This window comes from Streptopelia decaocto, assembly GCF_964273445.1.
Source record: "Streptopelia decaocto genome assembly, chromosome: 1".
NCBI lineage: Eukaryota > Metazoa > Chordata > Aves > Columbiformes > Columbidae > Streptopelia > Streptopelia decaocto.
The window spans coordinates 188,839,511-188,982,897 of NC_138663.1; the positions used below are offsets into that span (position 1 = coordinate 188,839,511).

The window sequence follows — 143,387 nt, forward strand, 5'->3', positions numbered from 1 at the left end:
GATGCAGGACACTCAAAGTGTCGGAGGCCAGGGCAGCCCCCTGCCTTGAGCTCTGGTCTTGCAGCATCCGAGAAAGGCCGGGCTCCGGGAGGTGTGTGCTGTCCTGCAGGGAAGTGGTGGCTTCCATGGGATGAGGACTTTGCTGGCACCTCACAGGAGCAAAGAGCCAGTTAGCCCAGTGTGCCCTGCCAGAGACACTGGGCTCTGCAAGGGTGTGGGTATATCACTGTTTATCTACCTTCTCTCTTTTAATTTCTCCATTTCCTTAAAAGACTGTTTCCAAGGCAGTGTGACTTGTGTGTGAACAGTAAAAGTTCAGCTGAGTTTTGCCAGGGAGCTGGAGCTGATGTTTTAGTAGCAACATCTTTAAATTTGAGCAGAAACTTCACTGCTGCCAGCAAAGCCCTATCAGAAGGGTTTTATTCTCCTACTTCAGTCAAAAAATATTTTTAAATCACAGACTTAAGCCCCTATTTGAGAAATAAAAGTACTTCTCTGAAATACAGCAGTCCAGGAGTCATTAAACCAAAGATGGGTGGGATGAGCAGTGAGTGTCTGGCAGGGTTTTTGGTGCCCATAACATGCCTGGATAGAGTTTCCTGCTGCTGTTTTCCATTTGTGAGCTGTGTGGCTGACAAAGCCATGGGTAGGGACTGTGCTGTCAGAGATCTGCAGCAGAGGTTGCAAGCTTGCCAAAATCCAGGCACAGCGACATTTTCTGTGATGCATGGGATGCTGTGTCAATCCTACGGATGGTGTGAGCTGAGAGAAGGAGGGGCAGAAGTGGCCTCTGAGTGACTCTGTGATAACCTGGTGTGACTTAGGAGAAGGAAACCTCACCCACATCAGTGTGTCAAGACTAAAACACCAGCACACCATTTACACCGAATGGAAGGGAAACCCTGTGAGCTCCACAAGTGTTTCTTCTGAGGTTCCCACCTGCTGCAAAGGGAATCAGGGAGCTGAGATGGGTTGAAAACAAGCCACTAAAGGGGAAAAAAGTTGTTTTCAGCCAGATCAGTCTCTATACTGGCTCACCAGGCAGCTCCACCAACAGTTATATTGACTAGACAGAAGGATATAGGAGGGACAACAAACAGGGGAAGGGATGGATTAGTGGGGCTGGTACTGAAGGAGATGCTTGGGAAAACTGATTGAATCAGGGAGAGGTGGCACATGGGATTTCAGCAATGAGGTTGGATATGGGCAATGAGGTTAGAGTTGGGCTGAGCAGCGGAGTTATGCCACGAAAACTATTATTTTCTGCTCTTCAGCACTGACTGTGCTGAAGGCACATGGCCCGAGATACACTCCAAGAAACCACAGCACTGTTATACATGGCTCAAGACTGAGCTGTAACTTAAACTTTGGTAAACAACTGGCTGCTTGGATTTATGGCTGAAGTTGTCTAGTCTGAGAGAAGGACGTAAATCTGTCCACCAGCATCTGTCAACCTGTGGTTCCTGTGGAGGTGGGAGAGCACATGGATGCAGCAGCTAGCAGGACGGTGGCCCCGCGGCTGCTGGTGGCTATTTGCACCATCCCCTCCCATCTGCTGAGGGCAGTGAGAAGGTTGGTGCTGCCTTTTGAAAAGAAATTCCTTTGTGCAGCACAAATGACTGGAGAAGCACCAAGCAGCTAGCCAGGAGACATTGTGCTGCTTTGCCTAATCCCAAAGCACTGAGGGAGCTCTTGCTGGGTCAGATCGTCCCCCTCTGAAGTGGTGTGCCAACAGCACAGAAAACATTGTTTGGGGATGAAGGCGGCGGTGACACTCTCTTGGGAAGCGCAGGAACAATAAATCAGCCATATGCTTGTACGAGTGGTGGCAAATAGCAGCGCAGCAGGCAGCAGCCCCTCTCCTGAGCCTCCCAAAGCATCCCCTGGCCCTGCGAGAGGTCACGGCGTGCAAGCAGCCCCTGCCAGCTCCCACGTGGCAGAAACGGCACTGCCGTAACCGCGAGTTTAACTCCACTGCAACACCATCATGCCTCATCATGCCTTTATTTTTTTAGGTGAAAAACACACCATATTCACTCTCCGTGCCTCACATCACAGCTGGCCCTTTGGTGACTGGTCCCCTTCCCTCGGGGATGAGTGGGGAGCGCCCAGCGGACGGCATCCGAGCAGCTCAGTAGGCAGCCAGCACAAAGCCCCGGGAGCTTGTCTGTCTGATGAAATCATCTTGCAGTGTGAAGATCCTCGCAGCTGAAATTGAAAAGTTATTTATTTCTCCTCTAAAGGGGAAAAAACAGCTTGCTGTGGAGGCTGTTTGTCCTTTGGGGCAGGAATCTCACTTTTGCCAGCTTTCGTGTTTTCTGTGCACTGGCTGGGAGCAGGGAGGTGCTCTGGCAAGGCAGAATGGGTGGAGCAGTGTTGATGCCCTCCTGCCCACAGCCTCCCTCCGCTGGGGTAGGTGCAACAAGAGGCAGAGGTTGGGCACCAGCACCACCTGTTCCTCTCCATGGGATGCATTTTCTTGGCATTCACAAAATCACTGTTAAAAGCAGCTCTTTCTCCACTATGGCCATTTAGTGGTGTAGGGACTGCTTCTCTGTCCTAATCCCTTGAGGCATCAAAGCACCTTGAGAGAAGCCACAGCTGAGGTGTCCTGCACCCTCCCTGATGGCCCTGGGACAGCAGTCTTCACTGCCCAAAGGGATTGTGAAGTTTGTACATGACCCCTGGCTGCTCTGAAGGGATGTCACAGTCTCTAAGGTCTTTCCCCCTACTGGGTGTCAGCATGTCCTCTACAAGCGACATGGCCCTTATTGCGAGGGGATTGGACCAGACGACCTTTGAAGGTCCTTTCCAACCCAAACTACTCTATGATTCTATGAAGGGCTCTGGTGGGCTTGAGGGGGTTCTGCAGCTCACTGAGGGGCTTTTCTGTGGCAACTCTCAGCCTGCTGACTCTGGTTGGGACATGAGATCAGTTTAAAATCACTCAGGGAATGGTTTTGCCACTATTCTGTACTGCCATTTCACTTACCAAGGGTGGACTATTTCCAAGCATCCCCTGTATGCCCTGGTCCACAAAAGGCACATTGCTGACTTGCGCCAGTGCTCAGTGCGCTGCAGCATCCTGCCCCAACAGGGCGTTGGGTTTCTGTGAATGTTAAACCAGTGCTCTGCTAGAAGAAAGTAATCTCAGTGCAGGTGAGAGCTGAAGAAGCCACCCAGGGCCAACCTTTGCTCCACACCAGAACTGCTGTCCTGATCCTCATCTACTTGGTGCAGATGTGACTCAGATCAAACTGATACAACACAGGCTGATTTTGTAAGTTCTGAGAATCTGGGAAATACTGCAGGAAACCCTTGTGGGTGGTATGCACAGATTTGTTATCCCATTCGGATGTTACCTGCTTGCCCAGACCCTGTGGTAAGCAGGACTGCACACCTTGTGATGGGTAGGGTAAGGGTCCTGCTTCAGGACCAGGACTCTCATATGCCAGAATAATAAAAAATAGCATTCAATAGCAACAATGCACCTGTTCAGAAATGTGTATGCTGTTGCATCACCATCAGCCTTCAAACCTCGAAGGAACAACTCATCCTGTGGCCAGAAGCACCAGCATGCCAATAGGGCTGAGTTTCCACTAGAGGGTTGTAGTGCTGTACGGAAGCAGACATGGTTACTGTGGCAGGAATATTGTGTGTACTCCAGGCCTTTGTCAAAAGCATCCTGCAATAGCCCGGCTTCCAGCAGTCTCCGCAGTCTCTGATGTACACAGCTGCGATCTGAGAGAGGGCTGGTGCCGGAGCAACCTGATTCCCTGCCTTCCCTGAAAAGCCTCTAGCATCCACATGACTCAGCACAGACTATATATATATATGTACAGATATAGTAAGTAAACACACTGTGTCCGTGTGTACACACACACAGAAAACGTTTGTGTGCCTGGGATTTTGATGCAAGAACAGCCATGTGGCATGGTGGTGGAATGCTGTTGCAAGGAGCCAGGACATCGCTGGTGGAACAGGAGCCATCAGAGGGGGTTGTCACTTCTGCCACCAGTCAAGTCCCCAGGTCTAATGCAGCTCAGTAGGTCCCACTGCATTCATATGTATGTGACCCTGGTGTGCACCCGTACATCTTTTACAGTAGTGTATGTGGTTTTGCATGTGGATCTATAAAATCATAGAAGGGTTTAGGTTGGAAGGGACCTTTAAAGGTCATCTAGTCCACCCCCCTGGAATGAGCGTATGTTTGCAGCTTTCTGAGTAGCTTGTGTGCAAAGTGCTGGCAACTGTACCGCCCAGATCAGGGCGGTTTTACTGCCAAAACAAAAAACTGGCATTGTCTAACACAGTGGGGAGAGCCCAAATAGCACTGATGTTGCCTTCCTTCCATAGAAAGAGTGGAAAGGCAAATGCAACCACAGGTATTGCCTGTAACATGCATAACACAGCGTGATGTTCACTGAGAATTTACATAGTGACCAATTCATGCACCACCTGTTTGTCTGTTACTATCACCATTTCCATTTATGGATAGATGGAAAATAGATTTTGCCTACATTTTCATCTCTTTTGTTATCAAAAAAGCTTTGAGGAAGTAAGTAGGAGATATTCTTACAAAATAAATTATTACAGCAAAAGATGGGCCTTAGTTCCCTTGGAAAATGACCTCTTCTTACCTAAATACAGTGGTGTAGAACCCAACCATCAAGTCAACAGAGAGGCCTGAGAGTGATGTCCTAGATATCCGACACAAAATAGACATTTGAATCCTCTGCCCTGGCTGGTGAAGTGCCTCTTCTCATGTGAGCAGGAGACATCAGAAGGAGGTGAAGTGAGCTGCTTCTTGCTAGACAGGACAAAAGGTACCAGGTGAGACTCATCCAGCTGGGGACACCTGCAAGGTGGACACATAGGGTTGGAAGAGCTACCTCCAACAGGCTGTGGTCTCCATAAACAATTCTCAGACCTCAGGGAGCCCAGACTGGCTGGAGAGCAGGAACTGTGGTGCTGATGAAGCATCTCCACCTCTGTACTAACAGTGGTGGCAGCGTGAGCCTTTGGTGATACCAGCAATGCAGGAGAGCTCTGTAACTCCAGCACCCAGGGGTTACCTCCCTCCTCCTGCAGTGCTTCCATCCCTTGGTGGGCTGGCCCCGTGGGGCAGAGGGGTGGTGGGTCACCACCAAGGACAGGCAAGTGCCAATGAGCTGTGGAGAGAGAGGGTGGCAGAGAAGCATGGTGTGAAGCAGGGTTTGAAGTGTGTTATGGTGCTTTGAGAAGGAGGGGAAGGAAGGAACTATAGGTTAGGAGGTTAGATTATATTTTTGAATTACTTATTCTAACCAGTAAGAACATTTATTAGCTAATAATCATGCAGTCAATGTGACTAATCTGTCACATCTAAAATTCCTGTAGAAGATAAGAAAAAAAAGGGGGAGGGTGTTATTTTGGCAGCGTGAATAGTCAGGTGCAGAGGAGAGCAGCCATGCACAAGCATCTCTGCCCCACTGGGCAGCAACAAAACCCATCAGCCTTGGTGTGGTACAAAGGCAAGCAGCTTTCTGTGCCTGCTTTTGCAAACAGCTCTGCAAACCCTCTTCTCACGTAGCGAGCAGTCGCTGTCCCTCCCAAAGGAGTCATAAAATACAGCTTTATCCATCCTGCATGTTGTAATCAGACAGACTTAAGAGCTTAAGCACTCATAGGGTAGCAATGTTTAAAAAGATTGCACCGGCCTGTTTGCCTACCTTGATCTGCTTCTCTGATCAAACCATTCCTTGGTACGGACTTGTAGGAGCATATTTTCAGTGATGGAGGCAGAAAATTGAACTTGCTAATAGAGAGGGAACTGTTAAACTCACACCCTTTTGAGGCGGTGCCCAGGGCGAACAGCAGCTCACACAAAGAGCCCAGCCAGCTGCCAAGCCACAGGGCATCGGGATCACGCACCAGGCAAAGAAGATGGGAACAAACATATTTCGACCTTTTAGACTGTTTTATTAAACAAAGCCAAGTAACACAAAACCAACCCCACCGTCAATACACCAGCTCCTCATTTACACAAGACCCATTTCCACAGGTCTGGGAGAACAAAAAGGCTGAAGTGTAAATGAGATCAGTGTTGGGAGCATTAAGGACATGAATATTTATCAGGGAAGAACAGACAGGGGCAAATTTGCCACCCTCCCGCAGCAGTGGGAGCTCCGTCATCAACAAGTGGGAGGGCAAGGGCAGGTGGAGGGTCCAGCCCGTGCCTGTGCGTGGGCAGGGGCGAGCGGGACACAGGTGAAAGGCTGCGCCTCTGCGTGAGAGCAACTGCAGGGACCATCAGTCAGGAATGATGCTGAGAGGCTCCTGGGTTTTTGGACAAAAGCTAAGCACAATGCAGCTATGAAATGAGCATACAATGTCCCTTCCAGTCATGCAATCAGCTTGCAAGCTGCAGTTTAGAGAAAAAAGCTCTAAAGAATTAACTGCAAGTTGTTACCATTCTTTGGCCGTGCTTACTGATAAATCTTTTTCCTAAAGGAAAAAGCAAGGTTAAATCAAACTACAAAGGCCATCCAGCATGAGATTTACAGCAATCTAAAAGGGTTATGGGTTCATTTCTTAAACAGTTGAATTATGGCTGCTTCTGGGTATTGATATACTGAACATGCTGACCCTTCAGTGCTGCAGAGAGCTAGGGGATGAGCAGCAATGGAGAAATCGCACCAGTTATCGTTTTTATGTGCATTTCAAAGTCACTTCCAAAAAAGAAGATGAGATAGTAGTTGAGTATTCCAGCCACGGACATGAGGAACAGGAACAAAATTATGCGCTTTCCAAACAAGTGACCAGGAGTGCTGAGGAGAGAAAGCAATTTGTTAATGTACATCATCTCACACAAGAAGTCCTCAGACTTCAGACTGCTGTTGAGACCAGCTGAAAAATGGAGGACTCAGACAGAGGGGGCAAATTTCTGCTCTCTCTTGCATTGCAAGGCAGCTGCGAGCTCTTAAAGCCTTGTTTTCCTGGAGGGTTATCGCTCTCTACAACTACCTGAAAGAAGGTAACAAGTGATAGGATGAGAGGAAATTGCATCAGGGGAGGTTTAGATTGGATATCAAGAAAAATTTATTCACGGAAAGGGTTGTCAGACATCGGAACAGGCTGCCCAGGGAAGTGGTGGAGTCACCATCCCTGGAGGTGTTTAAAAGACATGTAGGTGAGGTTCTTAGGGACATGGTTTAGTGGTGGACATGTCAGTGTCAGGTCAACAGCTGGACTTGACAATCTTAAAGGTCTTTTCCAACCGAAATAATTCTATGATTCTAAATACCATTTTTAGGATTCAGTAGGTCTGGGGTTTGGCCTCCTGTGCTCAGTGTAGGCTGCTGCTTACAAAAGTGGCTATTCAAAGGGACTTGTATGTCTTTTCACCCATCACAGGCTGTGGGACAACCTTTTCCCACATGTGTGTAATGGGCTTTATTATTGTAAAAGGAAGACCTTTTGCAAATAGCATCACAAACACACAAACGTGTGCGTTTGGAGAGATTGTGAGCAGGAGCTGCTGACACAGCTGCTCTGTTCCTGCAGCCCCCTTGATGCCGCTGCTGCTGCACCTCCCATGTCTCCCACAGCTCCTCCCATGCACCCAGAAGACAGGGGTTTTCCTGTGCTGCCCCACGCAAGCAGCTGTTGCAGGCAGCACAGGAACTGTGCCTGTGGAAGTGGCAGCACTTGGCTGCACTGTTGCTGCAACCCAGATTTTGTCAAGAGACTCTGCAAGTCCTTACCTCTGAGTCCTTTCCCCAAGGTAGCCCACAAAGTACTTCTGCCGCACAAACAAGTACATCAGGCCGGCAAAGGCAGCGGGAGCTGGGTAAAGGGTTAAAACAAGGTGTTAAAACACCGTCCTGTTGTACATACTGTCCCCATCTGCTGCCTGGGCTGGACCAGGTGATGGGAACCTGCAGCCTTGGGCTGTGGGATTAGCACTGGAAGCAGCACAGAGACCTCTGCGTGGGAAAAGGGGCACCTGCCTTGCCCTCACACCAGATTTTCTGAAGGGTTTGTGGGTGTAATCCTGCCCACAGCTGTGCCCACTGCAGAAACCCAGTGTGGGTTCATGCTGGGCTCAGGAAGGAGGGTGCCCACTCAAGCACTGCTTTCACCAGAAATAAAAGGTAGTCAATAAATGCAGCAGTCTAGGAGCAGGTGAAGGATTATACTGTGGTCCAATGCCCATTTCCGAGCATCTGAAAAGGGGCTTTACCTCTTTTCTCCCTACTGCTAGCTTTCCCCACACCTGCAGGCAAAAGCCCCTTTTCTGGTTAAGTTGTTCCCCTCTTGCAGAAAGAATTGCCACAGGCCTGAGAAAAGTACTCAACTTTAGGACAACTCAAATTGCATTGAAGGGCATAATATTTAGAAATGCAAGCAAATACTCCTGGGCTGACCTCAGAGCTGGGAAGGGCTGGCAGCTCTGACAATTTAATCAAATGAGCCAATTTCCAGTGCTGAGGGTGCATAACACAGCATCCAGCATCCCAATGCTAAACCCTCCACCCAGAACAGAGGGATCTCATCCGTAATACCTTTATGGGAAATGTCCCTGGCCCGGACTGTCCTGAATGGTGCCTGAGAACATGTCTGTTAGCATAAACTGTGCCAAGGAGCATGCTGCTAATTAAACAGCACGGGCAGCAGCAGAACAGCTGGGTGAGACTGGTCCCCCTGCTGCAGGAGAGTTTGCTTCCTGGAAGTGTAACCTCCAAAACTCTCACCATCCCTTGCTGAAAGTGGTGCAAGGTTGGAGGAGGAAAAAAAGGGATGTTACCTTGGCTGCAGAGAAGACCAGCACACCAAAGCACGGCCAGGAACGTTGGGTACGCGTGTCCGCAGTTCTGGCTAGAAATGAATTTGTCAGAGAGAAATCAGAAAATGGGGAAAACAGAAAAAAAAAAAAAATCAACACATTTCATTAGCAAAGGATAGTGGGGGGGTAAATCTGGGCTGCACTAATGCTGCTGCAGGTGGGCTTTTACCCCAGAACAGTGGGAGGCCCCTGACCTGCCCGCAGCTGGCTGGGGTGTCCCTGCCCGAACACAATGGCTGCCTGGCCCGCAAGTCAGCTTCCCTGCATCTTCATGGGATAAAGGATGCCTTTGTCCTGCCTGACGAGGAAAACAAACCACTCCACACACATGCTTGACACATGTAAAAGCCACCTTCATCCTCTAACCTGTTTGATCATGGCATGTGAATAATAGATGCTGTGTGCTTTTTTTGGATTGGAAAATCCTTACAATTAATTCATCTTAATCAAGTTATTGCCATTGAAATCTGCATGAAACCAACAAAAGGAAAATCATACAGCAAATAGGAGTGTCTGACAGAGTTAATGTGTCTCTTTGCAGGGGAACAGGGATGAATCTGAAAGGCAGCAAGCACATGGATGTCCCATCCAGCTTCAAGCACAGCATCAACACTTCACGGGTAATAAAAAATATTTTATATTCTGCTCTTTTCTGGCATGGAATTAATTTTCCCCTCTGCTCCCTCGGAAGGCATGTCAAAGATGAGAGGTGTGGATGTGGTGGAGAACTGGAGAGCCATGTGTTGAGGGAGCTGCTTGGGGACTGAGGGGTTTATACAAGCTCTGCCACCCACCCGCTTCTTGGCAACTCTGTGACTCTGTGTTGGCTCTCTCCTTTTGAGCCACAGTGCCCTGGGGACACTGGCTGTGCATGTATCATACTACCAGCATTAGCTACTGTTGGGTTAGTGGGCTCCCAGATGAAGGGACATAATACACATTAGGGCTGCAAGTCCAAGATATATATAAATACTAAGTCAAATATGAACATGAATATGAATATGAATATGAATATGAATATGAACATAAATATAAATATAAATATAAATATAAATATAAATATAAATATAAATATAAATATAAATATAAATATAAATATAAATATAAATATAAATATATAGAGCAGCAGGTGTCCAGAAAGGAGCTGGTTTCACCAACAAGCATACTGGAGAACTGCAAGTCTAAACATCACAGCAATGAACGCAGCAGTGGGACCGCAGAGCAAAGCCTTTGTCTGAGGGCATTTGGAACCCACCTCTGGACCCCAAGACAGTTTGGATTAAACCCTGATAAAGAGAGAGACGAATCCTGCTCTGCCCCCACCAGCTCCTTGGGGCTTGCCTACTCACTTGGCAGTGTAGACACGGTCGAAGGCAGAGGATCCCAGCCGTTGGAACCCCTTGCTGTTGCAGTGTTTGCTTTCATGCTCCACTTTGCTAGCAAAAAAAGCTGTTAAAAAAAAACCACAGAGTATTTGATCTGAGATGTAATTTGGAGATATTGCAGAAGCTAGGCTTTGTGGGCTCAAATCTGTTCTCACGAGCACCCAGGTTGGACAGCAGAAGAGGACACATGTGCATGGATGTGCAGGACGTGGCCAGCATGCTCGATTTATCACCATGATGTACCCAAACCCTCTGTGCAAGGGCACAATGTGACATGACCTCAGACATCCCCGAGTGTTCACATCTGACTGGCAGCAGGCTCTCACCTCTGAGCCCTGCTTCATCTCCACACTGCACTTCTGTCTGCTGCAGAACAGCCCAGACTCTGTCCTTCGTGCACCCTGAGGGGAAAGAGCTTTCTAGACAAAGCTTTTAAACCCAATTCTCACTCTCTGATGGAGCAGGGAGACAAGAAAGTCTTTCCTCCTTTAGTGATATCCATTTGCCACACCAGTGTCACCCTGCAGGTCTAGTTCACTTTCCAGAAAGGCCCACTGAAAACCTGGTCCTGATGGCTGATCACATCATGTCCATATCGTGTGTGTCCTACTTTTAAGCAACGGTGTTGTGTCAGGGTGTTGGCTGCTGCAAAAACGCAGCACCTCAAGATAATGTATCATGTGCTTGATAAACACATTTTATCTGATGACACTAAACCAGAGACCATCGATCATGTGTCTAAATGCACCAGAGAGAGTCCTGACAGGCTACAATCTTTGGGTTGTCATGTTTCCTATCTCAGTGTACCCAAATGACCTGCTGGTTTAGAATATTAGCCAAAGATGTATATCTAAAAGATAACCCATCAGGAAAGACATTATTATAACAATAGAAGTGCAACTTGATAAGCTGCAGGATTTCATCCTTGGAATCTGAAGAGCCACCACTTTTTTCCCTTCACTGGTGGTGTAAGTAGGTCTTTAATACTTCCATTGCCTCCACTAAAAGCTACTGAGTTTTTCACCTTCCAATATTGAGTGATTCTCTGGTACAGCCACCAAGAGCTCCCAGCATCTCCATCTGCATGTCCATCCTTTGGTATGGGGTTATTAAACTACCTACGTGGTCTAAGAGGACCTAGTTGAAAAGTACTAGGCTGGACGGCAATTTTTTGTACAGTGCAAATCAGCTGTGATGGTAAATCACTTCCTGCAGGTCTGGGACTGCATGGGCTTGCTGGGATACATAGCATACCTCCTCCCTTCCTTTTAACATGTACATGAAATCACCAGGAGATGCCACAGCTTCAGAGAAAGCCAAGAGTAAGCAATATGTTTCTCCTCCACTGTTGCAGGTGCTGCCACTTCCCAAATGCCAGTGTGCCACTGTAGAGAGTCTCCACGATGCTGAGAGCCATCAGGCTGAACACAGACATGGCCAAAAACAATGATGATTGTTGAGGACAAGAACCTGAAGGTGCTGGTGGTGATGCTCCTGGTGTCCAGTCTCTGGGATGATGGCTGAGCAGGCATGGAGGTGCTGGGTCTGCTGAGAAGGGTCTGCCTGTGGAGATCCAGGCATCTGTCCTGGAGGTTCTTGCCATCTCCGATGTGGTGTATGGATCCTTAGCCAATGGACTGGGCATTAGGGCAAAGGTCAGAAGTAGTATTACCATGTACACCCACACCATGGGTGTGGGCAGGCTCTGTTTCATCTCACTTCTGAGACACTGAGAAGTGTTAGGGAAACGAATTATTTCCTTCTCTAAACAGTACGTGACAGCAAACAGAGGAAAGGTACCTCTAGAGGTCAATCCATCCCCCCAGAGAGACACCAGCATGAGAGGAGCAACCTCACTGAAGCACTGGCCTTCCTCCATTGACTCAAGACAGAGCTTAGACAACCACTTCACATGAGATGTCCACCTCTTTGCTAAAGAAAATGCCTGGGCCGATCACCTCCAACCCACTGCAGCGGCTACATTTCCTTGGGACCACGTGGACCTCCTAGGTAAGAGTAGTGAATTGGAAAGGAGCCCAGCATCTCACCATCATATGGAGAGGTAGAGCCTCCTGCTTCAAGTGAGCTTTTAACCCTGGAAGTGGCTTCCCAGTTCTGTGGCTCCTTAGCCCCGCTGACCTCACATGCCCTACAGGCTCCCAAAGTCTCCCCAGAAGGCAGATGAAGAAGTGGGTCCCAGCTGCCTGAGGCTCAGCTGGGCTGAAGCTCTGCAAGCAAGCAGAGCAGGGCTGACAGATCACATCGAGAGGTGGACTTTACCAGGGGTCTTTGCTCACGTTTCAGCAACGCTGGGCTCCTGTTAACCTGCCACTGGGGAAACGGGAGACTTCAGTGTAAAGCAGCTTGCAACACCATGGTTATATTTCCTGCTCTTCACTCTGAACCCCAAAGCATGAGGGTGGTTTCTCAAGCTGGCATGAAACGAGTGAGAGAAGCAGGGCTGGAGTTGAGGGGTTTAATTCAGCTCAGCTGCACCAGGAGATGATGCCCTGAGGCTCCAGGGCTGCACAGGCTGCCCTGAGCCTGAGCCACTGCAGTCCCACTCTGGTCAAGTTAATGTCCAATACATCAGTCCAAGCCTTGTTGTTTCACAAGTTCATGCCAACAGAAACTGTGCACTGAAGCTCCAGTCTTGCGATGCTGGCAATCATGCAGGTTGCCCCTTTTTTCCATTGACTTCGTTTTGTTTCCTCCATCCCAATCTGCTCAGTGGTGACCCCTGATTTGCCCTGAAAGCTGCTAAATTGCAACATCTCTCTGATGCAAAAACAAAACTTAAAGCTATACGTGTGACTCAGCAGCATCCGGCCACACGAGTCATTCTGTAGGACATGGAGATTCCTGACATGAACAGGGTGAGAGTAAATGGATGTCAGACTGGGGCAGCACCACAGACCACCTCCAGCTTTGGGAATAGCAGCATTCACACAAACTGTTTTCTAATTCTGCACTGAATGCAGAAAAGCCTATAAACCTGAACTGACACGGTACTGGCTTCACGTACTTAGACAGTCAAGCAGATGCCCAAGTGCCTTGCCGAACCAGAGCCATAGCAAGAGTCCAGTACAACTGACATCCCTTGACAAGCATTTCTACTGCCTTAAGTACTGCATTCATCACAGGACTGCATATCAGTAGGGTCTTCCTGGACAGAAAGCTTGGGAGGAGGAGATCAGATGACGTAAGGTCTGAAATCATGGTTTAGGGCTGTGGGCTACTCGTGCTTGGCATGCTAAGTCCTCTGCCAAGCACCACGCTGCCAGTTTGCAGCGGTTGGGTCAATAATCTCAGAGACGGATTTCCATGAGATGAAAGTGCGTGTCAGGCTGGAAGGCAAATGTCTGAGTTTCAGAGTGAGAGGAAAAAAATGTATATAAAGTCATCTGGTTAAATAGCAAGAAAGGTATATCTGACACATTTTTTAATGGCAATATGTGGTCTGATCTCAACATGCCATATTCTGGTGATGTCACACACATTTACCAGAAAACAGCATTCAGTTAAATGATGTGGCATTTAGCGCCTGTGTCAAAATTAGACCAGCCTACATCTCTTTTTTTCTCTCTGGTAGCCAGGCTCATGCTGAGGCTCCCACCACTTCCCCTCTCTGCAGCGGGCCAAGAATAGCCCATTTCCTTGAACTGAACGTGGGGTTCGTGCTCAGTGGGAATGTCCCATTCGTACTAAGAAGCCTTCACAGAGGATTCCTAACATTTGCATCAGCACCTCATTCCTCTGCTGACTCTCCCTGAACCTGGGAGATCTCAGTGCAGATGGGGTGAAGCTCACTTGCTTCTCTGTATTCTGGGCAGAATTTCTGCTAAAATGATTTAAGATGATGATCAAGTTAAAAACAGATTTGACAAGAGAGAAATGCGTTGTGTTGTTTTTAAAACCCTGAAAAATAGTAGGGCCTATAGAGGAAACTTCTCTATCGCAGGAAATGCGCAATGTTCTTGGAACCACAGTTAACTGAGATTAGTTGAACTGTAGGACCTGGAGATGCAGGAAAGCAGAAGAGCTGCCTGCCCACAAATAACCCAAACAGACGTCTCCAACAGGTTGGTGCAGTTTTGCCCCTTCCACCCATTGCAGCCCCCCGGGTCCCTGACTCCTACCCACAGCAGCAGGGCTCTGGCTGAAGAACTGCCCACATTAGGGACTTTAGCCATGAAAGGAGGTCTCAGCCATCAAATCTAAATGCATATTGTCACAGGGAACCCCAGCATACTATTCCTTTCATCAACTGACATATGTATGAAAAAATCTCTCTAGATTATCACAAGAGTAGGACCATGCGATTGCCAAGAGACTGCAACAACAGCATGCAAAATAATGTGCTTAGAAGATAATTTCTAAAGCAAAAGTCATGCCTAAGCACACACACACTTAGAACCAGATATTATCTTTCCAAAGATCAGATCAACACACATCATACTGGATTTTTCTCCCCAGCTTTTTAGCCCTTAAATAAATGCTTATTTTTGTCTTACCGTTCTGGACAACACTTATCAAGGTGACGATGGCGAGCAGGACAATGCTTCCCAAGGTTTCCTGGTCCATTTTGCAAGCAGGCTGTCAGGGTGGACAGTGCAGTCTCAGCAGCAGCTCAGCCCTGCAAGCACAGAAGGAGGAAGTGAACGTCTTTCTAATTTTGAATTGTGAAACGCTTCCTATGGCTTCACAGGAGAGTGGCAGCACCCTGCCCTCAGTGCTCATCAGAGCAACACAGCCGCAGGCTCGCTCTCTCACTCATCACACACTGATGAAGCCCAGAGAAATTAGATAATATATCTATGATCTAAGAGGATACGTGATGTGGAAAGATATCCATTGTTTGCAGAGGAGCAAAATTACAACCCTGTTATCAAAAGTCTTTTTGTGCATTTGGCTATTGGTGTGGAAGAGCGGAAAGGCTGCAAGTGACCAGCCAGGCTCTCATCACGTCATTGCCTGCAAGTGCCCGATCACTGCACAGGAGCTGGGAGGAGAAATAATGTTGGTGAGTCTCAATAACACAGCTGCTCTCAGACATGTGCCCTCTCTGGTCACAACTCCATCAGCCTCACCAGTGAGGAGATCCAGCAGCTCTAGGTCACAAGGAAAAGCTCCTGATTCATCTGGCATATTTGAACAGGCAGCACACAAATGCTGTGAGCATCGCTGGTGGGTAAAAAAATAAGCCTTTCATTACCAGGGATGTATCCTGTATCCTGTATCCATTCCCCCTACAAATAACTCCCTTAAAGACAGTGGCAACTGCCAGCATTCAGCATTTCACAGTTGTACCTCAATTTTCAGTAGTCCAAGGCCAATACAGCTGAACATAAATGCTATAGGATGTTCCCATCCCATGACAGGGATGTCAGGGAAGCACAGACTGGGGTGTTGGATGGCTGCAGAAATTCCCACAGCTTCTGTCAGATAGCTGCAAATCACAGAATCACAGAATAGTTGGGGTTGGAAGGGACCTCTGGAGATCATCTAGTCCAACCCACCTACTAAAGCAGGTTCACCTAGAGCAGATCACACAGGAATGTGTCCAGCCAGGTCTTGAATGTCTCCAGAGAAGGAGACTCCACAACCTCTCTGGGCAGCCTGTTCCAGGGCTCTGGCACCCTCAAAGCAAAGAAGTTTTTTCTCATATTCAGATAGAACCTCCTGTGCTTCAGTCTGTGCCCGTTGCCCTCATCCTATCATTGGGCACCACTGAAAGGAGTCTGGTCCCATCCTCTTGACACCCACCCTTGAGATATTTATAAGAATTGATGAGATCCCCTTTTCTTCTCCAGGCTGAACAGACCCAGCTCTGTCAGTCTCTCTTCATAAGAAAGGTGCTCTAGGCTCCTAATAATCTTTGTAGCCCACCACTGGACTCCCTCCAGTAATTCCTTTTTCTTCTTAAACTGGGGAACCCAGAATTAGACACACTACTCCAGATGTCACCTCACCAGGGCAGAGTAGAAGAGGAGGAGAACCTCCTTTGACTTGCTGGTCACCCTCTTCTTAATGCACCCCAGATACCACTGGCCTTCTTGGCCACAAGGGCACATTGCTGGCTCATGGTCAAACTGTTGTCAACCAGAACTCCCAGATCCCTCTCTGCAATGCTGCTTTTAGCAGGTCTGCCCCTAACCTGCACTGGTGCCTGGGGTTATTCCTCCCCAGGTGCAGGACTTTGCACTTGCCTTTGTTGAACTTCATCAGGTTCTTCTCTGCCCAGGCCTCCAGCCTGTCCAGGTCTCGCTGAATGGTGTATCAGCCCTTCCTCCCAGTTTGGTATCATCAACAAACTTGCTGAGGGTGCACTCAGTCTCTTCATTCAGGTCATTGATGAACAGGTTGGACAAGACTGGACCTAACACTGACATCTGGGGAACCCCACTAACCACAGGCCTCCACCCAGACTCTGCACCGTTGATCACAACCCTCTGAGCTCTGCCATCCAGCCAGTTCATGACCCATCTCACTGTGCATTCATCCAGCCCGCACTTCCTTTCATTCTCACCCAAAGTGCACATCGCTCACTGACCCTAACTACTCTGCTCTTTTTTGCACATATTCTGATGGGGAAAAGCCTTACGAAAAATGCTTACCTTCAGTAGCAATTTAACACAAATAAAAGTAATATTTTCACTGGAGTGAGCCCTGGCCAACTTCTGCCCAATCATCTCTCTGTCTGCCTTTACTCCACCATGTGCTACCCAGAAGGTGTGAGTGCCACCTCACATCCAACCATGGCCAGATGACTGGCTGCCTCTCTGTGGGTGGGACATAGCCTGGTAGGAGGTCCCAGCAGGAGCCAAGCTTGTTTGATGGGGACACATTTTCCTACAAGGGTGTTTTTATCCAGCCTCTTTATCATGCAAATTAGTATCATCTGTACTATTAGATATGGAAAACTCTCCTGTACTTTGGGTACAAGCAAATATACAGACACACTGGATGAGAGGTAGGCGATTAGCATTGTGAGTTGTGACCTACTGTTAACTTACCAGGAAAAGGTTGTCTTTCTGGGAGTCCTTCCCTATGGTCCATACAGACACAACTGTGTGAGAAGCAAGGCCATAAATACTGTCTAGGTTTAGATTTGGCCTGAGATATTTTTAACTCATGGCAGATTTGTTTTGGAAAAAAAGAAAAAAAAAAAAAGGCAAAAAGAAAAAAAAAAAAGCAAGCACAATAGCACTTTGAGAATGCTTTTATCCAGACTGAAGTTCTCTTTTTTCCCCAAAAAGTGCTTGTTTCTTACTTAAGTATCAAAGTTTATGCGTTGTGGTCTACTGAGCACAGGATCATAGCTAATATTTAAGGATGGTAATTAATTCTAAGCTTCTACTAATTTTCTGAGGAGGAAAACTCATCACCTAGAAGCAGTTGCAGAGTTAAGTCAATAAAAAGGACTATTGTCCAAGCACAGACAATGCTGTGACCCTGAAGAAAGGACCTGTGCATGGACACGGGCAGGCAGAAGGGAGCTGCTGACCAGAGCAGGTGAAGGACACAGCATAGGTTTTTGGGGCATCTGCAGCAGGACACTCCACATCATCTCCCCACACGAGGAACTGATCCTCTCTTTCCTCTGCCTGTTTCATGCAGCCATAAACCTACCAGGCAGCTCACAGCTTGCTGTTGATTCATAAGGAACAGTAAAAGCAGACGAACCTTCTCTGAAATCTGTTCCAACTTGCCACAGAAACACACACACCTCCCTGATTTACAGACTTCCCAAAGGTGCTTCAGTTTGGAAGGAGTCTCATATTAAAGAGGGTAGGAATCAGGCTGCTAGGTTTGAACTTACCGTAATGGAAAATACCCCCCAAACATACTGGGCATTTCTGCCAGCAGTTTTTCAAGCTGGCTGACCCGAGCCCCCAGCCTGCACCCCATGTGCTGGCCAGATCATGAGAGCTGGGCTGCCGATGCCTTCTCCTCCTCCTTGTCCTGCTCCTTGTTTTCCACCTCTTTGCTTTCCTGCCACTCAGTGCCTCTCACTGCATCCCCATCCTCGCTTTGCTTTTTCTGCTCTGTCTTTTCCAATCCCGCCTGTCCCCGGCATCGCTCAGCACCGCAGGACCAGCCAGCACCACCAGCACTTCACTGGACTCACTCCAAAGTCATCCCTCATGTACACATGGAGGAATATAGGTGTCCACATTTGTCCCCCCACACCCTCACCACCCACCTTCCGCCCCCCCCCCAAAAAAAAATCAGCCAACTCCAGGGCTTGTTAAGCTGATTTCTGGGTGTACAGGGAGGAAAAAAAAACACTGCCAGTGAGATTCTATTTGATACAGCTGCCTTGAAATAAGAAGTGCAGGTTTTCGGAAGGTTTTTTTTAAGTGCAACTCTACTCTGAGGGCTCTGTTTAAGGAAAAGCAGAGGAAACCAAGAGGGTATGAGAGACACAGAGACCTGTCCCTTTACCAAGGTAGAGCAACACTGTTGTAAATATGGTCAGACAGAGCAGAAATACCTTGCCAGGCTGGAGAGAGAATATATAGTATATTTTTGTATGCTTTGGAGCTGGAATAGCTGCAGGATGGGAAGAGGTTCTGGCAATTTTTTTTGTAATTTGGGGAATGGCCTTGGCAAGAAAGGGCTAAGGTGGAAAAAAAATGACTCCTCAAACAGCTTCTGCCATACCTGCACATTAAATTGTCCCCACTCCCTGAGACCTAAACATCTGGGCATTTCTTACCTGCCCTTTCGTGGGATACACACAGGATCAGTGTCTGGGTCAGGCAAAGTTGTCACCACCTGAAAACCCTGTCCATCTGGGAGAAAGATAGTGCAAAACACCTCCATCATATGCCACTTGGCCATTTGAAATAGGGCATTTTCTCAAGTAGGAAAAAAAGAAAAGCGAGGAGGGATGGCAACCTTGAAGAACAGTGCCTGCATTTGCTGTAACCCCCAGCTGTGGTGGGTGCTCTCAAGGCACAGGTAATTCTGTGCTTCAGCAGCTGCTGTCAGCCCTTCTGCTTGCTGCATTGCTGTTTGACAACCACATCTTCCTGTCTGAGGAAGATAACCTTGACACAGCGAGCCACAAAGCTCAGGAAAATGTGCAAAGCCAGCAAGCTTTTCCAGTTGTGCTGCAAGGCTTCCTGCACATTAATCTCCTCCTCTGGAAATCTTGAACAGCCAGTCAAAATAATCCTTTTGTAGAATTGCTTTCATACTGAAAAGGAAAGGACTGGGAACACAGATCTATAAATATCTTTTGGGATGCTCACCTCTCATCTCATGTACTCTGCTTAGCTACAAGGACTCTAATGAAAGTGTGTGTTCTAGTAAAATATAAGCTGCTCCTGTGAATTCCTGTATATGAATGTCAGGTAACATACAGCCATCATATTTTATAAATGCAACAGAACACAAGACCCTTGGACCGGTTGGTTATCACTAGCATTGTGCTTTGCAAACTAGCAACACCACAGAAACACCAAACATACAGTACATATACATACATATATGTGTGTGACTACCCACCATCACATCAGTTTGCTCCAGCATCGCATCCTTTCCGAAGCCTGACAAAACCCCAAAGGACAGCATGAACAGAGATGGAAATGTGAAGTGTAATATGAAGAAAAGGACAATGCTGCAGTTTTCTAAATGCTGTCTTCAATTTGGATGGCCAAGGGAATGAAACCGTGGGAGAGGAGCGCTGCCTTGAAAACCCTTCCTTCTCCACGTTTCCCAAACTTTTAGAAGAATAGAATAGAATAGAATAGAATAGAATAGAATAGAATAGAATAGAATAGAATAGAATAGAATAGAATAGAATAGAATAGAATAGAATAGAATAGAATAGAATAGAATAGAATAGAATAGAATAGAATAGAATAGAATAGAAGCATTTTTAGTTGAAAAGACCCTTAAGATCAACAAGTCCAACTGTTAACCTAACACTGACAAGTCCACCACTAAACCATGTGTGGCAGGATGCAAACCCCCCTCTCTCCCCCTCCCTCCTTCATCATGGAAGGAGTAGACACATCTCCTTCTCTGAGGCTAACAGCTTCTTTTGTTTGGCTCCAGAGCACCCTGGCCAGGGTCGTTAGGAGAAGGGAGTCCCCAAGCGCCAGTGAGCCACTGGGCACCCGCGGGCAGTGGGGGGGGATGTTTGGAGGCTTCAGGGGCACCCACAGCCAGGGTGGGGGTGCAGAGAAGCTTCTGGAATGCCTACAGTCAGATCTGATCAGCCTATAAAAAACGGGACTCTCGTCAAGACTCTGCCCCTTGTTGTGGATCTCTTGGAGCAGGAGCAAGATGCTGCCGCCAAGAGCCCCCCTCCGCGGGATGGAGACTCCGCTTGCCGTGCCGCCACGGGTGTGAGTAACATTTCTCCTTGCAGGACTGCAAGTGTATTTACTTTCCGTGCACGTATGCACGTGTACTTTCTGTGCTCAATATGAGCACGTGTAAAATTAATCCTCGCATAATCACGGGTGTATTTTCCTCCCATGCTTCCACATAAGCACGTGTAACTTTCCGTGCACATTTGCATGCGTACTTTCCGTGCTTAATACAAGCACGTGTAAAATTAACCCTTGCAGAATTGCGAGTGTATTTACTTTCCATGCACATTTGCATGCGTACTTTCTGTGCTCAACACGAGCACGTGTATAAATTAATCCTTGCAGAATCGTGAGTGTATTTTCCTCCCATGCTTTCACATAAGCACGTGTAACTTTCCGTGCACATTTGCACATGTATTTCTCCTCACAGGATTGCAAGTGTATTATAAATTTACCCTTGCAGAATCGTGAGTGTACGCTTCCCGTACTCAACACAAGTACGTGTATCTCTTTAAAATAATCCCACACTGTGTTCAGGCAAGTGTGTACTCCTCCCGGACTCAGGGCCGGCTCCGGCATTGTTTTGGGTGAAGCCATGTGCACGCACACTGTGGACCTCCTGAATTATTACTTGCTGCCCCTTAATAATTTTCCTCAACTGATATCTGAATCTGTATTCAAGTCACTTTTGGAGTGCTAAAACCCTGTTTCTCACCAGTTTAATAAAAGTTGTTTTGGACCCTCTTGCCCCTTAAACTAACCTCGGGGTGCCTCTGTGACACCATGTCCCTAAGAACCTCATCTAAATGCCTTTTAAACACCTGCAGGGATGGTGACTCCACCACTTCCCTGGGCAGCCTGTTCCAGTGCCTGACAACCCTTTCCGTGAAGAAATTTTTTCTAATATCCAATCTAAACCTGCCCAGGCACAACTTGAAGCCATTTCCTCTTGTCCCACCATTTGTTACTTGGGAGAAGAGACAAACACCCTCCATGCTACAACCTCCTTTCAGGTAGTTGCAGACAGCGATAAGGTCTCCCCTCAGCCTCCTTTTCTCCCAGCTAAACAGCCCCAGTTCCCTCAGCTGCTCCTCATCAGACTTGTGCTCCAGGCCCCTCACCAGCTTTGTTGCCCTTCTCTGCACTCTCGCTAGTATTTCAATGTCCTTCTTATGATGAGGGGCCAAAAACTGAACACAGGATTCAAGGCGGGGCATCGCCAGTGTCAAGTACAGCGGCACAATCACTTCCCTGGTCCTGCTGGCCACACCACTCCTGATACAAGCCAGGATGCTGTTGCCCTTTTTGGCCACCTGGGCACACAGCTGGCTCATATTCAGCCAGCTGTCAATCAACACCCCCAGATCCCTCTCTGCCAGGCAGCTTTCCAGCCACTCTTCCCCGAGCCTGTAGCCCTGCCTGGGGTTGTTGTGACCCAAGTGCAGGACCCGGCTCTTGCCCTTGTTGAACCTCATACAATTGGCCTCAGCCCAATAATCCAGCTGGTCCAGATCCCTCTGTATGGCCATCCTACCCTCCAGCAGATCAATACTCCCATCCAGCTTGGTGTCATCTGCAAACTTACTAAGGGTGCACTCAATCCCCTCATCCAGATCATTGATAAAGAGATTAAACAGAACTGGCCCCAATACTGAGCCTTGGGGAACACCACCTGTGACTGGCCACCAACTGGATTTAACTACATTCACCACAACTCTTTGGACCTGGCCATCCAGCCAGTTTTTTACCCAGCAAAGAATATGTCCATCCAAGCCATGAGGAGTCTGTTTCTCTGGGAGAATGCTGTAGCAAACAGTGCCAAAGGCTTTACTAGAGCCTAGGCAGACAACATCCACAACCCTCTCCCCTTCCAGCAACCAGCCACCCTGTGACAGGAGGAAATACACAGAATCACAAGGGGTTGAGGTTGGAAGGCAAGTTGGTAGGTCATCTGGTCCAACACTCAAGTAGTGCCACCTACAGCTGGTTGCCCAGGACCAGATTGCTTTTGAACTTTTCCAAGGATGGAGACTACAAAACTTCCCTGGGCAACATATACCAGTGCTTGGTCACCCTCACAGTCAAAAAGTGTTTCTCGATGAACCTCCTGTGTCTCAGCTTGTGCCCATTGCCTCTGGTCCTGTCATTGGGCCCCAGTGAAGAGAGCCTGAAACCATCCCCATTGCACCCTCCCTCCAGGTATTTATACTAATTGGTAGGATCCACCTGAGCCTTCTCTTCTCCAGGCTGAACAGTCCCAGCTCTCTCAGCCTTTCCTCACAGGATAGATGTGTCAGTCTCTTAATCATCTTTGTGGCCCTTCAGTGGACTCTCTCTAGTATGTCCCTGACTTCCTTGTGCTGGGAACCCTGGAACTGGACCAACACTCCAGGTGTGGCCTGACCTGTCTGAGTGCTGAGTAGAAGGGAACCATCACCTCCCTTGACCTGCTGGCAACACTTCTCCCACTGCAGCCAGGATGCCATTTGTCACCCTTGCTGCAAAGACACATTGTTGGCTCATGTTTAACATGGTGTCCATCAGGACCTCCAGGTCCTTTTTGGCCAAGCTGCTTTCCACCTAGGCATCTCCCAGCATACATTGGTGCATGTAGCTGTTCCTCTTCAGGTGCAGGACTTAGCACTTTTCCTTGTTGACCTGTCAGACCATTCCTTCAGGCTGTTGAAGTTCCTCTGGATGGCAGCTTGACCCTCTGGCATATGAGCTATTCCTCTGAGCTCAGTGTTGTCTGCAAACTTGCTAAGGGTATGCTCTGCCCCATCATCCAGATATTTAATGAAGATTTTAAACAGGAATTGACCCAATATTAATCCCTGAGATACACCACTAGTTACTGGCCTCAAACCAGACTCCATGCCACTGATCACCAGCTTCTGCTTCTGGCCATTCAGCCAGCTTTCAATCCACCTGTCTGCTCATCCAACCTGTACATGAACAGCTTCTCTGTGAGGACCTTATGGGAGACAATGTCAAAAGCCTTACTGAAGTCCAGGTAGACAATATCCTCTGCTCTCTCCTCATCTACCAGGCCTGTCACTTCACCATGGAAGTTTATTGAGTTGGTCAAGCATGACTTTCCCTTGGTGAAGCAATGCTGCCTACTCCTGATGATTTGTTTGCCCTTCATGTGCCTGGAGGCTGTTTCCAGGGACTGAGGTGAAGCTGACAGGCCTGTAGTTCCCTAGGTCATCCTTCTTGCCCTTTTTGAAGATTGGGGTGACATGTGCTTTCCTCCAGTCCTTGGGCACTTCTCCTAGTTGCCATGATCAATCAAAGATGATCAAGAGTGGTCTTGCAATGACATCTGCCAGATCCCTCAGCACTTGTGGGTACATGCCATCAGGGACCAAGGACTTATGCGTGTCCAGGTTGTTTAACTATTCCCTGACCTGATCATCATCCACCAAGTCTTCCTTTCCCTAGTCTTTCCCCTTGGTCTTGGGGACCTGGGATTCCTGAAGGCAAATTACACTGCTTGAGCATCATTTGGTTTAAACGACTCATGTTAACTGTTGTTATCACCTTATTACCTTTAATGTGGCTGCAAATTGGTTGTTTAATAATTCATTTTATAGATCTTTTAGAGCTGAAGTGAAGCTGCCTGGGCAGCAGTTTCCTTTCCGTTCCCCTTCAGGTAGTTTCTTTTTCCCTGACTAATTTCTGTCAGTATTTCCACTTTCCATTAACCCTTACAAATAATTATCACAGGTCTTTAAGTGGTGTGGGATGAATTTTGTCTTCTGTTCCTCAAGTCTTTGGTCTCTATGAGTCCTTTTAGTACTGAAATTACAAGAAGAAAAGATGTTGGATACTTTGGCTGTGTATGAAGTAATAGGCGGATGTTCTTTCTTGTCTTCCTTGTCCTCAGCACATTCTCAGAGAGCTTTTGCTCGTGGGCTGGCCAGTCTCTGAAAGAAGCTGTCAGCCCCCCACCCCCAGCTGTCCTGTCAACAGACAAAACTTTAAACCCTGTTTTTTTCCTGCTTGTCTACTGTTTGCCTCTTCTTTGCTCCTTTGGGAAAGGCCACGAAAACAACAGGGGGGGAAATAAAAGAAAAGGAATATTCTGTAGATGAAAAAGGTGAAGAGACACCAGGTGTTTGTTATCATAACAAACACTCGACCCACCACCACTAACCCAAAGCGCTGCAGTGGAGGCGGCAGGAGGCCAAAGCGCAGCTGTCCCGGGACCGCTCTCCCCGCGGGTGGCACAGAGACCCCGCTCCCCGCGGGGCCGCGCACCCGAGGATCAGTGGCGGCTCGAGAAAAAGTGGCGTCAGCGCGTCTCTGTGGCGCAATCGGTTAGCGCGTTCGGCTGTTAACCGAAAGGTTGGTGGTTCGAGCCCACCCAGGGACGCAACGCAACTTTTTGTGGAGCTGTGGACTTTTTCCTCGCCTGCGGGAAGGGTTTCACGGCGGTGGTAGCCAGCCTGCGCCGACTTTATGCCGCTGGGAGCGGCCGCAGACTCTCGTTCTGCCCCCTGAAGAGCCTCAACTAATAGTGAGCTCCGGTGGGGGGCGGAACCACACTAATTCGTGCCGCCATTCTCCATGTGGTCGCTCAAGAGCGGCTGCAGAAGCAAAGCACACATGGGGGAGTTTCCGTAGTGTAGTGGTTATCACGTTCGCCTAACACGCGAAAGGTCCCCGGTTCGAAACCGGGCGGAAACACCATGCTTTTTCCTTCCCGTGTCGCTGCGTAGGCCAGTGTTCCTGGTTCCTTCTTTAAAACCCGCCCGTGCTGGTGAGGCGGGACCAGAGCGCGCTCGGCGGAGGGGGATGGCGACCTGCCCCTGGGCGGGGGCCGCACTGCGTGGGGGAAGGGCAGGGCTGCGGGTGTTATTTAGGAGATTTGTTTCATTCTCCCGCACAAGCTTCCCCTTTGCAAACAGACTTTTCCCTCATCCACTCGAAAGGACAACGTAACGGAGGAGAAGTGACTCTCAGCTGAAATGGTCTGAACAGGAACAAAACCTTTAAAAATAGTTCCATTGCACAAAGAAGTGACAGTGTTGTCACTGCTTGCTCCTGAACGGCAGTAGTTGGAGAAAATGTTTGGTTAGTTCGCCCAAGACCTGCTGAAGTTTTGACTGGAGATAATGCCAGGTAATGATAATTATGGTGCTGTGGCACAAAGCATCTAAAAATCTCATCTTCCCGGGCTTGAAGGTGGAGGGAATGAAAAAGAGATGGACACTCATTGAAATAATTCAAAATGGTATCTCAGGAAATGCCAATGCACAAATTATTTGTCACAGCTTTCCCCATTACTTCAATATCTTGCTCTGCTACAACAATAGAAAGAGCAAGCCAGGGAAAATATGGGTACAGAAAAACAGAAAAAACTACACCAATGGTAGAGTTACTGTATGGAAGAACTGTAAAACACTGCTTAAAGGCTCAAATAGGTATTTCATACATAAAAATTATGGGCCACTGTCACGGAGGCACCCCGAGGTTAATTTAAGGGACAACAGAGTCCAAAACAACTTTTATTAAACCAGTGAGAAACAGGGTTTTAGCACTCCAAAAGTGACTTAAATAAAGGTTCGGATATCAGTTGAGGAAAATTATTAAGGGGCAGCAACTAATACAACAGGCGGTCCACAGTGTGCATGCACGTGGCTTCACTCAAAACAATGCCGGAGCCGGCCCTGAGTCCCGGAGAAGTACACACTTGCCCAAACACGGTGCGGGATTATTTTTAAAGAGATACACGTACTCGTAGTGAGTACGGGAAGTGTACACTTGCGATTCCGCGAGGGTAAATTTATAATACACTCGCAATCCTGCGAGGGTAAATTTACTTACACGTGCAAGTGTGCACGGAATCCTACACGTGCTTATGTGGAAGCACAGGAGGAAAATACAGTCGCGATTGTGCGAGGAAATAATTTATACATGTGCTCGTATTGAGCACGGAAAGTTACGTGTGCAAGTGTGCACGGAAGGAAAATACACTCACGATTGTGCGAGGGGCTCTCAGCGGCCACTCGCGATTGTGCGAGGAAATAATTTAAAGTACACGTGCAAATGTGCACGGAAAGTTACACGTGCATATATGCACGGAAGGAAAATACACCCGTGATTCTGCGAGAATTAATTTTACACGTGCTAATATTGAGCACGGAAAGTTACACGTGCATATGTGCACGAAAAGTATAAATATACTCGCAATCCTGCGAGAAGTTTTACTCACACCCGTGGCGGCGAGGCAAGCGGAGTCCCCATCCCGGGGAGCAGAGTGGGCCGTGGCTCCTGGCGGCAGTGGCCAAGCTCGTACTCCGAGAGACCCGTGACACAATGGGCCGAGTCTCGACAAGAACCCCTTTTTTATCTGATCAGATCTGACTGTAGGCACTCTAGAAGCTTCTCTGCACCCCCACATTGGCTGTGAGTGCCCCTGAAGCCTCCAAACATCCCCCACGCTGGGCGGCTCACTGGCGCCTCGGCACTCCCTTCTCCTAATGGCCCTGGCCAGGGTGCCCTGGGGCCAAACAAAAGAAGCTGTTAGCCTCAAGTAGCAGAGAGAGAGGGAGATGTGCCCACTCCTTCCATACTGAAGGAGGGAGGGGGAGAGGGGGGGTTGCATTCTGCCACAGCCACCCCCTCTCTAAACTGAAGATGTTGACCACCCAGTCCACTAACAAGCAGATATAAAGTTGGGGCTCTCCTACTCTTCAGCTCCCCATCTCTGGCATTTGCATTGGCAGGTTCTGCAACAGGACCAGTAACCAGGACCAAAGTTCATTTTTCTAAAGATGAAATGGGAGATGTCTCCTTGCCAGGTATAATACTTGTGTGGCAGGCTTCCTGGAGTATTGCCACTGGTTATTTGATTGTGCTGCCTACCCGTCCTGTTTCTAAATAGGAAATTTGGGGGCAGGATCACGGCTAGTCCAAATCTGGCCTTCGGCATTACAGAAGCCCCTTTAAATAGTTATTTACCTGAAAGAGTAATAGAGACTCAAGCCTGGAGAGAAACATCTGAGGGTTTCTTCAGCCTGTTTCTAGAAGATGTAAGCTGGAGGCGTCGGCCAGTAGGCCAGGCCTACTTCTTTACACTCCTTTCCCACCATTCGCTGTCCTTCCCATGCCCTGTGGTCCCACCACGCTCTGCTGTGCTGGGCAGCTTCAGCAGCTCTCTTGTGAACAACCAGACTGTGCTCTTGCGTGGTGGTGCAAAACTAAGCGTGCTGCAAACTTCATCAGCCTTACCATCCTGCCAACCTTATTCTCTCCCTTGCTCTGTCTGCGTGCTGTCTTTGGTCTACACTTGCTTAGACTGTAAGCTCTTCCACTCGAGACTGAATCCTGGTGGACTTCAAAGCACAGCACACACTTAGAGCTGCATAATCTGCTTGGAAGGTAACGTGCTCTGCTCTGAGCATGAAGCGGCTCATGTGGACAACAGCAGCCATTTAGCTTTGCAAAAGGAACATACACAAGACACAATAACAGTCATCGATACATGGTCAGGAAGGGAATAATTATTTCAAGCAAAAAAACAATGCTGGAAGAAGAATAAATAGCAATAGCCAGCCGTGAAAAACATCAAGGTCAAAATCAGATTTGTAATCAGCACCACAATGGATTTCTAGAGCACAGCTAAAAACCCATCCAGGCAGCTTCTTTGCAGATGGACTGGTTGATTGCAGGCTGAATGAAAGAAGGCAGCCATTTATTTTTAATAAAAGTGTTTGAATGTAACATGAAGTAGTAAGACCCAAATCACAGTGCTGCTTCCACCACAGAGTTGACCCTGAACTCCAAAGCTGTAGATCTCTAAGTGCCACAGTTGTGCCTTTCCCAAGTCAGAAGACACAGACTGATAAGATCATGGTGATGCAAGAGGTGAAGAAACATATGAAATATAATCCCTTCAAAGTCCACAAAGCCATGAGATTTTTTTAAATTCATCCTATAAAACTGATAAACCTCCAAAATACAGTGACTAACTTCTGCTCGCTAATCATATTTGCTATACGCCCACCTGGTGTATTTCTAATTGACAGAAAACTGAAGCTTTGTCTTCGCTTTATGGCAAGTTAAAATCTTATCATCCAGCCTGCATTTTAAAACTAGTCTCAAAACCAAGAGTCCAGTAACCTCCAAATCCCAAATGGTTTCTTTGGTCAAGGTGTTTTCATTCAATCTCAGCTGAAATTTCACTTGCACAGGATCACAGGCAGTAAAACATTTATAGAAACAGACAAATCTGCACAGCATCATCTTCAGTTAACTATTTCAGAAAAGAGGCAGCAAAGAACTTGCAGCACTAACAGATCCAGTTTCCTACTTACTTTAATCTCAAGTGCTATTTATTTGCTCTCGGAGCTTCTATACTCCTGTGTACCCATACTGTATGTCGTGCAGTCGCAGAGCGAGGACTCCCGCCATCGGTTTGTGGAGGTGCTGCCAGTGGCGACCAGAGATTTGTGCTTCTCTCCAGGCATACGCGCACAGTAGATGTTCCCCTGCACCCTTCTCTGCTACTAACCTTACCACAATCCTTACCACCAGGACTTTCTCATCTCCTAGTGGGGTCTGTTCCTCATGTTGCCCTACGCATTCTGCATCACTCCAACCCCCGGCTCGCTGCTTCGCTCACCCCTGGGTCTATGCCACATCTCAAGCCAGCGGTGAAGGAGTTCCCGCTTCACAGCCACTAGCAGCTGTGATCCAGCCGGTCACAGATGCATGGAACCAACACTTACAGGCAGCTCCCCCCAGTCAGGGACACCTCTACACCGAGCAGTCGGGGCAGTGAGACACACCGCTTCTTAGTGGTTTTCATACGTAGAAACCACTGCCTGGAAAACTCCACAGGAAAATCCTGTCATCCCCCTCAAGGCTTGCGAAGGCACTTATTCACTGATAAATCAAACTACAATTTTGGTCAGCATTTTCTTTTTTAATAAGGGAATTCACAAACAGGCAAACATTTCACCAGCAGTACACTGGCACTTTGCATTCAGAATCCATTGATTTTTTTTCTGTTGTAACATAACCAATTACAGCATTTAAAACAAAGAAGGAGTTCAAGTTCTTTACAAAGACTTATATTTCAAGAATGAAACCATTCATTGTCTGAAGTACCAGTTTGATAAACATGTACATAATTGCAACAGAAATAGCGTGGCAAGGCAAGTTCAGTGCCACTGACAGTTTTTCAAACACTTTTTGAACCTGGTTCAAGCAATCCAAGACCATTTAAATCTGGAGCCATGCTTTGTAACAACAATTATGTTCAACTCCACCTATTAGAAGAGTAAGACTGAGGACTTGTTTTGAACCTGGGATCTAAAACAATGAAAAAATGAAAAAATGCAGGATACCTCTAAAAGTAGCTGAAAAAATCCATGCTAATAAAATCCTTGTTATTTCTGAGCACAATAAATATGTACAGCTAATCTAACTTAGCATATCATACTCTCACCTTTGTGTCTATGAATTTAGAAGACACTCATCAAGCAGAATGAGAACTCTACAACTCCAGAAGCACCCTCTGCTTGCTTACTGCTGTCTTGCCACCTTTTCCATTACTTTCTTCCTGTTGACCTTGCTCTCCATGGCACTCTCACATACAGAGAGGCGTACAGTGCTCCAGACAGAAAAAAATTCCTAGTGACAACAGAAATGGGTGCTAACTTACAGTTAACTTTTAATTCTTTTATTACCGAATTTGCAGCTCTAAGTAACTAAAAGTTACATCTGATATTCTTTCTTAGTGCTGCAAACTCTGGCCGAAACCTTATTAATTTTACTTAGAAAAAATAACCTGGCTCAGAAGAATATGCTACCAAATGATGTTTTTAGTTACCCAGGATGAAAACTCAGTAGGTACCATAACTTCAAACAGGAAAATTTCTACCATGTATCCATTCTCCCTTGTATCCAAGGGGTGTAGACATCAGGGTGAGATTATTGAACAGTAATTGTGAAAAGAGTAGAGTTCCTAACAGAATACCAACCTTGAATTTCATGTTGCAAATCATCTTTGTATCAAAGGATGAAAACAACCCTGGTTACAGAAGATACTTTTTTTTTACAGTGTGAGACAAAAATACCTCAGGAGCTGGGTGATCATGTAAAATAAATCACTGCTACCTAAATGATATTTCTTACACCGTTACATCATCAAGACTACTGAAGTTTCTTATTTCTCAAACTCAGTAGAATATGGATAAATTTTCCATATTAAAAGCAGCAAACATTAAGACTCACAGGAACTTTTATTAAAAAACATCATCATATCTGGCAGCTAAAATAACTATTTCTCAGAAAAAATGAATTGCATTAAAACCTTATTTGTCTGCTACAGTAAAATTTTAACAAAAAAATACCTCAAATGTAAATTGTTCAAGTACAGCCAGTGTGCAATTAAATTAGTTAAAAAACATAGTTTAATAGTGCTTTGTTTCAAAATATACATAATATTGAAAAATACTTAAAATGAAGAAACCAAATATTTACCAAGTTTCAAACAGAGTTTCATCAAAATGAGGTAAATCTATGTCACCTGCCACTGAGCTTGGTGCTGAAATGGAGAACAGGTCTTCAAGGATATCTTCCCTTGTAGGACTTTCAAAACCAAGTTTCTTTGCACTGGGTTTGCTTTCTTTATGAAGTTCTGGATTACTGTCCTTTACAGGACTATAATAATTATGGTCCTCACTTGTCATTGCTGCCTGTGGCACACTGGTCTTCTCATCAGATGCTGTTGTTGCAACACTGCTATTCACCATTTCCATATACATACATTCATCTTCAGTTTTTGGAGCCTCTAAGGAACCAACAGTTGAAGTAGGGGACAGTAATTCTGCCAGTATTTCATCATTGTTATGATGGCACCCTGATACAGAGCTTGCATTAAATCTAGATTCATTATCTGCAGCATCAATCTGATACTGGAGTTCCCTTAAAAAGCTCTGCAATAATGCACTATCATTGGGAGAGTCAGTCTGTGATGGGGTGCGTACATCTCCACTCACAGGTTCTTCGTGTTTCATCTGTTCCATTGCGAGCCTATCCAGCGAAGCCAACTTCTTCTTTTTAGCATGAAGCTTTTTTAACAATTTTAGGCGAAGTTTTTTTGTTTTCTCACTATCTGACTCCTCTGCCTTCCCAGAGTTACAGCTAAGTGAATGGAACTGAGTCACTTTACCTGAGGCACCCAACACACTTCCTGACTTATTCCAAGTTGAACCTTCAATAGTGGTATGATTTGCTCTTGCAAGACAAGTGCTTTGGGAAAATCCTTTGAAATTTGATAAAGGATGAGTATGATTACTCTGAAGAACCACTGACTTCAGGGTCTCAGTGGTTTTGTTTGTAGCTCTGCTTTGAAATCCACCAAAGTTACTTGCTCCCTTAACTGGCAACTGCACTTCACTTATTTTTTGGCTTGAGGGCGTTTTGCAACTTCTCTCATTCTTGAGAGCTGAGGCACTTGAAGGCATAAAAGAAGTATTCTTGCTTAATAGTTTCTTTGCCCAGCTTCCTACAAATCCTCTTTTTTGGTCTTTGCGTGAAGGCTTAAAGGAATTATTGGCAGCAGCAGAATTGGCAACCTGAGAATTAACTACAATTTTGCTTGCATCTTTCAAGTCAGGTGATTTTTGCATAATATTCTCTACTGGTGACACAGGAGTAATATTTGCTGGGTTAAACTCTTCTAGAGGCAGGCAAATGCTGGAATTTCCATATAACGTGCAATTGTTGTTCACAGCTAGACTAGTTCCAGCAAACTCTCCTGTATACAGAGTGTTAGGTGAAAAAGCCGACTCCCCCTGTTGCGGTGTACCCACGTCAACATGGTTATTTCCCACCATCTGCCCATTCGACAGTGATTTACCTTCTGAGTCAACCTGAACTTCTTGAAGCATTAGTGTTACAAGATCATCATGCGCCAGACTTTCTAAACCATGACGAACACTACTTTCATCCTCAGCTCTCCGCTGCTGTTTCTTATCTGGAGTTGTCACAGAATCCTCTTTGTGATGTTCTGCAGGTATTTTGTCTACAGTGTTATCAAAACCACAGTGCAACACTGTGCAACTTGACTGTACATTATAAACAGGAAAATCTTCAGTACTTTTCCTCTGGAACTCTGAATTCAGTTCTTCTGGCACATGGGATGTTTTCTTTTCCCAGATAACAATATGAATCTCTGAAGGAGGAACTTCAAATCTTGTATGTCTCTTGCAATATGGGCCCTTTAAATCATCACATTCAAGCCAAGTTCCTGAAAAATAAATAGCAACCAGTGTAGAGACTCAAAGACTTTTAAAACTGAAGTCACTATCCTCGGACACTTGTCAAATATTTTTATTAACTCATTCTCCTGAAAGGCAGAAAATAAAGAGTGTTTTTTCTCCATTCTTTATTACATCTGAGAAAATGGGGAGCTTTCCATTGTAAAAAGATCACACACAAGCAGAATTTGCAGCAATATTATTACAGGTCAGAGTAGGTCAGACAAAAAGCAAAGCTAAGTTTTTTTCTGTCTGAGCTAATGATGCTGACATCTTGACTGAAAATACCCACACACATCTGAGGGAAGAACCACCTCTCAAATTAAGTTTCCCTGACTTTTCATTGCCTGGATGGGAAATAGAGGGGTTTAAGAGAAGCTGCTCATTTTAATAACCTGCCTCATTCAGCTGCAAATTGTTCACAGATCATGAGCAAATATTTTACAGATATATATGATGTATAGGATGTGCCTAATTTGGTGCTTCCCAGCTGCTTCATCTTCTATTTCTTCTTAAACTCTGGCAGTGTGATTTAGACAACTTTTATGTTGTCAGAACACTTGATAAGACTGCACTCCGTTCTCTCTACAGAACCATGAGAATAAAAATACCAACTTTTCACCTTCTCTGATGATGGAGTTCCCACCAATGGTACAACATCAAACCAATAGCAATGTTTATAACATGGGTTTGTGCCTTCCACCCCTCAGGTGCAGTACAGTTCAGAAACAAAAAGAAACTTCACTAATGCTGATAGTTCCATATATTCCCTCACTTCCAGCCAAGAATGGATTAATAACTGGCTTCAAAATAAACATTTGAAAGGAAACAACTCTACCCAAATAACTTCTGCCAGTGAGTGTAATGTAGAGCAAATCAGTCACACCAAACTGAAACCTTCACCCTGAATAACAAAGTTCCCTCAATTATGTACAAAATTTTAATATGAAGTTTAGAACACAGACAAAATAAATCCTTGTCATTATATATATTATTATATATGGCCTGTTGAGACTATTGCAGTAACCCAATTAACAGTATTTGACGTAGACTCATGAAGCATTACAACAGAATTTATGGTTCTTACCATCGGGATTCAAAGACCAGGTTATGAAGTGTTTCTTATTTGTTTGATACTGAACAATAGCTGTTACTTGGTAGGTGTCCTCCTCAAATCGAAATGAATAGTTCTTCAGGTTGTTATGTGGCAAGCCTTCTACGAAATGTAACATTAATATTGAGGGTACTCTAATAAAGAAAAAACAAAGAATCAGTTTATTACAACAAAATAGTGTCAAAGTTTCCTAATGAAAAATCACAAGTAAGGCATCACAAGGAGTATGTAGTCCTGCCCTTAGTATTCTACTTCTACACAGGACTCTTCGGATGGCACGGTTGTCAAGGAATAAGAATATCCTAACTGGATATTCCATTTTGTTATAGATAAGGGAAAAAAACACCATCACATAGGGGATTTGGGGAGTGGGGAAAAGGTGAGAAAAGCAAGAGACAACTGTGCCATAACTACAGTAGGAAAGGACACCATTCCCAAGCCAAACCAGTAAACAGATGATCAGACAACAGTTTTATCCACCAGCGGCAGGGGTTGTGGAAAGGCTGACACTGGATATCAGTTGTCTATATTTGCTACTTGGTACTAGGTATTTACAACCTGGCTCAAATATATGGGCTGGTCAGCATGTTAAACACTGCTCTATATTTCACATTTATTAAACACTATGTGCCATTTCGGCATTTATGAATTATCTAAAATCTTTAAAAGTTAGTATTCATCAGAGTTTAAAGTTTAGAATCTCTATAAGCACAAGATAATAGTTGGTTTTGAAAGTGATACGTTCAATAAATGAAGTGTCAGAATTTTATGTATTTTATTTTCAAGTTTACGTATTCAAACTTACTTTTCCAAAATCATCTGTCTTCTTTGAGATTTATCACTACAGTTATTGCACTGTCCAACATGAATAGCATTAAGTGGATGCCAATCAGGGATTATATTGGTGAATGTTGTTAGTGTTTTCCTAAATCTGGGGACACACACAAAAAGAGTAAGTTGAGTTGCTGATCAGAAAACAATAAATAGACACACTTTACCAGGAGAAAAAAAGTTACAAAAAGGTTATGACAAAGCTAAATTCTATTCATATTGGTGCCATTTGTGTGAATTGCCCTACGACTGCATTACATCTAAGTCAGCACTGAATTCAGTTCTGCCAAACACTATCAGCCACTATTTGTTCCCAGCAGCTCTGTGGCCTTCTCTTTCACATTATTTGCTCTTCCTCCCTTCACATGTTCTCTCTTTCCTTTCCAACATAATGCAGAGCTTGTGTCGGGATCTGCATAATTTACTAGCTGATACAGAATCCCAGGAAGAGAAGGAAGAGGTAAAAAGTTACTTCAGAATCCATATTATACAAGGTGTTGTTTTCAAAACCCAGTACATTCAGAGTTGAGATTACACTGAGGTTATATTGTATGAAAATACAATGTACGGGATATTAAAGTGAAATAACATAGTTTGTTCATTCATTGGCCACAGCAAGGACTTCCTTTATATCCAACCTAGCCTAGATTTTTAAACTTTTTTGTAAAACCACAGCATGTAACAATGGCTCTTGAACACATCCTGTTAACTAGGACTAAACATTAGCTGGCAGTGTAAGATGGCATCAATCTCATCTCACTTGGGGATCTAGAATTTTGTTATATAAACCTGAGAGTGGAGAGAAACAGCGATTTTTCAAGTAAAATGAGCTGTCTTCTGAAGGTGTCTTTTTTTCTGCTGACTCTCAAAGAAGCCTGAATGACTAGCTTACACTTGCAGCTACAGAGAACTAAATCAATTCTCAAGAAATTACTTCCCTGTAATACTGTTTTAAAATAGATACATTATGTGAGCGAATCGCTGATTCTTTGTAATCCAAATGAAGATTACAAGTATTCTTCAACAGCAAAAGTATACCAGGCATATATTCTTTAGAACCCCAACAATCTGTATACTCTCATCAAAATATGAGTGAGCATGGCCAGGGACTCACACAGTTACCTATTATTTCTTTCTTAATTAAGTGATAACATGGTTTCCCAAGATATTAAACAGCAGTAAACTATTTGCAAATGCTAGCCTGAAAAAGTGGATCACATAAAACTTCAGTAACAAGCTGAAGCTGTACAACCGAGGACATAGGAAGAAAAATCAACTATTATATGCAGATTAAAAAAGGTAACATAGAACAATTACATAGAAGCTACTTAAATAAAAATCTCACCGATCCTGGTATTTGTAGCCACAACATACACATTCAAACTTCCATGAAAATGAATGCAAGAATAGTTTCTCAGCTTGTTGGTCCTGTTTTAAGAGTAGAGGGAGTGCAAACACTGGACTTTCCTCCTTACCTTCAAAGATGGGGCAGAAAAAAAAAAGAGTCACTGAATATTTGAAATCAGCTTTCAGTACTTCAAAAAGGAAGAAGACAGGCTTACTGCTATGATTTTAATTCCAGTTATCCCTTCAAGGCTGTATTTCTAATCTCCACAGCAAAGGGATTGATCCATATTATTAGGTTGTTATCAATGACAATTTAATGACCACAGCACAGTTATGAAGACAAGAATATGGTCTCTAAAGCTTCAAAATCAGTCAACAGACAAAACAGCTGTCCACACTGTAAAGTATGTGTATGTCTCCAGTAAAAACCAATGCATTTGCTAGCTGTCTTGTGGGCATAAGTACATATATATTTTTATGTACTGACATACAAGGCTTTTCATGTAGAGTTTCCTGAAAGTAAATACTGAGATGGCTGTCCTACTTACCCAATTCACATTTAAGCTGAGGCTGAAGCTGTGTAAACACTCTGTTTCTGATTTCATTGAGATGAGATTCTGCTTTTGGAAGAACATCTAAAGAAAAAAATACATATACCCTTCATGTATTTGTGTAACACCCTCACCCTTTCACACACATATGTACTCTTAACATGCACTCATCCTCTGCAAACTAACACATTTTGTGTTGACCTATACTCACCTAAAACCATCAGTAAAATAGGCAATGCTTGGTATTACTTGATTTGAAAATTAGAGAAGAATTTACAGAAGTTTACATTTTTACTGCTGTCTGCTAACCAGAAATGACTTGACCTCACTTAAATTATGGCTAAGGGCATGTACCAAGAGCTAGATAGTCACAACATTTAAGGATAATGTAACCAGATATTACAAACCCTGGTCATTCAGAGATTAATAGTAGATTTTAAAACCTAAACAGTAAGATCAAAAGCACAAAAATTGGCTTACATGCTTTCTAATGATGTTATACATTTAATAATAAAACATTTAAATGTGGTGTTCCAGATTAAATACTAATTCCCTAAGTCACCCTTTAAAATAGTAAAAATAATTTCTTAAAATATTATACTTTACAAATCTTAGTATGTATTTTAAATTTGCAAGTTACGTTGTTTATTCACAAACATTCTTTAAGCACAAGCAAGAACTAACTTCTACTACACAATCATGATTGTCACCTGCACAAATTAAATGAAGGATTTAGAACAGATGTTGAAACTATTTTTTACTTATACAATTATGCATTTAAAACTGTAAAAAGAAGTTTCTTGCAGCTCTATTGCTTTTGCTTTTTAAAATAAACGTACATAAAAGCTGCTGAAAAACTACACAGAAGGGCAGAATAAATACTACACCTCTTCTTCACAACAATACTCTTCATCCACCTCCCTCCCTACTGCTGCCCAAATAAACTAATTTGTCTTGCAGCAGTTCCTCAAAATTAAAAGGTTTAACTTATACGACACTATATTCCAACACCTAACATCCCCATTTAAGGGCTCTTGCACACCAGAGTTCTTCTGCAAACACAGCACAACAGAGGGAAAAGAAACTGAAACCACTGCACACAAAATAATCAAAAGCCGCTCTAGGAGATGACAGTGACGCATCCTCCCCAGACTCCAGCTGTGCTGCCTGGAAGGCAGCCCCCAGCTGCCCATCACTGCCTCTGTGCTTGGAGGTCACAGTCATCGAACCTCTTAAACTGCAGGTGGGAGTACCCACTGACCCTTTCCAGGCAACATGAACCAGGTTAATGTTTGACTAATTTTGACTGAAAGGGGTTAGGAAGCACCGTCATCCACAGCACAGCCCGCAGACATCGGGGGAAGCATTCCTTCCATGAGCGCAGCAGAGCCAGAAGAGAACGTTTGTCCCAGCTTTACTGTTTTTGGTGTGACAAAACAAATGCCCATTTATAAAAGGATATAAACCACAACAGAAATTATTTTGAAGATTAAAATTAGAACAGCATCCAAATACATTAGCAAACAGAGGGGAAGGAAAACAAAGTAAAGCTCAATTACACAATCAATTCACAAATTCTCTATGTAGGATATAACAAAAAAATTCAAGAGATGCTTAGTGTTTGATGCATTCAAAGGTGTACGTTTACCCCAAGAAAAACAATTTCAGAGGTTACACAGATTCTGCTAGATAAAGCACACTATTCTGCAAATTCATGGTAATTAATCTTAACTCATTCTTTTGTGATCTTGAAATAGAACAGAGGCATATTTAAGTGCACTGTACTAAATTCCACATAGTTGTAGCAGATCAGATCAGTCTGAATATGAAGAAACAGCATTTAAATTTTACTCACCTTTTACTTTACTCCTTTTACAGGTGTTCAGAAGCACAGTTGCTTGATTATATTTTGTTAAGAGTTTCTGGAGTAAACATTTTCCACCATTATGCTCTTCTGCTAGAGCAAATTTTAATGTTTCTAAGTGCACCAATACTGACAAAACACAATCTAACCAACAAAGATTATGCACATTTCTCCACTGAAGCCATAAATCCGTGCTATTAGTGGAAGCTTTATCAGCTTTGAGCAAAATTTCAGACGTTGTTGAGCAAAGTTCAGAATTTGGCAAGAGTTGTGTTCTTGGTCTAGAAGTCTTAGGACTTTCTTCATAGTTGTTGGTGGTTGTTTCAAAATCCGCCTTCTGGATGCAGGACTCCACCTTGTTAATAGTTTTTTTCTGGTCATTTTGTAACACATCTTGTAGGCTTGACTTAGGAATACATAAGCTATTCTGATAGCATTTGACAACAGGGTCTGTATTAATAGTGTGCTCAGTATTTACCACATTATTAGTTCTTGCTTTTTTCGGATATGATTCAGCAGGAGTAAAGTCAGTGATATCACACAATTTCCTTTTCTTATGAGTAGATGGAACTTGATGGTTTTCTGGATCCGCAGAAGTAATTATGCTGTTTAATGGTTTATAACCAAGTGGGTAGATACACTGAAGGAAAGAAAGTTACAGTGAAATCTACAAAGCAATTTCATTCAAGTGAACAAGAGCTAAGGAAAGTACAAACTATATTCTTAAAAGGGAATGTATTACTTCTGTAAAGTGATATTTTAATGAAATCAATCCAAAAATTCAATATGATAGGAAGGGTGTTTTATTCAACCACTGTCCTATAAGCAATTGTGAAGTAAATACATCAGTAGCGATAACACTAGTTTTCCAGTAAATGCTTCCAATCCCTGAAAACAATCTGATTTTGCTACAGAGAGTCCTCTTCTCTTATTCTGATAAAGCTATTCCTTCAGGGTACAGATTTGGTGTTATCATCTCATGCCTGAGAGATTCCTGATGCCAAAATTGGCAGAGTACCTTTCAGGCCAGCCTGAGGCATTAGACCAAGTGTTGGTAGGGTCTTACTGTTCTGCAACCAGAGTAGAGTCAAATCTGCTATTACCGATCTCCAGAATGATACTATGATTATTTAGAAGTGGGCAGGGATGGGAAAAGCAACTCAGAGACCCATTATCTAGTCTAGTCTCTAGTCACTAATTTAAGGGTAGCAATCCATATGGGATTGCTATACCCTCCCTGCATACATGGAGCAGTGGGAGAGGAAGCAAGATCATGACTCAAATATCAACCAGCAGAGAAATTCAGAGAAGGTTAAGCTTAAAAGTGAAAAAACAAACAAACAAACTGTAATACAATTACAAACCTATTTGCACTACCCAGGCTTAAAGAACAGAAAATGGGAGACTCTCACCTGCAAGAGTTGTGTATTAGTTACAAGGATCATCAAATTTTCACCTTGTATTCTGATTGTACAAAGATTTATTTAGTACTGCTTGTGTTCCCTTGTTACATAAGTGAAACTATTAATTTTAATCAACTCTTTTTATTCTATAGGGTAGCTAGCTATGCCTAAACACTGCTTGTCTACAGGTTGCTTGTTTTTTTTTACATATAGGCACACATCAACCAGCATCTGGACTCAAAGGGATCCTACTTCAACAGTCTGCTTACTACCAACAAAATCCTGAAGAGGTGTAATCGCTGAAGGTAAAGGCCCCTGCACAGCCAAATAAACCTGGTAATTAGTGTAATACCTGAGGATTTTCACAAAGAAAAATGGACTCCTGAAAATTAATGCGGTAAGTTCGTAAAACTTGAATCTCGCCCTTCTTTTTGCACACCGGACAATACTCATGTGCAGTTGTTTCCACAGGATTACAGTTCTTAAAAGACAAAAAAGAAAGAAAAAGCAGTATAAACTTATGTATTTCATATATTATCCCAAGGTAAGACATTCATACATACCAAGACAGAAAACCAATGTGCAACCCCTAAATATATCTAACACAATATAAAAAAGTAAAATAGATTTAAAAAAAAAAATATAAAATATATATTCGTATGGTAAAGTGTTCTAAATAAATTTATTTTTTATTTAAATATTAAAATATTTAATAAGCTATATTTAACAACACAATTACGCAACATTTAATTCTACTTGAACTAAATCACAGGGCACTTATTGCCAGGGAACACAAGCTCAGATCTTTGAAAGACAAATCAACTTTCATAGGAATGTAAAGAGTTGTAAAAATAGTGCCAGTAAAAAAAAAAACGTAGGCACAGATTTACTTAGAATAATCTTTCGCCATTGTTATAGATTTCCGTGGAAAATAATTTTGAGATTTTTTTTTTTAATTAAGACCAATCAAAAATCTCTCAAAGCAGAGAAAAATATGAACTTTGCACACATGTAAAACAAGTTTCAACTGACTTTTCCCAAATACCCCACCATGTGGAGTGTCGATTTCCCTATACCAGTCCCTTCTCCAATCACTTGCAAACCATTTGTAGTCTTCTGGGTATCCATCATTCTGAGCCACTGGCTAATTTATGTCACTTGTAACACTGTCATGACCACTAAGGATTTTTCAAAGACTCCTGAAAAATAAGAAGTGAATAAAACAATTAAAGAAAAAATAGAGAAATTTGGGGAAAAAATATACCAACAATAATGCAGCCTGTATTTTCTGCGAGAATGAATTCAGAAGAGTATTTTCTTAACTGAAAATACTTATTTTCTAGTTCATTTTATGAACTCAAAACTTTAAGTTTTAAGATTAAACAGCTTCAGGCCCTGAATTTGCAAGCTTATTTATTCTTTACACTGTGCAAGGTCTCACATATTTTCCAAGTGCACTATACTTTACAAAAATGTAGATGTCTTTCCCAGGCACCTCAGCTTACTGTATCTAACCCTCAGAAAGAACAAACTTCTTTAAAAATGTCTGCAATAAGATCTTATACAGTTATAGATGGCTATGGAGGAACATTAAAGAAACAACCAACCAAGAAAATCCCATTGTTGCATCATTCAAAATTATGAATTTAGTGCACAATAGACTATTAAAAGTTTATCCTGCAAATGTAACAGTTTTTAACTACAGAAGGGCATCCTGCTGTTACTACCACTTTTTGGAAGCTTCTGTTATAGACTTCTTAGCAAACTAAAGCTCTTCCACAGTATCACTGCTATGTACTCTATTGCATATTTTACAAATGACATTGAGTACTCTTATTTCAAATGATTTCTCAAATTCAGGACCAAGTTTTGCCTTTCTCACATATACACAGACACATTTGTGGAGGCCAGCTTCAGTGTGAACCATATCAAAAGGCAGCTCCTTAAGTTCATTCCTTCCCTGGCTCTGAGGCTAACTACACCTTGAATCAGTCAGAAAAACACAGAGGTTTAGAACTACAGGGACCCAATCCTGCTTCTGCTGACTTCAAATGGAACTAACTGGAACACATACATCTCTTTAAGATGCAGGAGGAAATTAAGCTGAATTGCAAAGTTATCAATGTATTATAGTATCTTTTCTTCAGCCACAACTGTTCCCTTTTCATTACTTCCACTGACTAACATCCCCTCCCACACCATGATGTCCCTTCAACTCTTCCTTACATTACAGCACTAACTCAGATTAAAGTTCCTTTCAAAAAAAAAAAAAGACATTTCCCAAGGCATTCTTGGAGATCTGTGTAAATACCAGTTCAATCCAAAACCATTTATAATACTGGGCAAGGGCAGATCCTTCTGTAGCACGGGATAGGATGCTAAAAACCAACAGAGCATGAATAAAAAAAGCTCAGTAGGAAAATATAACAAATAATTTCAAATTCGTCCCCAATGGCAATTTAAGAGAGGGACAAAATGAGATTATGGTGTGTCCTATTGACATTTTCTATGTGTTCTGCAGCACTTTTCAGAATTACTGAGCATGTATAGACAGCATACCCTGACTTACAAAGCTAATGGTTGTAATGGAAGGTAAGAACGTAAAAATATCAACCGCATGCTTTAGAGCACAGGTTTAGTTTCCAAAGTAGAGTTGGAAGGTGTACAAGAAACTGCATGGTCCTGGGCTCACTCAAGGTAAAACTTAATTAATTAGCTCAAAGCATACAAGCTTGTTGGACTATAAAGGAAAGGCAAGATCTCCAGTTTTTCACAGTGGTGACAGCACTGTCGCACTGTGACTCAACCCTATTATCACGTATTTAGTCTAGCCAGGAACTTGATTTTTTTATGCAAGTTGTGCAGATATCAACCACTCTAAAACACATAACTTTACCCTCTGTGCTACAGCTAGTAGGAAAATGTCTCTAACTGACTTTTAGTCAATTCCTTGGCCTGAAGGAGTTTCAGCTCTCCAGAGTAAATAAAATACAATGATAACATGGCTGGAACTCTAGGCAATTTCTCACCACTTAAATACAACACACACTCAAAAGGGTTAGTAACACTAACAGCCTACACGTTATTCTTTTTTGAGCATGCCTTGGTTCTGTAAAACATGTATTTCTTCACAAGTCCCTGTTCTTGCTGTCATCCCTCCCCAAAAGAAAGCAAGTATTTTTCTCAGTTATGTTCTCTGTTACTTCTGCTCTTCTTTGTAAATCTTAAATACTATTCTGAGATGTACAATACCTCCTCAACCATAAGCTAGCAATAGTACTATAGTACTGGAGTAAAATTTTTTTTGCACTTATGAATATAATAAACATTAAAAAATATACATTAATTGTCCTTTTATTTCAAATACATAAATACAACACATCTGCCAGTACTAGATAGACAGTGTGGTACCTAGCAGTCTGCCTGTACATTTCAGTATTTGTAAGATTACGTCGTTAGTGATCTTTGCACAATGTACAAAAATTGGGCATCAGATCAACAGTTGTCAAGAAATCAGCCCATTAAAAGACTGCTGCACTGTGTACTGAAATAACGTGTAATATCTGCACTACAGATGGGAAAGGACACAGGGATGGGTTTTCAAGCTTACTGGATCATGTTTTAAACCGTTTATGCTACTTCTCTTATTTTATCCTGGATACTAAAAAAATCTAACGCAAAATGTGCTATGGAGCTGGTGTAAATTATTAAGGCTATGGTTATGCTTCCTTGAGTAATGAGTTGATCTAATGGCTTGCTGCTGCAGAATAAGGAGGTCTCTCTTGTCTTTTCTTTCTCTCCCCACATCTTCCCTGACAGCTCACATCCTCATCAAACTTTCCACAAGTTAACTGAACCCTCAAACCAGCAGAAAACTCAGCAAAGCACAAGTTTTTCTGCTATTCTAGTGAATTTAATTTGCCCATGAAAAGGTCCCACGAACTACAGAGCTCACAGGGCAGAAGACAGAAAACAAGGAAAAGGTGAAGGATCGGAGAGATATGAGTGTGATGGATGGACTGTTAGATAGCCAAGGAACTGGCTGGATGGCTGCATCCAAAGAGTTGCAGTTAACTGCTCAATGTCCCAAGTAGACAACAGTAATGAGTGGTGTCCTTCAGTGGTCTGTACCGGGATCAGTACTGTTTAATTAGTGGCATAGGTAGCGGGATTGAGTGCACCCTCGGCAGGTTTGCAGATGGCACCAAGACAAGTGGTGCAGTTGACGTGCTGGAGGGACGGGATGCCATCCAGAGGGACCCTGACAGGCTGGAAGAGTGGGCCCATGAGAACCTCATGAAGTTCAACAAGGCCAAGTGCAAGGTCCTGCACACGGGTTGGAGCAATCCCTGGTATCAATACAGGGTGGGGGATTAAAGGGTTGAGAGCGACACTGCAGAGAAGGATGAAAACTGGACATAAGCTGACAACATGTGCTTGCAGCCCAGAATGCAAATCACATCTTGGGCCACATCAAAAGAAATGTGGCCAGCAGGTCAAGGGAGGTGATTCTTCTCTGCTCTTGTGAGATCCCACCAGGAGTACTGCACCCAGCTCTGGAGCCCTCAGCACAGGAAAGACATGGACCTGTTGGAGAGGGTCCAGAGGAGAGACACAAAAATTATCAGAGAGCTAGAACACCTCTCTTACGAAGAAAGGCTGAGAGAGTTTGGGTTGTTCAGCATGGAGAAGACAAGGCTCTGGAAAGACTTTATAGCATCCTTTCAATACTTAAAGGGGGCATACAAGAAAGATGGAGACTTTTTATCAGAGTGTGTAATGACACGAAAAGGGGCAACGGTTCTAAATGTAAAGAGGACAGGTTTATATGGAATGTAAGGAAGAAATTATTTACAATAATGGTGGTGAGGCACTGGAAAAGGCTGTGGATGCCTTGTCTCTGGAAGCATTCAAGGCCAGGTGGTTGGACGGGGCTTTGAGCAACCTGGTCTAGTGGAAGGTGTCCCTGCCCATGGCAGGGGGGTTGGAACTAGATTATCTTTAAAGGTCCCTTCCAACCCAAACCATTGCATGATTCTATGATAAAAGGGACCTGGACCTTTTGATAATAGTGAGCTGTACCTTGTGAAACAGTACCTTATGAACAAAAATTAGTTAAAAACTGCAGTAAGAAGGTAACAGAACACTGATTACATTACAGTGAACATCTCTTCTTTGTTTAAAGGCTAAAGGGACACTTAAAAACAACCTTCTTGTAAATCACCTTACAAGTCTTCTTTCCTTCATCAAGGGGATATTGAAAAGATGAAAGCAAACAAACAAATGTCTGAGAAAAAAAAAGTGAGAAAAATTTTCATTGTGTTATTTGTTACCTAGCCATTCTTTATACAAGAATAAATCAGAGTAATCATTTTTTTCTTTATCTGAGGTCATAACTACAAATATTCAAACCACAGTGCCCCTGCCCCACAAATTACAATTTTGCTGACAAAATGTGTTCCTCTAAGTGAAACAGTACCCAGACACAGCCTTTAAGTGCTGGGCAGAACTGCACATCTCCCTTATGTGAAACCAAACATGCAAGAAGTCCAACACAGACTAAGGCAAATAAAAATAAAACTGATTTAGTTAGAAAATAAACCAGCGTGCAATGTTATTGCTCTGCTGTTTGAAAAGTTTCTTCTACAGTCAAACTTCTCTTAAACCTCCTCATATTAAATGCTTTTATGTGTGCATGACAAGGGATGAGGACTACATGTTTTGTTGACAAATCATTCAGTCCTTCTAAAACAATTGTCAGTTAGTGTGGTAAGAATATAGCCTAAACTCATGCGGCTTATTATAGCATCAGCTAAGAGATGCAAGATTTGAGGAAGGGACCCAGCGTAGGCAGAGCCTCAGTCTGACCCAAGGCAGAGGAGATGAAGGGCCCAGGCATGGGACACCAGCTCACCCGCTGCCAGGGCTGTGCTGGCCAAGAGGGCTGGCTGCTGACCTTCTTTCAACAACTAACGGTGCTCAACTGTTCAGATAAACCTATGGCTAAACGGCCTCCTGTGTTTTAATCCACATCCAGAGTGCTTCATGTGCTACGTAAGACTGTGGAAGAAAAAAAGCATTTATGGAGTTGTCAGAACGTAAGAAAACTGTGTAAGGGGAATACATATACATACACACATGCACTACTACCTTACCATCTTTTATTAAATGGTGCTTAGAGCCGGCGCTACCCGCGCAGAGGGAACCCACACCTTAACCCTACCGCTACTGACATGAAATACTCAGTCGGCATTTAGAAGCCCGTAAGGCAACGGCTCCTCCTAGCCCAGGGCACAGGCACGCCCGTCCCAGGGCCGCACACGCCGGGACCGCCCCTCCCGGCGATAACCGCGCGGCCCGCCGGGCCCCGAGCGGCGACACGCGGCGCAACCCGAGCCCCGCTCTCACCTGCCGGCTGCCGCCGTGCGTCGGATCCCTCGGCGCCGCGCTCCCCGGCGCCCTGCGAAGCACACGCAGCCCCGGCCCAGCGGCCGCCTCCCCTCAGCGGCCTTCCCGCGCCGCCCGCCCCACGTGCGCTCGGCGGGCACCGGCGCGGGCCCTCGCCGCGCGGCCGCCGGCCGTTACTCGCCGGCCGCTGCCTCGAGGCCGCCGGTGGTGTCAGGCGCGGCCCACGCTGTTGCCCGCCCGGCTGCTGCGCAGTTTCCGGCGCGTCCCCGCCGCCATGCCAGCCCGCCCCGCTCCCTGCAGGCAGGGGGGGCGGAGCCGCCGCCGGGCGGGAGCGGAGCGGCCTGGTGCTGGCTGCGCCTGAGGTATTTCCCCCTCCCCCCTGCCCTTCCTCCTCGCTCCCTCACGCGGAGCGGTGGGAGGGGACGATCCGGGCCGCGGCCCGCCCGCCTCCGTGGGGGCCGGCCCTGCGAGGAGCCAGCGGCGCCGCAGTTGCTTCCGCTGCCTCCTCGAGCAAGGCCGGGGCCCGCAGCGGCTCCCCCTGCCCACTGGAAGGGCGAAGCGCGGCCGTCGGGCCCGCCGCAGCGTGCTGACGGGAGGCGGCCGCCCTGCCTACTGTGGGCCGGCGAACCCCGTGCCTCGCGGTGCCCGCCCCGGTGACGGGAAGGACCGCGCTGCCGCCTCACAGCGGCGTCGCTCCCGGCGCCTTGCTTGGGGCCAGGAGTTGAGGAGTAATCTGCAGTTCATTGAACATCTGCTTAAAATCACGCCCAGAGTGTGTTTTAACGTTGTCCGTGGGTCGGTACCTCGGGTGAGGTGCTGCCTTTCTCTCCTAGCACCGAGACGGTGGCTTTGCCTCTGCCGGAGTGCTGCGGTGATGTCCAGGCTCCCTTTTGGAAAAAAAAAATCTCTTAAACAGCCTAAAATTTGCCTTGCAGTCGTTTTGGGGAGTTTCAGTCTCAAGAGGCTGAGCTGATGTGGTGCTCTTGGGCTCAAGGAGCGTTTCTGCACTAGCAGCCTTAGGCTGAAACAGCGCGGGTATTCGGTACCAGCTTTTCAGTCTACGGTGGCCCCTTTTCCTCGAGCGTGAGCTGCAAGGGGCTCAAAAGCAACGGCATTTGGGTTAATGCTCTGCTTGAGTTACGTTAAGAAGGCTGTCAGTGTGGACCAAGCCAGCGTGGTCCCTGGGTCTGGAGGAAATTGTTCTAGCGATAGCACAAAAAATGCCTTCTCTCTGGTTGTCTGTCTCTGCTTTGCTGACACCTTACTCTTGTTTGCATTTTTAAAAACTACATAGTATTGCATGCTTTACATCGTGAAATAATCTGTTAGTGTGATGACTCTGTTGTAACACCCATAATCTAGGGGGTTTTGCTGTGTTCCGTTAATTTGTACAGCAAGTTTGAATTAAGGTTTGAGAGTATTTTGCTCTAACTGGAGAAAGACTGTAATGAAACTTGGTGATAATTTTGTGAGGAGTACTTTTTTAGAGTGATCTTTGGTTTTGATTCATTAGTGCTTTCATTTGTGGAGGAGTATTTTTCTCTGTGTGCTTTCATCAGGAGTGTAAAGCGCTTTTGGGTATGGTGAGACTGGTGTTTCTACATGCACATCAAATGCCATATGTGTATTTCATCTCTTTTTCAGTTGCTCTGTTTGACTTAAAACTGGTCAAATGATTCAGTCCACTGAATAATGTAATTAAGTAGTTTCATTAGGTAGTTTTCTGTATGCAATGATTTTTCTCATCGCATTTTAATACTCTGAGTATTGTGGGTTTAGCCCTAGTAATACTTAACTTGTTAAATTACAGTCTGCAGATGTATGAAAATTATTATATGCTCTATTTATTAATTTCAATAATATTTTTAGCTGGTTTTCATTGTAGTTTAAATTTTTACTTTTCCCGTGGGCGACTAGGGTTCGTTGTTTTATTTTGGGCTTGTACCGAGCATAACCTTTTGGTTCAAATGTATGCTGCTTAACAGATGATGTGGTAAAAGGTGGTTGTTTGTGTATTTGTGCTCTGGAATGACTAAGTAGATGTTCTTCCTGCTTGTTAGCATGGACTGACTTTCAAAAAGCTCCAGTGTAAATTCCAGTTCTTGAATCAGTTAGAATTCATTACTTGATGCTGCTAAGGTTTTTAAAGCTACCTAATGCCTCAATTTTCTGTTTTGTCTCCCCCTCTCCCAGATTTTTTTGTAAGTTACCTTTTATTTGGGAACAGACTTTTTAATAGGGTCTGTTGTGATAGGACAAGAGGTAATGGTTTTAAACTAAAAGAAAGGAGATTCAGACTGGATGTAAGGAGGAAATTTTTCACAATGAGGGTAGTGAAACACTGGACCGTTGCCCAGAGAGGTGGTAGGTGCCCCGTCGCTGGAGACATTTAAGGCCAGGCTGGACAGGGCTCTGATCAACCTGATCTAGTTGCAAATGTCCCTGCTCAAAGGACTAAATGACCTTTTAAGGTCACTTCCAACAAAAATCATTCTATGATTTCAGGTATTTCTATATACTGTTAAGTACCACAGTCAAGTTTACTTGTGTCCCACCTTGTTTTCCTCCCTGAGATTGAGGTTGAATAAAGGAAAGCTTGGGCCAAAGAAAGAATCCAGACCTGAGTTTTTCCACGTGCTTGAGGAAGAGAGTTTGTGTGTTGGCAAAGAAAAGAAACTTATTTTTTTCATCCCACAATACAATAGAACTTCATTTGGCCTGAACAAAACCATCCTAAAGTAATAATTACTGCATGATGCAAACTCCAGAGTCACCAGGAATTGGCTTGTGTGTTCCAGATGTGGACTGGTAATGACTTTGGGATCTAGTTATACTGCTATTTGCTGTCTCTGGTGTGTTGTGTCAGTTTGACTAGATTTGGTTTAGATTTACCTAACAATGTATGAGCATGTGGTTTATTTCTGGTTTTATTAACTTCGGTCTTTCTAAAATTGTGTTTTTCTCTTAGCATAGGAAGAGTAGAAGGGTTTTCTGATGCAATTTTTGAAGCTGCTTTGATTCATTCAAGGGAACAAACATATCTGTTTTAACTTTCTGAATCAGGGTATCCTTGTTGGACTCTGTTTTCAAGCATAATTCGCCCACTTTGTGATCACATTGGTAGTAAAGACTTTAAAACAGTTTAATTTATTATATTTCTAAGAGGCTTATCTGGAATGGGCACTTTCCATGACTGAAACCTCTTAGCATGTACATTGAGGATGTAGTTCATCAGGAAAAAGCCCTCTTTTCTTTTTCTGTTAGTGTGTTCTGATATGGAGGAAGAAAATCAATCATACAGAGGCTTTCCCCAGCCTCCAAGGTGAGCTCTAAAATGAATGTTGTTTAAGGCTTTACATATATGTTGTTTTCAAAGAGTAGCATATACCAGAAATCATTATCTGGAAAATAACTATGAATGTTGGGGAAATAATATTCAGGACATATATTTAGAAGATTGTACTCAGTCTGAGAACATATACTATTCATGTGTGTCTTCTAAAAATATTTTCACATGCAAATTACACACCCGTTGGTTGGTTACTTCTAACCAGATTGTTACTGTATTATGGTCCCTGAGAAACTGAATGGGGAGTGGGAGGTACCAACTGAAAACTTCTGCTCTGATGGTTTTGTTTCTCAGGTTTTATGTTTGCTTGGCTTTCCTTCTTCTATTTCCAAAAACTAACAAAAGAACATTAAAATTTAAACTGACGAAGTGCCATTTTGGAAATGTAAGAAGCAGCACTATGTGTTTAATGCTTAAATACATTATTAATTAGCGTTCTGTTGTTAAACATACCACAAGAAAGCTTAGTCACAACAATTTCAACTTTGATAATTTTTGTGTATATAAAGTTTACTGTGATTGTAAAATTCCTTGCATTTCATAACTATTTTGAAGTCCACTAACTACTAACATTACTGATTTTAATGTGTACATGTAGTGTCATTTGGCTATTGCATTGTAGTATTTAAACAAAGAGATTTTTTGAGACACAGGTCATAAAATCATTAGCTAAAACATGAGGCCGGGTTCTTTTTTGTCAACTGCTACCTGTTTAAACCCCCTTTTTCTGGAGTAAAAACCTCTTATAAGACATTTTTATTACTTTTTTCCCCTATACTTTAAAAATAAATGCTACATTGTTTCCCTACTGTGGTGCCTGTACATTTGCCAGAGCAGGAGAAATCTGTTCACTGCTCTGAGTTAAAGGTAGACTTTTTTTTTTCTTGCTCTTAAGAGTGTTTTTTATTTTGTCATCCTTAACGGGAGCATGTTCTTTGCTCTGTAGCAAAGAGAGAAACTGAATACTTAAGGCCTAATGCGGTGTTCCCAGAAATCTCTGCAAAGATTTCCATTTGGGCATTGCAGCTGGCCTTCAAAATACTTTTTTGTAATTTTCATTCTAATATTTCAGTTATTTTACCTCCCTGTCCTACAGCTTGTAGCCTTCTGACTCCATTCCAGTAGGGAACAATAGCCAAAACTTAGTAGCTTTTGTGTTTTCAGAAATGAGTTATTTTCAGGAATATTTGTAGTTGGAAAGTATCAATGATAAAATGTTGCCTTAGAAATCTGTGTAATGATGGGTGGTGTTTGGTATGATCATGGTTGCTGTGTTGTGTGCTTGTCTCTTTAGGATTCTTCCAATAGTTCCATTATGTTCCTGGGGCATTGTGCTGTTGCATTGCTACTCTTACGCAAGTCAGTGTAAATAGAAAATACAGTTTAATGTTGATGGAAGAAACTGAATGGGACCCAGCATGAGGTAATAACAGTCAAGCAAAATTAATGTCTCTGTAAGGGCAAAGATTGTGGCTAGCTTGATCATGATGGTAAGGACTTTAAAAACAGATGTGAAAGTCTGGAGATGTATTGGATAAGAGGTATGCAAAATAAAAAGGATTTGAGCAAGTATTTTGAAATTAAGTGAACAAATCATAAGTAGTATTTGATGCACAAATATGGTATGTTGATTTTGTACTCATACCTCTTCTCATTCTCATGTTTTGCAACCTATTGACCTGTTGAATTAGCATCTAATTGTATGTCCTCTTCCCTGTCAATCTCTCAACCTTTCTTTATGCTTTAAAATTAGAGATACTATGTCCCAAAGCTATGATAATGTTCAGTAACTGTTTTACATAAAGCATAATTTCTACCTTTGCCTTTGGAACAGAAGGGAATGGCTATAATTATCCTTTTCAGTCTGATAGTTGCTTTTCCGTGTATCAGGGATGTTATTGACTAGCCATACTGGCAATTTTCATATAAGCTGTGCTGTGTTCATGCAGAAATTTTTTAGGTGTGCTGATGTCATATCATCTGTATGCTGATGTTGTTCTCTGTATACAAGACAGTATAATGGACATTCTCAACCCTGTTGTTGTTGTTTGTCTGTTTGTTTTCTAGTCAAGGTTGTCAGGAAGGTAGTTTTGCACCTTGGCCAAAACTCAAACCCAAACATCTGCTTTCTATATGGCAGAGCACCTAGCAAGGTTTGGGTGTATCTGTCTTTGTAAGGTACCATGAGAGCATCTCCTTGCAATTTGTTCACTCTTCCCTCAGGTAAGGTGCCAGGACAGTGACTTGGTGGTCAGGTATTGAGCTTCCTGTCTCAACTAGAATGCCAAATACTAGACAAGGTTCCACAAAAATGGAAATGCAGTTAGTTTTGTTGCAAACAAGTATTCTCTAGTAAAATTTTACTTTCTCAAACACAAAAGTAATATAATTTAGTATTCAAAGGGAAATTAAATATTTAATAGTATCAATTATTCAGCTTTATTAATCAGAAAAATATTAAATGTTTCTCGAAATATATGTAAGGTGGAAATTCTGCTAGTGAAGCTATTCTGTCAGTTTGGGGATCTGTCTGTCTCTCATTTTTTGCTTTAGAATTGCTTCCTTGATTCCTGTCTCTTGCTGTTCTCTACCTGCATCTTTCAGCAGTGTCCGTTTCATGATTGTGTGGTTGATGCATGTGCATCATTATGTCACTTAACTTCTGCCACTGAGATACTGGCAGGTAAGGTTCTTGAGTTGTCTAAATTTAACTCCTTTGGGGGATAATTAAGAGTAAAATTCTTGGAATACCCTGTATTTTAATATATCAGGTCAAATAGGGACAGGCCCTCTATGCAGCCAAGCAAATGCCAGTGGCTGCTAATCAGTGCTTGGGGAAGGCATGTAAATACTGTCTTGAACTGTAAAATTTAAAAGGTTTTCATTGTATTTTTTAAAATCCTGTTGTTCAAATATGACTTTCAGATTGGCCTACGAGAAAGGTTACGAAAGCCGCTGAAGTCAATTTCTTTTTTTCTATATATCCTGTTGCTCTTTATTTCTTGTTGCTGTTGTTACCACTTAAAGAGCATTTTTATGGTTTACAGTAAACAAATATGACCATGAAATCTTAATAAATAGAAAAAGCAAAATAGAAAAAGCAAAGTATGTTCTCTTTTAGTTGTATTAAACCTTATTTAATTAAGTAGTATTAATATCTGAAGTTATTTACAACATCAGGTAATAAATGTTTAAATAAAATAATTATTTGGAAGATGAGTTTTAGTGTGGCAGAGTTCATGTATCACCACACAGCACAGATAAACTGTTACTGTATTTCATGCTTCAGATCAGAGGGACATTACAGAACTAATATAAGGCACATTTCTTTTGTAATTCAGTTTGTGTTGTTGGTTAATCATGGTTTTATGAATCATTTCAACTTTTTATGTTGGGATTGTTTCAGTTATTTTTTTTAAATTACTATTAGTAATGTTGTACCATATTAAATCACATCTTCATGCCTGAAAGAAAGGTGTAAGCTTGAATATAAATCCAAAATGGAGATCTTTATGAGTGCAAAATTAGAGGAAAAATGCAGATCACAGTATCACAGTATGTTTGGGATTGGAAGGGACCTCAAAAGATCATCTAGTCCAACCCCCCTGCTGGAGCAGGAACGCCTAGGTGAGGTCACACAGGAACATGTCCAGGCGGGTTTTGAATGTCTCCAGAGAAGGAGACTCCACAACCTCCCTGGGCAGCCTGTTCCAGTGTTCTGTCACCCTTACTGAGAAGAAGTTTCCTCTCAAATTTAAGTGGAACCTCCTGTTTTACAGTTTGAACCCATTACCCCTTGTCCTACCATTGGTTGTCACCGAGAAGAGCCTGGCTCCATCCTCGTGGCACTCACCCTTTATATATTTATAAACATTAATAAGGTCACCCCTCAGCCTCCTCTTCTCCAAACTAAAGAGACCCAGCTCCCTCAGCCTTTCTTCATAAGGGAGGTGCTCCACTCCCTTAATCATCTTTGTTGCCCTACGCTGGACCCTCTCCAGCAGTTCCCTGTCCTTCTTGAACTGAGGGGCCCAGAACTGGACACAATATTCCAGATGTGGTCTCACCAGGGCGGAGTAGAGGGGAAGGAGGACCTCTCTCGATCTACTAACCACCCCCCTTCTAATACACCCCAGGATGCCATTGGCCTTCCTGGCCACAAGGGCACAGTGCTGGCTCATGGTCATCTTGTTGTCCACCAGGACCCCCAGGTCCCTTTCCCCTACACTGCTCTCTAATATGTAATTTCCCAACCTATACTGGAACCTGGGGTTGTTCCTGCCCAGATGCAGGACTCTACACTTTCCCTTGTTAAATTTCATTAGGTTATTCCCCGCCCAGCTCTCCAGCTTGTCCAGGTCTCACTGGATGGCAGCACAGCCTTCTGTAGTACTAAAGCAAAGGTTCCCAAACTTACTGAAGTTCAGTCACTGGCATTGATAATTAAAGGATTATTGGTACCAATGATGTTAATTTCTCTGGTTTTATAGGTGTATCTCAGAGCAGGACCTCTGTCCTACGTTCATCAACCTGTGAAACACACCTGAAACCAGGACCCAACTCTGTGCTTCATTGCTTGCTGGTTTTTTACCTTCCACTTCACTCCATCCTATCATATACCAACTTATATATTCATGTACAGCAGGCTCACTTCCAAAACTGCTCTCAAAACAGTACCTGCTTAAAAAATGTTTAAAATTAAATAGAAGTGTGATACTGGTTGCAGGTGTAGCTGGGAAGTGCTATAATGTGCCATGCTTAGGAGTAATGTATGGCAAGTAACTGGTCGACAAACCCTTCTGCAGATAAGTAATCCTATCAAAGGCAGTTGAGAGTATTTGATTAAGGATTACATGCGATTAGTGGTCTGCAAGAGTAAGAGTGTGATCTGTATCATTAATGAGTAGTCATATATTAATGTTGCTTTGAGCAGGAGGTTGAACTAGATGACCTCTGAGGTCTGTTCCAACTAGAATGATTTTGTGATTATTGCACTTGTATTATATTATGCAAATAGATATTTCTTTTGTTAGGAAAAAAAAAAAGGCAACACCACAAAACACCACCATGACCAAAACCCACAATTGAATAAGCTAAGCCCTAGCAAATTGTTGCAATTATTTTACCTATTGCATCATGTTGTAGCATGGATTTACAAATTTGACTCAAGTTTAAGATTTAAAACAGTAAGAGAAATATACCCATGACTTTTTGACTGTTGCATTTAATTCCTTGTCTACAGTTTTAGATCAGATTGAATTCCTTGTATAGGAATTCCTTCCTAGCACACAGTTGACTTCATTCCAGTTCTGGAACTAGTCCAGAGTAGAATGCCTGAATATTCGATGCTTTATGTGCAGTTTTGTTGTGTGAAAGGACTTAAGCTTACTCTGCCCTATTTCACATACTGCTAGTGCTGAGATTATGGTAAAAAAGCCAGCAGTGCAGGTTAGCAGTCTAACAAATACTCAAGGCCCTAAAAACTTTCCAAAGCAAGGATTCAGAATGTGTAAGGGCATTCTTATGTTAAAACCAGAACAAACAAACAAAAAACCCAAACAAAATTAAAACAAAAAAAAAACAAACAAACCAAAAAAAAGGTGGTGTCACAGAGACACCCCGAAGTCAGTTTTAGGTGGACAACAAGTTCCAAAACAGACTTTATTCTAGCTGGAAAAGTGCAGCCAATCAACTGACCAGAAACAGGGTTTATACAATTAGTTAGCACTCTGACAACATAAAATACAGGTTCGGATATCAGTTGAGGAGATTATTGGGGTACAGCAAAATAAGAACAATGAGGATTCACAGTGTGCATGCATACACTCACAAGAAACAAAACCGGAGCCCTCTGACTCCAGAGTACCCACAAGAAACAATCATTCACCTGGGTTAGGCAAAGACTCATGCTTGCCTGGTTATGCAAGGACTCATTCCAGGATATATCCAGTAAATAACCACTCACCCAAATGAGGAGGTGAGGCTTTCTTAATCCTGGGAAGTCTCCTCAGATAGTGTTCCAGTCTAAGGAGAGGGCTCCAGTTCACAGACCCACTGCTCCGAGAAGACCACTCCAAAGGGGGTCTTTGGCGGGACCCCGTTTTTTAGTCTGGTCAGATCTGACTGGGGACATTACAACATGGTCCAGAAACTTCGCAGCTACTCTGGGCACCTCCTCTGCTAATGACCCTGTCAACTGACTCATGGTCCCATTAAGGACCCTGTCAATTGACTGAGGGTCCCACCCCTCCTGTCCCACCACCCCCAGCTGGTGGGGGTGAAGTCACCCTGACCTGAGGTAGGGGAGGATGTGACTATCAGCACCTTGGTACGACCCTAGGTGTGTATGTGGGGACAGGCACAGTGGGGCACAAAAAGTGCTTAAAGAGCCATCAGTTGCCCCATTGAAGGCTCCAGATCTCAGGGGCATGTGCAACTGCCACAGGTGTAGATTCTGAATATATGTCGATGTTGAGACACAACTGTTTGAGTTTAATAAACAATACATATTAAATTAATATAAATATGAACAGTCTAACATTCACGATGATGTATTTTGATCAACAGTAGTATGATCCTCCTTAAGATGTATAAGAAATTCATATGCATTTCCTTCCTATGTTTGAAGAAAATTTGTACTTACTGATACCTCCTTAATGTTCTTATTTAGTGTTTTTAATTACCTACTTCTTTGTTAATTACTTCTAATAAAGGAAGTGGTGATAAAGGAAGAAATTTCAAAATCATTGGCTGTAAAAGGCCAATCATTTTCATAGCCACGTGACCAGAAATGTTCTTATGTAACATTTTACCTCTTCCAAATGTGTGAATTAATGATAGTAATAATGTAGTTGTTTTCATGTCTTATTAATAACAGCATATTTCGGGGAAATACTTGGTTATTTGTATGCTTTTATTTAAAAAGAAAGTGAGGATGGTAACATAGAAAGTAATGTATTATGGACTTGACAGGTCTCCTGGACTTTTAGGAAGCATAGAAAGCAATTAAAAGGAATAAAAGGTGCTAGGAAGGAGTGGAGTGATTTCTTTATACTACTCTTCACCACTAAGGATATTGTGGACATTTTATTATTTTCAAATAATGTTGATAGGACATTATCTGATTATTGGATTGGAGAATCAAAAGATTGAACGCTAGAATAAAGTGCTAAAGACCCCGAAATTATGAGGACTCAATGCAATTCATTCATTCAGTGATTCTAACGGATGAAGTGGCTGATCTCCTAAGAAGAATGCATCTCGTTAGGATGAGATGCTATTCTGGAAGACCAGAAGATACTGAGTGCTGTACATATCGCACTTTTAAACTGAACACAAGGAGCAGATCTGGAATTTTAATGCCAAGTAGATTTGAGTACTAAATGGACAGTTGTCATGGTTTAACTGCAGCCAGCAACTAAGTCCTGCTCAGCGACTTGCTCCTTCCCTCGCCGTGGGATGGAGGAGAGAATCAGAAAAGTAAAAGGCAGAAAACTCCTGGGTTGAGGTAAAGACAGATTAACAGGTAAAGCAAAAGCCACGCACACAAGCAAAGCAAAACAAGGAATTCATTCACTTGTTTCCCATGGGCAGGCAGGTATTCAGCTATCTCCAGCACAGCCGGGCTCCATCACACATCATGGTTACTTGGGAAGACAAACGCCATAACTGCAAATGTCCCCCCTTCCTCCTCCTTCCTAATTTTAGTGCTGAGCATGACATCATATGGTGTGGAATATCCCTTTGACCACTTGAGGTCAGCTGTCCCAGCTGTGTCCCCTCACACCTTTGTGGGTGGGGTGAGAAGCATTGTTTCCATCACAAATCCAAAACATAGCCCAGCAGGAGGTACTATGAAGAAAACTAACTCTATTGCAGCCAAAACCAGCACAATAGTCAAGTAGTTCTGTCAGCACAAGATCTAACAGCACCTGGTTTCCTATGTAGTTGTATTAAAAGTATCAGGTGCAGTTGGCTGTTTATGAGGTGTGTCTCTTACGCATGTGTTGTTCTCTAACAGTATGGGCATATGCTCCAACCTGTCCTTCCGTCTGGGTAGTCTGTGGTTTGGTCTTTTCTGTCCATCTTCCCAGTGCTTGGAATTCTGAAATCTCTTGAGTTCTAATTAAACTATAAATGACTCTTGAATCTTCATCCTTGACAGAACTGTTTGAAATCAGGTAGCAGATTCAAAAGTTAGAAAGGGTCAGGCATAACCTAGCAATCATTTCTGTCTTCAGTTCTCTAAACAATGGTCTAAGTTGCTTCTGTTGTTAGTGGAAAAGAGAGAAATGCAACCACAGATATACTCACATGCCATGTGTAGTTCATCCCACCTTCTTAAATTTACTACATATGGCCCCTGCCAGAAAACTCTCTCTGTAACCCAAGCAATTTTGGTTTGGCCGTACAAGCACGGAATTTTGGTGCAATTGTGGGGATGGTGAACCATGATGCAGAGATGGCAATGAAAGTTAAAGCAGTCCAAGAATACCCTATATTGCTTTCAGTGGCAAAGCTGTGATCTAACTTGTAACTTATGCTTTGGAGACAACAGTAGATTCTGAAGTCCTGACATTTGTAGCTGCAATTAAGTTATGTGCTTGTTTCCTCATTTTCTCTCCTGTTGTACTAGCATAGTCATTGGTGTAATTGTGCGATGACTTGGATCAGAAAATTGATCCCAACTTCAAGAGAAGTCTATGACAAGCAGCAATTTTTAGCCCAAGCTAGTTCCTCCATGTGGTACAGTGAGCGGCTCCACCAGAAGATACATCTGCACAAGTGAGGTTGTGGCACAAAGATGAGACTAAGCAGCAGGAGGGCACTTTTACCAAAATACATATTCATCAAATTATGCCTCCACAATCTGTCTTACAAGTGGTTAATCTTGTCTTCAAATAAGCATCTGAAGTAAAATACTATATACATTCTGTAAAACCAGAGGAAGTTGTGAGGGACTTGAGGGCAATCTTCTAAGACTGGATATATTAGCGTAATAATGGTAGATGTCATTCATTTTTTGCAGTTACGAAGCATTTCAGAGTCAAAGCAATATCTTGAACTACTTGCAGATAATTCTAAATTACAAGTAAATGTTTTGAAAAAATACATGTATCATTATAGATGCCCTGATGAAAAGTTCTTTGCAGTGTGTCGACTGTAAAAGAAACAGCCCTAAAATTGATTGAAATGTTGCTCCACAGTAGCATTAAATGGAAGTTATCTATCTGAACATTTGTGCTCAAATGAACTGCATCTAGTTTAATTGCAAAAGTCATTTATATTTACTTTATTAATCAGTGCCTATACATATGCTCCATGCATTTTTAAATGTTCTTGATAAATAACTTCTTGAAAACTAAATAAAATATTTTCAGTAAGTTTACACAAAATAAAGCTGCTGTATTTCTTGCTTTCAGTTCATTTCCTTCAGATTATCTGTAAATTTTCAATAATGGCAATACATTCATTCTGCCATTTGGAGGAGCCTGTGCCACAGAATAATGATCTGAAGGAAGCTCACTTATTTGCAAGGAAGAGTCTTCATTTGGGAAATAGTACTGGTGCAGCTAAGATGTGCTTTGTCAGGTTCAGGTAAGTACTTTTTCATTGTTATTTTTTTTTAAGTATACTTACTTGGGTTTTGGTAGCCTGGCATTTTGTTTAAATGAGCATACATACAGTGTCATGTCAGAGCCTGTCAGCCTTTGTGTTGGCCATTTGACATGGAAAGTATCTTGAAATGAAAAGGCACATGCAGTAGCACACATACTTACGCGATGTGTGGAGGGAAATTGTTGTCTGGAAAATTATTTTAGCATAATTTGTTATCTCTGGAGTAGCTGTTGAGGACAGAGATTATGATGATCATAGTGACATACTTCCCTTTTGCTGCAAGTTCAGAATCTTCTTATGTGTGTGTTTATTTTTTGAATTCAGTATTTTGCTAAGTCAGAACTGTTGGTTTGTATGTGTTAGTAATTAAGTCTCAAATCATTCAGGGGAAACAAAAAGGTAGTCATGGTCACGTTTTCACAACTTGGAATATCTTCAAATTTTCTATTTAAAAAAATCAGCTTTTGAATTTTCTGTCAGTCAGAATTTTTTTCTAAAATGGATCCTTAAATCTTGGCATGGTAGCACAGGATCAGGATTTAATTTTAGACAGATGGTTACTGTACATTGTGTTTATTTTTTTCTAGATATCCAATCATTTTTATAATGTAATGACTTCACAGCAGAAGTTGGTTTATAGTTGTATTCTGCATGAGAACTGTATGCAATGTACATACAATACAAAGTGTTAGCAGTAGAATAATAAAATAATTATAAATATTTTAACAGGTACTTGAATTGTTTCCTGTGTTCGCATTGCAAACTGCAGGGAATCTCTCTCTGGGTTTGGTGTTCCAACCAGCAGTCAAACAACTAATAATTCGGGGGGGCGAGGGATGGAAAAACAGACACCACAACAACAACACCTCCCCCCCCAAAAAAAACCCAAACAAACAAACAAACACCACCAACAAACCCCAACATCACTAAAATGCTTCTTATCAGAAATGCAGAGCACAGTTTGTCAGACTTTTCAGTGGTACACACAAATCTAGAACCTTTTTATGATACTTATTGTCTGTTGTGCTGCTAAATTACTGAATCACTTGCATTTATAAAAATATAACTTTATAGATGCATATATGATCTGAGAAGCCTTAACAATACTCTTTGTCTTGCTGAAAATCCTATAGAATGAAAAATATGAGATTTTTCAAGTTCAGTACTATAGTATCTTTTGGGTCCAGAAACAGGCTTTCATTCTACATGTTTTTTTGCACACATGCTTAACTTTTTATCAGTGTCATCCTGGAACAGTACTCATGCCTAGGATCTTCTGTGACATAGAAAGAACAGTACTTTTTTCATGCAAGCCTTTACTTTAGTCCCCTTGTTCTTAGAGAAAACATGAAGATATTGTTTTAAATAAATCCTTTATAAATGTAATGGATAATTAAAAATCAGAAACTAGTTAAGAAAAGCTTTTGAACTGCTAGTAAGGTACTCCAAACAGGGACAGCACCAGTGCAAATGAGGCTGTTGCTTCAGTGAAGTTCTAAAAGTTGAAATGCATTTCAATGAAATTATCACAAAAGAGAATTAATTTTGGAGACACATTTTCTGGTTTTATTTGCAGTATGAATGCTATGAATAGTGTCCACCAGATATCAATTTTAAAATGCTTTTTTATAAATGCTATGGAATTATAAAAGCTGAGGGCTTTGATGCATCTGACTTAAGATTATTGTTCTTTAAATATATTAAAAATAAAGCTTATTAGGTTTTCCTGTTGGTGAGAATGGATTCTGGTTGTACATTAAGTCAAACTTTTGTTGAACATAGTTTCATAGAAGCCAAAGTGGGATGAGAGTAAAACATAAGCCAAGTTCCGTATTAGTTAGTAATAGTTCTTGGACACTTATAATACAGATATTGAGAACAGTGAGTGTATTTTTCCATCTGAATCTTTCAGCAGAACTGCTGTTGATCCTAGTACAACCTCCTATATGTAGACAAAACTGCATTTTCCTCAAATAGTCCGGTATCTGAAGAGTAAGAAGGTAAGGTATTTGAGATTACCTTATTTCAGGAAGCAGTTAAAAGTAATTTCAGTGACTTGTAACACACACAAATGTACAAAAAAATACTTGATTAGTCCTGCATCAAGAATTCTCAAATGGTTTATATCTGTTTCTGTTTGTTGTTTTTCCTTTTTATCTCATGGGTGGAATTTATGAAAGTATTCAGCCATGTTTTCTAAATGTGTTTTCCCCAAAATCAATGAGCTGACCTGAGTGGGAATAAAGGTTGGTTTATCTTTAGTGAGACAAAGTTAAGTCATCACTAAGTGATTTTGAAATCTCATCTCTGAAATACTAGGTCTTTGACATTCAGTGGGATGAGAATCTCAGAACAGACTGACTACTGGGGACTCCCAAGCTATAGTTCAGGTAAATACCTTCTTTGGAGGAGGAACTTAAAGGTTTCTTCTTTTTTTAATTATGATAATTAAGTAGTAAGGGGTACAACTCAAACTATAAATATTTTCCACTTAACATTTACCTTTAAAATAGATATGGCTATATTTGTGAGATGATTTGTTTGTTACAGTTTGAACATTATATAGTTATCTAACATTTCAGCAGTACTGCTTCTGAAGAGGATGTCTATACTGGCACAGAACAGGAGTGTCTAGTTCTATTCCCAGTCACATTTTCATCTTGTTTTCCAACATGTAGCTATGAGTGTGTAGCTAGTTCAGCTACTGCAATTTCCATTTTGCAAAGACAGAGGTGTCTTTTGGTAATACATGCATAATTTAGAAGTAAGAGCTTCTACACTGGAGAAAGTGTTAGGGGCTCTGTTCAGATCATGGGCTTAACTTGGTTTATTTCCTGCTCCAGCTGGTCCTCACTTTCTCCAGGGAAAGGGTAGCTCAGTTGTTTGTGCTGCAACAGCCCATTGCAGTTTGTAACCAAGGGCCTTGAAGTCACCCAAAGCTGGTGCTGCTTTGCTTTTATCTCTGCTCTTGGAAAAGCGATGTGGTGCAGCAGGTACTGCTGCCTCAGTAGTGGAGGCAGGAAACTTGAAGAGGAACTGAGTGTGCAATGGGAACAGGAACTGTTCTGGCCATCTCCAGTAACCTGGCCTAGTTGATCACCCAGTGTCCTCTTTCACACTCTGGGTTTTTTGGGTCGTTGGGGGGAAGGTGGAAAATAGTCCTGTTATTGGTAGAAAAAGAGCAAGAAATTCTCCTATTTGACAAGCAAGACATTCTTCTTGATAGTGTTTCAAAGAGAAAACATTAAAGCTTTGAGGATATTTTAAGACCCAATTTCAGTTATAGACTGATGTCCTTGCCTTCTTCAAAAACAGAAAGATGCTGTAAAAGATCAGTATTTTGAGATCAAGAATAAGAATGAAGAGTATTTTAAGAAAAACAAGATTACAACAAATCAAAGATATACATGTATTACTTCTAAAAAATATTCAGTAAACCATTAACATCAGTGAGATATTTAGAGTTTTCTATGTTCAGTTCTGCAGGTGATATAGATTGAGAGAAATAGGTGCATCTGAAGTAGATCATCTGGTTTAAGAAAGCAAGCAACTATTCCTGCTAAGTACTAAAACTATTAAAATACAAATTGAAGATATCCCTGCTCCTTGCACAGGGGTTGGACTAGATGACCTTTAGAGGTCCCTTCCAACCCAAACTATTCTATGATTCTAAGTGTTTTCACAGTAGTTCCTTAATTAATTTAAATAAGTGGAAGAAATATCACATGCTTGTATTAAGTTGCTTGTTTCTTTAGCAGTGATGAAAAACACAGGGTTTTTTTTTTTTCCCCTAGAATCTTCAGTAATCCCTGTAATTTCTGTCACAGGTATCCTAAACAATTGGGGGCAAATTTCTGCACCTCTTGAATGTATAAAGTTATCTAAAATCTGAGCAACAGTTATCAAGTGTTCTTGATAATTAAAAAAAAATAAATTCACGCAACAGATACCACATTCAATCTGAGAGAAATTACATATTTCCTTTAAAGAATCCATATCACTGTAGATGTGTATGTGCCATTAGCACTGTAATATAGAAGCTTGGTATCTGAGCAGTATATAAGCTGTGCAGATACCTGGTTTTGTGCCTAACACATTGATGTATTAGTATTATGGAAGATCTTTGTTCCATTTCTCTTTGGAGCACAATTAGCTTCCTCTCCCCTGTCTGAGAGACATAGTTCACCTTGTTCTTGGGGCTTGTGATCCAAGAATGTCTGAGAGGGCTCATTGTTTGTGAGAGCTGATGTTAAGCCTTAAGGTAAGCTATACAGCGATAGCAGGACTGGATACCACCTAACAAACTATGCCGGTTTTGGTTTCCAGTGTCATGATATTCTTTCGAGAGCAGGCCCAGAAACTTCTTGTCATCCAGCTTACATACCCTTCTTTTGGATCCCACCATTTTAATGTTGTCATATTGAGCTGGATGGTTTTATCGTTGGACTCCATGATCTTAACGGTCTCCCAACCAAAATGATTCTATGATTTCATAATTCTGTTTTTGAAGGAGACTCCTCCACCTTATCTGCAATTTGGCCATGGGAGTTTCAGAGTATTCCAAGAAATGGTATTGCATTCCCGATGTGCTCCCTGAGAAGAGGGGATGAAGTCTGTGTAGCACGTTGAAGATTAACTGCGTTATCCTACTGTATGTGTATGTCAGGTAGTACAGCTTCCTGGTTGCTTGGTTTGACAATACCCAAGGGCCAGAACAGTCTGAAGTAGCACATCTCTTCCACAGACAGCAGAGTCTGCAACACAGCAGAAAGAAAGAATTACAGAGTATTCTCTGGGTTAGGAAAATTATAGTTTTTCTGGGGTTACAGTCCAAGTTATGGAATACCACCTAATACTATAGTGGCTATCAAATGAGGCCTCCAGTCAGCACATCAAAGAGGAATGGATAGTCAGTGACTTGAATTTCATTTTATGCAGCACTGTGAATACAGAAATTACTTAAGAGACCTGGCTTTGGAACTCCAGATTCTTCAAAAGGACAAGTGTTGCAGTTGAAGACACTCTTAAATTCAGGGGCAAAGTATTTCATTTGTAGATATATGAAGGGCCCTCTGCTTTCGTTTAGTTAAAGACTGTGGTTGGAGATGTATCTTTTTTGCTAAGTTCTATCAGTTGTTTTCATGCCTGCGTCTGGAATTGATTTACACTCTATCTCGTTGATGAAAATGATCATGATTATTCAAGCAGTGTCTGTCTTGGCACAGCCTTCTGCTTCTGAACACCAGGTGAAGGTGTTTAGGGTACGACCTGTTTGTACTGCTGCTTTTTCTTTCCTCCATTTTTAGGGACGGTGTCTTTCATTGCAGCTTGCAGTGGACTGACTTCCTACTGGACCATTGAATCTGGAGACATCAGTTGTATATGTTCCCACCTTCCAGCCTTGCTTATCTGACTGCCCTTCACACAACAAAGGGTAAGGAACAGAATCTTATACTTCTAGGGGAGTGAATTTCCTAGCCATGTTTTATTTAGCAGAATATATATATCCAAAATAAATCTTACCTTAGCAACAAAGAAAGGAGGACCTCTGAGGATTGGAAAGAGAATCTTGACTGAGAGATTTGGGGAAAAAAGCTTTAGAATCTCCAGGAAAAATAACATTTTCCTCAATTTTCCTTCTGAGTCTATTAGAAAAATTAGCCCATTGTTAAAAATTTCTGCATGTGTCAAAATGAGCAGTGAAGTTGATATAAAAGTAATAACTTAGAGTATTGCATCCTGCAAGATGCTGTCAGTAAAAAATATTTTAGATTAAGTTACTTTGTTACAGAATTTCATAGCACTGAGAAATTACAATTCCTATATACTGTAGACTACATTTACTAGCAGGTCCTTTAAGTGTTCTGTTAACTGTTTGTAGTGAGATAATCTTTCTACACAGAGGCGTCATGTTTGTTTATCAAGATTTTCTGAATAAGTATGCCCTTCCCTTTTATTTTTGACAGGATGCTACTATTACAGGGACTGTATTGGTGGCTTTTATTTCCAGGGGTTTTTTTGTTTGTTCTCACTGAGGCTAACCAACTAGCAAACAAAAAAAACCCAACTTCTGCGTACATCAGTTTGCAACATGGATCCACCCCTAAGATTAGAAAAAGTTTAAATTATTAAAGATAAATATTTCACTTTTTTTAAAATACAATTGATGTACCTATTGGTACTTTCTATGTGCTAGCTAGGTTTTGGTCAATACAGTTCTTAGGGAAGTACATACAGTTCATTTTTGATAAGCAAGTTACTACTGTAGATATTTCACTTTATCCAAAGATTTCTGGGAGTATGGGACTTATTTTTGGGGAAGTGGGAGATAGGGATAAAAAGGCACGCCTTCATGCTTCATAGAGTTTTCCTAGTTTACAGAAACATAATTGGTACATTTTCTAGACTTGGACATTGTAAATTAAACTTAAATGAATCACTGAATTTCTGTCCCACATACGTGCATTTATCTTGAGTCTGTTTTGGAAGCTATTTTTAAAAAGAGTCATAAGTAAGGAGGAAAATGCATTCTTGTTTTATCAGGTGATACTGATGTCCCGACTCACTTGTCTGGGAAGGCACCATTCATAGTGTCCTAAGGGACCATACTAGCTAAAACTTTTTTTTTTAGCTCTCTTCTCCTTTAAGGAATACTTGGGGAAGTAGCTGAAGTTTGTTCATTCAGAAGGAGAAAGGTTGGTTTTTTTAACAGTGCAGCCTGAATTTGCAGATGCTGTTTCAAACAACCAAATAAAGTACAGATAGTAGTGGAAGTACTATTGTGCAGCTGAACTAAAGGGATTTTGCTGGATAACTACTTGCCTCTTATTGGCAAGTCAGAGATAATTTCCAAAGCTGTAGTCTGGCTGAGGGGGAGTAATTGCTTTTATATGTATTTTTCAAGCCAAAACACACACTTTGTTTTTAACAGGATTCACAATTATCCCAACATTGTTGCTGAAAAAAGTTATTAATAAAATAAAAAGTATTATGAAAAGAATAGTGACACCTGAGTGTCACGTAGAAAACTTTTGTCAGCTGAACTCCTGGCAGAATCTGGCAGAAATTCAAAGTCTGGTTTGTCTCCAGTAATTTCATTAACATTTCAAAGGCTTATGATGTTCTAGGTATTACACAGGAGGAATTATTTTTTTCAGTTAAGAATTAGGACTCTAAAGACTTGCTTGTGCTAGGAATATTGCAGCTATCTTGCAATAGGTAAATGGACTATATATGAGACACTAAGTTCATTTTGCTACTTTATCTGTACTGGCATAATTAAAGTAGCAGCTGTCTTTCCTCATAGTGTGAATAGGGCTGTATCAGTATAAAACTATATATATTTGTAGCTTATTTCTGCATAGAAGGAAACAACCTACGAAGGCTGGCCCAATTCCAGAAATTGTTTTTCATTATATTGCAGTAGTTATGCCTGTATAAACTATTTGTATTGGAGCCCTTATACCAGAAGAAAGTGACTTCATTCTAGTTTATTTCCCCTTTCCCATGGAGCCTCATAGAAATTACACCATTTCAGTTTCATAGGTTCAATTTGCCTTTGTGGGCAAACCTGCCCTTTGCACGGACTTATCACCATCTATGCTAGAGGACATAAACAATGAGTGTTTTGACAATCAAAATGCATCTTCCTTTCTGATATAAGCCTAATCTATTCAGTTAATACTAGAACAAGTGCAGTTTACTGTGAATGGTTAGAATATTTCCATCTGGGTGCATGCACCAGAGCCTATAAAGCAGCTGTTCCCCCGTGAATCCTAGCTTAACTCTCTGTTGTTCAGTATGAAACACAATGTTTTACCTACTCTGACCAAACTTTCAATTGCTGTTTTATAGATCAGCATCTCACCTTGCTTTTCTGCTGCATAAATGAATTGTGTCCAGTATGTGTTACCTAAGAAATAATTAAATTTGAAGTGAGAATATCAGAACTTGAATCATTCGCAAATAAGTAGGATCTGCATGTGTTCATTCTAGAATGTTGAGCAGGTTCAGATGATTCCTGTTTTAAAGCTACAGGTGAGGGAGAGATCGTGATCCTATATTAAAAGGTGGGGAGGGGATTGTGATGGGGAAAAGACTGAAAATCAGTATAACCCTTCTGCTCTAAGCCTGGGAGCAGTAAAGAAAGGACCTAGCGAGAGAGTAACTAGCAGGAACAGAGAGAGCCAAAAGCCCAGGGACCTTTGACCATGCAGAGAACATTCACTAGCTTTAATTAGCTGTTCTCTGTCCTGTGCTCAGTGACTGTTTCTTCCTCTTTCCTTCCATTCTGCTGCTTTACTTCTGTTTCAGTCCTGCTTACTTCATATGCTTTTTTCCCCTCCAGTCTGCCCTCCTTACACTGTATCTCCTTCCATATTCTTTGCAAGCAAAAGACACCACCAAAATAGAACTCCTGTTAAATTTACTACAATCATGCTGTTTGTGAACTTTTCCCCCATAGTGTCTTATCTGTTTAGACTGTTGTTTTTTGTATAATCGAGGACCTTTTACTGTTCTGTGTTGATGCGCTGTCCAGCATAACACAACTTCAGTTTTCTTTAGTGCTTAGAAGACCTTAAATATGTTTAAGAAAAATATTCCTTTATCCTGTTTTTTTATAACAAATCACTTCTGGGCAAATTACTACCCTTAATGACATGAGGCATATGGGATTTAACAGGATAAGAGGAACTTTTCTCTTGCAGTTTTTCTGTAGATGATTTAAAAGTATAATGTTGTAACTGTGGTTATACGACAGTCCAGCATAATATGACGAACATTTCAGAATGAATTTTATATTGACTATGTTTGCATTGCACTTGCAGTGGTTTGCAAATGATTGGTTTGGTTTCCATGTTTTATAGCTTTTAAATTTGCTTTCTAGAAACCATTTTGGTAGGTGCGGGTTGCTTGTCAGAAATCTGTTCCGAAGCTTGAGTGCAAAGCTAGCAGAGTATTAAGGATGGATATGAATGGATATCTTAAGGGTAACAATGCCGTTGCTTCAAAAGCAATGGAATTCTGGTAAGAATTTGAATGTAATTTATTAAACAGTATGTGATAGTTCTCAGTAAAATGTGTTTGTGTATCTCTCTGAAGATTTATCTGATTGTTTAATGAAAATTTATTCTAAAAAGTGAAAAGGAGGAGGATTGCTCTACATTGTGCAGTATTTTAAATTCTGAAACTGTACAACAACTTTAGTTTACTTAGCAGTCACTCCTTGCATATAAAAACAGTTAAAGTATCTTTTTAGGAAAGTTATTTTAGATAAGTAGTTAGTGTCCATTTATGGCTCACTGTTTGTGAGCCTGTTTCTATGAATATTTAGAACTGAATATTTTTGACCTGTCACTTAAAAAAACAGCCTTTTTTTTTTTTTTTTTACCCAGTGTATACTTAGAGTCTCTTATAACTAACCTCTGGTGGCATATTTCACCACTATACATGCAACTGTTCTAGCACGCATTGCATACAGTTTTGCAGCAGGCATTGCATACAGTTTTGCAGCAGGCATGAAACACATAATTATTGACAAATTAATCATAGCTGGAAACTTCTAATCCTTGTATAGGTTTAAAAAAAAAGTATAACAGCAGCATGCTAAGTTACTGTACTGGTACAACTTTGTAAGTTTCACACCATTTAAATAATGTACACTATTAGAAAATGCAAGTAGAAAACACCAGTGGAAGTTTTACTGTAACTACAGTACAGCAGAAGTGGTTCCTTTTAATTTAATATCTGAAATAGCTTAGGCAAACAATTCCTTAATCAAAAATTCTTGTTTTCACCAAAACCTATTATGTTCTTATCCATTTATTTACTGACTTCTTGAAATTCACAAAGAATTTCTGTCTGTTTTTCTTCCAACCACTGGTGGTTGGTATTGCAGTGGCACTGTTCTGGTAACAGCTGACACTTCTGAAATCTCCTTCTTAAGGGTATTTTGTGGTCCTAGGTATGTATACACTGTGTAGTAAACAGCAGTACAGAGCTGAGTATTCTTCTGATAAACTAGTTTAATAGCTGAGGTAGCTGTTCCAGCAGTGTGCTACTTCCAGGGAAATCAGGGTTTTGGCAGACCTCAAGAACTCTTAATTTTCTTATGTCATGCTGAAAGCTATGGTGGCTCAGGAGCTGATTCACAAGTAGATTACACATTAATTGGATGGACAATGCTGGTCAGAAGGGTGGTGGTTAATGCCTGAGAGTAGTAACAGTGTTCAGTCTGTTGTGTGCCTGTCAGAGGCCGTAGCCCCATTGAGAGGCAAGGATAAGGAGCTCAAACGTGTCATTTTGCTAATATTGACACCTCCAATGGGCACCTAACGAGAGCAGCAAAACTGTAGCGTATCCTGGTAGGGAGCAGTACCAGCCTGGCTGACAGAATCCAGTTCCACAGTATAGGCATGTGCTATAACCTAACAGGTATCAAAGGCAGCATTAATTAAGACCAAGTATCCTCCCTAAGGTATTGGGAGAGGAAGTATGGGGAATGACTGGTAGGTGAACTCCTGAGAGGTCTGTGGCCACACTCCAAAGGCCTGATAAAAGTGCACAAGTTAGACCTGAAAAGATTGATGTAAGCAGTCTCCTCATTTGAAATTAGATTGGTATGGAAGTGACTAATAGTGGCTTCTATCTAATAGTCCTTTCTGCAACACTCAGCTTTTCATTTTTGCTTTCTAGGTGGGTGGGAGATAAAATCTGGCCCTCAAAGTGCTATGTACTCATTCCAGTGCCAAAATGCAAATCAGCAACTGTAATGTAAGGGCATACTAGGATCCTCTAGCTGCACTGGACAAGTACGTGTGCTATCATCTTAGATATAGGTAGTATTTTAAACTGCTGTGATTCTGTAGGCTATCATAGTAACTTGGGACGAGTAAATTAGGCTGCTCACAACTTTTTTTTGCTGCATTGTCTTTTTCTATTGATCTTTTCTAAGGTGACTGAACTGGCTTGTATTGTTTTAAATAAAAACAGTTAAACCAAGTGATTGACTTGTAAAAGAATTTATTGTCATTTAGCATTTAATTCCTCCTTTAATAAATCATTTTTGTGATATTAATTTTATTTGTGACAGTTAGTGGGTGAAGGCCTGAGGGGGAAAATGTTATAGTTCTTTCACAATTCATTAATTTGTGGATGTTTCTGTTATGTTGTTTCCACACTGAATGACTCACATGTCAAATGAACATGCCAGCCTAAAGGCATGTCCTCAATATTGCAGCCCACAGTGAAACTTGATGCCATTACATATAAAAATGTGGAAGATGCTATACCCATTTGAATCCTTGAGAAGTTTTGTATACATTGGACATGTGTGCTATCAATTACTTAATCAATGCACTTTCTTTAAACACGCTGCGTTTTACCATGTCTGATTGCTCTTTTTCACATTGTTGATTTGCTGAGTTTGTAAGCTACATCTGTCTCGTGAGTGTAAGTTGGAACTAAGAGATTTTTTATATATATATAAAGTGGCACACTTTCAGTATATTTATTTCTAGACTATTTGATGAGAGACTATAGAAGTATCTACTTTGCCACCTGTGTATTTTTGTGATAATTTAGACAGATTCAGAAATGCTTTTATTTGAGAAGTTGATAGCACAGACCTTATGCTCTCCATATTGTGAAAACACTCATTAGAGTGAACCAGTTTGCCTCTGGTTATCTTAGCTCTCCTTGAATTTTGACTCTTTTACCAATTTATTTTTTCCATGTTTAATAAAAATGCCAACACCAAAACAAATTTTACCTATTGACAACATGTCACACAAATTATCACTTACGTTACAGAAGGTTCATACTGGAACACTGCAAGAAGCAGGTGTAAAACAGGCCTGGAGTTCCAGTCCTACATTTATTTAGTATCTGTAATATGGAGACAGATGTCTACTAACAGCAGCAAGATGAGAGAAAGGGTTTTGAAAAGTAAGTGAAGTAAAATTTTTACGATAATGTTTTAAATCTTTGGGATTTTTTTTTTCCCCATGTGCTACATAATAGTATTTACTGTAAGCCTCCATTGATCTGTATATTGAAAATATGTGCATAGCTCCAGATTTTTTTTTTCTCTAGATGACAGACCTGTGGTTTTGATAGGAGTAAGACAGATTGCTGTGACAGAACAGATACAACATTGTGAGTCAGGTACTTTGGCTTTTAAATAACAGTGTTGCTCTACCATGCATAATGCGTAGTAGAGGATTTTATGCCAAAGTTAATAGATACATTCATATTTGAGGGGTCTTCCCATAAATTTTTCACTTTATACTTCTCATGGCTGTACAGTGGGTGTGAGTCCTTCTGTCTACATCCTTTTTCCTTTTCAGGAGGAGGCTGTTGATGCTCACCTAGCTCTGCTTCCACTGATGTGGAGCTGGTCTATCTATCCTTTTTCTGGTTTAGGCTGGAAGACTATAGACACATTAATGAAAATTACGTGTATCTACTAAGAAAATTGAATACAGTTTTCATGGGCAACACTGGATGGCAATAAAAGTAGCAATTTCAATCCCGTTTCTTATTCTAGCACCCCATATCAAGTCATCTCAGGTCACTAAAGGATGTGTCAGTAAAAGAGTAATAAAGGTATAAAACCGTAACAAAATATTATATTACTGTTTCATCTTCAAGTGGTGTTGAAGTATAGGCAAGGAGAGGAAGGAGGTAGCAAAGTAAAAGTACACCAAAAATTGCCACTCCGGCTAGACTGATGTGTTTGAGAGGATGGGGTGTTGACACAGAGGGAGGTATCTCTGCCTTCCTGTAAAGCTGCGTTTGTGTGTAATACACCTAAGTAGCAACAGCAAGCCAGAAACCGGGCATGCTGGTATATTCCACACCTACAGGTGTAAAAGCTGCCTCGCCCAAGCTGCTCTTCCCGTAGTTCTCTGTTTCTGAGCCTTTGGCTTGTCAAGGTCCTTCCTTCGTTTGCCAGGAGAGATTCTGGAATCTTGCTATTAATAATATAGACTGCAGCATGTACAGTTTTAATCCCACTCTCGCTTTCCCACCTCTTTCAGAGTGTTTTTTCCTTTGTTATGTGATGAAGATGCACAGCTCTAAGGTTAAATTTAGGGGCTGAGTTTTGAGGATGTAAGCAGGGTTTCTTTTAAGCCTAGACAGGTTTGATGTCAGGTGCTGAAGTTACTGACCTTTTCCTGATGAATCCTTTTGTCTTTTTCTCCCGGGCTGGTGGTTTCACCCGTGGCTGTGCACAGCTCTGCCCGGCACCCAGCACATGGGGTGTATCACAGGAGCATGTTCAAGTGGCCTTAGGTGGTCCTCCTTGAGAGCAATACTCGAATCACATGTTGCCTTGGGCCAGCTGGCAGTGCGGTCGGAAAGCTGTCTCGGTTCGGATGGTCAGGGCATCGCCTGGTGACTCCCGCCAGCAGAGGCAGCTGCAGCAGCGCTGGCCGGGGCCGCCGCACGGCGGGGCAGGAGGTGAGCAGCGCCCCCCCGGCCTCGGCCGCTCGGCGGCATTAGGACCCGGAGGACTCCTTGCCGCCGGGAGCCAGCAGCCAGCGGCGGCGCGCCGACCTTCGCCCGCTGCCCAGCTGCTGCCTGCGGGGCGGGCGGCGCGCCCGCTCCCCATTGGCTGCCCGCTCCCCATTGGCTGCCCGCCGCGCAGGGCCGCGCCCTGCCCGCGCCGCGGGCCCGCTCATGGCCGCGTGGTGACGCTCCCACCGCCCACCGCCCGGTTCCTCGCCAGCGCCGCCCTTGAGTTCCCGCGTTGCCTCCGGTGCCTCTCGGCTCCGCGCAGGCGGCGGGCTTGGGGTGCTGCTGCGGCGTCCCGCGCTCCCAGGGCTGGGTTAGCCTCGCTCCGTAGTGCGGTCTGATTTGGCTGTAAGCTTGTTAGACCTAGAGCTGTCTTTCACAGTGTACTTGAACTGTGCTTTCCATAAGTAGGCTGGTGCTTGGCATGCCCTTGTATAACTGTAATATTTCTGCTAATACCGTAGGTAAGTGGCGTATTTTTCTAGCGCAGATGAGAGGGCACTGTGAGTTGTTTGGTGCTGGGAACATGCCTTCATATGTCATTCTGTGCCATGTATTAGAATGGAAGACATGGTTCTGCCTAGAGCTTCTGTGTACTTTGGAAAAAGATGGATAAATACTAATAGATGAAAGTATTTAAAACAGCAAGAAATATTTTGTTCATTTCAGGAAAATAATTTCCACAATAACCAGACCAAATGATCGGTACAACATGAAAGTTTGCCATGTGAGTTGAAGTAATTTCATTGCTTTGTTAAGGTCAGTTTTCTGTTGTGCATACATAGCATAAACTTAGATCTGCCTCTAATGGATACACAGTGGATTTTGGCAAATGTTCATGTTCAAAAATATTCTTTGGCTAATATGAAAGTATCTTCCGCTTAATGCCTACATGATATTCATGCTACAAGACAGGTGTTCTACTCTTAGAGTAGCTGCTGTGTATCCTGGTGAACTCTTTGAAGTTTAATATTTAAAACAAGATGTTAAGAATAAAAGAGTTCTGATCATTAAAGTAGAATTAAAGTGCGGTAGAAGCTGATGTATTATCTAACACTTGGCTTCTGTAGTGCCTGTCATAAAGTAATGGCTCTCTTAAGCTGTACATTTATCATCAACAAGAAGTTCAGCAATGTCTGTTTCAGTCCAAAACCTGCTATTACCAAATAAATAGCTTTGATAGTATAGGAACAAGCAAAGGAATGACTTTAACAAGAAATTCCTTCACAGCTAAATGAAGTTACTTTATGCCTTCTTCCCTGTGAGTTTAGTTTGTTGCAGTTGTCCACCCTCTACTGAAAAGGAAAAAAGTGCAGGGGGGCAACTTTGCAGGTAAACGTACAGTGAAGTTTATTTCAAGTTATGTATATTGAGCACATAACTTCAAGTATAGAATAAAGTGGCTTTAGAAAAGCAAATTATTCCTTTTATTTTAGAAAGTGGTCAATATTTGTCAATAGGTTATACAACTGAGAGGTAAATCTGGCAAGCAACAATTCTTTTACTCAGAAGTTCACAGCCTGTGTCATCTGTCAAACAGAGTAAGTTAAACAAAGAGAATAAATTTTATGTTCTGATTTCCTGGTGGTGAATGGTCTGCTACTTTTGGAACACAGATAAGAGGTATGTTGCCTTTTGGATTCAGAAACTGTGTATTGCCTTTCTGCAACCTGTTTTCTTGCTTTTATTCCAGACCACTTTTCTGTCATTGTAAACAGTAAGGTCTTCTCAGACCCACAGCTCTACATCAACTGAAATTCTCTTCTCTAAGAGAACCAGTACCCTTGCCTATTTTCAAGTGTCACTGCACAAGGTTTATGTAGCTATTTAAATGTCTCAGTTTCTCTCATCTTGATACCAGCTCCATTCTCTCTCTCTGAGGAGGAGTTAGTTCCCAGGCAATCTTTCTGGTTCTATGTGATGTCTGTATTATTGACTTTTTAAGTCTTCATTTGAACCCTCTTGTACTCTGTGTAGCTTCAGCCACTGATTTCTGCCCTGTTTACGTGACCCAGCCACTGACTAAACCATGAAGTCCCATCCTTGGGTTGGCTGTGCTGGCAGCCTCCTGTTCCCCCTCTATTCCCCACCCTTGGACTTTATTATGTTCTTTTTACCTTCCCAGACGCAGTGGAAAAAACTCAAACAAAGTATACGAAGCCCCATCCTTGTGCTCTTTAATTTTTTTTTCTTTGCCTGTCTTAATAAAATTAAGACTCTTTGCTCTTTGAGAAAGATTTATAATTTTCTGTATGTCTTTGTAATGACTAATACAAGGGGGTAATGCATTTTCTAGTATATGCTGTGACAATATGCGTTTCATTCTAAACCAGGATGACCTAATGAAGATAACCAAGCAGTATAGTGGTGACGTACTAAGGAATTAGTAGTACTCAGGCTACTTCTGATCACCCACAAACAAGGGAGCTAGTCAGTAGTCACTTTTTGGGTGCTTTTTAGCGAGTTCTATTATGAGAATGTGTGTTAAAACAATCCTTAAAAAAAAAAAAAAAAAAAAAAGTGTTAAAAGGGAAAAACTTTCAATTTTGGGTCTTTGAAAAATAAACTTCTAAGAAACTAGATGTGATTGGAAATGAGAAAAAATACATTTTCGGTAGAACTTGCAGGGATGGAAAAGATGAGTTTATAACCACGCTGATTTTATTTTTCACGTATTTGTCTTTATTATTTATGTAAGAGCTTGAAGTGTCCAAACTTTAGCTGTTTCAAAATCTTCTATCACTGTGCTATTAATAGCAGTTAATGCAAGCTTTAGGAAAAATTAGTGTGAGGTTGTAAATAAAAGCTCAGCAGTGAAATCAAGTTACTATATTTTTTTTATTATTTATATTTTTACACAGGAGTTATCATATTGGCTTAAATCATAATAGTTTCCTTTTTCACCAGTAAATACATCCTGATGCTTCAGTTGATATTAACTCCAAATAAGTTTCTTCCTGATTTCTTTATGTAGTAACTGGTTTGATTTATACGAGTGTTGATAGGGAAATTTTATTTACATTATTAACTGAATTTCTCTAATAATCAGTATTAATAAATTACATATGCCATGAAAAACATTTCCTCTGATCAGTTTTGAATTTTTCACACTTTGGATGTTTCTCAGTATTTTTTTCTTGCATTATAAGACAGCAAGCATAGGAATGTTTGATCTGGAGCATTTATTTTTTCTTATGTCCACTCATAACATTCTTGATTTTAAACTTGCCAGTTTCGCTTCATGTGATATTTTTAATGCTTATCATTGTTCACATTTGAACTCTTTCCAATTGTTTAGTGTCTATTTGGAGAAGAGGTGACCTGTACCTCATATAGTTTTTTTCTGGTAAGGTCACAGCACTGATTTTTATAATCCTATTACACTGTCTTTCTCCTAATTCTCTTCCATTATATTTAAGCAGCCTCTTTTTTGTTTTGAGTGTAGTGGCATATTGAACCAATGCTGAAGTGGTGCCCTGGTTCCTTCCTGAGGCCAAGGCACCTGTTGCTCTTTCCCATTACAACATAACCAAGCTAGCGAATGACTTAATGAACCAGATGCAGTCCTGCCACCTCCCTTGCACCTGATGCTGGTATTCATCTGCCCCGGTGTTCCAGTGCATGGTATTACATTGTTGAAAAAAAGCAGCTCTGGTCTTACCCATAAAGGATTGATCTTTTTTCTCTAGGCTTGTTCACTGAGCAGGCTTACCAGTGATGGCTGCTGCTGTTGTTGCAAGGAAAATAGGGGAGCACACGGTAAAGGAAGGACGAGGTAGAAGTATGGAATGTATCCTTTCCACATTGATCTGCATCAGCAGCTTAACTAGCATAAGACTAGGCAGAGATTTGTAACGGAAGTGTTAAGATTGTTATAAGTGCAGGATGGATGGAAATATGTAAGTATGTGTAAGCATAAGGTGAAAGAGCAAAACAAAGGGTTAAAGAAATGTCCTGTACTGATAAAGAAGGCCACTCTTTCCAGGACATGTTCCCAGCAGTATCTGTGTGCCACAGCACAGGTGACTTGCCAGCCAAAGACCTTGCATCCTAACAGCAGGAAGAAGGCAACAAGGCTGTAGTATATCACATACACATTCTTTTTCCCTGCTAGACAAACGGCAGAAGAGACTACTGCAGGCATACATGTGAGACCTATATTCCAAACAAAGAAAAACAGACAGTGGGCAGCAACATGGCCTAAGATTTCTGAAAGGCGAAGTGAACAAGATCCTGAGGCAAAGGACTGCCTTGTCACAGCTGATGATTCCTGAAGGATATCCTAAAGGATCTGCTCAAAAAACCTATATTTTTGTATTGCTGTTCATGAGCAACTCCTGAAATGGAGTGAGGACTTGATAGGTGATGGCCCTTGTTGTCTGTTTTGCACATAAATTATCCTGGCCAGAGCATTTGGATGGATAAGTCTTGGTGCTTGTAAGCGAGCATGAGAGTGTGAGTGAATTCAGTCTATGAGAGAAAAAGTGTCAGTGGGTAACATCAACTTACCTGGAGATTTTGTAGGTAGCTGTTACCTTGCCCTTGCCTAACATACTGAGTTTTATTACACTAAGTTCCCTACAGTTGCGCCTTTAATTTGAAACCTGATAAAACACAGATTGTTTTCTCTTGGTTTTATTTTAGTATGTGTTTGTTATCTGTCATCATTTAAACTTGATTTTGCATTTTTGGGCCCCACTTACTCATTTTGGTTAGATTAACAGTTGTCCATGATTCTGAGTAACCTAAATAACTGTATTTTATGCTGTGGTACTCACGCACCCCATTTTCTGGAGGAGTAACAACTATATCATAACATAGGACCAAATCCTTTCTTTCGAGACATTTTGCAGTTAACTCTTTGCCAATTTATTATCTTGAAATTGGTCATTTAATCCAATATTTTGCCATATTTGTACTCATCAGGTTTTGATCTATGACTGTCTCTGTCTTGGGTTTTTTTGTTTGTTAGCTTCAGGAGAATTCTTCTCTTATTTCAGACTTCGAAAGAACTTCTGTTATCGGAATGAATAGATCCCAAGTCAGAACTGGATTATCAGATGTAGTAGTTTTTCTGTTCTGTTATTCTTTTGCACATGATGCCTCGTATGATTTTTGCTTATTGTTTTTACTAGGATTAGATTTACAAATTTGCATGAGACTCCTGTTTGATTCAGATAACTTCTTGAAGCTCGTTGTTCCTTCATAATGTTTTGTTATTTTTTTCCTGGCAATAAACATGTTTTCGGAGACTCAGATATTTTCTTAGCATGTAGGATGTATCTAGGGCTTTTGTTTCCTTATTTTGTGCTTTAGGGGCCTTCTTCATGTTACTGAAATCTCCTTTTCAATAGGGTATATTTGAAGCTCAATAAGTATAACAGGGAGAAGCATGTATTGTGGGGCATGAACTCTGCATATATGAAGTTGCTCCTTATATTTCTGACTTCTACCTTACGAGTCCTACATTTTACCATTTTCTCATTGATTGTTTCAGAAAATAGCTTATGACACTTTGTCACACATATGACAAGGGTTTCCATGGTTTGTGTCCTCCATCCTGCTTCATCTGCCAAAAATTCTATATGCATTCTGAATCCACATATATCTTCCCATCACTCTTATTCTCCCTTCTTTTTCACTGTGTTGAATTGTCTTGAGGATTTGCCTGTCATTCAGACTGGAGAGAATTCAACTGGCACCAGCCATGAAATATACTCCAGTGCTTTGTTATAAGCATTAAGAAATTTAGAAAATAACAAAGGTGATGCATAACTCTGCATTTTCTACATGGCATGTGTGCATAATTCTAGAATAATTACATGGTTAGATACTGTTTAATAAAATACTTGATAGCATTGTAAGACTGTTTTTGCATTGTTGTAAAATAGTTTTATTTGGGCATTGAGGTGTGTATATACCTCTTATTACATATTTTGTTCATAGCGGCTGTAGGGGCTTCTTAGCAAACTGAATTTCAGAGAAGGCTTTGAAGAAGTGCAATGAAGTATATTTTCAAATATTTAAGGGATTTTCCCTAAAGTGTAAGATGTAAAACAGGAAAAGGTGTAAGAGGTTTGAAAATACAATGTGGGTGAGAGAGGAGCTGGAAGCTGAACTCCTGGCACTGAATGACAGGTGGGAGATAGGAGGCAAAGAGATAGAAGAATCATCTCCAAATTTATTTTTCAGTAAGAAGTGGGGATTTTTGAAAGTGTTTTAGCCCAACACAATAAATCAGACAGTATGATCTAATGGCCTTTTCAGCTTTGTTTCATGAAAATTTGTCTTGCTTCAAATGCGAGCAAACCACAGCTGGCTTCCTGACGGTGCCTAAGGAACAATAGGTGCAGTGGTGATAAGCGAGGAAAGGCCTTGAAAGTCAAGATGAGTAACAGATATTAGAGGAGAAGTCAGGGAGAGCTGTGGGAGACAGTGGTGCGTTCTCCAAGTAATTGACCAGGAAAAGGGTCTTTGCAGCAGTTTTCTGAATCAAGATCAGTCTCAAAAGCAGAGAGAAAAGTGTTGCTGAATCAAAATGCAATGATGATGATAACCTGACTGCTTCAGTTTGTTGGAAGAATTAAGAAAAATACTATCTTGGGAATGTTGCACTGAAAGTATCTGCAAATTATTAATATGTATCTGAGGATTTGTAGTAAATTTGAGATCTAAGGTGATGCTAGAGGTATGTGTTAGAGCAGTAGAGAGGACGACGGTGTAGCTGTGCAGCTCTGTATGTATCACCATCAGTTAAGTCGTTCATATGAAAACTTCAAATATCTGCCCTCAAAAGTAATTGTGAGTCCTTTACTCTTACAATTGCTTCCCAGTTTAGAATATTTCCCCACTGCCACCAAGGACTGGACTTCAGTTGTCCAGTTTGACTGGTAATGTTGCAGTGGCGTGGCTAGCATGATAAGGTATGTTTTGCATTTGCTGGGAAGGCACTGATCTTTTTATTTGGCTTAGAGTAATAATGAACACTGGGCACAGTAATTTCTTTATAATTAAATTATTAAGTCAAGTCTTCTAATAACTATACTCCATCGTACTTCAGTAAAATAATTAGTTGATTCACTTCCTAATTCTGGTCCTGGCTGATGGTGTAAGAATTCTCCCCAGCAGGAGGAAGCTTTCAGTTTGCTTGAGGCTTTTGTAGCCAGGTCTTGTACCAGCTGCAGTCGTCCTTTCCTTCCCGCTTCACCATGTCCCAGAACTTGCAGGTGGAGAAGCGGGGACCAGAGAAATGACAGAGGAAATAACATCTGTTCTTGGCTGATTTTCAACTGGTGTATAGTCGTATGGGCATGCTAGCAAATAGATGTGAATTAGAATTGTCTCTAGGCTTTTCTCACTTAAACCAGAGGCGGGGCAACACTAGTATCAAGGAGGCATAACCCAAAGGAAAAAGAAAAAAAAAAAAGAAAAGCTTTTTATTTTCTTTCTTATTATTTTTGTGATACCTACATTTCCACCAGATATGGAAATATGAACTGTTAATGCATTTTTGCAAGATGAGGAAGAAAGATTGTCTTGGGTGTCCAGCAGTTAAGTGTTCAGATTAAAATATTAAAGTATGTAGTATGCTTGGGGAAGAGAAATTTTAAAATTGCCTTTACTCAGAAATGTAACTCTTTGGAAAGGAATTTGATAAGAATAGCCCTTCAGTAGTGTCAGGTTATTCAGAGAAAAAGAGCAGTGCTGGCCAGGTAAGGCAGTAAATGACTTTTTGCTTGCTAAAAATTTTGAATTCATAAATTTGTGAGCAAATGCACTTCCTGGCATGCCAGACATCTGCAGACAAAATGCTCAGTACGTCTGCAAGATCCCAATGCTGGATGGCCACAGCCGGTGGGGAGAGCTGAGGCGGGAGGTCTGGTGTCCTGTGGGTCACCAGGCTGGGACCATTCCAGCACACAGCGAGGCAGAGCTCTGCTGGGGGGCACTTTGTCCCCCTGCCCCGGGGGGCTTCCTGAGAGGCTGCCCAGTTTTAGTCTGTAGCTCTCTTGACATAACCAAAATATGATGCTATATTCTAAGTATGGTGTTACAGGTTCTTTATTGTACTGGTTTCTGACACATGTGGCATACAAGTGGGAATTCAACTTTAAATGGAAATAAATATTTTGATAGCTATCCTGAGCTAACACCAGCACTAAGACAACAAAACTGTTGCCTTCTCCCACAAATTTTGGAAATCACGTCTGCCTTGCATATCTTCATATAAAAGTACTCTAAATAAAGTCAGTTTCTCATCTCAGCAAAAAGGGCATCTTCATGTCCATAGTGAATAGAAAACCAACATGATACTCAACGTTGCAGTCTGTGGCTCTGTGTGCTCGTTCCATCATAAACCTGGTAGTCCTTAGAGTCTTCACTGCTGCTGTCACACATTCCTGTTCTCTTAAAGCCTCTGTCTCAGTGGGCAAGCCTCCTTATAAAATAGACATTATTTTGAGATAGTGTATTTTCTCATTGGCAATTCTATATGATACCAGGTGGGTGCTACTGTGAGCTTTTATTAGTATGTTAGGGAGAAACATCAGCATAAAAAGTGACTTCATGTAACACAATGCCAAGCCAGAACTTCTCACAACCTTTAGATTGGCGTAACGGTAAATGTTTTTGTAGTGATGATATTACTTTGTCAGTTTGACAGTGTTTTAAAATATGGTAAGATTATCTCATTTTTTATATTAATGTTACAGAGAGGCTAAAAATCTATGTCTAGAAATAAAGAGATGATGAATATAAAATATCACCTTTATTGATTTTTAGACCGCTCTCTTTAAAATAATAAAACAAAAAAGCAGCAGCACGCAAATGCGCTGAAGGTACTTGTGTTTTCCTGAAGGGGAATATGCTGTGATCAGTTAATGCTGTAAAAAGCTCTTGATGTATGATATCACTGTAGCCTTTCCTGTAGTTGCAGCATTTTGTGGTAAAAATGGTGTAGACACTCAGATTATTTTTCTGTGATTAGTTTGGTGCCTCTTTAATTTGAGCTGCGCACTGTTTACATGTTTCATTCTTTTTCCGTTTACATATTTAGGCCCTAATTCTGCCACTGAATTTGTTCAAATGGACCTCGATAGCCATGGGGCCCGACTGGGTTGATAGGACTCCGGATGACTGCAAGTTCCTACTCTGAAGATCTGATTGTAGGTCTGAACCTAAATTTCTCTTTTATTCCCTGTTTATTTGCTTCTAATTCACGAAAAATATCCTACAAAATGGTATTGTCTTTGAGTCTGATGCACATCTACATTAGTAGATAGTGTAGGGACTGTGTGCTTGGGATATTGTCAGACATCATTGAAATATTTCAGTTGTGCCCTGTGCTAGAAACTCATGATTGCCATGGTTATTGTGTTGTATCTTCACACTCAAGAGCTTCGTACCTAAAATGGATATCATCACCTATGTTTTCAGACATTGTGGTATTTCTCTTAACTCAGATTTTGAAGTCAGAGTAACTCTTGGCACTTTATTCAGATCATTTTTAAAGGTGTTGGTATAATATATTTGGTTTTTGTTTGTTGGGCACAAAGTACATCTATTTTATCTTATTTTGCAATGCGCTATTTTCTTAGTAGCCTGCTATTACTGAAAGTTTTCAATATGATGATACTCTGTCATGTAAACCAATAAAATAAGTAGGAAAAGGCTCTTTTACTAGCTCTCCTGTTGCTTTTTCTGTTTCTGTGGCTGTGGTTACATGACAGCTGAGAGTGAGGATATTTTTATTTTTGGGAACCAGAGAGTGTCTTTAGTTTACACTGAGTGATGTTCCCTGTCCTATTCCATATGACTATGTTGCAGTTTTACTGAGTACTAAAGTTAAATAGCCCTGATAGAGGCTGGAATGGACTTTGAGAAATCACATTAAAAATAGAGTTTGAGGGGAAAATGGATATCCTCCATCTCTGTGTGTGTGTTAGTATTTATATTGTATGGACTTTTAAAAACAAGTATATAGCAATACAGCATAATTAACAGATGAAAAGATCCAAAACTTTCTCTGTATACAGAGATTGATAAATACCTTCATTTTTTTTCCTTTGTAGGCTTATTACAATGATAGCTTCACAGTACTTGATGAATTATTTGCATATTCCTAGAACAACAGAAAAGCACTGTTGTCCTGTTTGACCAAGGAGAAAACTGAGCCACTCGTTAGGTCGGTAGTGAAGTTGATGATATTAATTGGGTTCTCCTGCCTTTTAAAGTTGTGCCTCCAGCTCCATTTCTCCCTCAAAAGCCAAAGCTTCCAGTATGATCAGCTGCTTTGCATTTCTGTGTGAAAGGCCTGAAGTGTTTCTGTTTGGATTCCCAGAAAATGAGGAAGACAAGGTTGGTGGCCACCTGCCAAGGTGTGTGGTCTGACTCGCTCCTCATTCACAGAAGCCGATGGCAAAGGCAGAACCGAGTGTTCCTGTGTGGCGTTCAACTGCCTTAACCACATGCCCATTGCTCTCTTCCTGTAGTTGTCTGTCTTGTTCTCTGCACAACTTCTGGAGCAAACACATATATCAGCCTATAAATAATCTAATTCAATACACAACCCTGATTCATTTCCTGAACAGTGTGAGTCCTGGACACAGAAGGTGGCCGTGGTCCTGTGGAAAAGTTTAGCAGAGTGGATGAGGCCAAATATTGTTATTAAGTATTTAAACTTTGCAATGAAATAGCATTCTTTTAATGTAGCTTATTATAGCTAGAGCTTGAAGTATTTTTAACAAGGAACAAGAAGAAATGAATGCTTTTATATCTGGTTGTAACTGTGTCCCTGTCTAGCACGTGAACATGAACATTCAGCTCAGTGGAATATGGAACATCAGCTGGTAGAAGGAGGGTGGTCACCTCGAGGGAGGAAGGGAGGGAAGAAAGGTGAGTAGTAAACGCCCGGGGTATACCCAGTTTACTTTCGAGTCTCAGGAACTATGAGGGGAGAGTTTACCCTAGCTTTTGTTTTGTCTTCAGCATTCCCAGCACAAGAAAGGAGCTCCTCTAGAGTTTCTCAGTGCAATAGATGTTGGGGATGTGCAGCCTGTTCCTATAGTCTGCTAATAGTGTAAATAAAGACATGGAAATCAACGGTGGGGTTTTCTCCCATCTGTGTTATTTTTGTCAGAAAATAAGAGGAGGCACTCCTCAAGTCCCCCTGTTTTCTACCAGATTAATTTCAGGGCTGGTCCGTATGATCCTAGATCTCAAAAATAGGTAGCAAAAACTTTTATAATAGAAAATAGTGCTCTCAGCTTGCCCCTTTAATCTTCCCTGTCAGCCTCTAGTGGCCTGTGATGTTTGTAAGCCACTAAGGATGGTGTGTAGATTCCAATGCCAGAGCAGTCGTGATGGGAATCACAAGCTCATCTGTTTATCTTTTATGTTAGACTTGATTAGGATGACAGTTGTTTTGGGTTTTTTTTCAGATAAATCTTGCCAGACTATGGGCTAGGTTGCAGGTTTTGTTCATGTTCTACCTTATCCATGGAGGATGCTTGAGATTGGGTGACCGGGCTAGTGACTTGCTATGTGGAAAACAAAGCAAACTCACACCTTGGTTTTGTGTATTTTTCTCTGGGTCATCTATGTCATCTTTTCCCACAAGTAATGCAGGGAATTCAAATGTCCTGTAAAGATTGCCAGAGGTGATACTGAGACATACAAGCAGTTAGGAAAGCTTTGGTCAAGCGATTCACAGAAATTAATAAAAACAAAAAAGCCTGCAAAAGTACATCAGTTCCACTGGCATTTTGTTGTAAAGAAAAAAAATCAAAACCCTGGGTTTAACACTTTTTTTTTCTAATAAGGTTCAGTTTTCAAAGTTTAGCGGCTGTCAAGAAATTGTGGGAGCAGGAAGAATCAGTCTTGATGGGGCAGAATCACTTTAAGCCAGTATCTCATCTCAACGCTCTGTATTGTGAAACCATGGCCTCAAACTTCTGCCTGTCATATCAGATAATATTATCATTGATTTATTATGTTATTTCATGTTATCCATTGTTTGTAACATTTTGGCAGGGATTGTTTTCATTTTCTGGTTGCTTCTTGTTTGTTTGGTTTTGGTTTTTTTTGGGTTTTTTTTAAACCAACACCTAGTGTGAGGGAGCCCTGATCCATGACTTGCCTTTCAGGTAGTAGGATAATACAAGTAGTAATCATGCCTGCTGCTAAAAATTTTCTACCTTATTTCCATTTGCATTTGTTTGCCTTCAGCTTCCAGTCATTGATTCTTGTTATGCCTTTCTCTGATGGATTAAAGAGCTCTTTAGTACTCACTATTTTCTCCCCAGGAAGGTGCTTTTACCCTGTAATCAAGTTACTGCTCAGTCTTCTTTTTTTAAAGGGAAAAAAAAAAGCACTAAATAGCTTGAGCGTTTTATGGTTCTCATTATTTTTTTCACATTCTCAGATTATTTTTGTGGCTCTTTTCTATCCTTTCTCTAATTTTTCTATTAAAAAGGAGACATAAACTGTATTTTACTAGTTACATACACAGAAGTAAAATCACTGGTTACTTCTGTGTTAGCATAGTCAGAAATTGATGTTTTTGCAAGGTCAGATAAAATTAAAAAATATTACTTCATCACATCTGAGTATGTAATTATTAGAGGACAGAAAAGGATGGATCATTTTAAAAACATTTAAAAGCTTCAGAAACTTCAAAAGAGCTATCAAATCAGCAAGACAGGGTGTGCAGGAGGGGTTGCAAAAGTTTTTGTGTTGAGGTTTTTAAGGAAATAGGAGTTAGAAATAACAGTCTTAACTGTAAAGCAACAATAAATCAAAACCTTAAGTGCTGTGGATAACATGGTAATACATACTTGCCAAAATTGTGTAGGATTGAACGCAAAACCTTTGCTAGTAGCAGACCATGTAGACTGAACAGATGTGAATATATACATCCCTCATATCTGCTTAAGCCCCCAAGTAGCCACTTGCTTATATTTGGAAACCCTGGAACAGTTACGTGATCTGTTATGCTGTAATAAAAGAAATAACATAGTATCAAGAATTTCCTTTGTTATAAAAGCTGTCACCTTTAAGTCAGATAAGAGTTCAAACAATCAAAATCTACAGCTTCAAAGAGGCTCTTGAGAGTTTTACTGCTTCAGTATTTCTTATCACAGGAGTGGCTATTAATTTTTATTTTTATCCATACTTTAGGACAAGATTGAGTTAAATTTACCCTAAAGAGACTGACCAGATGCCTGCCTGGTCAAAGCATCTTGGCCTACCCAATGACTTTTATGCATATCACGCATATCAGCATCCGAATTGAATCCTCATTCCCAGATCCACACTTATCCCTCATGGAAACCATCAGATTTTCATTAAATTGAACTGCAGACTGTTTAAACTCTCAGTGCTCCAGATCAATTTAATGCAAGTTTGTCTAATGTTGTGTCTTACACAGCTTTGGGGTCACCATGTTGACTTTCTGTCTGAACTGTCTTGCTGTTTGATTCAAAAAGAGTACGCATTTCCTTTGTGGCAAAATCACCTCAGTGAAACTTGGGGCGTATTCATTAAGGGACTTAATTTGTTTCAGCAAAATTAAAGTGCATGGAAACATGGTAAATGAGGGGAAAAAAAGGAGAATTAAAATAATGTAAAAGACTTAAAATCCTCTAAAACCCCTGTTAACCTCATCTAGGTATTCCTGCTCCAGCAAGGGGATTGGATTAGATGATCTTTCAAGGTCCCTTCCAATCCCTAACATTCTGTGATTTTGTAAAAGCGAATAAGGACAGAACTGAAAGCCAAATGGCCTCCAGTTAAGACAGTACTAATCTAAATAGATTTAAAGTACAAGTTTGCGTTAATGAAAAAGTTAATTCTAAATTTTTGGTAGCATGGGGTGACTTGGGGTAGAAGTTGTTCCTCTGAGATGATGAGCTCAAAGAGCCCTTTTCAAAATAACTCTCTGTTGTTGGAAAGACATGAGAGAAGTGGTCATTCCCTTCAATGCCTTTTGGTCTCACAGGCTTAGTCAATATAAAGTATGTCCTTTCTTACATCCTGGGTCGCCTCAGTTTCTTCTCCTCAGTCTCCCAAGTCCTGAAATAGAACCCTTAAATAGAGGTGATGGCTCTGAGAAAGAACATGGTAGAAGCAATAGGATGATTTTGATAGGAGCTGGAGACAGACTCTGTAAGAATACTGCATGACTTCACTTCTTTGAATGACCATTTACGAGGTGACACTCTTTCCTGAGCCAGTGATAAACAGGGACAGCTGCATATGATGGTAGGTGTTTGACCAATACAGCACCCGCTGGAGTATAATATATACTGGATAACCGTTCTAGGGGTGGAGGGAGAGAGGTGGTGGCTAGAATATTACTTTCCCATTAAATAATGCTAGTGGGGAGTATTTGGTGAGCAAGTACAGCTGCCACGGTGCATTTTCCAGCTTATCTTTGCATAGCAGTATGGGGAAAAGAAGAGGAGATAAAGGGGACAGGAAGGAGAGAGAGATGGGGAAAGAATAACAGTTTTTTGAGGATTCTTTTGCTCTTCCAGGTTATGTTCTTTGCCCTCCTTCAGTGATTCACTCTGATAACTTGTAGTACTTGTAATCTTCCTTGAGCACCATATCTTATTAGGAAGTTGGCAAGCTGAAGTTGCTGAAGATGTGGACAATTCCCTGAATGAATGAGAAACACTCCATTGTCTACCACTGCATTGTTGGGGATGAGACAGACACTACTCAGGGACAACCATATGCACTTGGCTGTATTCAGTGAAAGGGCAAGACTGTCCTGTCAAACTATGCAACTTCCTTTTAGAAGCTGTAAGCTCATGGTTATTTCCTCCAATATTTCCTTTAACTGCTTGTATGCAGTGTAGGCATCATAGTAGATCCCGTGTGGTTACCAGATAGAGTGAAGTGTGCTGCATCCTCTGTTTCTTCAGATATCAGTATCCAATAAATTTGCATTACTTTCCTGTCTTGTGTAGATAATAGTGTGCTAGGATTTCTAATATCAGGGACTGTGTTGGTATTAAGGTATCTTCTACATATTCAGAAGCAGATGGTTTAGCCTGTGTTGCAGATATGGATAAGAGTCCTGTATAAAGGATCAGAGTACAGGTCAGAGTGATGTTTGTGTATTGTGTATTTTCAGAAAACAGAGAGATAAGGGAAAAGTAGCTCTGTCCCAGCACTATAGGTGGCTCGAGGAATCTTTCCAATTTAACTTGTGGCATTGAGGGCTATCTAAATGAGTCCCATGTGTGAGGGAGCATACTTTGTTGAATCTTCTGGGCTGGACAGAATAGGAAGGGAAACTTGGATGTTCTTCATCCCCTTAGGCTTGGTTGGATTCTGCCTGGTCAGGTGTAGAAATCTAATAGTGGTGTGAGCATCAAAAGCTTACCTGCCCCTAGACTGGAGTGAGGGAGGCTGAGTACTAACACCTCTAGACAAGAGTATTTGTGAAGGAAGGTGGAGAGCAGCCTTTGAGTGTATTGGAAGCAGCTGATAACTCTTTGTGCTGGACTTGAGTGTACAATCACATAAATGGTCTGGAGATTTTGGAGAGAAATTTAATATTTGATGCAATGTTGCCAGAAAGTTGAAGAGATAAGTGGATGTTGCACTGCACGTTGTGCTCTCAGCAAAGCAAACATCTCAACAAGTCAGTTATTTCAGAAATTGTGCAGTCCTGGAGGAACATTTCTTGAATTTATTTTTGATGTTGAAGCTGAACACAGTTCCCGTCTGTCTAAAACTGAACAGTGTGGATATACACTTTTGCTATGAAAATATGTTTTCTTGAATACTGTATATCTGTTAATTCCTCAAAAAGTGTGCAAATTTTAATGTTATCTATTCTATGGATGAAAGCACTGTGTTAATACTGACCCTGATTTAAGAACATACCAGCTCTAGAAATGAGAGAATTGTCTGCAGGGCTCAGATGTCAACAAAAATCAGCAGTTTCGCTCTTGAAGCCTGGTGAGGAAATTCGTGCAGAGGCACCAGTGCCATCCCTGCTCCCTGCCTGCCTCTCCCAGACCACATCCTTCAGTCAGACGAGGTTACCTTGTCTGGCTGCAACTCCTCAGTTACCACTTATTCGCACATCTAGACTAGCCAGCCATTCATCCATGCTGAAAGGACAAATCATAGTCATAGAATACCAGGTTGAAAAGGGACCACAGGGATCATCATCTGGTCCAGCCTTCCTTGGCAAAAGCACAGTCTAGACAAGATGGCCCAGCACCCTGTCCAGCTGAATCTTAAAAGTGTCCAATGTTGGGGAATCCACCACTTCCCTGGGGAAGTTATTCCAAAGGCTGATTGTTCTCATCCTGAAAAATTTCCCTCTTGTGTCCAATCAGAGTCTCTCCAGGAGTAACTTGTACCCATCACTCCTCATCTTTTCCATGTGACTCCTTGTAAAAAGGGAGTCTTCATCTTCTCTCCTCTTCTTTCTATCCAGCCTTTAAATACTGGAATGGCGATGAGGTCTCCCCTAAACCTTCTTTTCTCAAGGCCTTCTGAAACCCTGTTCCCTAGATAGTGCTCACTAATAACAGCCAGCGACATATGCAGATTATTTGTATCAATCTGAGCAAATCCATCTGGAAAGGTAAAGCAAAGCACATTCCATGCATTGTTACTATTTCCAGCCATGCTAAGTCTCATTGATTTGAATTGAGCCTTTATCTTCTAGAAATTATTTTAAGGAAGTATTTGAAGTATCTCCTGAAAATTTTGAATAAGACACCAGGGGAAAAAAAATTGTTTTAAGTTTGCATGTAATAAGCAATTGAGAATTGTGTTCATCTGGGCTGCATACAGGCTGGTACCGCAGCCTGAGGAAAAGGACAAATACAGCCAGTGGTTTTTCCAGGTGCAGTGTGAACAACCTACTTGCTGTACGGCTGGAAGTGTTTGAAAGCAACATTGACAATCTAAATCACCAGCAGCTCCATCGTAAGTACCTGTGCCATGTGCCCAGGTGCCCTCTCTCTGTAGATGTTTTGCTCTTGTTTTGAGCTGAAAATGTAACATTTTTGTTAAGAAAAGCTTTCAGGTCTGGTTAAAAGTAGCCTAATTGTAGCTTTGGATTTGACTGACAAGCTGTTTTTTCTTGTGCCATTTTCACTGTAATATCCTCTTAATTTTGACCTGAAGAAACAGTTATCCCATTCCTTGGAAGGCAGAACAGAGTGACAAAATCTAGAGGTCCAGTGATGACACCAAACCTCTTTCTTGTCAAAGCAAGCTATGAAATCACCTGCTTTCCAGCTAAAACCACTGGGGAGTAAGCAGTGTCCTTCACAGAATGCAAAATTTGCAAGAGAAGGTGTTGGCATGGAACAACCGCCTTCTTTCCCCAGGGGAGATGTGCTGCCCTGCATCCAGTCTCTCCTACATCTCCTGTATTTGATGCAAGTGCCTTTTCTCATCTCTGTCAGCAACCACAGCACTCAAGACTGAGACTTGCTAAGGTCTGGCTCTTTATATGCTGCAACTTCCTTGAAAATTCTGCTGGAGGGGTCTCACCAAAGTTTTTCACAAAGCTATTTTGGGGGCTGGGTAGAATGAGATCCCTACTCTGCATACCCCTCTTGATCAGGTTTCACTGCCAACCAAGTGGTCTGTACTTCTTGGGATTCTCCCTCCTTGTTTGTCTTTGATAGAAGTCTTCAGCTGTGAGCTACATGGGGGATGATTTGAAGTGAGAACAAAATTTTAAATAAATAAAATAAAACTCAGTTTTCATCATTCAGTTCAAACTTTTTCTGTTCCTACTGAGCAATAAATCATTTAGAAGAACAGTTCTGTCTTTGGAGAGGCCTCTCTCTGTTATCTCTAAAGAAAATGGAAAACAAAAGGATGCTTTTAAAAAAGGCTGAAAATATATAGCTGATGTTTCCATCCAAGTTCAGCTTCTCTTCCATGGAAAAGCTGTTGAACCAAAAGGCTCATTACAAACATTTCTGCGAGTTTTAAAGTAAGTAGCTACAAGGCATATTGTAAAAATTGAGGTATTTGAAAACATGTGTCTAATAGAAATCATAGCCTTACTCTTGCTTTGCAATATGACATCCAATCCGTGTGACTTTTTCCAAAGTATACTCTAGTTTGCAAAACACCAAATTACCAAATAGGGGTTTTGAAACTTCCTGTGCAGCTACATACTTTTTTTTTTTTTTTTCAGAGCAGTCATATTGGGCTGTTATGACCCAAACAGTCTACGGGCGAAGCCTCTGTGCATGAAGTCAAAGGTGGCTTGTGTTATCCAGGTTATCTCAGTGATTGCACCTGTCATGTGGAGTGTAATTTAAAACAGATTTGGACTTCAATAAGGTTTGCAGAAGAAGGCATGTTTGTAAAGTATCAGAAGGGATGTGGCACAGCATGAACAAGAGAAGAAACATATACTGCTTCTGTAAAAAATGCTACCGTCTGCAACTGATGAGTAAATTCTTTTTAATTCTGTCATCAAGGGCTGCAGAAGAAACACACTGGAATGTGGAAACTTGTACAGGCCTTAGCACAGAACTAGCAGAGATGAAGGAAAACCTTTACAGGAATATGTCATGTAATCACAATCTCCTCATCACTCGCCCTTTACTAAATTGTTTGCTGTCACAACAGCTGGGAATAAATAACTTCCTTTTCCTTCCTTTCAGGTCTGGTTTTCAAGGAGGAAACTTTAAAAAGTTCAGCACGTGCAAAGCTATCAGCTCCTGCACACTAGGCCACATAAACGCTCATGCTTTTTACAGTTTTCCTCTGCTCCGTATTCTGTGTAAAGATTTAAACTTTAAGACACAACCCAGCCAAAAAAAGACTTTCCTTGAGAAAGAAACATCAGTGTTCCTTACTGTTAATGTATTTTCGCAAGATTTCAGGTAGCAGAACCACTGTCTTCATGTGTCCATCAGCACTTCTTCACAAATGAGGCAGTTTCAGAATTAGGGTCATTACTTAGAAGGATCTTTGACTTTCATAAAGAGCCCTGCCTTGCCAAAAAATTGATGATTGTGAAGAAGGTTTGGAATTTGTTTGCCTTCTCATTGGCAATATCTTCAAAGAAGCAACAGCTCGAGGGGAAATGTTAGAAGGCAACAGTGGTAATGAAGCAGCAGCCACTGGTTTGGGCATTGGATCCAGAATAGAAATTACCGGACTCTGGATTAACTGAGGGGATCAGATGAATACTAATACAAATATTCTGTCAGCAAAAAACTGTGTATGATTTGTGGGGCCTGTTCCTCAGCCATTAGGGGCCCAGTTAACTCAGGAAGACTTTGAGGAGAGATTGGTGTTTTCTTGGATGGGACAACCGCCAGAGGACAAGGGTAGAAAGTGTGAACAACACTCGGAAGCAGCCCTGATAAAAACTTCTTGAATTATAAAGTTGCCCTGCTGTGTATTCAGATGCTTACTGGGAGGTGGTTTACATCTTGTGAGGCTGAACAACTCTCAGCTCAATGTATCTTAACATATGCTGCCGGCTTCCTAAACAGGAACATTCCTTCATAGAACCTATGTATTACTCAATGGGACTTACTGGTACTGTGCGCAAAAGTGTATTGAAAGAGGTAAGCCAGTGAGGGAAAAAAATGCAATTTTTTTTTCACATCGTCCAAATGTCAATGTGAGACTGAGACGAGTCATTGATGTGTAGCACTCCGCAGTGAGGCTTAGTGTAAAGAGTGTCACTGCGCTCCCTCCACTACAGTAACTCCTCCTAGCAGATCACCACCCATGGCCTCTGCTAGGGGATCTGCTCATTTCAGACTTAATTAGGTGGCAACATTGTCTTATAAAGATTTTAGAAATACCACCCCGCTTACAGAAGGAAGAACAAGCACAAAGGTTTCTCCAAGGATCATCGAACAGTAAGTCTTCAGCAAAGCCAAGTTCTTGCAACCTCTTCTGTGGCTTAATTCCCAGAGACAAACCACACAAAGTGACCACTTAGGTGCATCTTCACAGGGTTTTACCACAGCTCTTCTACTGACACAATTAAAATGATTCAATCCACCTCACATGGAGGCAAGCAAGTAGAGAATTGAGCCATCCCAGCATAAAAGTGTCTGCGGTGAGTTAGTACTAGTATAATTATATAGGTTTCTTTTTGATCACATTTGTATCTAAAGAAAGAGGAAGCTAGTTTATTGAACTTAGGCCTGGCTGCAGTGGAAACTGGTACAATTATGACTTTAAGATGTGGGTTTGGGGCTTTTTTAAAATTCTCGGTATACATACAGCTTTCCATTTGCATGGGCCTAAAGTTAATAGGCGGTTATTCTCTAAGTTTCTCTCTTGGTAAGATCTAAGCAAGCAGTGTTGGGCTAAATGGAAAGGTACATGGTGTTATTATTCTTGGATTTAGAGGTTGGTTTTGCCTGGGACCTTAAGCACAACTTCCTAGGAGTCACTTTTCACTGTAGTTAATTCCTGCTACTGAATGCTGTTAGCCATGGTCCCACCAAAGAAAACATAGGGACTTTATCAGTTATTTTATCTTGTCAGATGATAATACTTTTAATTTTATTGTTAGTCACAAATTTTCATGTGCAAATAGTTGATTTGGACAATCTACTTGATCATCATGCCCTCTTAAAATCTTCTGCTATCCATGAAGTTTCAGAAGGATTTGTGCTTTCGCACATAAGGATTTGTCCTATTTTCACATTTAGGCAGCCTACAAAACACTAAGGATCATACAGACCATGTCTTAGTGTTACCTGCTACTCACTTTGGTAACAACGGTTATAAGGTCAGAACAGTTTCTAATATGTACACCTGTATATAGGTCCCCTCATTCAAGGTTCTGTAACCTCAGTAAGCGCACTGGTAACACCTTGCAGGGGAGGTCAGCAGTTTTGGATTTGTCACAACAGCACTACTCCCAGGGTTGTTTGCACCAGTAAAGTAGGTGTGAACAGCAAGGCAGATGTAAAGGGGTATTCCTTCCATTCGGTAGTCCTCTACAGATGATTCGTACAGTGCACCTGACTATAAAAAAAGCAGAGGGAGAAGCAACGAAGGGCAGGTGAGATGTGGCCCAGATTCCCAACTTTGCCCCTGCACAGGGATGCCCAAGCTGGCACATGGGGCATCATTTCAGAAGCGCTGAGAACTGAGAGGCTGCCCTGCCATCACAGCCTGCTCCTTCTCACCCAGGGGGTTATGAAGAGAGCCAAGACCTTCTGATTCTCGTTCTTACAGATAATTTACCGATTTCTACAAAAAGAACATCGCAAGCTGCCACATAACGCAGTGCGCGCAGGCAGAACCCCGCACGCCGCCGCAGCAGCAGAAGGCAGCGCCTGTGCGCCATACAGCGCCGTGCGAGGGCTGAAGCCGGGCAAGGGGAGCCGGAAAAAGCGGGCTCGCCCCTCCGAGCCCCACTCCGACCCGAGCCCCCGCCTCAGTTTCCGCATCTGTGAAATGGGGCGGTGCGGCCCAGCAGGGAGGGGCCGCACGGGGTTGGGGGGCAGCAGTGCTGCCGGGGCATCACGGGAGCGCCCGCGGCGCCGGCGACCTCGCTGTGCTTCCCCCTTCGGTGGCGGAAGCCGGGCGGGGGGCGGCCCTGGGGGCGGCGGAGGCCGTCGCAGCGACGGGCTGAGCGGTGGTGGCCCGCACTGCTGGCAGGCGGCGGCGCGGCGCCGAGCCGCCGCCTCGGAACTCTACATCCCGCCGCCGCCCGGCTCCCTCCACTCACTTTTATATTTGCGCGCCCTTTCAATCCTCAGTGACGTGTCCCGCGCCGCGCCCAATCGGCTGAGCTCTCTGGTCAGGACAATGGAAGGGCCTCGGCCAATCGGCGCGGCGGCTGGCTTGGCGGCAGCCAATGGGGACGGGGCTGTGTTGAGAGTAATGTTACCAGCGCTGAGAGTGTGAGGAGGCTGCGTATCGATCCCGCTCTCACAGCCATTGCGGTGCAGCGGGCTACACAGGGACTCAGGCAGCGCTGGGGCCGGGCGGGCGGCCGGGGTAGCGTCTCTGGGGCTCCGTCTCTGGGGCTCGGGGCCGAGTGAGGGCTGTGTGCTGATTCTGACACGGGTGAGTATGCACCGGGAGCCGCTGGGCCGGCCGGGCGCGCTCGCCCGCTCGCTCGCAGCCGGGCAGCGAGCCGGCGCTGCCCGCCGTGCCGTCGCTGCTGCCTGGCCGCGGAGCGCGGGGCACTGCCGGCTCGGGCGCCGGCACACAAAGGGGAGCAGGGCTGCGCCCGGGAGACCCTTCCCGGTCGGCGAGCCCCCCGGCCGGGGTGGGGCGGGGGCGTCGGGGGCGCGGGCGCCGGGCGACTTCAGGAGCGGGGTGGCGGGAGGGAGAGAGGCGAGCGAAGGAGCCCGCCTGGGCGAGGGGCGAGTGGCCGGGGGTCGCCCGTGGCGGGAGGCGCGGGCCGCGCCGTGCCCCGCTGTAAGCCGCTTACGGTGCCTCGCCGTAGCCATCCCTGCGGCGGCGGGGCAGCCGGCGGGCACAGGCGTGGTGAGGCGGAGGGGTCTCCGGGCGGCCCGCGCCGTGCTGCTGGCTGCCGTCGGGGTCGCGGGGAGCGCGGGGGCAGTGGGGCGCGGGCCGAGGAGCTGCTGGCCCCGCGGCCGCCCGGCTGTAACATGGCTGACGGGAGCCGCGAGCGAGAAAACAAGGCGAGCGGCGGCGGAGCAGAGAGGCGCTCGGGCGGGCGGGGGCGCAGTTCGGGGGAACTTTTTTTTCCAACCACCGCCGCTCGTCCGGGCGCGGGGCCCGCGGCCGACGGGCCGTGTTAGTCGGCCGGGCACGGGAGCGAGCAGGGGTCCCCGCCGGGGCTCTGCCCGTTCTGCCGGGGCTCGGGCGGGCGCTGCGAGCGCGCCGGTCCCCCCCACCCCCCCCGCACCCACCCACCTCCCCCCGTCTCCCGCCCGCCCTCCCCCGGCTGCAATGGCTGAGCGTGTGCGCCAGGGTAGCGGGCGCGCTCACACAAAGGGAAGGGAAGGGAGGAAGGAGCCATGTTCTATGCGCGGCGGCGGGCGCGGGCGACGCCAGCAGCGGCCATTCCGCGCCTCCCCGCCGCTGCCGCCGCCGCGCCCCCGCGGGCCGGGGGTGGCCGCCTGGCCCCGCCGCGGCCCCTCGGCGGGGGTCCCGGGGCCTGGGCTCGCCGCCCCGCCCGCCGGGCTGCGGGGGTGTGGTGGCGGGGGGTGGGGGGTGCGGCTCGCTCTCCTCAGCGCACAAAATGGAAGGAGCCTCAGTGGCGGGTGACCTCCTCCGCCAGGAGCCTGCGCCATGGCGGCCGCTCCCGCCGACACCGCCGCTGCGGCGGCGCACAGCGCGCGAGCGGGCAGGCCGCGCCGGCCAGGCCTCATGGCGGCGAGGAGCGGGGCAGGCCGGGGGGCGGCGCGCCCCGCCGCGGGGGGACGGGGACGGCGGCCGGGACGGCGCTTTGTCCCCGGGCTGCGAGCGGTGGCCGGAGCCGGGGGTCGCCGCCTGGGCAGGCCGCAGCCGCGTTGCTCGGCTCCTGGGCATGTGCTTGCTGCCCGCTGGCTGCGAGCCTTCACGTGTGTGCAAAATAAAACTTACACAGCTTTGCTCTCGCAACGGGACTGCTTTTTCCCCCCATCCTCCCACCGTCACCCCCTCGGTCTCGCAGCTCTCTTGGGGGATTTGTGAAGTTTACTTTCCCCCCCCCTCACAGGGGAAAGGTCCAAAATGGTGGGAAGGAGGTTTTTAAACGCCAGCTCGTGTTCGCAGCGCCGAACCGTTCCCGCAGTCACCCCCGCCTCTGAACACCCTGCCCGGCACGGCCTCGCCGCCTTTCCCTGGCTGGGCGACCCCGGGTGCCGGCCGGCGCTGGGAGCGTCTCCATGGCAGGGCGGGCAGGAGCGGCTCCTGCTGCTGCAGCGCTCTTGTTTACTCGATAGAAACTTCAAACCGGACGTGTTTAGTCACAGAGCAGAAATCTGTTTCTGTCTATCCGCCAAACCGATAGGAAATGCTGCTTCTGTGGCAATACGGGGAGGCAGTGTGTCCGCTCTCTTCATTTCTTTACTCTTTTTTTCCTCTTTTTAATTCCTGCTGAAGAGCGGAGTTTGTCAGGGTGCAAGTGGCTTTTTCCAGGGAGCTATGAAGAAATACTCTGAATGTCTGACTTGGGTGTGAAAGTTCCAGGAAGGTATTTTTCATTCCCTCTCAGTCCCTGAAAGACTGAGATAGTCCTCGCACTGAGCACAGCTCTGCTAGTCATATGTAAATGTCATACTTTTAGCGTCCCTGGCTTGGTTATAACATGTTTGACTGAGTGTGGTGTTTCATTCCTGTATTTCTAGGTACACATACAAAGAGAGAGTAGGTTTTTGCAATACACTTAAAGGACAGTGATAATACATGGTGTGCAAAAATAATTAATATATCTTTTGCAAATGAGTATCATCCAAGGCCCACACGTGAGGGAGATAAAAATACGACCTTTAGGAAGAAAAAATTACTAAACTATAAAGCCAGTGGAGGTAGGATACTCATGTACTTTTTCCCTTTTCTTTCGATATAATTTATCTCTTCCAAGCATAGGATTGATAACACTAGCAGTAATCAAAGAGTGCAGTCTTCACTGCATTGAGGCACTTGTACTTGCTTTCAGGTTGCTTGGAAGGGGCATTTTTGTTTGCAGCAGACCAGAACTGCACATTTTAAAGGCATTTTAGATTTCAGGTTGTTTGTGTCCAAATTAACCTCAAACAGCGATGGCAGAAATCTTCAGTAAATTTTCCAGAAGAGAAACTTATTTCTGTTGTATGATTTTGGATAGCGCTCCGATGGGTCTTGTTTGGCATGATCCTTGTCATTGCTTACTTCCCATGCTGGCTTGTAAAAATTAAAAGCTTTAAAGGTGTCTTTTTTTGCTTTGTTACAGAAAATCATCAAAAATGGGCAAAGGTGATCCCAAGAAGCCGAGAGGTAAAATGTCTTCATACGCCTTCTTTGTGCAAACCTGCCGGGAGGAGCACAAGAAGAAACATCCAGATGCTTCAGTGAACTTTTCAGAGTTCTCAAAAAAATGCTCAGAACGGTGGAAGGTAGGACTAACCACTGAAAAAAAACCACCACAAAACCTTAAATGATTGCTTTGTGTGAAATACTGTTTGAAACTGTAAATTACTTAATTGAAAGTTCAGGTTTTAGTCAAATAGGGAGTGCAGTTGTAACATTAGTGGTGATTACCCGTTGTTCTTACCTTTACCTTCCCTAAGTGAAATTTTGGAATCGACTTGGATATGCTTTTGGATCTTAAAATACTGTTTTGATCCTTATGAGTCTCTTCCAGCTTGAGATGTTCTATGATTTTACGAGTCTAATTACCTTCCAGACTATGTCTTCTAAGGAGAAGGGAAAGTTTGAAGATATGGCAAAGGCTGACAAGCTTCGTTATGAAAAAGAAATGAAAAACTATGTACCACCTAAGGGGGAAACAAAAAAGAAGTTCAAGGATCCAAATGCACCTAAGAGGCCTCCGTAAGTAAATTTGTAGTTAGCATATGTTGTTTGGGACCATCACATTGGGGTGTATCTATGAAATGATCATTTTATACAGGTTTAGGAGCTTCAGAAGTAAAAGACTACGTGATTTTTTTGACGAGTGGCGTAAATACAGGTTGAAATTCTAGTTACGAATTACAGATTTGTGGTTTCAGGCTGACCCTCTTTATCTAAGTTGAAATAACGTCAGCCTTTGGAAGTGGATGCAAAAATCTGCAACATGCAGTTACGACTGATTCACCCCCCCAGTTTCCGTTAAGAGGGTAATTCTAGCGTAAAACGGCTGTAAAATATTTCAGGCCCTGCTTTCCCCACCTGTTGGCTTGAGCAGAATTTTTGATTGGCAGTTCATTTAAAATTAAGAGGCTTTTGCGCAGAACAGGTTAGAGGGATGATCTTGCACAAAAAAACAGCTTGGAGAATTAAAACTTAAGCCACTTTGTAAAGACTGCTGATTTCAGGTTCATCTGGTACTACAAACAGGTACTTTGTAGTAATAGGTTGTGTGTTTTAAATTGAGCTAATGCTGAAGGGAATGGGGTAGTTCCTGTGCAAGTGAATGTTCATATTTAGGCTGAAAATCCTAATTTTCATAACAAATATCACATCTTCTCTACCTTTAACAGGTCTGACGTAACATTAGCTCCCCTGGTATCATTCACTCAGTCTCTTATGTTAAGATTTTCTCTGGTAGATAAAATTTGCCCTTCTGGGGGTCCCACCAAAACTGGGACAAGATGCGCGGCATTACTTAAGAGACATGGATGTGTTAAGTTTTCAAACTCATTTATTCAGTTTTAATATTTTTTGATTGTAATTAGTGTTTTCTCACTTTTAGGTGCTTTTCCAAAATGCTCTTAAGAAACAGTAACAAAGGTCACAGAACTTTTATACTTAGGCCTAAAATTGAAATAACCTTATCTTCTTTTCCTTCTGTAGTTCGGCTTTTTTCTTGTTTTGCTCTGAGTTTCGTCCAAAAATCAAAGGAGAACATCCTGGTCTTTCCATCGGCGATGTCGCAAAGAAACTGGGAGAGATGTGGAACAACACGGCTGCAGATGATAAACAGCCTTATGAAAAGAAGGCTGCCAAGCTGAAGGAGAAGTATGAAAAGGTAACATTGACATTTATAGAAATGATTTGGGGAGGTCAAGCCTCAATATAGATGTTTTTTCTCTTCTCATGTACTCTGATACCTGACATTGCAAATTACAGTAAGATAATGACAAATCTCTTTATGTTTGTTGGAAGTTATGACATAAGGGGGTATATGGTTTATTACTGTAATGCTAAGTTGGAGTCTTCTGTTTTGAACTACTTGTGTTCATCTGTAATTCAGGACCATTGATGATGGTTTGGTAGGTACCATGGTGTCCATATTGTTATTAAAACAATAGGTCACAGCAGCATCTGAGTTAAGTTGGTAGTATTAAGTAACGCCAGTGAAAAATAAATTGTTTCTCCCTAGTTTTGGAAGGGTGTCTGAGCATCCCTGAGCGTTAGGATAACTGATACACATAGGTCCTTTTAAAAGTTTATTATTAGGGTAATGTCGTACAGTTTCTTGAATTATTAAAGCTAAATCCCACCATCAAGACCAGAGCTGTAGAACTGTGTTGTGCACACAAAGTAGCCTTGCACGCGTTTTTATTTCCAGAGGCAGGTTCCCATCCCAGTCCAAGGAAAGAGAGGAGGCGATGCATGTTGGCCTCACCTGGTGGCGCTTGACAGTGTGTCAGCCACCACCTGTGGCTGACGTATACCACCTATATCCATTCCTGTGCCATGACTTTCCTTTGGGTATTTCTACTGCGGGCAAACAAAACCACTTCAAAATTGTAGCATCGTAGTGAGCAACGTGGCCCCTTCGAGTTTAATTGTGTGCTGGAGGGGAACCACAGGTCTAGAAACTGTCCCATATTCTCCTTCGTGTGCAGCTTCAACTCTTCAGCATGGTAATTGTTTGTACGTGCAGACAAGGCAACTCATCAGAGACTTCTTAATGGTAGAATTATTAATCTTTAGTTTCACGTATTTTAATCTTCATTAGTATTGTCTTTATTTCTTAAGCTTACAAATGGGCTTTAAGGTGTAGTAATCTCAATATATACTTTCCCTGAGGCTGGCCTTAGACTCAGTGGATATTGTATCTTCTAAAAACCTCGTGCTAATCTTTAAGGGAGTCTCAGGGCACTGTGAGATGAGTGGTGTGATGTTTACTGGGTGGGGAATATTTGAAGATTTGGACTATCTGTGTAAAGGTGTTGGTGTTTTCTCTATAGTTGGGATATTCAGTCTTGTAGATCAATTCTGTGATGTAATTGTTTTTACAATTTTGGCACAAAGTCAGAAAGTCTAACCTTTTTTTGGCTTGGTCTTCCAGGTAGAGTTTTGACTTCCCTATAATAGGAATTGAATTTTGTACATTATAAACCACTAGAATAAATTTATTGCATGCAGAAGGTGGCACTGTCTACCCTTTAATCAAGTTCTTATACCTTTTATTTTGTAAACTTCAGTTAGGCAGAATTCTGTATAGTTGCTCTTTGCTGAGCCATAACATTGCAAATATTAGACCATGTCATTCTAATGTGTTTCAGATAGTTAATTACAGTTTTGTGCCTCAAAGAAGGATTTTCCTGTTCATTTCTTGAGGCATTGTAGAAGGTAGGACTAGAACAGGACCTTAAGAGGTCTCCCTACTTCCTTTCTGTGTGGGATAGTGGGCTCAGCTGCGCCTTTGCCATCCCAGGCAGCAGCTTTTCCAGCCTGTTCCCAAAAGCATAACAGCGGAGATTCCTCAACGGCTGTAAGGCGCGTGTTCCAGCGCACCGGTGTCGTTTCTGTGTCGGAGGGTTCCCCTTCCTTTGGCCTCAGTTAACCTCGTGACTGAAGCAGCGGCTCCCGGTCCTGCCCCGGTGGGTGTGGAGAAAGGGCAGACACCTGGGTGGCTCTGGTTTCCCAAGTCCTGTTTGGCAGCTGCTCGGAGCTCTTGGCTGGTTAAATCTTTGAGAGATTCTTCCTGCTTTTCTCCTCCAAGGATATTGCTGCATACCGGGCCAAAGGGAAGGTTGATGCAGGCAAAAAAGTAGTTGCCAAGGCTGAGAAGAGCAAGAAGAAGAAGGAGGAGGAGGAAGATGAGGACGAAGATGAAGAGGAGGAAGATGATGAAGAAGAGGAAGAGGAGGAGGATGAAGATGATGATGATGATGAATAAGTCTCTTTTAGAGCAACTTCTTTCTTGTCTATAAAGCATTTAACCCCCCTGTACACAACTCACTCCTTTTAAAGAAAACAAAATTGAAATGTAAGGCTGTGTAAGATTTGTTTTTAAACTGTACAGTGTCTCTTTTTTTGTATAGTTAACACACTACCGAATGTGTCTTTAGATAGCCCTGTCCTTAGTGGTATCGCAACGGCCACTAACCTTGCCTGGTACAGTGTGGGGGTTGTAAATTGGCATGGGAGTTTTAAAGCAGGTTCTTGTTGGTGCACAGCACAAATTAGTTACATACGGGGATGTAGTTTCGTTTTCATCTTCAGTTGTCTCCGATGCATCATAAAAATAATTGTTGTTCTGTTAACTGAATACCACTCTGTAATTGCAAAAAGGAAAAAAAAAGTTGCAGCTGTTTTGTTGACATTCTGAATGCTTCTAAGTAAATACAATTTTTTTATTAGTATTGTTGTCCTTTTAATAGGTGCCCTTGAAAAAATCATACTTTTTCTTTTCTCTTTTTTTTTTTTTTTTTTGAGGGGAACTCATCTTTTGCTTTATTGAATGCCCGTTTGGGATCACGGGAATATTACAGTTTTCATCTTTCATATAACCAGCTGATAAACAAAGCTTTGATCTGCATACCCTGCATAATCATGATAGGGTAAGAAAAGAAATATATAGGCATATGGTGAAAGAATATTCTTCCGTAACTGGAAACAAAACAAAAAAATTCAATCTCAGCAAACTGATATTTGTTCAGAATTTTGTGAAATGTAATATTCTATTGAGTTGCATGAGTCTACCAGTCTTGGAGAGTTGAGAAGTATAGAGTTCAGTTTTACAGAAATGAAATAACTTCGGGGGGGCGGGGAGGGAGGGAACGTTAAATTTTGTCCTAGAAGGACCCATAGGAAGAGCGTATGTCCATCCGGTGTAGAGAAATTTACAGGTGTGACTCCGTTACTGTGTAATGGACGTTGTATTTGTAAGTCTCTGAACACTTGCAAGCGATGAGCGTACCTAAAATGTGTAAAGTTAAAAAGCATGAAATTACCATACTATTTTTTGGTGACGGGTCTGGTGATGGCCACGGGCTTTATACCATGAAACTCCTGGTAGCAAATGGCCCATGAGAAATGATTTTTCTTTCTAAGATTTCTATAAATGGTACCATTATTATTTGTTAAATCTATGTAAATTCATATTTGTATTCTTGAAATTCTAGTTTTAGCCCTTTAAACAAAGTTGTATATTGTCTCAAATTGAAAATGAGATAAGATGTATTTTTCCTGTTAGGTTTTATACCGCACTCTCGATGTTTGCCCATTTTTAAGTTAAATATAGCTGTATGGAAAAGTACATTTTATTAAATTTTGCATTAAAAAGCGAAATGTTTATGGTATACCAACAATGTCTAATTTGGTCAAATATAGTTCTCTTCCAAAACCAAAGCTAAGGGGTTTTTTGCATATTCAGTAAAACTTCAAGTGCTGGCAACTGTTAACAATTTTCACATATACCTGCTTACCAGTTTGGGGGACAATTTGGCAATTTTGTGGTTACAAAATTATGGTTCTCTTAAGTGCCAGTGTCTAAGAAAAAAGAAAAAAAAAAAAGCATTCTTGTAATTTTACACGCTTTTGTGATGGAGTATTGTTTTGTTATACAATTTTGACTTTCAGATTCTTATTTCAATTTGCATTTATGTATAACTTCAGGAGAAATATTGAACATCTGAATCCTGGATGATACTAATAAACTAATAATTGCAGAGGTTTTAAATACTTAGTTAAATGGCTCACTTAATATCCTAAGGGGTTTTTTTGTGTGTGTGTGTATTGGTGTTTCAGATCTGTGCATTCCTGCTTTGTTTCGAACAGAAGAACGATGCTGTCCACAGGTCTCCATAGAGGAAGCTTAGGAGAGATTAAACTGGGTATTATGCTCATAATTGATTACAAATAAATTTTTTGTGCTGAAGGGCTTTTTTGTTTTCCCAGGTCATCGGGAAAGTAGACACATTTCTTGTTCTTGGAACGAATGTACTTGCTGAGATCCCTGTAATCTCGTGCCTTTGTTCTCAGTGCCCGATGCTGACAGCGGTAACAGAGAGGATTCCGCTGGTGGTAAAAGAGGAGTAGTGAGCGTGTACCCAGCAGCTGCGTTTGCTTTTGCTCTGGGGTTAGCACATTGGTAACAAACGGAGTGTGCTCAAGGCTGAAGATTCTGCTTTCTGAGCAGAAGAGCCCACGGTGCCCCCCTGCAGGGGCTGGTGGTAGCCAGGAGTTGCACTGAAGCCTCCAGAGCGCTCCAGGGCAGCCACCGCTTGCTCATCAGCAGCCGAGCTTGCACACCTGTTGGATGGAAATTCTCATTTGTGTCTTCTAGAAAACTTTTGAAACAAAACCACTATTTCTGGGGGATAATACCATAGGTAGGTTATTCTCCTTTTTAACATAAGAGCTGCTGGGAGTTGTTGCTCTTCCCTGGCTGTGGTCCCCCGTGAGCTCCTGCAGTTAAATAACCCTCTTGGTTGTGTCTGCACCTAGTTCTCAGCACTGGTAGGTCAGACTTGACAACGACAAGATTACTTAAGCTGAGGTCGGTTATTGCTGATACTTTTGCTTGAATTAGTGAAATTGCAGCTGTTGAGGCAGCAGTTCCTGACAAGGGAACTGGACAGCGCTGCTGTTGCTCTCAAAATGAAAAGCAATTCCTGGGGCTTTGACCTGCACATAAGTGCTTGATGTAAGGGGAAAGAAAAGGCTTTTCCTGTTCTAAACAAAACAGATTGGTTTGGAGAGAACTTGAATGATAATTAGTAGTTCTGATATCTTGAATGCCAAATGAAGCTGTGCTGATTTTATGGTTGTTTACCTCAAGTTGGTCCTGAAAGGAGCTGCGGTTGCAGCCACCTGCTTTCTAGGTTCGCTCTGTAATGTTAAACTGGTTTGACTAAACGTACAGACGGTGCTCATCCCTTCTGCCATGCTCTAGCAAAAAGTTGAGGTGCTTTAACAAAATGTTTCTGTCCAGGCAGACGGGCCCATGGAAGCCTGAAGTAATGGGTATCAAGCAGCTGAAATGATTTCTGCAGCGTAATTTGGGTGATGACCCTGAGCACCTTTACAGCTCCTTTTATTGGTGTAACCAGCCTGTGGTGCAGGAGAAGAGGCCGAGGAAGAGCTGCGTTCAGGCTCGGCCAGAAAGCGGGAGGTTGGTTTGAACAACTCCACTAGAAGATGAGCCGGGTGGACGGCAGCAGCAGTCTTAGGCTCTCTAGATGGGTGACAAGAAGAAAACTTTCCTAATTCTTGCTAGTTTAAGGGTTAAACCTGCTAGTTAGCATAAACATTCCTCTTCTGCCGTCCCAGCTATGCCTGACAGAAGATTACAAGAATAAAGTTGATGTTCTGCGTTGGGTTGTAGTATGTTATTCAATACCGAGTCTGTAACAGAGACATGGCAAAATACAAGGATAGTGTTTAATACAGGTGATTAATTTTCACCATTTCTAGGCTCTGCCAGTAGTAGCTGACCAGCTGCAGGCTTTTAGGACACAAATGTACCTTTTGTTTTGTTAATAATAGTAAAATACCAGCTATTTTCAAACAACGTTCCCTTGTTATATTCTTCATCTTGCCATCATGCTGTACTTGACTACAGACTCCAGATCACATTGGTTTTGGGGCTGCTTTCGGAGAAAATAATGGTGTGACATTTTCCTTTGGCAGGCTGCAATAGGCCTTATTTTACCCCCTGAAGTACGTTAAGGGATGTTTTACAAATGAGCTTGTCCTATACAGTGCCTAAATGTGGGTGTTTATCAATAAACCTTTCCCTAGACTTTGCTATGGGATTGCACCCTACATCTGAAAACCACTTTGAGATGGTATTAACTTAGTCTAGAATAGGTTGACTTAACACCATCCTTTATTCCAAAATAATGTGCTTGTAGACAAGCTCGTGGATTTTCTTCTAATGTTTGAGAAAAAAAAAAAATAGGACAAGTAATTCTCTCAGAGTTTTGTATCGTTTTGCAGAAGTTGTCTTATGTTTTTATTTTGTATATGTTGTGCTCCAGCTTTTCTTTTGACGGTGCTTCAAGCAGAAAAATAGAGATGGAGTTTTTTTCCCCAATGAATTTATTATTAAGAATGAAGGTCACATTGTTCTTACGGCTGCTTTGTGCTGTTGAAAAATACAGCGTGGCTTCTGCTTCGAGAGCACCTAATTTTGAAATCCATCTTGCTGAAGCGATTGATACTAGAGGTGACCCACAGGAGGGACAGCCCTTCCCTTTTGCTACTTCATGATGGAATAAAAGACTTAAGCTATAAATTAGCTCACTCTACCTGTTTGCTCCATGAGCAGCTCAAGCCTTCCTTGCAGCAGGAGCGCTCGAGATCAAGCTGAGCGGCAAGAGCAGCGAGGAATGAGCAAGATGGGCAAGCGTGGGGGTTTTTAGCTACACCTTGAAAAATCTTGCTGATATTGTTAAAATGTGCTTGACTTAAGTGACCAGCACTTTGCACAAAGGAAGTTCATCGTAATGCTTCCAGCAGCCTTTCATCTATTAAGGCGGCAAAAGCTCCCATCACACTTTTCTGACCTCCCAAAAGTTCTTCAATAAACACAGGAAAGACCAAACGCTGCAGCCTGAACACCTGGAAAGGGCCCAGCTCCGCGCACACCCCACGGCAGCAAGAGTTCACCATTTAAATGCTCTCTGTGAGAAGCTGTTCAAAAAATTGGGCTTATCGAGGGGAAACCGAGGACACGTGCTGCGATGTTTGGCGAGCGCATTTGTTATCAAACACTAAAAATAACATTTTTCGAATAAATGTCTGGGAAGAAATTCCAGCCGAGGCGTGACATCCCTGACACCAGCTGCTCCATCCCAAACCAAACCCCCAGGAAACAACACGAATAATGCGCTTCTGGGAATAAAGTCTCCCCCACTGAAGTGCTGGGGTTGACCACGCTCTTCCTCAGCCTGCCCACGGGGGAAATGCCCGTCCCCTAAACTCACGGCAGCAGCGGTGCTACGAGTGATGCCGGCTTGCAGCAGTGCGGGGGGACCGATGGCATTGGGGGGCCCCGGCAGCCCCCTCCTTGCTGCCATCTCGCTCCTGGTGCTGGGGAGACGCTGGGCATGGAAACTGCGGGAGGAAGGGCGGCATTGGCAGGTGGGTCACTGCGGGGCTCAGGGCTCGTGCCCGCCTTTGGAATGGGGGTGCAAAGGGTGGCGGGATGCAGGGGGGCCCACGGGCACCAGCCCTGTGAGACTCCGCTACGCAGTAAACGGCAAAATCACGGTGCTCTTTTTATAAAAATACCCTTTCAGATTTGTGTGGCGATGATTCCTAGAAGAGATAACTTTCTTGCAAAACGTGTTAGTAAATGATTGAATAACAGTGACTCATGTTTTATTATCAGACGCAACTGTAGCGGCGCTTACACTCGGTTCAGTTGTGTTGACACACGTTTCTAGCGACACCTGCCAATAAGGAAGGTGCCCTGAACAGACATTGTATTTGTATTTGTATTTGTAAAACCAATACTGGAAAATGCAGCCTGAGCTCCCTGGGACAGGAGCAGCTTTAACAGCAGGTTTTGTGGACAGGAGGGTTTGGTTTTGCTACACCAGGCACCAATGGCAAGGTGCTGGTGGGTCTCTTATTGCGGGGGGCTGGCAGGTGCAGCACCCGCCCGGGTGTTTGGATGTTTCGCAAGACTGACCCCTTGGGTTGGGCCTGGGACTGACGGTTTGTCTGAGAGTTGCCCTCTGGGACATGTAACCAGCTCCCAACGGGTGCTGCCAGGGAACCCGCCTGCCACAGGGACCCTCCTTGTGCTGTCCCGGCCCCCCTGTGACTGAGCCTCCTTCCAACGCTGTTTCCTTTGAGGTGGAAGAAGGAAATGATCTGGTTTTGGGGAGCATTTGTAGCAGTTGTTCAGCGACATTGATGCCATTTCAGGCACTGCACGCTTGGCCTCTACACAGGGATGTGTGGGCTCTGCCCCTGGCCCGTGCCGAGGGTCACCCAGGGGTGTCCTCGCCCCTTCCTCCTGCCCTGCCTGGCACCCCCTGCTGCCAGCTTCTCTTGGGGGGTAGGAGTAGGAGTGAATCTGCCTCCCCCCCGCTGCTGGGGGTGGGATCCGTGCTCCTCCAGTTGGACAGGAGGGTTGTCCCGCTGCCCCACCACCCCCAGGCCATCGGTGTCATTCTGGCAGAATCAGGGAGGCTGAGGGCAGCAGGGTGCTCAGGAACACCCACCAAAGCACCCGCAACACCAGGAGCAGCTCTTGCCCTCTACAGACCCACAAAATGAGGTTAAAAACCCCGACGCCAGTGCTGCCATGGGACACAGCATCCCTGGGACATGCTCCCACCCGGGATCCGTGTCCCTGGTCCACGGCCTCGATGCTCCACTGTGAGTCCTCTGTTGCTGCTGACGTGAGTTTTTCTTTCCCTCTGAATCATTTAATATGACTTGGGAGCACAATGGAGCTGTGATTTTTTTTTCGAAGCCGCCAGCCTGCAGGAAACAGAAGGTCTCTGAATAAAAGGGAGGCTCTTGTTACAACTTCCCTCTTATTTACTGTTCCCAGTAGCAGAGAAGTGAAAAGACAATGAATGAAATGGAGGATTAATCACGCGTAGCGCTGAAATATAAACACGGAGACTACAAGTCCCAGAGCACCACTCCAAGTGATGGCTCGTACCCGCAGTACAGAACCTCACAGCTCTGAGACGTCTTGGGTTTCATGGGAACAGGCAAAAGGCAGAGGAAAATCGATGGGCAGTTTTTAAAAGGCAAATATGCCAAATGTGAATTTCACATGGATGTTTTTCTGTGTTCAGCACTCTCGAAACTTTTGTTCAAGTTGATCTCTGCAGTGCTTAATCATTGGCCCATGATCTTTGCAGAGGAAACTTCCTTTATTCCCATTTTTCTGCAATAATTTGAAAACAATAAAAGTTCAGGACAATTCCACTGGCCCACACAGACATTTAAAATGCTTCAGAGAGAAACTAGCGTGGTGCTCAGTGTGTAGCTTTGCTCCTAAAAGGGGTTGTGTGCATTTGTGCATTAGCCTTTTTCCTTTTTTCTCTTGCTTTTGGCTTTGGAATCTAAGCACTGACAGATTAGTGATCATGTTCCTTTTTTATTTTAATTAGGTATTTATCCATATTTCACTTCGAGCTGCAGATTCGGGGTATTGACACCAGCCTTTGCAAAGGTGTTGAGCACTTCAAGTTAATTGGTGATAAATTAACCCTGGGAGAATCTGCGGCGGAACCACGGCTTCAAGTGGGCTGTTGATGTGAGAGGTATCATGCACCTACAGCTTTGTGAAGGTCTTTAGTGAAGCAAAACAAAGGAAAGAAATGTTAGAACAGAACACAATCCACATTGCCTGAAATGTCTTTAGTAAAAAGTTGGTTTGTGTATCTGAGTACCTGCGTCTGCCACGTAAGTACGAATGATGTTTTTCTGGTCCTTGGATGCTGCACTGAATGCGAGGATTGAGGTGAGATGGGGAACATCACTGTAAAACTATTCTTATTCAAAAACTCAAACTAAACTCTAAACTGTTCCTTTAGAAAACATATATGAAAAAGTTAATTAAAATTTATTTGGGCCACCTGCAATAATAAAACTGAAGTGACCTAAGTCTGAAAATACCATGATACGCCGAATATAAAAAGCAGGAGTGTGTGATATAATTAACGTAAAAACCAAACTGATCTGTTTTAATACAAGACTTGGAGGATTATATGAATAAAAGTCTAGATGGCCAAAGCTGTGGTGCCACTTCGCTGATCCCTGCTATAACCCCATTACTGAGCCCTTGCCAGGCCGGACCCGGCGCAGGCAGCTGCCTGCTGAAGGGCTCCCAGCCCTGCCTGCCCCCTGCCTGTCCCTGCCCGCTCCCTGCCCGCCCCCTGCCCACCCCCTGCCCATTCCCTGCCCACCCCTGCCCGCTCCCTGCCCGCCCGGGCTTCACAGCTTGCTCGACTGCCCTCGTTTTGCTTTCTCTTTCTGCTGTGTGGGGCGGTGCTGGATGGATTGCAGCAACCTCCATCTATTATTTACACTGTTTCCACAGAAATAATAAAAAATAATACATCCTTTTTAATATTAGTATATTTTTTTAATACTAGTTCTAAAGCCATGCTGATGCTGCATTAAGTTAGTTGGTGATATCTTTTTAAATGCCCTTTCTAAATACTTTTTAAGAGGGAAACAGGCACATTGCATTAAGCTCCCAGCTACAGCTCCGATGTTTAAACATGGTGAAGGTGGCACCAGCCCATGCCAGCCAGGTGTCCCTGGCCAGGAGGGGAAGGGTGACCCCGTGGGCACCACCACCCCTGACACTCGCAGCCTCCAGGTGACTCATCTCCAGAACCTCGATGTGCCGGTGATTCTGATGATTCCCTGGTGAGGAAGAAGAGGTGGGAAGAGCTGCTGGGGTCTGCGGCCACAGTACGAGTGCTTCCCAGATGGGTCCTTTATTCCTTGCCTTTGATTTTACTTATTCTGACCTAGAGGCGGCTGAAGAGTTGACAAAGTCCATCTGTAGGGCTGGGGACTTGCCTTAAGCAGCCTACAGTCAGCAGGGCTCAGGATGTCACTGGTGAAAACTCTGAATTGACAAATGGCTGCTAACGAGGATGTGACAGGTCCTGCAAATCACCAGCTTCCAGGGACACTGTGTGCTCCTGTTGCCCTTTCCCACATGTACAGCTCCTGCACCTTCCTCTGCTCTCCTCTCAACAGCCCTCTATTTTCTAATCAGTGTAATTAGTAACGGAGAACTTCTTAGCAACCCAAAGTCAGACAGGTTTTGGAGATCCAGATAACACAACTGGGGAAGACTCTGTTTTTTCTCCTTCCACCCACTATAGCAGACGTTGGAGGATCTCAAATTGGGATGGGGGCTGCCACCGTGCCCTGCACCGGTCCTCTCTCCAGCCACGCTGCTGTATCATGCAGGGGGTCAGTCCCATCCCAGCATTATCACGCGAGGATGCTCAAGCCGATGGCCTCGGGAGGTGACAGGAGCCATGTGGCACCGATGGACCAGTTGAGCCACCCGCTGCCCACGTGTTGGCTGCTAAGATGATGTTTTTCCTGAAAGCCCCATTTCTTTGAGGTGGTGAAATACTTAGGTTGACTGAATAGTACATCCCTATAAAAATCAAACACCTCCGCTCCATTAAGTCTTACATCCTACAAAAATTAGTTTCATCATGTGTCACTGAATTGCTGTGTAGAGGAGGAGCCGCGATTGCTATGGAGCCAAGTGGAAGTGGGTCCTCTGGGATCAAGAGCTGCAAAATGTTACCTAAACCAGTGACCCCATCTCTGGGGGGGTCAGAGTGGAGCACAAATAAGACTTCATGGAGTTTTTACACTGAAAGTGTGATGAAAGTCTCTCCACTTCATATTTTGTTGCTGTAACTGAGCCACCAAATTTAACGTATTCCTTCTGCAGGGATTGATAGAACCTGCAGGGATGTTCACGGTGCTGGAGACCGAGAGAATTGCAAAGAGATGACTGGGCAAGACAATCTGGTGAGGCCTTGACCCCCCACATCCCTGCTGTCCCCATGGCCCTACCCATTGTCCCCATGGATGGCGGGTGGGGATGGGGGCTCTTGGCATCCACAGGGCTCCTTTTAGAAACTCAGGATACATCACCTGCCCACTTGCTGCCCGTCCTGGCATTACAATGTCATGTCAGACTTGGCACGTCCCGCTGCTGGGAATAGTGCCGGGTCCCACCATTCTGGAGCTCACAGACAGACACCCCAGGGCTCTGACACAGGCATTTCCATTGGGGTCACTTAAATCCATGAGAATCAAGAGATGTTAAATGAGCACTGAATATGAAATGAAATACTTCTGTAAAATGGTAATAACAAAGGCATGCTGGAATTTTTGGGGGCCTTTTTTTCCCGCTCGAATTTTCTACTTTCGGAACATTTTTAGCAGAAAACTCAGGAATCTTCATGATCGTTCTCAAAGTTTGTCGTGCTTTGCTTGCTTTGGAATGGGTCATAACGTCTCCAGCAAGTCACACAGAAGGCTGTATAGTTGCCGTAATACCATAGATTTAAAAAAATATATCTTGTTATAAAGTCTGAGGGTCTGTCCCTGCTGGGGCTTTAGTCTCTTTGCCAAGGCTGCTGGTGCATGGAACCAGTCAGGAGCCTTAAACCTCAGCCCTCAAAATGAAGACGAGGAATTGCTAACAGGACAGCTCTGTGCCCATCGTCTCACCCAACCAGGCCAAGGAGGAGTGCGGGGACTGGGGTGCAGGTTGCTGCTCCCCGTCCCACCACCCAGCACCCCACTTCTCTCTGCTCCCGCTGCAAGTCAAAGGAGCTGCGCGAGCGGCGGTGATGACTCCTCGGCATTCTGGGTGTTTGATCCGAGGAAATCACCAGTGAGCCAGGAAATGTCAAGGTTACATCACAGGCAGAATTCTTTTAAAGCCCCGAAAAAGAGCTTGTTAAAGCCCGTTCCTCTGCAGCGTGATCCCAGCTGCTTTCGTTTTTGCTTCGCATTTCAACTTTATGGGAACAGGCGGGCAAATCCTCCCCCAGAATATCGCTCTATTTTTTCTCTCCCTTTGATTTACGGCGCTTTTGCTCGCCATGGCCTTGGCACTCGCTGGGCTGCAGGAGCGAGTCCCTGCATTGCTGGGGGTGTGCGGGATGCCAACGAGGCGCGTCCTGCGGCTGGTGCCTCCCGGCACCCCGGCCTTGGGGACCCTGCCGGGAGCCCGGCTGTTCTCACACGGGAAAGGACGGAGGGGACGCGGGAGCGGAGACGCCGGCCCCTTCCCCGTGTGTTTGCTCGTGTTCTGGGTGGGCGCCCCGGGCAGCTGCAAGGAGGTACCAAAACTTCACAGCAAAACTGCACCTCGTTATTCCACTCATTTTGCAGGACTGTTAAGGAGCATCCAGCAGAGTATGTGACCCACACGTTTGATTTCTTTTACAGTCTCTGTTTTGATATATGCTGGATGTGTTTTTATAAAATGAAGATTTATTGGAACCTGGAATTTTATGGCTTTAGGTTCAATTGAGTCCAGATTGCAAGTTTCTCCTTTTGGAAGAAAAGGAGAAGGTTTAAAAGAGCCCAAAGAAGCGTGTTCAGCCTGTGGCACTTGTGAAACTCTAGGCCAAGGCTGACACCTTTTTGTTTAGCTTCTACTATAATGTCAAAGCAAAAATTTACCATCAAATATTATGTCTTCCATATGTGATGCCCTCTGCAGATATAGATCACAGTAATTGTGTTGGGCTTCTTTCAAGTTATTATCTGTGCCATAAGAAAGGCAAGACTCAGTGCGGGATCCAAGGAGAAATAGCAAGTCAGCACAAACTCAAACCATGTATAATTAATAATAATGTGTGTTCACTTACAAATGTGTGCTTGTGCTCTCGATTTTTCTTGTAAAAGCACAGTGATGCCTTTGCTGCCTGCAATGCTCAAGAAAGCAGCCTATTTTTTAAAGTGCATTTAGAGCTGTGGGAGTAGCTATTAAACACATTCTATGTATTTATATAACATTAAGCATAAACCAAAGTATTTTCTTGGATGCTAAACATAGCTCAGTAAAGAATAACAACTGTTCAGAAGAAAACTCAGCTCCCGTTCTGCACCAAAGCAAACCCAAAGTTTGCTCTGGGGAATCTGCCCAGAGAGGCGGTAGATGCCCCATCCCTGGAGACATTCAAGACCAGGCTCTGAGCAACCTGATCTAGTTGAAGATGTCCCTGCTCATTGCAGGGGGTTGGACTAGATGAGTTTCGATAGTTCCTTCCGACCCAAACTATTCCATGGTTGCATGAAGTGACTCTGTCGCCTCCTGCAAAGTTATCTTGTCTTTGCACCAGGCCAGGGGTCACCAGGGCTGGGGGGCTCCTTGTGCTGTGGGGTTTGAGTAAGAGAAGGTCTTGTGGGTGCCTGCCCAGTGTCCTGCAGAAGCCGAAGCGTTCATCAGCCACCAGCAACACAGCAAGAAAATAATGAAATGCTGTTTTTCTGCTTCGCTACCTGTGCCAGTTGGCCCCGAGTGGTCTGGTAGGAAACGACCAGTATCCGAGGAAGCACAGCCTGAGTCCAGCTCTCTGGTTACCATGACATAAGTAAACAAATAAGTTTATCACGAGCGATGAGGGCATTGTGCCAGTTTCAGTTAAAATGATAAAATAATAATTAAAAAAAAAAAGCAACAAAACCCAAACAAAAACGCCACCAAACCAATGAATTATTGCAGCACAAGGAAAGTCCTGAATGAAGATGATTGTTCATGAGAACACCAGAAATATATCTTGTCACAAACTGAGGCCTCCACATCTGCTTCACCACCAGAGGATTCTTTATAAACAGCCGCTTTAATTTTATCTAACAGCCTGTTTGCAGACATGCAGTCCAAAAATACATCTCCTTTTCCTCCTCGCACTATCCTGAGCTTGGCAGGGCACCAAACATGAGGTTCAGCTCCTAGTTCAAAAAAGCCCTTCTTCAAGCGTTGACTGTGAGCTTGATTTAATAAAAACTCCGTCCGGCTTCCTCCGGGGAGCCCTAATGGGATGCAGAGCCCTGCACCTCTCAGGGCTGCTCCAGACCTGCTCCATGTCGGGCAGAAAGACAGTTTTACGGTGAAGTGAAATTACTATCTGATGGAGTTGGAGAACAGGCCGGTGTTCTCCACAGTCTCTTCTTTGAGGGCTACAGAGCTTTGCTTTCAGCCGTGCCATCCTCCGCAAATGGGAGTGAGTGGGCAGCACAGGAAAAGCAGAGCAGAATCCACAGTGAGGGATGTGCTGGTGCCACCAGTATCCCAGGGGATGCATTGGTGCCATTAGTATCCAGATCTCCCTCCCGCAGACTCTGCCTTCCTGAGGGAAGTGGGAAGAAAATCCTTAAAGCCCCTAAAATGGCTTCCAACCCCCAAATGCACGGGGGGGGCAGATGCATCCATCAGGTTCCCAGTGTGGCACCGCACTGCTGAGCGCTTGCAGGTGCTCCTGAAGGAAAGACCAGGCTGTTACATCAGGGCTTGCTCCCAAAGGGTCCCTCCGACACCAGTGTCAGGACAACCACCTTCACGCTTCCTAACACTGGTGTTCCCAAGCACAACAGTGATTTTCTGGCTGCTGATTGCCTGGGAAAGCTGGGAGTGGTATTGACTGCTTTATAAAACCTGGTCAAAAATGGGTGATGTCACCCTGGAAGATGAAATACCCCCCTGCTGTGAGGGCTGCACCACTTTATGGGCCCAAACTGCCAAAGAAATTACTGCAAGAAACATCGCGTAATGTAGCATTTATCGCAATGCAGGATTCAGTGCTAATTAGCTGGGTAATTGAAAACATTTAAGAATTATCCCATTTGACAAACTGAGGAGCAAATTTCAAGCCTCAAACCTTATGGTGATGAAGAAATATTAATGGTGTGGCATCTTGATGTCCAGTGGAAGAAGATGTTTAAGCCTTTCTCTTTATGGTTCAGTTGTTTATTTAAATTACTTGCAGGATCAACCAGCAGCAAATATAACCCATACTGTTGCGGGGGGTTAATAATAAGCAGATTTTATTTAGCATTGCAGCGAAGGAGTAAAATAAATGAGGAGGGTTTTCCTGAGTGTTCAGTGAGGCAGATCCCATTGCCAGGATGTGGAAGAGAATTAGCAGAGACCTCCCAGAGCCCGTCCAGTCACTGCATCGTGCTAATGGAGGCAAATTAGCAGCACAGGTGGGAACAAAAGGGAACTGCTGCTTTTGGCAAAGGATGCTGCAGGTCTGCAGCGATGGAGGGACCCTCCTGGCTGGAGCAGAGGATGCTGGTGGCACCCTGGGGTTTGCCATCACCTCTCAGGAGGGATTTTCCAACTGATCCTTTTAGTCGTGCCAGGGTGGTTCAAGAGCCTCATACTGCTCCGTCCCCTATGGTACTTGTCCCCTGCAACAGTGAGAGATATGGGGTTTTCTGGAGGGGACCCCTGCCACCTTGTGCTGTGGCAGCCCCTGGGCATCGCCCCTCCAGTCAGGTACCCAATTTCACTTTACAAGAAGCACCAGCGTCCATCTGATGACACCTTACTGGTCTGAACTTGGCTGGTGCCTTTCAGCTGAATTTCACCAGAATATTTATAAAAAACAAATTGAAGACAGTTAATTGAAAGGGAGAAGCAGGTTTAGCTGAATGCTGCCCAGCTGTGAGCTGCAGTACACTGATCCTTCCTTTAATGTACTACAACAGGAACGTAACTCAGTTGTAAATTAGATGGTGTATATTAGAAATCTTACCGTTTATAAATCACATTTCAGAAGGTTTTTTTTTTATATGAGCATCCATTCATTAGCTGTATAAAAATGCTAATAGTATCTGTGCATGCTGCGCAGGAGTTCCTGACATAATGAAATTTCATATCTCTCTAGCACGATTTTGGATAGCTCCAACCAGGGCGTATACATGGGTCTTCCTGGCACATCTTTTTTTGGCCAGTCCCATAGCCCATGGGGCCAAATGGAAAAGCCACTTTGGAGTGATGAGGCCCAGAGGGATGTGGTGGGCAGGGGAGCGGGATGCAGGCGAGCGCAGGCATCGCTGCCTGGGCAGGTGGTGGATCCGCTGCCTTTGGAGAGTTCCCAAAATTGCCTGGATGAGGCTCTGGAAAACCCTGTCCTTCTCCAAAGCCCTTTTAGCTTCAGTTACTCCACCTGGAGCTCGCAGGCAGGGACAATCCGGCTCCGAGCATCCCGGCTCTCACCGTATGGGATGCTCCTCGAAACGCCCTCAGGCAGAGATGCTAAAAGCTCCTCTGGGCCACTTGCGCTGGCTTAGCTGAGACTGTGGTAGGAAGAGGTTAGGAAGGCGATTTGAAAAGGTCACGGCGAGGCTGCCATTTCCAAATCAGGGTGAAGGAACTAGATGCCTTAATGCCCTCCAGCTTAAACACTTGGTCTTGGCTGTTGATGGAGTGTGTTGTAAATTTAGCAATTCCTTCAGCTACTAAAGGAGAATTAGAGGGAGGAACCTATTAATACCTGGGGAAAAAACTTTATGTCTGTGGTGGCCATTCTTCCCTGTGGGTTGATGGTAGAAAATAGCAGCTTGTGGGCAACCTAAGGAAATGTGGCTATAACAGCAGCAAAAGCCAAGGAAGAGAGACACGGCCTCAGATGAAGCTGAGACAATAAACAGAGAAATAACAGTTCTGAGATGTCCATAGGTTTCCTGAATTCATTTCCCTCCTTTCCCAGCATTTTGCTGAGCGCTACGGGATTCAAGCCATTATTATTTAAAGAAGTTTTTTGGCTTTTCTACCTGCAAAAATAGCCATCACTTGTGAATTGAAGGCATCACTGTCTTATCTGGTCTGCAGCCAGCAGGGCTGGAAGCAATAGAAGTGGTGTGAACTTTCTCCTTCATCTCAGAGAACATTAACTTCAAAGCCCTGTTGTAAACTTTCAGATGTAATGACTATTTGTCCAAAGGAGAAACACATCAGCTTGATCAATGACTGAAAGGTATAAAACACAGAGGTTACATTTGCTAAACACTTGTGAAAAATACATGGTTATAGTTGGGTCCATGGGGGGGATCACAGAATCAGAGAATAGTTTGGGTTGGAAGGGACCTGCAATGAGCAGGGGCATCTTCAACTAGATCAGGTTGCTCAGAGCCCCGTCCAGCCTGGCCTTGAATGTCTCCAGGGATGGGGCACCTGCCACCTCTCTGGGCAACCTGGGCCAGTGTTTCACCACCCTCATTGTAAAAAAATGTCTTTCTCATGTCTAGCCTGAATCTCCCCTCTTTTAGCTTAAAACCATTACCCTTTGTCTTATTGCAACAGGGATACATGATCACTGAATTATTCGGGCAGGTAGGCCATAGGGGGAGATCAAGGTTGTAGTGGGTTGTTGCAGGTCCAGCATCAAGTGATTTGCATCTCTGATGAGGCCAGGCTGCCATGTCAGAGTGTGTCCTAACACGCCTTCAGGTGCAAACCTTTGTCACCAAGTGTGGACCTTGTGGCTGTGTTGGCAGCCATGCTGCTCCAGTGCTTTTCCCCATAAACTGTGGGAGAAAACACCTCTCCTTTCAGGTACTCAGACAAAGCCTTTACAGCCATCAACACTTTCTGTTGTGTCCTTGCTTGAGCTGTGTGAGCACTGGCTGGAGGAAAAGCCCTGTTGGAGGCAGCCGCCTCAGCCCCAGAGCATCGCTGAGCTCGCTGAGCTCCAGGGCGCGGGGTCCCAGCCCAGCACTGCTAACGCAGCCCGGCAGGCATGCTCGGAGATTTCTGACAACCTCGGTAAGATTCCTCACATCCTTCCTTTATTTATTTTTTTACATGCTTTCCATTTTTCTCTCAAATTTCCTTGGAAAAAAGAGAGTAAGGATGTCTTTTTGTTTCTGTGACTTGCACATGAGGATTCTGGAGGGAAGTAAATTTATATTACATAACTTTTTCCCCAGGGTAACCGTTGCACGTGCCCTGAGAGCATCCCTTCTCCCCTCAGCCATTAGGGCTCGTGTGAGCAGCCCAGACCCCCTGCTCTTCCTGGGTGTTTGGGTGCACAGTCTTTGTGCACAGCACACAGAGCTTGGGGAGAGCACTTTATAGGATCAATCAACTGTTTGGTGAAAGTGTCTTTAAAAGAAGTAATTGGGAGGACCTGCTGCTTGGCACCAGCTCCAGCTTGCTGGGGCTCTGGGGTGGGACGTGCAGTCCAGACCTGTGTGACTCCTGCCCGAGGATGGAGAGAAGGAAGTGCCAGAGTATGAAGAGGGATTCTGAAAGCTCCGTAACATCTGCTGCCAACATCTTTTTTGAATCAGCCCTGCGTGGGCCTGGGAGAGCCCTGTCGTCCTTGTGGGAGAGCTGGGCTGGCTGTGGGGCGGCTCTGTGTGGGATCGGGGATGGAGCTGCTGCTGGTGCCAAAGGAGCGAGATGTAGGTGGTGGGGCTGCCGGCTGCTCCATGTCTTTGCCAGCACCTTGCTTTCCTTCTTTCCTTCTGTCCTATGCTGGCCTGTCCCCTCATCCCTCTGTGAGGCGTCAAAATACCTCTATAGGGAACCAAGGAGCAAAACTGAGCCCTCGCTCACCTTACATGCTTAGGTTCCCAAATCCCTAACCCCAAAGAAAGCCTTGGATGAAAAGGCAAGGGGCAAAGGCAGGAATTCCTTTCCTACACCCATAATTCAGCATAATAGGCACCCTGCTGGCAGCAGGACCTCGAGCCAGCTGGGCAGCAGGAGGGACTGGCAGGGGAGACAGTGCTGCCCCACCACATGCCCTAAAGTGTGATGGCAGTGACATGCCTCAGGGTGTAGGCAGAAAGCAAAAGAAACAGTTAATCATATGGAAAAAATCGCCAATTTAACATGCCTTTCTTCTCAGTATCACAGTATGTTTGGGATTGGAAGGGACCTCAAAAGATCATCTAGTCCAACCCTGCTGGAGCAGGAATGCTGAGGTGAGATCGCACAGGAACATGTCCAGGCGGGTTTTGAATGTCTCCAGAGAAGGAGACTCCACAACCTCCCTGGGCAGCCTGTTCCAGTGCTCTGTCACCCTCACTGAGAAGTTTTTTCTCAAATTTAAGTGGAACCTCTTGTGTTCCAGCTTGATCCCATTACCCCTTGTCCTATCATTGTTTGCCACCGATAAGAGCCTGGCTCCATCCTCATGGCACTCACCCTTTATATATTTATAAACATTAATAAGGTCACCCCTCAGTCTCCTCCAAACTAAAGAAACCCAGCTCCCTCAGCCTTTCTTCATAAGGGAGATGCTCCACTCCCTTAATCTTTGTTGCCCTACGCTGGACCCTCTCCAGCAGTTCCCTGTCCTTCTTGAACTGAGGGGCCCAGAACTGGACACAATATTCCAGGCTCTTCTTCTCAGTCTTTGGTACGCCCTCGTTGCTCCATTCAGTGTCACGGCCATGAGTGTCCTCTGCAGGGGGCATGTTTGGAGTGGATGGAGATGGTGGGGTGCACCCAGGTTCCTTGGCACACAGATGGTGTTGGGAGAAGACGGAGGCTCAGCTGGAGGAGATACCAGCCCTGGATGTGCTCTGACCTCCAGAAGGTAAATCACCAAGTGGCCTTCTCCAAGCCATGCCCTTCTCTCCCTTTGGTGACTCAAACCGAGCTCCTGCCAGCACTCTGTGGAGCAAGCTCCAGGGATGGCCAGGAAGCGCTGGAGCTGGGGGTGGCAGTGTGGGTTGAGATGGCATCCCGGACACGTAAAGTACAACCACATGCTGAATCCATCTGGTCACCTTGCTTCTCATGGCCTATCACCTCCTGTCCCCTACCCCTCTGTTCCCAGTGGAGATCCCAGGGATGAGAGCAGCTAATGGGACAAGGATAACTAATGGGACAAGAACAGGTAATGTGGGGAAGTGGTGCGGCAAGAGCAACAGGGGAGCAGATAAGTAATTTCTTTTAAGGGGTGGCTGGCTCTACACAGGTAAAACCAGTGCAGTGCTGGCAGGTCCAACATTCAGATGGTCCCTCAGGGCATTGCTGGAGCACGTTTCTCAGCTCCACATTACACCGCTGTTCTGGGGGAACAGCCGGCCGCTTGGCTCCTTTCCCCACTTTTATAGTGGGAACCCATACCTGTGCTTTGTAGGTGTGTTGTGTATTTAGGTCTGGTGTTTACAAAGGGATCCACTATAGCGATCCCCTTCCCATGCCTGGAGTTCCATTCTCTACCTGCACTAGATGAGGTCCTGGGCTTCAAAGCCCACGAGGAACAGTGACCTGGTTTATTACACGGTCATAAAGCAATGGCCCTTCTCTGTTTCTGTATGAATAATAAATAGTAGTTATATTTGTAAATGGAGGCCTGCCGGAGACTTTGAGTGTGAGATGTGAGATCTACTCTGGAAAAGTAAGAAGGAAAAAAAGAGTCCTGGTAGCTTTCTACCTGGCTGTGCAGCTGTGCTGAAACAGGCGCCCTGCGGGTCAAAGGGAACCTGCTCCTGTTCTCCCCAGGTGCCACAACACTTTGCCTCTTAGCCCAGATATTAGTTATCAGGCAGCAAGGCTGTGAACAGCACAAATGTGCACTTTGCTCTCCAGATGCTATGAAAGGCAGAAGGATGCCAGATTAGATTTAGGAAAGCACAGATGGATGCATTGTCTTCTCAGGCCTTTGCACTGTTCCTTAAAATCCTCTGTTGCTCTGGATGAAGGCAGAAAGCACAGCTGTGGACAATCACAGCTACAGAAGCATAATTGCAATTGCTGTCTGATAATTCTTGAGACCTGCAGCAAGTGACTGCGCTACAAACAGAGAGAATTTTGGGGCAGGGATACAGCGTATAAACAACCCTGCAGACAGACTGAAAAAGAAACACCTCTAACCTTCCGGTGTTTACAGTTCACTGAAGGAAAAGATGCTCTGAGGCACCAGCACGAGTTCAACCTGAAGCCCAGATTTTCCTACTCTGGGATTTCAGGCACTTGGAAAGCATCTCTGAGGCAAAGTCCTCTACCATGGCTTACCCTAAAGGCTGAGATGCCACCATAGCTCAGCTCTTGACCTCCTCACTGGCCAGAATTACAGCACCAGTCCACTGCAGAAAATCCTACCAGTTCATGTTGTATGTTCAAAGGGATGCTCAGCTTCTGGGGAGGTAACAGGAAGGTGACAGCAGTGAAGTCTCATGTCAGTGTTGGGAACAACTGTGTTTCAGCAAAACCTCCCTCTAAACCCCATACACTGAGTAACAGATGGTACATCTGTTTCTATTTCCAGCATGATCTCACTAATTACTTTTAAAGAATCTAGCATTCAGGGTTAATCAACATGAGCTGAATTACAGTAAAGGTTCCTACAGCAATGGAAAAATCCCATGCAACTCCCTTTCCCCAAGTTATCCTCTTGGATAGCAGGGTTTATCTTCTGCCTAAATTCTGCCCAAAGCCACATGATCCCTGCAAAGCCAGGGCCTCTCTCCAAAGAGCTTCTGCCTCTTCTGGGTCTTCATCTATTCGACAAGGCAGATCTGCCAATAGTTGATTTTTCTGTTCGGCGGTCAAACTAAAAGCTCAACAAACATGATACAGGTCAAGCCCAAAACCCTCACAGGAAAGGAAGGATGGATCCCCAAGTAGACCTTGTCTTCAGCCACAAGGTTTATGAAGAAAAGCTATCACCCACTATACTCCACTGCCTATGACACAGGCTCAAAGCACACAGCACGCAAGTTCAAAACCCTTCTGTTTCTCATACAGTGAAAGATTTTTAAAAAGGTTTCCTAGAAGCGGTATCACACCCCGTGTGCGAAGCAGTGCCAGAGGCACGTTGGGGCTGGAGCACAGCAAGGCAGGAGACTGGTGTAGCCTGGCCATGCCTACACTGCTCAACAGAAGCAGGCCAGGGCAGAGTGGTCCTGCTGGGCGTGGAGGCACCGCTCCTGGAGCTTGCTCCCTCATGAGAAGATTTGTGTTAGAAACAGCTACTTTGAGTGAACCAAACCTGAGCCTCAGACTTCGCAGAGTCTAGCGGAGAATGAACAGAAGTCCAGGGCTGGAGCCCATCTCCTCTTCACTGGCGATGCAGACATGCCTGTCAGATGTGCTTACACAGTCAGAAACAACTCCTCAGCTGACCTGTGGGTCCTCATCCTTGACTGTCCCCGTTGTCTCATAGAACCATAAAATAGTTTGGGTTGGAAGGGACCTTCAAAGGTCATCTAGTCCAACCTCTCTGCAATGAGCAGGGACATCTTCAACTAGCTCAGGTTGCTCAGAGCCCCGTTCTTTCTTAGGTCCGTGTCCACAACACACAGGGCTAAGCTGAGCTGGGATCAAGTGCCATGTCACGCAGACAAGGCCAACCTACCTCGTGTGAGCTGACCCTGAGCAGTGTGGACACGACCGCTCTCAACCATTACCTTCTGGCTCCCAGGCCAGCTCTCTGGGGCAGGCAATTCACCTGCATAGATATTCCTACTCTATCTGGTCTAATAAACAGTGTAAATAGTTTATACAGCATTATAACCCAAGCAGGAGGATTAGGAGAGCCCTGTTGCAGGCTCTTCCACAGCCTGTGGTCTGGCCACAGCCTGAAGATGCAGCACATGCCAGTTAAATCCTCACTCTGGCTGAGGCAGAGAGGGCCTCCAATGTCTCCTGCCAGTGCAAATTGTCTTGACCTTCCTGTGAGATCAGCTTCAAAAAGAAGTCAAAACGCTTTTCTTCAGAAATATCAAAGCAAGACATTTTGATGTTTCTAATTTTAATAGTTGAATCTGATTAATGGATTGTGTACCAATTGGCAGATAGTTTTTGATCAAACAGAAATTGTGCTTTTCAGTGAATAAACTGTTTTTCAGAAATCATTGGCTCTGTTTGGACTTTCCTTCCCGCTGCCACAGGAGAGGGCAGGGATGTTGTAGGTCATGCTCAGTGTTCAGATCAGTTCTGCTCTGGCCTTAATGGAACCACCAGCTGGTCTCACCCTCTGCCAGCTCTTCTGCTTGGAGACACTGAGGATCTCCAGAAGTCTTCATCACTTGCTGTGGGCAGCTTCTCCCTCAGCCACTCCTCTCCTGCTGCTGTCAGAACAGCCATGTAAAGATTTGTTTAACAAACTTCATTTTCATATTGAGAATTTTTAGCTACTGTCATTGGCATTTCTATGTCCTCGCTTTCAGGACATGAATCTTTATGATCCCATCAGGTCTGTTATGTTTTAAATGCCTACTTAGGGACAAGTACAAACACAGAAATGATATTTTTTGTTATCAGGACATGGCAATTGGGCTTCCTGGGTGGCTTAATTGAGAACAGCCACACATTCTCTGAGGACACGTTACTTGGCCCTGATTTTTTGCTGCCTCTGCCACCATATGCACCAGCATCGGTCAGCAAGGTCACACAAAGCCCACTGGAGCCCTGAGAGGCCGTTAAAATGGCAGCCTGGCACTCGTAGGGCAAGCACTGCCTGTGAGGGGTGAAAGCCGCATGTTCACAGTGGTGGTCCTTTTAAAGTAGCTTTATTTTAACAGGAATTTCACAGTGCACAGCTTGCAACAGTAGCCAACAGGCATGGCAGTGTCCAGGCTCCACCTTGAGATCTTCAAGAAGCCTCTGGGAGTGGTGGAGGACCCCTGGAGCTCTTTGGGGACCAGCCGGGTGCTGCTGTGGTTGGAGATGCTGCAGCCTCCAGTGGGGCCTGGCAAGCTCCTGTGGTGCCAGTGGCCTCTGTCCAGTCTGAGCTCCCAAGGTGTGGTGCAGGTTCACAAGGTTGGAGCTGAGGGACACTGGGGAACCTCTCACCAGGGTCAGGGAGATGCTCGGCTGCCCTCAGCAACACTGGAGGAGGTGGTGAGTGGCAGCAGTGGGAAACTCACTGCTGTGGGGGACAGAGACCCCCATCTGCTGACCCAGCCTGGCATCTAAGGAGGTTTGCTGCTTGCTGGGGCTCTGGTTCTGCTTTTCCATGGGGCCACCAATGAGGCAGCCAGGAGAGACTTGGAGTGCATCAAGCATGGCTACTTGTCTCTGGGGGTGAGGGCCCAGGATCCTAGTATTTTTCTCCTTGATCCTGCTGTTGATGGGGAAGGGCTTCAGGAGTGGATGGATTCTGTGGTGCAAGTACTGTTTGTACAGTTGTTGTTGACAACAAGGATTTGGTTTTTATGACTGTGGGACCTTCTTGGAAGATTGAGGACTGCTGGAAATGGATAGGATCCACTTCACCAAATGGGACAAAAGTGGGCCGGCCGGCTGGGGAATAACTTCATCATAGGAACAATGGGGGAAGGAGCTGGTGATCCATCACCAGGCGAGGAAGTTCTGGACCAGGTTGGCAAGGAAAGGGTTCAGTGTGATGTGGACAAGAAAGACATAATTAACAAAATAGAGCTGAAAGGGGTGAACATCAAGACTATGCACATAATTGAAGAAGTGCGTATGGGAGAACTTTATGGTGGAAGCTCTCATACCTCTTCTGGGAAATCAGTATGACGCTCTGAAGTGCCTGTACACTAATGCACATGGCATGGGGAACCAACAGAACAAATTAGAGGTCTGTGTGCCATTGCAGGGCTACAATCTCATTTGGATTGTGAGTCATGGTGGAATAGCTCACCGCTCTAGATGCTGCCAAAGATGGACACAGGCTCCACAGGAAGGATAGGCTGGGAAGGCAAATGGGGAAAATTCTCTTGATTTGAAGGAACAATGGGAATGCATGGAACTCTTGGATGGATGAGAAGCCAGCTGAGACCTTATGGTTCAGGATAAGTGGGCAGACAACCACGAGTGACATTGTTGTGGATGTCTGCTGTAGACCACTTGATCAGAAAGAAGTAGTTGAGCCTTCTTGAGGCAACTGAAGGAAGCCTCATGTTTGCAGGCTGATGAGGACATGAGACGCTTCAACTGCCTCAATACCTGCTGTAAGGGCAACACACAAAGGCACAAGCAATCCAGGAGGTATCTGGAGTACAGCAATAACTTTCCGACACAGGTAACTGAAGAGACAAGGGAAAATGATCTGCTGGACCTCAGAATCACAAACAAGGAAGAAACGGTCAGGAATGTGAAGGCTGTGGTGGCCTTGGCCGCAGTGACCATAAGATTATGGAATTCAGGACCCCAAGAGGAGGGTGCATGACAAAGAGCAGGGCCACAACCCTGGGTTTCAGGAGAGCACACTTTACTCTCTTCTGATTCTGTGGATACAGCCCTGGAGATAAGAAAGGTCCAGGGTAGCTCGTTGTTTTTCAGAGATCACCTTCTGTAAGTTCAGCAATGGTCTATGCTCAGATGCAGGACATCAAACAAAGACAGCAGGAGGCCTGCGTGGATGAACAAGGAGGTTCTGAAACAATTCAAAAAAGCATACAAGGATGCAAGTGGGGTCAAGTAACCTTAGGGATAATATAACACTGTTGGAGTGTGCAGGGATGGGGTTAGGAAAGCCAAAGCCCACCTGATGAGGGATATGAAGAGCTTCTATGACTAGAAAATGTGGGCCTGCTACTGCATGGGGAAGAGGGAACCTGGTCATACAGGACACAGAGAAGGGGTAGGTAGTGAGGACAAGAAGCTGATTGAACAAAGTCATTATATTTTTATGAAGGGGAATCCATGTTTAACCAACTCAATAGCCTTCTATGATGAGATGACTGGCTTGGTGGATGAGGGAATAGAAGTGGATGTTGTTTATCTCAGCTTTAGCAAGGCTTTTGACACTATCTCCCATGACATCTGCATAAGCAAGCTGATGAAGTATGGACTAGATGTGTAGACAGTGAGGTGCATGGAAAACTGGCTGAACTACCAGGCACTAGTAGAGTACACCGGGGTCAATAATGGGCCCAATACTATTTAATGTCTTCATTAGTGACCCACATGATGGGACAGAATGCACCCTCAGCAAGTTTGCAGAGGAGGAGTTAGGGAGAGATTGATGTACCGGTTGCCTGTGGTGCCTTTCATGGGAACCTCAACTAGCTAGAGAAATAGGATGACAGCAATCTCATTAAGCTTAACACAGGGAAAAGTCCCGCTCCTTGGAAGGAATAACCCCATACACCAGTACACACTGGGAGCTGACTGGGCTGACAGGCAGCTTTGCAGAGAGGACCTGACCCTCCTGGTGACAAGCTGATCGTGAGCAGCAATATGTCCTTGTGGTAAAGCAGGAGAGCAACCTCCTGGGCTGCATTAGGAAGAGTGTCACCAGCGGGAAGGTGATCCTTCCCCTCTACTCGGCACTGGTGAGATGTATTTACAGTGCTGTGTCCGGTTCTGGGTTCTCCAGTAGAAGAGACATGGAGGTACTGGAGTGACTCCCTTGAAGACACTTAAGTGATCATGGCAACTGACATATGAGGAAAGGCTCAGAGAGCTGAGGGTTGTTGACTCTTGAGAAAAGAAGGCTAAGGGAAGATCTTACCAGTGTGTTTAAATTAGGAAACATTTCTTCATGGAAAGGGTTGTCAGGCATTGGAACAGGCTGCCCATGGAAGTGGTGTAGTCACCATCCCTGGAGGTGTTTAAAAGACACATAGATGAGGACAAGGTTTAGTGCCAGAGTTAGGTTATGGTTGGACTCGATGATCTTAAGGGTCTCTTCCAACCAAAATGATTCTATGATTCTAAAATACCTGATGTTGGGAGAGAACAAAGAAGATGGAGCCAGGCTCTTCTCTGTGGTGCTCAGTGACACGACAAGAAGCAATGAGCACAAACTGAATTACTTTTTTACCATGAGGGTGGCTGAACAACAGAAGAGGTTGTCCAAAGTTGTTTTGAAGTCTTTCTCCTTGGAGATACTTAAAATCCTACTAGACATGGTCCTGGCCAACCAGCTTTGGTTGACCCTGCTTGAGCAGGGAGCTTGGCCTAGGCGATCTCCAGAGGTCCCTTCCAACATCAACCATTCAGTGATTCTGCAAAGTTTGTTTAAATCTCCAGCATAAAGCACAGTTATTTTCAACTATTCCATCAATTCTCATCTCAATACAGGAAATTTGGCTTTCGAGCTCAACAGCACATTGAGCATTTACCAAACCAGTGAGGCCAGAGTTCCAGGAGAGCTTTGACAACCTAGCAAACCAAAGAAGTACAAAATGTGCCATGCAAGTCAGATGTTTCTACTGCAACAACCACATGATCAGAAGTTTCTCAAACAAAGCCATTTGCTGTCAGGACAGTGTGGAGCCAAGTCAGTGTGATTCTAGTGTTTAAGAGTTAATTTTGTAAAATGCCAGGAGTTACTTAGTGCCACCCAGTGTTGGCAGCTAGAAAAAAAAAGAAGGTTAAGTATGGCTACAACTGGGTGTAGCCCAGCGAAACAGGAAAAAAATTCCCTGCTCTTTCTTTCTGTATCAGGGGAGAGGCCCAAGAGACACGTGTCCTGCAGCCAAAATGGGGCTTAGCTGTCTTGTTAAAAAAACTTCCACCTTTTATAAACACTTTTCAAAGCAGGTAATCAGTTTGAGATGTAGATGGCCTCTTCTGTCACAAGACATTCCACTAGTCTGACATCAGTCTAGAGAGAAAGTTGTGCTGACTTTTCTGGTTAGATGTTCAGGAATTTAGATGAGATTCAGATTTAGATGTAAGAGGTGTCTCTTCTGTAGGATAAGCAGAGTACAGTTAAAACATTACGCTTCTTCTCCCTTTACCTCAGATATTGCATATGAGCTGCCTTTGCCTTGAAGCTTTTTAAATTATACAGGATCTCACATATATCAGACATGGAAATAAATACTCTTCCTGTTACAATCTTCAGATGACTGAACAATTGCACTTACATGCTTGTCCTTCAAAGAACTATATAAAGCCAGTTAAAGTGCCATGGTCCCATTTAACAGACATGGAAAGTGAGGTGCAGAGCAGGCACTGTCCTCCCCATTGCAGCAGAGAGCTGGGCCCTGGCCAGGAGGGGATGGAGGGGACACAGAACCCAGAACCCGAATGGGAAAGAGGGGAAAGGGAAAGCAAGGCACTGAGATGCCTCAAACCCACCAGACATTGAGGGGGTGAGGGGATCCCAGGGTTGTGGTTTCACCTGTAGTGGCAATGCAGATAAATCCTCCTTCTAGCATTTTGGGCTCCTTTACTCTGCCCTGAAGTGGTCTCGCTGCCCAGAGGAAAAACAAACAAACAAAAAAGACAACAGTGGTTTGAGCAGTTCTCTGCTGGTTCTTTATTTCAGCCCCTAGAAGACAGAGGGCCAAGGAGAGACCGACACAGGAGTTTATCTCAGATTGTTACAACAAAAAAACAATAGCAAAGTGAAGGGTGGTTGCCCTCTGAAGCAACCTCACCTTTCTGGGTGGGAGGGGTCCCTACTGGCATTTTAGCCATCTCCCAGTCACACAGCTGATCCCTTGGATTTGTGCGTGCTGACAACACGCTCCCTTTCTCACTTACCTTTCACTGAGGGCTGGAAACAGGCCAGGCGGCGCAGACACAGCTCATGTGCTGAAAACTCCTGTTCTGAGGCCAACACTCAGGGTGTTTTTTTCTTTTCTTGCCAGTCCCATGAGGACCTGGGAACTGGGCTGGCTCTGTTGGCTCCCACAGGAAGATCTCCATGGTCATTAATTACATCTGCACATCTCACCAGGGCCCCATATGTCCTAGGTGCTCTCCACAGCTAAGAGATTCCCAGTTCCCCTCCCACAGAGCTCACAGTTTAAAATTCAAGGTGGAAAATTACTAATTCCTGTGATGACTGCTCAGCCCATGTCTCAGGAATTTGTCAAAAAGTGCATTTTCCCAAAGCAGGGCCACAGGACACAATAAGCACGGAAATATTTGGGTGGAAGAAGGAGACCAGGCAAATACAGCATTGATGGAAAAAAAATAACCATGTGTATCCCCCTAGTTAGGAAGGTTTACAAAATAGTTTTGCAATGAGAGACAGTCCCTGCTCCAGAGGTTTTATAGTTCCAGTGACCAGGATGAAATAGCAGGAAGGGGAAAGGCAGAACCTGGAGACCTGGGAGCCCCTGTGTTACACAGAGGAACTCTGCTTGGTTTGCATGTCCGAGGCATTTTTAAACCTATAAATACACTGGGGATGTTAATGATGCCATTAATCTCCGTTGGCTGCCGTCCCAGCTATTTTCAGTGGCGAGGTTATCTTGCCTCTCCCGGCAAAAGTAGGTCTTGAGGGGAGGGCTGGGCAAGTGGTGAGGATGGATCCTGTGCTGTCCTCCTGGGCAGGAGGACACTGCCACAGTCCCTGGCAGTGCACCAGGAGATGTCACAAGCACCAGCCCTCCTGGCTTCTGGCCAGGGGGGAAACACAACACATGAAAACCGCCGTCAGCTAATAAATGACAGTGAAAAGCAGAGTGCTGCTGGCTGCAGAGGGAAGCACGTGACTGCTCCTGCTTGCATCCCCTGAGGATGAGAAACCTTCTTCATCTCCTGCAAAGAGATACCCCTGATGGAGACCCTCTGCTCCTCTGGAGCCCCTGGGAGCCTGCTCCCCACCTCTGCCTTTCCAAGGACAGAAAGTGGCAGGGCTCTGAGCTAAAGGAGAGGGGGGAGCCCATGAGGGGACAGGGTAGGGGCTCCAAGCACATTAACCCAGGGTACTGGGCAGCTAGGGTGCAGGTCCTTCGGGAGAACAAGATCGGCCCTGATGGAGCTTCTTGCCCATCACTCACACCAACAGTCAGCACTTCCCTCACAGGCAGAGAGAGAAGAGGTTCCTTTCTACCCAGAGTGAGCAGGAATGTCATAAACTCAGATAGCAAAAGGTGCTTTTCTTCCTTCCCACAAACACCAGGGAAAAAAACCAGGAGGTGGATGCATGTTGCTCTTCTTCTGTTCCTGCATGAAGCTGATCTGAGGTAGGCTGATATATAGGTGCCCCAACACATTCTTGCCTTGTCATATATGGTATGACACAAGAAAAGCTCTGTTTCTGCTCTTCACTAAGGTCTCACTATGGGATCCTGTGAGGAGAGCAATCCCAGCACCACATCTGCCAGGGAGAAGAGCAGCCCAACATCTGCCCTTAGTGCTCACACCTCACCCAGAGCTGGTGTGGCTGTAGATGGATGTAGATGTAGATGTAGATGTCCTGATGTTTATCTTACAGGTGTACCACACTTTTGTTCATTTTATTATTTCTGTCACAATATACAAGGAAAAATGAACTCCTAAAAGAAAATGAGGTTAACACTTAATGGAAATAGGTGCCTTTGAAAAACAAGTCTACACACTGCTCTCCTTTGACCTGCCTGCTCAGATATTCAAGACATTCAGATACCACCACATGTGGTTAGAGAAACGGATAATGATAAATGAATAATAATGAATAAATGAATAATTATAAAAATGCCAGCCAACCTTTTATTTTATTTTCTGCAATGGGCTCAAGAAGTTGAGACACTTGCTAAGTAATATTACAAAAGAGTTGTTCACACTCTGGTCCCAGGTGACATTTGGATACTGTACCTATTAGGACTCATTCTCCTGAAGCATTCCGTGGCATAGGGACTCAGTTTTCCTGTCTTCTCAGAAAGCACTCACTGGTTTATGTTCTTTGTGTTGCTTAGTGTATTTTTCCAAATTCTTAATACCTCTAGCGGTCTAGATGCCATGTCCTGATAGCATATCAGCTACAAAAAATTAAGATAAATTTGTATGTTTTTCCTACCTTAACGATGACATTTTGGAGGCAATGTCAGCAATTTCTCTGTGGAAGATCCATCCCTCTTTACCTGGTTTGAAGCTCACAAACAATGTGACCTGTTGTCCATTCAGAACTCCTACGAAGTGCATTTGATTTAGTTGGGTTTTGCTGTTTTGCCTCAATTATATCCACCAGACAATCTGAACATACTGTTAATGCCACAGCTTCTATGCTGCAACTGCTGCCTCTCCTCTTTTAGGGGTCATGCAGAATACAGACATTTTTAGGTCTCTGAAGGCCTGGGTGGTGTGTGCATGGCATCGGGATGCAAGGCTTGGTGCTGTGTGTGGTCATGGTGGCAAGCAGAGACCTAACTGGATCCCACACCGGGTCTGTGAAGGGAGCTGCAGCCTCACGTGTTGATGACAAGACCTGAGAGGGAGTTTCTTCCCCGCCTTAATGTCAAGCCATGTTTGCAATGCTTTTTCAAAGGTCCTTACTGCCCATAACCAGCCCTTTGGGGTGCCTGGCAGCCCCACCGCTCAGCCAGGACGCTGCCCTTTTGGACGTGGTGATGCTGTGCAGCAAGGAGCAGGCACTGCAGCAGCCCTTTGGCTCCACAAAGATGTCTGTCAGTGACGCCTCCAGCAGCTTTGGCAGACTCGGTGCAGTTATTATCGACTCCTAATAGCTACTTGCAGACTTTGCTGGGTAGTTGCCAGGATGGAAATTTTCTTTGTCAATTGAATTTCATCAGTTGAATTTGCTTGCCACACATTAGTTTGTCACATTTAGAGATATAGCCATCTAAATCCTATTTGTATAAACCGGAGCAATATCAATCTCAGTAGAGAAGTGGGGAATAAAGCTCCTCAAAATCCCAGTTTCACTCCTGGTATTTTGTGTCTGGAGAAACAGCATATCTGATAAGAAACCAGCTTGCAATTGCAATCTGGCACAAGACACACAGAAATACTCCAGAGAGACTTAACATTCACCTTGACAGAGTAATCAGCTTGTCAAGCAAAGGAAGTCATTGCAGCCAGAGTGGTCATGGAAAGTAACTAATACTCTCCATCTGCAGCATCAGACCATTAAGGCTTTAAAATATTATAAGAGAAGAGAACTGAAATATTGAAGAAGAAAACACATATACACAAGTGGAGACATTATCAACATATAAGGGCCAGAGAAACGGAAAAGAAATGCCAGAAATGTTGCATGTTGGCCCCAAATGAATAACAGCCTCAAACTAAGTGGTTAAGGCTTGTTGCATATGGTAAAAACACAGGCTAAGCCAAGCAAACAGTCTCAGGCTAGTAGCACAGAAGAAATTACTTCCCTAGAGCAAAAAAGGCATCTGTTTGTTTATTTCGGTTATGAAAATGTCCTTGTCAGATGTCATCAGCACTGAGCTCTCTCTAGGCAGGTCACTTACCTTCTCTCTGCTCCAGAGACCTGTAAACCGCTGCACCCCAATCCACGATGTATCTACTCATCCCGAGCAGCCATCTTCACTCTTCCCAGGAGTGCTGGGAAGGGGTCAGTAGGTACAGCTACACCTGGAAAATCCTGCCCCAGAAAAGCACGGCTGCTAGCAGTAACACTGGAAGAGATCTCTGCGCTCCCCTGAAACCCCATCTGCACAGAATCACTCTGCAGGGTTACATTAAAAGTGCCTTTAATGGCAATACCAGCTAAAATAATTCCTTCCTGATGACCCCAATGCTCGCTCACCCCAGAGCCCAGAACCAACCAGTCTTAAACAAAATCCAGCAAAAACTTGTTGCTGCTTAGAAAAAAACACCAAACAAATAAAAGACTCTAACTCGGGGAATTTCCTGCTTGGAGCACTGATGACAAGGTGATGATGCACTGCAGTTCGGAGGTAGGAGCAGCTAGAGCAGGGATGGGCATTGAGGTTTGCCTCAAGCTACGGTCAGTGTTTCCACATTTCCAAAAGGAGGCAGAGCAGGGTGACAGTGTCTCAAATGGGCAATAGCTGGAGCAGGGTGGGAGAGCTGAGCCCTGCACCTAGGCTTAACACACCAATGCCCACATCCACTGTCTGGCAGCACTGGCGTCTCCAGGAAGGATCCACACCTGATCTGCACAAGACATTTCAGAGACCAGCTGAAAGCGCTTATTTAGCCCATCAGTCACAGGAATGTGAAATTCTCTCTTGTTAATGTTGACAATTAACTTTTAAGTTTACCTGGGAAAATGGGTGCTGGTGTCATTCCTCCAGGAGTCTTGGGCACACAGCAGTGGGAGCCTGTTGCTGCCTTCTGTAAGACCAGGATGATGCTGTACTGCCTGGGCAAGAAAATGAAGTTGTTCCCCTGGTCCTAAGTGAGCACTGAACAGACTACAGGATTCAAGAACACTGGAAATGACCACAGCTATATAAACCTGGCATTTCAGCGTCCCCCTGAAGCAGCAGAGCCTCCTAATGCTGCCCGTCTGAAGGGGCTACTTTAGCTAGTTTGGGTTTCTCAGGGTCCTGGAGGAGACATTAGAGAGTTGTGAGATTCAGTCTCTAATTAGGTTCCTGTAGTGGTAAGATTGCTTCCTTTATAATCACTCAGTGGGAACCGGTACGTTATCCTCTGTACTCAAATTTTTGTTTCTTTTACCCTTGTTTTCTCCCCAAAGCCCAGAGTCTCCCAGTCCACTGGACAACAGCTGCAAAAGCCTTTGACATTCACTTTAAGGATGTCTCTTTTCAGCTGCTTCATGTTTCCTTTTGACAAACTCTTCTAGAGATATTGACTTCAACTGATGAATTACCTTGTGGCTGTACCACTTGCTTAGTCTTTTTAATCCAGCACTGTTTTGAATCTTGATTAGCTGGTTTGATTTTTAAATCTCATAGAACCTCTAAGTCCCAGCTGTCCTGTCGCACACCGTGACCGAGAGATGGTTCTTGGTTACGCAGAGCAGCAGCCATGGGCAGTACACAGGCATCAGGCACTCGGGGGGACTCCACCGCTCCAGTAGGTAGCAAACCAGCAAATTATCCAGAGGCAATAGTTCAGTTCACAGGGAAAATTATTTGGATAGCTGGAAAAGAAAGAGTCTTACTAATTTAAGCGTATGTGAAAAATGATGCAATGCAACATGTACCACATTTCACAAGCATCTTGCACAAGTGACATTACATAAATGCACCTTTCTCCACATTTTTCCAGATCCTCTTTTCTGTTTCTAGCTACTGAGCTTATCCTTAGCAATGAACAGAAGCCCAGAATTTCAGATTAGGATCCTTATCTAAGTTCCTACAGAAGATTAGTCTGTTCTGTGTAGATTCTGCCCTCTCAAGTCCCATGACACTTATAGGGTCTGCAGGTGTTCAACTGTTGTGATGCTCAGGTCATTTTTATTTTGGCAGCTAACTGTGGTTTTAGGTACTTGGCTGTTAGTGATTTGACTTCTGATTCTAAAATTTTGGCCTGAAGGTAAGCAGCAAACTGGAATTTGTAGCCCAGAGCCCAAGAACGCATTAGTCATGTAGTTGCCCGAGTTCAGGCTCAAATGCCAATGCACATGGAGGTTCTTCACTTGTCAGAAGATTTAAAACAAAACAGGAAGTTATTAATATCAGAGCCTGAACTGACTCGAGAGTCAAACAATATCAAACAGAAGGTGTCTCCTCTTTTTCCTGTTTACCTCTTGCTATTTTAGTAGCCAGGGGAGATGAAGAGTCAAAGAGTTTCTCAACTTAGCGCTACAAGGCAAGGAAATAGAACCAGCAGATTGTACAACACCACAGTAAAGATATAGCATCTCTCTCCTCAAGACGTTAAAGATTTTGCTGTCCTTTTAAACAAATAGGCAACCTGCTTTGAAATGGTGGGGTGGAAGATGAAAAAATAATGCAGTGCAACAGCATGCAGGAGTTTAGGCATAGTGAAAAATGAAACTACAGGGGAGGGTAATAGGCTGGCTTGGTACAATTATCTTAGGAAAACACTGGAACTAAAGAACTTTCTAAGGAGAAAGTGTCATTTGATTTTTAATTAACAGAGGTCAATAGGACTACAGTTCCATATTGTGTCTGCATGATGGTTTATCAAAGCAGGACCAAATTACTGGCAGGGTTGTAGGTGGAAGTTCTAAGGTAAAGGAAAAATATGGTACATGCCAGCATACCACTACAGCCTATAGAAATCAGCAAAAATCGCTGGAGTCCTGGACCAGCCTCATCACACCAGTGCAGCACATGCCAGATAGTGCTTAGCCCTCTGTTTTCACTGCTGACAAGCACAGTATTTTCTTTCCAACAAAGACAATTTGAAAAACTACCTTTTCTAATAGGGAACTGGACACAGTCTCTCCTTGAAAGGCAAGACTAAGCAGGAAACCCTGTGCTGAGGTCAGCCAGCAAGGGCAAAAAAGCACAGCCAACCTGTTGGGATGCGGGCTCGGCAGCTGCTGGACCTCTCCTGCGTTCCATCAGCTGCCGTGGAGGCAATGGGACCAGGGAGCTGAGTCCGCAGCCCTGAAATTCTCAGAGCAAAAGACTCATGGTGGGCCCAGGAAAACTGGCACCAAACAAGAAATTAGAGGCAAAACCCAAGACTATTTATTTGTTTGGGCTTAAAACTGGGCAGGTGATACTTCCGAGTGTAACTTGGCTTTTCTTTAAAAAACAGAAAACACTCAACACTGGCAGCAGATGTATCAGCTCCCTTGGAAAGGTTTCCATTTCCTTGGGGAAGCAGGAGATGTGAGGACTCATTTACTGGGCTCTTTCAGTCTTTCAGATTTATTCAAAGCTTTGGGCCTGCTTCTTTTTTTCCCATCCTATTTTGCTGAGGCACTCACAACCATGTGAAATAAATTCCTAGGAGTGGATCACTCCCACAGAACCCTATGCCTCTTGATTTACAACAGAAAAACACTGTTTGTACCTGCAGAAGATAAAAAAAAATATAGGTGCATCTTTTTTCTGTCCTTGATAAGGCTTCAGCTGCAAATGCAAGCCAAGAGTCACACCATTTTCTTTACACTGGGGTTGCAGATGTTGGACAAAACCATCACAGGTTTCATTGCTACCTGAAGGAAATCTGCTGCAAATGGCTTGCAGGGTCACACAATCACAGAATGTCAGGGATTGGAAGGGACCTTGAAAGATCATCTAGTTCAATCCCCCGACCAGAGCAGGAACACCCAGATGAGGTTACACAGGAATGTGTCCAGGCGGATTTTGAATGTCCCCAGAGAAGGAGACTCCACAACCCCCCTGGGCAGCCTGTTCCAGTGCTCTGTCACCCTCACTGAGAAGAAGTTTCTTCTCATATTTAAGTGGAACCTCCTGTGTTCCAGTTTGTAACCATTACCCCTTGTCCTATCATTGGTTGTCACCGAGGAGAGCCTGGCTCCATCCTTGTGACACTCACTCTTTACATATTTATAAACATTAATAAGGTCACCCCTCAGTCTCCTCTTCTCCAAGCTAAAGAGCCCCAGCTCCCTCAGCCTTTCCTCATACAGGAGATGCTCCACTCTCTTAATCATCTTTGTTGCCCTATGCTGGACCCTCTCCAGCAGTTCCCTGTCCTTCTTGAACTGAGGGACCCAGAACTGGACACAATATTCCAGGTGTGGTCTCACCAGGGCAGAGTAGAGGGGAAGGAGAACCTCTGTCGACCTACTAACCACCCCCCTTCTAATACACCCCAGGATGCCATTGGCCTTCCTGGCCACAAGGGCACAGTTCTGGCTCATGGTCATCCTGCTGTCCACCAGGACCCCCAGGTCCCTTTCCCCTACACTGTTCTCCAACAGGTTGTTCCCCAACTTATACTGGAACTTGGGGCTGTTCCTGCCTAGATATAAGACTCTACACTTGCCCTTGTTACATTTCATTAAATTTTGCCCTGCCCAACTCTCCGGCCTGTCCAGGTCTCGCTGGATGGCAGCACAGCCTTCTGGCATGTCAGCCACTCCTCCCAGCTTGGTGTCATCAGCAAACTTGGTATCTTCCCTCATCCAAGTCATTGATGAATATATTGAATAGTACTGGTCCCAGTACTGACCCTTGAGGGACTCCACTAGATAGAGGCTTCCAGCTAGACTCTGCCCCATTGACCATGACTCTCTGGCTTCTTTCTTTCATCCAGTTCCCAGTCCACCTCACTACCTGATCATCCAGACCGCACTCCCTCAGTTTAGCTATAAGGATGCTGTGGGAGACTGTGTCAAATGCTTACTGAAGTCAAGGTAGACCACATCTACCGCCCTGCCATCATCTACGCACCTCGTTACGTCCTCATAAAAGGTGATGAGGTTGGTCAAGCACGACTTCCCCTTGGTGAAGCCATGTTGACTGCCCCTAATGACCCTCTTATCACAGAATCACAGAATCACAGAATCGACTGGTTTGGAAAAGACCTCAGAGATCATTGAGTCCAACCCTTGGTCCAACTCTAGTCCGTTTACTAGATCATGGCACTAAGTGCCATGTCCAATCTCAGTTTAAAAACCTCCAGGGACGGCGAGTCCACCACCTCCCTGGGCAGACCATTCCAATGCCTGACCACTCTTTCTGTAAAGAATTTCTTTCTAATGTCCAGCCTAAATTTCCCCTGGCAGAGTTTAAGCCCATGCCCCCTTGTCCTATTGCTAACTGCCTGGGAGATATGCCTTGATATGCCTTGAGATGGCACCAAGGAGAAGTTGTTCCATCACTTTCCCAAGAATGGAGGTGAGGCTGACTGGTCTATAGTTACCTGGGTCCTCCTTCTTGCCCTTTTTGAAGACTGGAGTGACATTTGCTTTCCTCCAGTCCCCAGACACCTCTCCTGTTTCCCAAGACTTGGCAAAGATGATGGAGAGTGGTCCAGCAATGATCTCAGCCAGCTCCCTCAGCACCCGTGGGTGCATCCCTTCCGGACCCATGTATTTATGGATGTCCAGATTGCTTAATTGCTCCCTAACCCAGTCCTCATCAACCAAGGCAAACTCCTCCATTGTCCTGACTTCCCCTGGGGCCTCAGGGGTACGGGGCTCCTCAGGACAGCCTCCAGTAGTGTAGACAGAGACAAAGAAGGCATTCAGTAACTCTGCCTTCTCTGTATCTTCTGTCACCAGGGCACCCACCTCGTTCACCAGTGGGCCGACATTGCCTCTAGCATTAGTTTTATTTGCCATGTATTTGAAGAAGCTCTTTCTGTTGTCCTTGACCCCCCTCGCCAGGTTTAATTCTAAGGAGGCCTTAGCTTTCCTCATTGCCTCCCTACACTCTCTGACAACAGCCTTATATTCTTCCCAAGTCGCCAGCCCCTCCTTCCATGATCTGTAAACTCTCTCCTGGTAAGATTCATTACGTACAGCACCGATGCAAGTGGCATATTCCTCACAGGAAGGCCCAGCGGTGAGCTGCCCCCCCCGAAAAGGTATCTTTTCTCCTATTCAGGCCACTTTGGGGGATGCTGAGTAAAGAGGAGTACAGCAAGCAGCTGCCAGGCTCCTAGCCAGACACTTTTGCGATCATTGCTACAGTCCTTACTAGATTCTTTTATCATCCCAACCTTCATCCCTACAAGGGGAAAAAACCCATGTTCTCTCTTGAGAAGAGGGGACAGGAGCCCAGGACAACACAGCTGGCCCCACTGCTGGCAGATGCAGTTTCATGTTACAGCTGGGTCAGTCTAACGGCTTCGTGCCTCAGACGTGGATGGGCTGCTCTTCGGCTCCGGCCTGTGCTGACTCCGTCCCTGAGGACACTGTTTCAGGGATCTAAACCAAAGAAACCAAACTAAACCAATTAAGTCTCTTGAGGCCCATGCAGATGGAAGGAATAACCACCCACCTCAGCCTCGCCGGGCACCCAGCAGGATGCAGGAGCCAGGAAGCAATCACTGCTCTTGCAATACACCCTATGATCAGCTGCTCCTCACGGCAAAGGGTCTGTAAATCCTGGGATTTACTTGCCTGTACTGTTCTAGCAGATGACCCAGCAATGGGTGGCTCCTGCTGGAGCTCACGGATGAGGAGGAGGAGGAAGGGAGGAAGAACAGTTTGAGATGATGTGGAATTAGAAAAGACTAAAGAGTAATTACCAAGAAAAGAAAATGAATTATATCAAATAGATATTAATAGTTTTCCTGTTTTAAGCAAGAAATGTGAGAGATAGGTGAAACGAGGCAGAGTGGCGGGAAAGTGTTCTACAGAGTGAATTAGAGAGATTTACAGCAGAACATCAGTTCCCTGTTTAGCTCAGGTCAAACATTACTTTGCATTTGAAAGTCAGCTCCACTGAGTGCTCTGAAGGATTCTCTTTGCTTTCCAAGGCATACAGTCAAAAGGCAATGCAGAGTGAATCTCTTTCTCATACCATACCTGAATGCCTCACAGGCTTTGAAGTGCTAATCTCATATGCCTCAGGGTATGGAAGTGCTGTTCTTCCATGGAGAATGAGAGGCAAAAGGCAGAGGCCATGGGAGCAGCTTACCCCAGGGAGTCTCTGGCAAGGCAGAAACCTGGACGCAGATCATCCAAGTCCCAAGCAGGCACCTGAACTTCCAGACACACCCTCTTCTCCCTCAAAATGTGAGAAAAGAAGAAACAAAACCAGAGCCATACCACAGTGGTTTAAGTCGTTTGAGAGTCCTTGCTGCAGCCTCCCACACAGCAATCACGGCACAATCCTGGCTGGTTTCACCAGCACCATCTTACCTTTCCTCCTGCAGGTTTGCTGTTGCATCTTCACATCAACCGGGAGCAGCCCCAGGCAGAGGCTGTTTAACCTTCCCCATTACTTTGCATGTGGCATGCAGTATCATGGGGCATCTTGCAGTTTTTGACTCTGAATTGAGTTTTTCACTCTGAGAGTCAAACTATTTAATGCCACTTGTGTCTGCCTTGTGAATCCTTTTCATCCCTGTGAGCAGCTGATGGAAGCACTATGTGTGAGCAAGAGCCATCTGTGCACACCACTCAGGTTTTACCACCACTGCTCACTCTGAAATTTTTGATACTAGGGAGATTATTTAGGTTGCGGGTGATAGCTCTTGAGGGTGACAAGAATCTGGCTAGTGAGTCCATCCTTAAGCTACTGAGCCTAAAAGACCTGCATGCAGCAGAGATTGCTTTAAAGAAATGTGGCCCCACAAATGAATTGTTTATGAACACTCCAATGTCCACAGTGCTGCTGTGAAGGATTTATGCAATAGGGATGTTGGTATGTGTTCCTGCTGCACTACTGGCTATTCCTACCTATCTCCTCTCTCCCTGCCCTTCAAGGCTTTGCTCTGAATATAGTGATGGATACTATTCTCAAAGAGTCTTGGGAGAGAATCTAGAGGGTAAAGATTTGCTTCAAAGCAGATCTTCAAACATCTGTTTGTACTTGTGGCACAAATATTTAGCACACTACAGCACAGAGCTGCATGTAGCTTCAAGGCAAACGCAAATGCTAAGAAGCATTAAAAACTCATAAACATAAACAAGATAGCCTGGAGCAGCTTATGGGTTAGGTGGTAATGGGTGGGGAAAGGCTCGTTGTGTATTTAAGGCCCAGCCTTTTTCCCACTGATTTTTTCTGTGTCAGTGATGGGCCAGGGGGAGAAAAGTTCTCGTGCATTTTATCCTGGCAATATTGCTCAGGTCAGAGTCAGTCCTGACTTGCTCCTACAGTGGTTCCTGCCTGCTTGTCTCTGGCCCGGAGAGGAAGGAGACAGCTGCTAATGGCAGCTCCATCTCTGACAGCAGTGCCACCTACGACAGCTGTCACTCCTACAGCAGGACAGGGATTCCAAATGAAGTGTAAGGGACAACTTCCCTGGCAGCAGAAGCCTTGCTAGGTACCCCTGCTGGAGCATCAGGGGAGTCTCTGGCCGCAGATTGCCGTTTGTTTGGAAAACAGATGAGCAGAGGAAGACCTGGTGTTGAGCGCTGTCACTCTACCACCTAAGGCTGGAGTGGAGCTGACACACTAGAAGTACACTTGTACCATTGCTATCATGATTAAGCTGTTAGAAGTTGGTGTTGGTTTAGGTCAGATAACCACCAGTTCTGCTGCAAAGAGGGGACAGAAACATGTGGCAGAAACTGTGAGGACCTGAGGCATGGCAGCAGTGCCAGTCTTGATGGGCATAAAGCATCACAGACAACATCTCTGTATCTCCAGTTCGCAGTCTTACGTCTAGTCTAATCCCACCTCCTTGGAGATTTCAACCAAAATGCCATTTGGAGCAGCTCCGCCCTGGACACATACTGTCTTCTGCTAAGTCTGCTGCAGGGACAGGAATCTTTGCCAGCAGAGCAGCAATAAACAGCTGGGTGAGTCACCTCCTTAGTCACCTCACCATGGTTTGCTACAGCTCATCTGTCAGAGCCCTAAATCACAACACAAACACTAAAAATCAACCTGAAATGGATATGCCTAGATCACAAAACCTGCAAATGCTCTGAAAACGTGCAGTCTAATGCAATAAATAGTGCCTTCCCAGGAGAGCTCATTTTGGTTCTCTGAGCAAAACATTGTCAACAAGAAAAGCACTTTTACACTGATATTTCTAGAAGTATGGAAACATCCCTGTATATTACAAGGTACTTACAGGCATAAGTTTCTAATGCAGATCTACATTCAGTTCTGTGTTTCTGGAGGTGAAGAGGGCTTTTCAGTCATGTTGAGTTAATGTGACTGAGCCAACAGGAATTAAAGCTATGCCTTCTTCTGCCTGTTGAGACATGGTGGAAGAAAGCAGCCACCTTAAATCAAAGGGTCCAGATTCAGGGAGGTGCTCCAGTTAGAAATCAGAAGGCAGTTTACAGATACTTTGATAACCTGAGCTTTTATCATTCCACAGGCCCCCAAGATCAGTTGGTGAGGGCTGAGTTTCCTCATATGGTATTTGAAGGCAAAATCAATCTACATTTGCTTCCCAATAGGCAAGCCCAGGCAGCTACAGCGTGTTATAAAAAGAGGAGATTAAACGTGAGTTTTGCAGTGCTACTGTCTAAAAAGATACAATCGGTTCTATCGTTAGGAGCTTAGAAGTTAGGATTTAAAATCTGATGTAGGCAGCTTTGAAGCACCAGTTTTGTCAAGAATATCCCATGCTTTGTCCTATCTTGAAAACAGAATTGTTCAGCTATTAAAAGAGATAAATGTAATCTCTGTGTCTATGAAATTGGATTTTGAAACTGCTTTCTCACTGTACTATCTCCAGTGCAGTGAATGAAACCTCTGCTCCCGTTCACATTGGTACAAATTATGGGTCGCACCTTGTTTGAACCCAGAGTGTGCTGGCACCACCAATGGGATGAAGTGCCTGGTGGGCCACAGAAGGGATGTAGCTGACAGGACAAGGGAAGGTGGTGGTCCCCAGAGGCCACTGGTGACACAGCGTGTTTCTTTGGACCCCTTGGTGTGAGTAGACGCAGTCAGAGCGGTACCGAGGTAGCTGGGGCAAAGCGCACGAGTTTGAAGTGGAGGGTGAGGGAGCTGGGTGAGTTTAGTCCAGAGATGAGCAGGCACGGGGTGAGCCAACAGGAGCCTATTGCAAATCATGCCTCCCCTGATGGGAGTTACATGACTGACAGAGCCCAATGCCTCCTGCAAGTGGCAGATGGGAAAATGAGGGACAAGAAGCCCAGGCTGGAGCTTGGGAGAATGGACGTTAGAGAAAACAACTCCCAGAGATGGGGACTCTCCACCCTTGGAGGCTTTCGAGACTTGGCTAGACAATGCCAAGGCTCGCCTGACCTAGTCAGATAGTCCTGTGTTAAGTGGGAACCTGAATGAGCTTGGGTCTTCAGAGGACACTTCCAACATTTCCATGGTTCCACGCTTTTCCTAGTGAAGGAGATGAATGCTGTTCAGCTCTGTCGATCCGTGTTCTTCTATGCTAGCTAAGGATCTGTTCCTTCAGTCTAAAAATCCTGAAACGGTGTTTAGAAAACACTTCAGCAAATTGGTTTGGAAACCTCCTTTCTTCTGCTCACACATTCAGTCAAGGTCTGCTACAGAAAGCTCTGAAAACAAATTGTCTCAAACACATGGCTTCCCAAAGAATGAAAAGCAGGCGCAGGATTTTTCTCAGCTGTGAACCACCATCTCCTTGGAAGATGCAAGCTCTCAGGCACCCAGGGTCAGAAAGCAAGACTGGCCAGTCCTTCACATCTGGGGCAGTACCAGTTCTCAGGGCAATCCCACATCTTGCCTGGGGTCAGGGTGGCCACAATTTTTTACTCTACCAGGTTAGTTTGAGCTCCAGGAAGATATAGTTGCACAGGAGATGTGCACATGCACAGGCAGTCCTGTGCTTCTACCTAGAGCAACAGGATCTCTCAGCCTCAAGGGGAGAACTGACTGTGAGGAACATCAGATTGTAACAAAAGCTAAAGTGGATGAGCTGGGCAAAAAGCAGCTCAGATTCAAGCAAAGGAACTTTGACAGTTGTATCACTACACTGTCCTGTGGCACAAATATTCTCCAGCATCTTTTGTTCCTCCTGTGGGATGGAATGTGCTATGAGAGGTGGGGACAACCACCCACCTCATCCGAATTATGGACTCCTTGCAAGGTATGTCATGGCAACCCCAAAACAGTGTCTCTAAGCTCCATACTCAGGAGGATGCTGCAACACAAGTGAGAAGTGTGAAGACGACTCCGCTGGCCCTATACCTGCCTTAGGAAACCAGGGAGCTCAAAAAAAGCTAC

General features: G+C 44.0%; 3 protein-coding genes and 2 long non-coding RNA genes across 12 annotated transcripts in view; 2 read left to right on the plus strand and 3 right to left on the minus strand.

The window, feature by feature from the left end:
- Positions 1-5,946: 5,946 nt before the first annotated feature.
- ALOX5AP (arachidonate 5-lipoxygenase activating protein) lies at positions 5,947-14,886 on the minus strand. The gene is made up of 5 exons (XM_082072291.1): positions 14,727-14,886; positions 10,177-10,276; positions 8,789-8,859; positions 7,746-7,827; positions 5,947-6,809 (listed from the first exon to the last, which is right to left on the minus strand). Exons 1-5 carry the CDS (start codon positions 14,794-14,796, stop codon positions 6,647-6,649), a joined length of 486 nt encoding a protein of 161 aa, XP_081928417.1. The 5' UTR covers positions 14,797-14,886; the 3' UTR covers positions 5,947-6,646.
- A 14,566-nt stretch (positions 14,887-29,452) lies between these two features.
- On the minus strand, positions 29,453-46,606 carry USPL1 (ubiquitin specific peptidase like 1). Of its 5 annotated transcripts, none has more exons than XM_082075961.1 (10): positions 46,337-46,606; positions 45,153-45,215; positions 41,032-41,127; positions 40,281-40,409; positions 38,517-39,165; positions 36,659-36,745; positions 36,109-36,238; positions 34,738-34,863; positions 33,906-34,066; positions 29,453-32,808 (listed from the first exon to the last, which is right to left on the minus strand). In XM_082075961.1, the coding sequence occupies exons 3-10, from the start codon at positions 41,032-41,034 to the stop codon at positions 31,034-31,036; spliced, it is 3,060 nt and encodes a 1,019-aa protein (XP_081932087.1). In that variant the 5' UTR covers positions 41,035-41,127; positions 45,153-45,215; positions 46,337-46,606; the 3' UTR covers positions 29,453-31,033. The 5 variants fall into 5 exon arrangements, with proteins under 5 accessions (XP_081932087.1, XP_081932085.1, XP_081932084.1 ...); XM_082075959.1 differs by having other exon boundaries at positions 40,961-41,127; XM_082075958.1 differs by lacking the exon at positions 45,153-45,215 and having other exon boundaries at positions 40,961-41,127.
- A 42-nt stretch (positions 46,607-46,648) lies between these two features.
- On the plus strand, positions 46,649-82,481 carry LOC309452215. 4 transcript variants are annotated; one of them, XR_014186466.1, is made up of 6 exons: positions 46,649-46,698; positions 59,108-59,282; positions 61,216-61,303; positions 61,623-61,693; positions 64,610-64,737; positions 81,877-82,481. It is a non-coding gene; the product is annotated as an uncharacterized lncRNA (long non-coding RNA). The 4 variants fall into 4 exon arrangements; XR_014186467.1 differs by lacking the exon at positions 61,216-61,303; XR_014186468.1 differs by lacking the exons at positions 46,649-46,698; positions 61,216-61,303 and adding an exon at positions 46,725-47,144.
- Positions 82,482-94,686: 12,205 nt separating this feature from the next.
- Positions 94,687-103,317, plus strand: HMGB1 (high mobility group box 1). The gene is made up of 5 exons (XM_082073791.1): positions 94,687-94,871; positions 97,693-97,855; positions 98,146-98,291; positions 99,255-99,429; positions 101,356-103,317. The coding sequence occupies exons 2-5, from the start codon at positions 97,706-97,708 to the stop codon at positions 101,530-101,532; spliced, it is 648 nt and encodes a 215-aa protein (XP_081929917.1). The 5' UTR covers positions 94,687-94,871; positions 97,693-97,705; the 3' UTR covers positions 101,533-103,317.
- A 26,687-nt stretch (positions 103,318-130,004) lies between these two features.
- The window catches only part of LOC309446961, a 59,117-nt gene continuing 45,734 nt past the window's right edge, over positions 130,005-143,387 (minus strand). The window contains exons 3-4 of the long non-coding RNA XR_014185536.1: positions 132,930-133,777; positions 130,005-130,850 (exon numbers count right to left, since the gene is read on the minus strand). This is a non-coding gene — a long non-coding RNA (uncharacterized lncRNA). The remainder of the gene's footprint in view (positions 130,851-132,929; positions 133,778-143,387) is intronic.

Coding starts and splice junctions, on each gene's coding strand:
- ALOX5AP (XM_082072291.1), bottom strand. CDS start 14,796: ATGGACCAGGAAACCTTGGGAAGCATTGTCCTGCTCGCCATCGTCACC. Junction 10,277..14,726: donor GATAAGTGTTGTCCAGAACG/GTAAGACAAAAA, acceptor TTTTTTTAACAG/CTTTTTTTGCTAGCAAAGTG. Junction 7,828..8,788: donor TGGTCTTCTCTGCAGCCAAG/GTAACATCCCTT, acceptor CCCTTTACCCAG/CTCCCGCTGCCTTTGCCGGC.
- USPL1 (XM_082075958.1), bottom strand. CDS start 41,059: ATGATGGATACCCAGAAGACTACAAATGGTTTGCAAGTGATTGGAGAA. Junction 39,166..40,280: donor TTCTTTGTGAAAATCCTCAG/GTATTACACTAA, acceptor TCTTTCCTTCAG/TGTATCTACCCACTTGGTTA. Junction 34,067..34,737: donor AGACAGATGATTTTGGAAAA/GTAAGTTTGAAT, acceptor TTTCTTTATTAG/AGTACCCTCAATATTAATGT.
- HMGB1 (XM_082073791.1), top strand. CDS start 97,706: ATGGGCAAAGGTGATCCCAAGAAGCCGAGAGGTAAAATGTCTTCATAC. Junction 97,856..98,145: donor AATGCTCAGAACGGTGGAAG/GTAGGACTAACC, acceptor ATTACCTTCCAG/ACTATGTCTTCTAAGGAGAA. Junction 98,292..99,254: donor AATGCACCTAAGAGGCCTCC/GTAAGTAAATTT, acceptor TTCCTTCTGTAG/TTCGGCTTTTTTCTTGTTTT.